The sequence below is a fragment of the Schistocerca americana genome, chromosome 2 (assembly GCF_021461395.2).
Source record: "Schistocerca americana isolate TAMUIC-IGC-003095 chromosome 2, iqSchAmer2.1, whole genome shotgun sequence".
NCBI classification, from domain to species: Eukaryota; Metazoa; Arthropoda; class Insecta; order Orthoptera; family Acrididae; genus Schistocerca; species Schistocerca americana.
Window position 1 is genome coordinate 473,197,905 of NC_060120.1, and position 130,092 is coordinate 473,327,996.

Here is a 130,092-nt window from a genome sequence, read left to right on the forward strand (position 1 = left end):
ATTGGAAGATTGATTTGAACTCTACAAGGCGTTCAGTGATAAAGTATACAAAAACCGAAATTTTCGACAATAATGTGGCAGAGAGATAGGAGCAATTAAGAAATTATTTCTGTTTGGTCTTCGACGATTGTAAAAGCATTTGCGCAGACTGTTGGAATCAAAGTAAGTACAGATTTCTAGTTATTAACAAAACATACAATTTAGTGAGCGCAGCATGGGAATTCACATAAATTTATCCGTGTGGCGGGGGGGGGGGGGGGGGGGGGGCGCTGTGAAGGCAAGCCTCTAAAACTGCCATAGTTCATATAAATGAGTTGATCAGTTTCGATATGTTGTAAGATGCCAACCAGGTAGTAAGCCTTGTGGCTGCTTTCATGATCTGTAGCAGTTGGGCCGAACGAGAGACTGATTGCTGCCATAGACCCAGAAACAGGAATAAGTCTGTCGCACGACAGATTTAATGATATGAATAAAGTGGCCCTCATAAATGAGTTCCGGAATTTGTTTACAAGAAGCTTTAGAGGTTTAATTCATTAGAAGGAGGTTAATCAAACTACCTAATTGAACGTCTTGGCCAAACCTAAGACCAATTTATTACTATTGTTCCTCGTAAGCACATACATAAACAGGAAAGCAATAATTACACATTAATATGAGAGATATTGTACATGTGTGAAGAACAGTGAAACGCACTTAAATCAGACGGAGGTTGGTTTACCAATCTCTGCAAAGAACTAATGGGATGGAAGTGACTATTGTGTCATCAGATAATTCGCAGGAATACCTAACTGTGTGCAGTGACTGGCCTGCTCGTACTAGAAAGATGTGTGAAATTCTCGTGCAAATATCGAAGTCTGTTCAGTCATGGCTGAGCCCTTGAATCCCTAAGATGGTTTAAAATCATGGAACCTTGAAAAGTAGCGTGCCATTTGACCTGTCTCTTTTCATAATTATTTATCTCTTTACTATCACTATTTGGTTGGAAAACGAAAGTGGCTAGTAGGGAATTACACAGGATGGATTTTAGATCAAGTTATTATATGATTCCCTTTCATACAGCGGTCGGCCAAGCAATATTCATTTCTCAATTTAACTTGGTGCTGGGAACTTTATTTTCTAAATCTGGAGGAGAGCCATGAACTAGGTGAGCACTGAAGGTGGGGCACCTAACTGCACGGCGGAGGGCGGTTTGATGAAAGCACCTCACCAGAGTCCGTATGGAAATTTGTAGACCAGTGTCCAGGACAGTGACCGTGGACACGCCAGACTCCCTGCTTCGTGTGAAACAGTCCTCGCTCCGGGGCACGAAATGGCGTGCGTCTGAAGTTACGGCGGTGTGACGCATTTGCTCCTGTGATAACACCTGCCGACTGTGGATAATTTCCGTGAATGGCTAAAACAGAGTAAGAGTGTCGGCAGTGCTGGGACGGTGAGGGACTAGCCTCTCACCCAGCCTCCTACTTTCCTAGAAAATTAACGGATGGCACCGATTGATCAACTGCCCTGTGACATCAAATGGATGTAGGAAATTATGAATGGCTCTCGCAATTTTTGGAGGTAAAGCAACAGAAGGTAGTTATAGAACAAGAGAAAAATTCTATCCGCCCCCCCTCCCCCCCCCGGAATTTTGCAAAATATTAGCTTCAACAGAACTTGCTCTTATTTATTAGTGACTTTACCAAATATGCAGAGTAAAATTTTGTGTTTCATTATATCGCACATGTTGCACATGAAAAACCTGACATTGTCACTACCATTAAAATAAGAAGACTGTAGTGTGCAGGACACGTGGTCAGAATGAAGGAATACAGAACACGTAAGAAGATTTTTGATGGCAAGGCTGGAGGCAGACGATGGAAGAGACGTCACAGAAAGAGATGTGTGGACGGCATTGAAGAAGGCATGAAAAAGCTGGGTATCAGAGGATGGAGACGGAAAGCCATGGATATAATGACAAGGTATTGTGATGCAGGCCAAGGCCCTTCAAGAGCTGTAGAGCCGAGGAGTAAGTAAGTAAGTAACCACATGTCTTGCTTTCGTCATAATAAATCACCTAATTACATTTGTATCTGCCTCTTATTCCATTAATGAGCAATACCCTCATCATTTGTATGAAATTGAAGAGTAAAATTTGTGACTACCCATCTTATGATTCAGTGTTAGGGTCGTAATCTTATTTGCGTTATTAAATACATTGTGCACTTTTGACTAGTACTGGAGCTTACTGTTATGTATGGACTAGAACCAAGTCTGACTGAGTTAGCATTCCACTCATAATTTGGCGATCCTATCAGGACTGACCTGTTATGATCTTCAGATGCACAGTCAGGCCACCATAATTATTCTCAGAGTATGCAGCAATTAAGGAAATTGAGCCAGGATCATTAACGAATTAAGGCATAGTCAGATAAAAGATTACTTCTCATTTGTTGTGAATTTGTGTAAGTTTTTGTTGTTTTCACTAATTTCAAATCTCAGAACAACTCTGAAAGAAAGGATAAATACGGAGTACTTAGATTGTCCACTGGCACCATAGTTAATACCTGTATTATTTCATTGCTCTTCTTGTGATTTCGTGGATTCTGATCCATATCAGTTGATCAGCAACACTATCAGCATTGATAAAATTTTTGGAGGTTTTTTTATGTGATTAACATGAACAGGAAACAGTAGTGGTATGTGACATTTTGTTCACAAAAGCTATAAAGTTCAGTAATTTTGTCTTGTATTTAGAGTGAATGTTAATACGCAGCAAGGCATGATTAAAACGAGAACAAGAGTAAAATAAAGCGTTATAAACCATTGACCAGGCTCAAGATAGCATTGTTCAGGGGTTGGCAGAACACTTAGAATTTCTAAAGGGCAGGAACGACAAAATTTCAGCTAATGATTTCGGAATTTTGAGTGACGAGTAAGGCCAAAAGGCTCATAGCATCTGCAGTTATGAAGTTGATGATGCCACTTCGCAACACGTCAAGACAATGGTAACTATCTCAAACTTTGAGGACCAGTACAGGAGTACATCAGCCAGGAAAAAAGGAACCAAGTAATGAAATTAGTTCACACTCTTCATCACCCATCAAGCAACCAGAAAAGACATGCAAAACGTCGAGTATACTCGAATTCTTAAATAAAATCAATAAAAAAGCAGAGGATGCTCGCAAGGAAGTATGTAAAGAAGCAGAAAAAGCACGAAAAGTAGCATAAAAAAGGGTAGGAGAAATAATGAAGCAGACAGATGAAACAAAGAAGGAAGTAAAAGAGGAAGTAAAGATTGTGAAGGAAGAATCTTGAAGTCTACGGCGATGGTGGAATGGGCCTTAAAAGTAGCAGAAGATGCCATTAACATGACAAAAACGTCACCTGAAGATACGAAAAAATAGAAGAATCCTGTGGAGGAGTGGAGGAGATATACAAGGAAGTTTGACAAAAATGAACAGATCCAGCTTATACAACATGAGCAAACGACATTACGAGAACGTGTAGAGCAGATGGAAGAAAACACTGAGCCGCAAATTAGGGAGGCCACAAAATAATTATCGAACCGAAACTATGAACTACTAAAAGAACAGGTACGCAAGGCAAGCGTGGCTTCGGACGTCTCCATTCTGATAACAACACGAGACACGAATAGTTCTATCACTGCTAGAGTTGGAGAATATACATGAAAGTTTAATACAATAGTTGCAGAAAAGATGCGCTGAGACCGACAGAGGTCGCAAGAGGCTACAAGTATGTGTAGAGCAAGCATTGGGAAGAGAAGCAGCCATAGGTGAGGCAAAAAATTGTACATGACTACTTAAATCTGAAGATAGGCTAGGAACAGTACAAAGTCCACTAGCAAAAGGACATGCAAGCGAAGGATTGTCGCAGTGTTCACAGTCAGGAATTAGATTGTGTACAAGCTACAGAAATGTTTGACTTAAGCACTTTCTGTTTCTGCGTAAGTTTCAAAACTACAAAGATAGTGGTAATTTGATTCACCCAAAAATGTGGATAGCTCATTGTGATTTTCCATTTCAATCATCGTGGCCACTTGCATATATATTAGGATCTGCCTGCAGGCATCTCAGAGGAAATATGGTGGAGAAGATGCGTGCCATTGCCCAATGTACATGTCATATAGGGGATTCAGCGACAAGTTTTTAGCAACTTATTGGTTCCAGGAAACACAGACAGCTATTTAAAGACTTGACCGCATTGGGATTTAAGAGCCTGGTCAAATGGTTTGAAGCCATGTTACATAAAAATCAATTCCTAGACGCGCCGTGCAGCCTGGGTGACATTATACGTTCTGTTATATGAAACTGGCTCTGGATTACCAGCAGGTTTTGGCAGGAAGATGTAGAGTACACGTGGAAGCGTTTAAGACTATCCTCTGCAAACTAGAATTTGCATTTGAGTTACAGAATGCGAGAAACCGCGAGATCAACAAGAAAGTAATTTTCACAGTGAACCACATAGGAATAATAACAATGTTATCAAATGGCATTTCAACAGAAACGGATCGCTGGAGGGGAAGGTGGCAACTACTACAACTCAGTTCTCAATATGGTGGATGGAATGATTACACACAGAACAATAACGGATCAAGGTTCCCGCAAAACGGTTTCGTTCCAGATCAGAACAGGCCACAAGACGAGGGCACAGAGTTGTGATCTCCTGATTCACCAAACTGTGGACAAATTTATGAACGATTCGGAATAAGCCAAGTTTATATATTGGAGTACGAAGATATCATGGGGTTATTATTGGAAGAAAAGGACGCAGACACCACACAGGGTCTGCACCTGGTGATTAATGTGTCTATAGAGAGCTTAAAATTCGGAGTAAAATTAGGCAGTGAAAGTGAAATCTCTGTTTTTGCAGATACTACATTCGAGAGATGCATTCAGGGGTTTAGTTGCCCTATCCTCTCAATGAAGTAGATGTGGATTAAGGCGGCATTGCTGGCAAAGTGACAGAAGTTAGCTATGCAACAAGACTGTGATTAGTGTGTCAGGGACAAACCCTGTCTGAGAACTTCTTGGTGTTTCCAAATTTGGCCGTTGACTTGATAATGGGAATGAATTTCTTACAGAGAAACCAAGCCATGTTGGATCTGAGTAGGGAGGAGGTCATCCTGCAGAAAGGCAAGAACATCAAGATACGTTTCGATGGATAAGCTATCCAAGCCCAGATACAGTACTTTGTACGTGTGTATTATCTGAAGCTATGTTTTGAAGATGAACTTTGAGCAAGAACAGTAGAAGCCCACTATGGTTATCTATTATGACAACATGAGGAGGAGGGGGAGGCGGAGATTAGGCAAAAAATCAGAAACAAGATTGACAAAGGCATGAATCAGCTAACTGACATCAGTGCACTAGATAGGGAACAACTGAGGAAAGTTCTCAATACCAGTAATGAAGTACTCTCACAGAACCAAAAAGAGCTCTAGTTACCCTTTCAAAGTAAGGGAGCACAGTAAATTTTTCTCCCTCTGTAAGTGATCCCAGTCATTTACAGAAACAAAGTGGCACAAGAGATCCGCAAAATGTTAAACAACGATGTGAATCCAACATGCTGTATTAAATTATAACACCCCCATTGTGAATCTTAGAGAAAAAGGACAGATGGATTCGATTCATACTCGATTTGTGCCTAACAAATACTATCACAGCAACTGAAACAGACCGACCTGGGAAACGGAAGGTACTGTTGCAGCGTTTTCGTGGAGCAAGGATTTTCTCATCGGTAGATCTATGGTCAAACGCCTGGTAAGTCGAATTACACCGGACTGCAGGCAGTACACAGCCTTCCTGGCATTTGGACGCTGCTACCAGTTCTGTCGTCTGCCATTTGGCCTGAATATCTCATCCTCAGCCTTTATACGTGATTTAGAGGGTATCCTCGACGAGACACTTAGGGAAAGTCTCATGAGTTATTTTGGTAGTGGAAAGAACATGAAAGAAGCATAATAAAGTTTGAGTGCACTGTTCATCTCTTTAAAGGATCATGGCGTAACATCTAACATAGATATGTCATATTCAGAACACACAAAGTTGAATTCCTTGTCCACATGATAAGAGAGATGGCATAACACCATGTGTTGACAAAATTGAAGCTGAAGTAGGATTCCCATCCCTGAGGAGCAGGCAACAGGCGAGGTGGTTTCTTAGTCTCATAAATTTCTACAAAAAGTTCATAATTGTAGACACAATGTGTACCCCTTGCCTCTTCACCCTAAACAGCAAGAAAACACCTTGGTTGTGAGACACAACAGTGGAGAGAAAGTTTCACATGCTAAATGCAGCACTTATCAGAGTGCTGATAATGTCACACCCTGACCTCACGGGGGATTGTTGTACAGCAGTGCATAGTGCCAAGTTGAGACTAGGAGTCATGCTCTTCCAGGAGATTGAAGAAAACGGGATGAAGGTACATAAAACGATAGCATTACGAAGTTGAGTATTAACAAACTGTAAGAAGAATTGCTCGGTCACAGAGCTGAAGGCACTGGAGGTGTTCTGGGCATTAAAAAGAATCTAAGTATTTTTTATGTGGCAGGAAGATGCGTATCTACACAGATCACAAATCTCTTGAGCTATTATTAACTGTGAAGCTGAACAGTGAGAGACTGACTAGATGGGTGTTTTTCCTTCAGTTACTCGATTTTTCAATTACACATGTACCAGAAGGCACAAACATCATTGCTGATACGCTATCAAGATCACCAGCGGAGCTTATAATTGATGTACACGACAACCTTAAAAAGAACCATCCCTACTTGTTCTACTTGCAGAAGATGGCCTTCGAAAATTTTGTGGCTACCTCGATGAAAGGAATACCCAAAGAATTGGATGAAGATCCTGCTCTATTGGCACTGAAAACTAAGTGCTGAGATAGAACTCATGTGCTCATCAGGCAGTTCTACCTTGAGAGGAACGGAATTCTATTCTACCAAAGGAAGGTCATGGATATGGTTTGGGTTGTCTGTATTCCAGAAGAATTAATTAGCAAGATATTCTGGTATATGTACCTTAGTTATGTTTAAATGCTTATTCAACTGAAGAAGATATGTCACTTCAATAACATAGAGAGGTGGATCAGAAAAGTATTGCCTATTTGTAAGAATTACCAAAAGCCCAAACCATCGAAGCAGGTAACATAAACACCAATGCATTGTGTCTAGGAAAATATATCAGCTAAGGACGACGGATTAAATGGGACCTCCTCCTTGGACTTGACGTAGATACAGTTACGTTATGGTAATGGTGGAACTAACATTTAAATACACTCCTGGAAATTGAAATAAGAACACCGTGAATTCATTGTCCCAGGAAGGGGAAATTTATTGACACATTCCTGGGGTTAGATACATCACATGATCACACTGACAGAACCACAGGCACATAGACACAGGCAACAGAGCATGCACAATGTCGGCACTAGTACAGTGTATATCCACCTTTCGCAGCAATGCAGGCTGCTATTCTCCCATGGAGACGATCGTAGAGATGCTGGATGTAGTCCTGTGGAACGGCTTGCCATGCCATTTCCACCTGGCGCCTCAGTTGGACCAGCGTTCGTGCTGGACGTGCAGACCGCGTGAGACGACGCTTCATCCAGTCCCAAACATGCTCAATGGGGGACAGATCCGGAGATCTTGCTGGCCAGGGTAGTTGACTTACACCTTCTAGAGCACGTTGGGTGGCACGGGATACATGCGGACGTGCATTGTCCTGTTGGAACAGCAAGTTCCCTTGCCGGTCTAGGAATGGTAGAACGATGGGTTCGATGACGGTTTGGATGTACCGTGCACTATTCAGTGTCCCCTCGACGATCACCAGTGGTGTACAGCCAGTGTAGGAGATCGCTCCCCACACCATGATGCTGGGTGTTGGCCCTGTGTGCCTCGGTCGTATGCAGTCCTGATTGTGGCGCTCACCTGCACGGCGCCAAACACGCATACGACCATCATTGGCACCAAGGCAGAAGCGACTCTCATCGCTGAAGACGACACGTCTCCATTCGTCCCTCCATTCACGCCTGTCGCCACACCACTGGAGGCGGGCTGCACGATGTTGGGGCGTGAGCGGAAGACGGCCTAACGGTGTGCGGCACCGTAGCCCAGCTTCATGGGGACGGTTGCGAATGGTCCTCGCCGATACCCCAGGAGCAACAGTGTCCCTAATTTGCTGGGAAGTGGCGGTGCGGTCCCCTACGGCACTGCGTACGATCCTACGGTCTTGGCGTGCATCCGTGCGTCGCTGCGGTCCGGTCCCAGGTCGACGGGCACGTGCACCTTCCGCCGACCACTGGCGACAACATCGATGTACTGTGGAGACCTCACGCCCCACGTGTTGAGCAATTCGGCGGTACGTCCACCCGGCCTCCCGCATGCCCACTATACGCCCTCGCTCAAAGTCCGTCAACTGCACATACGGTTCACGTCCACGCTGTCGCGGCATGCTACCAGTGTTAAAGACTGCGATGGAGCTCCGTATGCCACGGCAAACTGGCTGACACTGACGGCGGCGGTGCACAAATGCTGCGCAGCTAGCGCCATTCGACGGCCAACACCGCGGTTCCTGGTGTGTCCGCTGTGCCGTGCGTGTGATCATTGCTTGTACAGCCGTCTCGCAGTGTCCGGAGCAAGTATGGTGGGTCTGACACACCGGTGTCAATGTGTTCTTTTTTCCATTTCCAGGAGTGTATGTAACATTCGCGCCATTGGGAACAGCAATGGGACTGTCAGTATCAAGGGTGTTACGCAAGGATTTCCTTGTACAAGTTAGGTGTGTCGATAAACTCATGTCAGATAACGGCTCCAGATTCAACTCTGGGACGCGAAATGGCATTTAAAGAAGACATAATATCATGCCTATATTTGTCACAGCCTACCATCCTTCGCGAATCCGGCCAAACGGATTATGAAGACTTAGGGAATGTATGCAGAATTTATTGTATCAAACAGTATACAATATGGGATGTCTTCCTAAGAGACTTCCAGGACATTATGAATGACATACCCCACAGTATGATGCAGTCATCCTTGTTACCATACTGAAGACTCAGCAAACACTGGAGGTTAGTTAGGTTTAAGTAGTTCTAAGTTCTAGGGGACTGATGACCTCAGCAGTTAAGTCCCATAGTGCTCAGAGCCATTTGAACCAAAATTTTGTTACAAGGAAAGTAGAGGGCAATGTAACTTCTCAAGAGTTGGGTTTACACCGTAATCAGGTATCAATGGGACAGCAGCTTGATTTGAGAATTGATAACTTATCTTTATATTTGTGTGTTGTATAGAATTTTGCTACCTGATGCTAGGAGGAAGACTCTCACAAGACATGGACCATCGAATCAGTGGATGGACTGTCAACTTTACATCCAAAGGAGATAAACCAACCTGAGTGCTTCGGTAGTTAGATTTTTGAATATCTGTGTATTACTAGACACAGTTCCTGCGTTTTCGTCAGGGTCTGCAGTAGATTTCCGTAGCGCGAGTCGATAGTCGTTTGTTCGCTTGTTTTGAAAACTAGTGTGACCGCTTGTTGGTGCTAGTCAGTCAGTCAGGCAGCAGTAGCCGACCGCGACAGCAGCAGCAACAGATAAGTAAACCGCTTTTGTGACATTTACGAGCTCCTACCAGGAGAGAATTTTATTGTATCATCTGCGTGCTTTAATAGTTTAGTTTCTTAAGTTTCTGCGTGTAAATTTAAAATCTAATAGCTACAGTTCCCGCGTTTTTGGTTTGCGTTAGAAAGTAAATCGATTTTGTGACATATTAAAAGTTCCTTATCAGGGACAAATTATTTTGTTTCACCTGAGTGCTTCGATAGTTAGATTTTTGAATATCTGCATATTACTAGACACACAGTTCGTGCGTTTTCGTCAGTAGAGTTGCGCAGCACGTGCCGATAGTCCGTTTATCTGCATAGTTTAGTTTTCCGCGCTCTTTAGTATGGACAGGGGCTGCGAATTGTTGTGTGCGGATGTGGGCTGAGTTGGTGACACTTCGCTCTCAGCTTCAACCTGTGATGGCTTCGGTTACACAACTTGAGGCTGCAGTGGATGGGCACCACTGTTGTGGGCTGGCCGTGGGGATCCAACGGACGTCCAGCGCGTCAGAGTCCTATGATCGGTCCTCACCAGTGGCCAACCCAGTTACTGCTTGCACTGGGGTTGACCCTTCACCTGTGGTCGAGTGGGAGGTTGCCCGGGGGCGAAGTAGGCAGCGAAAGACTTCCCAGGCGCCCGCACGTAAGGCCTCCCCAGTTTGTCTGACAAACAGGTTCCAGGTGCTGTCTATGGCTGACACTGTCGCTGAGACGGATGCTGTCGTCTGTCCTGTTTCAGAGGAATCCACTCAGCCCGCAAGATCCGGGCAATCGCAGATGGTGGGATTATTGTTAGTTGGGAGCTCCAACGTTAGGCGCATTATGGGGCCCCTTAGGGACTTGGCTGACAAGGAGGGTAAGAAAACCAATGTGCACTCCGTGTGTGGAAATGGTCCTCCCGGATGCCATGAAGAGCACAGGGTGCAGCCAACTGCAGGTGGTTGCTCACGTCGGTACCACTGATGTGTGTCGCATTGGATCAGAAGAGATACTCTCTGGTTTCGAGCAGCTAACAGAAGTGGTAAAGGCTGCCAGACTTGCTTGCAAGATAAACGCAGAGCTGACCATTTGCAGCATAGTTGACAGGACCGATTGCGGACCTCTGGTACAGAGCCGAGTGGAGGGCTGAAAACACAAGAAGGGCTTCAGTCACAAAGGGTGCAGGATGAACACAGGAAGAACATAGTGTAGAGGACAAGGGGTTATTTTTAGGAAATATGGTGCGAAATTGTGATTTAGTGTGTTTCAGTGCGCGATGCGCCAGCCTCAAGGATGAAGGCTGGCCGGCGCGTTATGCAGGTGACACGGTTTTGCAACGAGCGTCGGTATGTGTGTACGTGTGCGGCAGCCATCAACAGCCAGAATGCAGCATTAGCAGAATTATGCAGGCGTGGGCCGCGTGTGGCTCCGTTGTGTTAGCTAACTCATCGAGAACATTCTATTAAACACGGCGTCATGCAACCAACGGATTCAGCAGTGGTCTGCACTATTTAAGGGCATCAGAGGTGGGCGTCAGCATCGGTTCGACCGATTGGGCGTTCGGTCGCTGTTATGTCGTCGTCATCGGTGACACTGCCCCTGAGGACTGGCCGGCGGAGGGCGTTGCCCGCTGCTGCACCGGCGACTCCCGGCGTCGTCACGAGCTGCAGCTTCTGCAGGAGGTGAGCTAGGCCGGGCCTCGTGCTGCTAACCCCCTACCGCCTGCGCAGCCACTGACCGAGCAAGGCATCGCGTTCCCCGGGCTGCGCGCATCAGCACGTCTCCACCACAACACGAGCGGTGGGGCTGAGCTACCGGAAATGTATTGGAAGAACCAACAATAAAGAGGAAGATTGCTAAAAACAGCCACCTTCTTCTACCCAGCCAGGCCTTACAACCCCAACCACGTCACCCGCTCCAGTCATCCTATTACAAGTGGTGTCAGTCGGGCAACCTATGCATCACCCACTCTTGTTACAATTGGTGACAGTAGTGGTCTTCTCCCTGGATTTGGAGGAAATTGTGGCTGGTAATCGATGAGGATATGTGGCACCTGAGAAGGGCAACAATGGATCAGCAACTCCTGAAATGTGACAAGTAAGTGCCAATTTTTCCATTGGTGGTTTGTCTGAACCTGTAGCATAGTCAGTCTTCCCATCCTGTTCTTCTTTCTGGGCTTACTGTAGTCTTGATTCGATAGCTGGTAGTGATGGAGCAGTCTGTGTCAGCCGAGGTGACTATTCAGCAGCTACTTGAGCGAGTGTTGGAATTAGAGATAGAGCTTGCTTGGTCTAAAGAAGTGAGCAAGGAACGGTTTCCTGTTAATGCAGTAATTCTTGACACTAACACTGCGTCTTTGGTCATCCCTTTCTCGGGAAAAGCTGGGGAGGATGATATGATTTTTTTTTTTTTTTTTTTTTTTTGAGAACCTTAGCACGGCCGCTAAATTGGGAAAATGGGGTGCAGAAACACTTTTGCATGTGGCTAAGTTGAAAGTAACTGGGGATGCCAGAGCGTACGTTACATGCCACGAAGAATTAAGGGATGCTTGGACATTTGAAGTATCCAAAAAAGGGTTGCTGGAAAGGTATCGGAGGAAAAATACGTCTAGATATTATCGGAAACAATTGAATAGAATGTATCAAAGGAATGGGGAATCAATAGAAGCTTTTGTAGATCGAATTCGAAAAATTAATGTTAATATCTATGAGCTAATAGCTTCCGATAGGGTTAATGAAGCCATTCTGCAGGAAGCTGAGCAGAGGGCACTAGACGCATTTTTGCGGGGTATACAACCCGAAACCTCCCGCAAGATTAGGATGGAATTCCCTAAGACTCTCAATGAGGCAGTCAGAATCGCTGTGGCGTTAGAGGAAGTTGAAGCAGTAACAAAGACACGGGACAGGAAAGCAGTATTTAATGCAGAAATAAAATGTTTCAGATATGGTGAGATGGGACACATTAGGCGCGTTTGCAAGGAAGTGCAGTGCAGGAAATGCAGACGTTGAGGTCATCAGGAGTGTAATTGCAATGGGTCCAGGCAGAAACATGATAGGAAACCGCAAGGTGGGCCTCACCCTCCTCAGTTAAACGGGGCAGGGGGTGGTGTGTCCACTGTGCAACACCCACGGTAAGGATTAATGCTAGTGCAGAATTAGTGGCAGACTTTTTTCTGCCCGGCTTGGTGAGGGGCAGACCGTGCAAATTTTTATTGGATACCGGGTCTCAGGTATCCATGGCGAGTAGAAATGTACTCAGTAAAGTAGAATTAAAACCACCACACTGGGCGTTAAGTGGCATGGGTGGGGGACAGGTGAAGTCACTCAGATCAGCAGTGTTAAACTTCTGAGTGGAAATGAGGAACTTCTAGGTGAAGGTAGAAGTTCTTCCAGTTGCTGGCAGCAGCTATGATGTCATATTCGGATTGGATTTCCTGGTTGTGCATCATGCAAAACTTAACCTGGAACGGCGTACAGTAGAACTGGATGGAATACAATTTTGCCTAGGTTCTGTGGTCGAAAAACCATTACTGTCACAAGAAACCACCCAGATGGGTGAGCCACCTAAACTGCGTACAAGGTCCCTTAGGGTTAACTCGCGGGATACAATACCAAAGGGTACAGAGAAAATAATCTGGACAGATGTTGAAGCTAGCGTGCTGGTAAATTCGTTGTGTGTTGCTGAACCTTTGTCTGAGAATGAGCCACTGGATAAAATGAAGTGTTTTACGAGCCGTAGCGTGTCCTATGTGCGGGAAATAGAAGGAAAAAAGGTTGAGCCTGTCAGTATTGATAATTTTGCCTTGAAGAGGTGCAGTTAGCACTGGGTACCGTGATAACGAATCTGGAGATAATAGGGGAAGATGAACTGGATAAGTATTTCGCAGGAGCTTACGCAATACCAGGAGAGTCTGTCAGCTGGTCTGCACTGAGGTATAAAGTAGCACATTTAGAAGGGCAAGACTGAGAAGTCATGGAGAACCTTTTGACGGAATATAAAGAGTTATTTAATTCTCATGGTCCACTGCCCGCCACACCGTTAGTTCAGCATTACATCCCCACTGGGAAGGAAGCACCGGTGTGTAAACGTCCATATCGTGTTCCAAAAAGTTTACAGCCTGTCATGAAAGAATTTATTAATCAACAGCTTAGGGATGGGATGATAGAAACCAGTAGTAGTCCCTGGTCCGCTCCTGTCGTAATAGTGGATAAAAATTCACCTGATGGGGGCAAGGCATATCGTTTTTGTTGCGATTATCATTTTCTGTAACAAAAAACTGTATCGCATCCATACCCAATGCCTAATATCACTGATAATTTGGATAATTTGGGTCAGAGCCGGTACTTCACGGCCTTGGATCTTCAAAGCAGGTACCACCAGTTGGAGGTCGCCCCAGAAGACTGACCGAAGACAGCTTTTTCAACACCTACAGATCATTTTCAGTATCGGCGAATGCCTTTCGGACTCAAAAATGCTCCAGCAACCCTCCAACGGTTACTAGATAGCGTGTGACGAGGGCTGAAACCTAATCAGTGTATGGTATATTTGGACAACATAATTGTTTTCTCAAAGGACGTGCAAGAACATGTGCGCCGTTTGCGCGAAGTTTTCCATCATCTCAAAGCAGCGCAGTTAACTCTTCACATGGAAAAATGTCATTTTTTGTTCCAAGACATCCGTTATTTAGGTCATATTATAGGACAGGAGGGTGTCTGCACGGATCCAAAACTTGTAGAAGCGGTAATGAATTTTCCGACACCTACAAAAGTAAAAGAGTTGGAGTCTTATTTAGGTCTCGCCAATTTTTAAAGGAGGTATATTCCAAAATTTGAGGAAATTGCAAGACCCCTCAGGTAGTTGTTGAAGACGGGAGCAAAATTTCACTGCTCAGCAGAATGCGAAGAGGCTTTTCAAAAGTTAAAAAATTTGTTAACATCTAGTCCAGTTTTGGCTTTTCCAGATTTTAGTAAACAGTTTATACTATGTTGTGATTCTAGCAATTTTGCCTTGGGTATTGTATTATCTCAGGAAATAGATGGGCAGGAACACCCGATAGCATATGCTTCCAGACAGCTAAACAATGCAGAAAAAAATTACACAACAACCGAGAAGGAGTTATTGTCATTAATTTTCGAAATAACCTATTTCCAGTGTTATTCGTATGGACGACGTTTCAAGGTGATTACTGACCATGCAGCACTTAAGTGGTTGTTAGGGCTTAAAGAACCAAGGAGTAGATTAACTATGTGGGCTTTGAGTCTTAGTGAGTACGATTTTGAAGTGATTCATCGACCGGGTAAATCGCATGGAAATGCGGATGGTCTGAGTCGTGAAGTATGCGCCATGGAATGCACAGGAATAAATGAGAAAGAATGGGAGGAGGCACAAACCACCGACACAGATTGTCAACGATTTACCTTGCAGTGACAGTTCATCGTGCAAGACGGGATATTGTACTGTAAAACTAGGAGCGGTCCACGCATAGTCGTACCAGAAAAATTGTGAAGCAAAATTTTAAGGCAAGCACATGATTCAATGTTTTCTGGTCATTTGGATTGAAAAGCAACGGAAAGGAGGGTAGCACAGAGTTATTGGTGGTCAACGCGTAGGCAAGGTGTCGATCAGTATGTAAAGAATTGCATTCCGTGTACTCAGTGGGCGGAATTGAGTCATCAGAAAATTGTGTTGCAATGACTACCGGAAGCGGATAGACCTTTTCAATTACTTGGCTTAGACGTCTTGGGACTGTTTGTGCAAACACAAATGGGTAATCGCTGTTTTAATAATAATAGATCATTTTTCGTGGCATGTGTCTATGACAGCTATTCGGGACCAGCGAGCCGAAACAGTGGCTCACGCCATACTGTTTGATGAAACAAAAATTTTGTCCCATGCCTCCACATACTGGGATTCTATTATCAACGTGGCTTCTAAAATAAGAATGAGCGAGAAGAACTTTAACCATGATAGCAGATACTATCTGAGTAGTGTATGGAAAAGAGCACTCAATGCAGAGAAGAGCAGAGACAATCCTTGCAGGGCTTATGATCCCACATAAGCGGTGGCGCCACCAGCGCAGACATTGACACCGACTGCGACAACAGTATGTAAACGCCGACCAATCACACGCCGACCAATCAGAAGCCGTCCACAGGCTATATAATGCCACCACAGTAGCAGTGAAGATAGTCAGTTGCTCCTGATGATGACGATGGAGGCTACTGAAATTTGGAAATTTGTGATAAGATCTTAAGGGACCAAACTGTTGATGTCATCGGTCCCTAAGCTTACACACTACTTAATCTAACTTAAACAAATTTACGCTGATGACAACACACACACCCATGTCCAAGGGAGGACGCGAACGTCCGACAGAGGGAGCCGCGCTATCCGTTACAGGACGACTGAGACAACACGGCTACTCCGCCTAGCATAGGATATCGTCGAAAGCTTGAGATTTTATCCCAAATTGACGAGCCAAGAAAACCGAGAATGTTTTACATACCAGTACCATTGCAAGACTTCGTCCTCATACCATAGCATTATTTCCCACTCCATGTAATGTATACTTTGGATTCTCTAACCTTCTCTTACCCACGAGGTCGAGACTAATCATAAATACATGTGCACAGGTATGGACTAAAAATTTACATTGCTTATCATTCACAAAGCCTATCAAACGGCATTCTGTCTCTACAATAGTGCCTACAGTACTCTGATTTACTTTGAATGTTTTCCGACGGACGAAACACCCTCATTTAAGTTTAACTTTACCTGTTGCTTATTTTCATTACCCTGTTTTCCGTTCCCACACTCGTTTGCCTTTGTGGCCAGAACTCCCACATCTGTAACAGTGCAGTTGATTGCACTGCGGCTTCTGATGCCATTTCCTCCCACAATGGTAACAATTCTTTCAGGGGCACAAATTCATTTACCATCGCCTGTTATTGTAGCAACATCTATTTCTTGCGAATGCACGGCAATGCGTAGTGCTGTAGCCAAATCATCTGTGTTTTCCATTCGTACTCTTCGCAAAAACTCTGCAGGAATTCCGTACAAAAGCTCATCAAGAGCTCTGTTTTCTGCCTCCCTGAGTATGACGCGATCCGTTTCTGGATTCTGCGACAGTTCATGTATTTGGGGATTTATCTTATGGATTCTGTCCGAAAAAGTCTCATGTGCGTTCTGGTTCTACGCATTCAACTTTTCTCTAAAAATCCAACTACCATTCCTCTTACGGTACCTCTGATGCTAACCTTCCTCTAATTGTTAAAATGTACTTGTCTTTTTCAGCGTTTCGTGATACATCATGTATAGCTTGACTTGGAGTAAACTGGTCATCCACAGAGTAGTTTCGTCTAATCAATTACTCATTCCGGCTCCAGCCATTATGTCTTCTCTTGTTTTGATGGAGAAGGGCGTGTGATTAGGTTTTACTACTGAAGGATTCAAATGGAGCGTTGCTACTGGCGATTTAAATTCATTCTAACCTGACTGTGGTTGTTGCACAGCCTGCAAAGATTCTGAGTTATCAGTTCATCATGGGGTAACTTCTGCTGAGCAAATTTATTTGACTAATGTGACTCTTGCTCTGTCAGAGCGGTTATACTATCACTAGAAGTAGCTGACCTTATGCCTAGCGTTTGGTTGTTGCACAGCCTGCAAAGATTCTGAGTTATCAGTTCATCATGGGGTAACTTCTGCTGAGCAAATTTATTTGACTAATGTGACTCTTGCTCTGTCAGAGCGGTTATACTATCACTAGAAGTAGCTGACCTTATGCCTAGCGTTTTTGTGCATTTACCACTATCTCACAAGTATATGGAAAATACGTGCTTCCAACAGGGCAACATATATCGAAAAGAAAAATATAGCTTACATTGTACGAAACTAGACTCAACTACTTCTTTTGCCTGATCATCACCCAGGGACTCTACACTCGCATGCTCCATGACCATACTGTCTACAAGTAGAACAAGTATGAACTTAGTACTGGTATGAACCTAGTGCGTGGTTCACTATGACCCGTTAAATTACAAATAGTATATCTCACTGGTACCAAATATGTCTCTTTACAATTTTCTCTGAATCCTGATAAATCAACAGGTTCTCTAGGTTTCACAAATGATACTTTGAACATAGAATACTCATCACAGTGTGCCTAAACTCTGCCATACCACAACTAAAGAAAAAGAAAAATGTCTTTTGTGCTTACTGCATTGGGGTTACTATAGTGATGTATGAACTTCGTAGATGCAAACCTCTGTCCCCGAATTCCAGATGTGGAAGTCGAACACTTCCGATGGCGAAACCTGTGATGACGTCGCTGGAGTGCACGCTTCCGGCACCAATTTACAGAGGACCGAGTGGAGACGCTTCTGCGTGGAGTCGGAATAGCTGTTGGGAACTTTTGCAGCGTCGCTGACGCTAGTAAAACGTTGTTAGATTTCATTCTTTTATTCTCAATATATGAATACACAGTTTCGCGGCGATATGTACTGATAAAGCCCTCTTCTTCTTCCAGCTACATCAAGTGGTTTCAAATCCACGCTCTTTCGGCCGAGTGCTCCTCGTTCATTGTCAAGTGGTGACTGCTGCTGCCATCCTCATATAGCGGCAGTGCCTTCAGTGACGTTACTGGTGCTCACTCCAGCACCATGTACGGTAATGTAGTCATTGCACTCTTGCAGCATCCGCTTCAACCTTCCAATGGTAAGTTGTGCTCAACTGCAGGCCGCCATCTTTATTGAGGGTGTTGTCAGAAATGTTTACCTCGATCGTTTCTTTTATGATGCTGTCCTAGAAACATTAGTCTCTGCTCGCCACATAACACCTACTGATGGAGGAAAACTCTGTTTTCTGGCAACACCACATCACTGGATGCTACTAGCATTGAGCTTCAACACGGAAGCCAGGAGAAGGGCTTCTTCAGGTCCATGTTCCTGTTCAAAACTCAGGCACCTCTGGGTGCTGAAACAAAACAGGATTAGGAAGACGATTAACCGACCACAGGACTACTGACTCGAGGTACACCACTAATAGGTCAACAAGGGCCATTGTGGAATTCGGGGTGGACCGAGGGCACTCCAGCAGCTGGCCCATGATCACCCCGCACTTGCAATGGCCACACCTGCTCGCTGGTTATCAGAATTTTTTATGTCGATCGCTACTTTTATGATGTTGTCCCAGCAATGTAATGTAATAACAGATGCCTCGACAAAAGTAGTACCGTACAACGTCTGTTTCGTAGAGCATGTTCTCCTACTGCTCATTTCTCAGGGTAGCGTAGGCGAAAACATTTACTGTGTTCTACACAGCTCTGTTCAGTAGTATGCACAGTCTCTCTTATATAAAATTGTCCGCACCCACATGGTATGATTTACACTCTCAGCGTTCTGAGGCCTACATCGTCTTTCACAGGCCTCATTAGTTGTCGAATTTTTGCTAGAGCCCTGACGAGCGAATTGATTTTATATATCTTTAGGAGCTGGCTAATCTTTACTGTTAGTGAGCCACATAACGGCAAAAACGCAAGGTTCTTCATTTCCTCCTCGGGGTCCTTCTATTTACGATTCTTTAGTAAGATGGCTTGTGAAATCTGACGGTTGTTGGAGCCATTCTCCTTGAACATTTTTGATAAGTGGCTCAGTTCCTTAGGAAGGTTTTCAAGTGACTGAAACAGCTTCAGCTATATGCACCACGGTCCTCAGAACATAACTTTTCTGCAAAGGGTGGTGACAGTTGGTGCCATGCAAATATCGGTCTGTCTGGGTGGGTTTCCAATAAACACTGTGGCTGAGATACCCATTTTCTTTACGGAAGATCGGCACTTCAACAAAAGGCAAGGCACCATCTGTCTCTATATCCATCGTGAATTTGACATTGACATAGGTGCTGTTGCTGTGATCCAAGAATTCTCCCAGCTTTTCACTACCAGGAGACCGGACAACGAATGCGTCGTCGACGTAACGATAAAAGTAACTAGGCTTTACAAGAGCTGCGTCCAGGGCGATGTCCTTCGTGATACATCACCTATGCCTTGACCTGACGTAAACTGGCCATCCTCAGAGTAGTTTCATCTAATCAATTACTCATTCCGGCTCCAGCCATTACGTCCTCTCTTGTTTTGACGGAGAAGGGCGTGTTATTAGATTAACTACTGAAGAATTCAAGTGGGGCATTGCTACTGGCGATTTTGCTCGAACATGACAAGAGCTGAAATGGTCTTCGCGAATTCCACAATGCTCTTCTCATTGTAGTTCTGCCGGCAGACAAGGGAAATGCAACTTTCATTACGGAACGAGTTGACTACGAGCAACGATCTGGCTGATGCTGGAGGAGGAGGCGTATGAAAAACTCTAAAGGGACCCAACAGCCAGAATAACTATAAAGGGACACAACATCCAGAATAATGAGGAAGACGTCGGAGTGTCTTAAGTGGTCTTCACTGGAAGAGAACGTCGTTAAAAAGCTCCTCCCTCAGACACCTCTACCACCTAAATTTTATGTCCTTTCAAAGGTTCATAAGAAGAGCACATCCCTATGTCCTAATTTGATCACCTCTGGATCACCAACTTATGGGCTCACAAAACATCTGGCCAGCCTCCTTACTCTGCGCGTATTGGTCACTGTGTGCACCACATCAAGAATACGACCACTTTATCAGTTGAATTAAATGCTTGCATCTCAGAGAAGGAGATACGATGGTTAACTTTCATGTGGTGTCATTATTCACTCGCATTCCCATCAAAGATTCCATACACTTTCTCTCCCAGTTATTTGATGACACTGTTGTTGATTTATTTAAGCAAACTCTAACGCCATCGTATTTTTTGTATGATGAAGAATATTTTAACCAGACAGACGGCGTCGCGATGGGAAGCCCATTAGCTCCAGTTATAGACAACATGTTTATGGAATGTCACCCTGAACACAGCTTCTGCAAAGCGTAGTTGCTTTTATCGTTACATCAACGACACAATCATCGTCTGGCCTCATGCACATGAAAAACTGGGAGAATTCTTGTATCACATCAACAGCATCCCTGACAACATCAAGTTCACACAGAGGTAGAGACAGATGGTGCCTTGCATTTTCCTGAAGTGCTTGTCAGCTGTAAAGAAAATGGGTGTCTCAGCCACAGTGTTTATCGGAAACCCACCCATACGCATCGATATTTGCATGGTACCAGCTGTCACCACTCCCTGCAGAAAAGCTTTGTTCTGAAAACCGTGGCGCATCGACTGAAGGCCTTTCAATCACTGAAAACCTTCCTGCCACTTATGGAAAGTTTTCAAGGAGAACGGCTACAACAACTGTCAGATTTTTCAAGACATCTTACCAAAGAAACGTAAGCAGAAGGACCCCAAGGAAGACATGAACAACCTTGCGTTTTTGCAGTCATGTGGCTCAACAGCCGTAAAGATTGGCCAGCTCCCAAAGAGACATAAAGTTAATTCCGTCTTCAGCGCTCCAACAAAAATTCGGTAACTAATGAGGCCTGTGAAGGACAATGTAGATCACAGGATACCAGGAGTATATAAAATACCGCGTGCGTGTGGACAGTTTAACGTCAGAGAAACTGCATACTATTGAACAGTGCTGTGTAGAACACAAAAGATGTTTTCGCCTACGCTACCCTGAGAATGAGAATCAGGACAATATGCTCTATGAAACGGACATTGTACGGTACTGCATGTGTCGAGACATCTGTAATTACCTGGAATAACAGTTTCTAGGAAAGCGCCATAAAAGAAGCGATCGACATAAAAAAAATTCTGACAGCCAGCGAGCAGGTGTGGCCATTACCAGCGTGAGGTGATCATGGGCTGGTTGCTGGTTGCTGAATTCCACAATGGCCCTTGTTGACCTATCAGTGGTGTACCTCATTATCAGTAGTCGTACTCTTTGTTTTGTTTCAGCGCCCAGAGGTGCCTGAGTGTTTAACAGGAACATGGACCGCAAGCAGCCCTTCTCCTGGCTTCCATGTTGAATTTCAGTGCTGATAACATCCAGTGATTTGGTGTTGTTAGTAGACAGACAATTCCTCTATCAGTAGGTGCTATGTGGCAAGCAGTGTGAAGTTCACCATGTGAAGGCCATCATCCTGAGTTCATCTCTGGCTAGTTCACAGACTGTGCTGGAGCACCTAGGACATAGATAACTACAGCATCATAATTACGGGACCGAGTGCTATTACTGTGAATGCCATCGATCCCGGTAATCGACTCATGATGAGAGATGGAGAGGTGGAGTATTTAAAGGAACCTATCATGAGGAAATGATGTGAGGCTCAGTTCATAATGACAGCATGTGTACTATTCCTGCTCTGTTTACTTAACAGGCTGTTAACTCCTGTGTCAATACCTCACTATATGCTCCTGTAAAAGAGACAGTTTCTTGCCAGCATGTCTTAACGATCTAAAGAATATGCTTGTCTTGCTTGGTTTGGTTTTCTGTCACAGTCTCCCTTCTGCTAAATGCGTATCCTCACTCCAGAGATGGCGTCATAATGTGTCGATGACCTTATCCTCACCCAGTTGCAGTATACTGGCTCACCTGCCGCTTCTGCTTCTGCCTTTGGCATGACTTGACTTCGCCTGTGACAATGTGAATAAATTTTAATAATTTTTTCTGATTCCTAAACCTTACCATTATGTGCCAAACACTGCTCTCCATGACAGTCAATCCTGTTGTTAGGTATCTTTGCCTTACAGTGACTTTTGGTATGCAATACTCAAGAGGCAGTTAGAGTGTAGAATGGAGTTGCAGTTGGAGTGCAAGTTAGATAATGGAATAATATTGATGTATAAGAGTAGAATTGGTGTTAAACGAATAAATAGACAAATATAAGAGCATTTTATTGTTTATGAGTCGAAAGATAGTTTCCACATGGTTGTGAAGACTAGCAGTCATATCAAATGAAATTATTATTAAATTAAAATGGGAATTTGCATGTTAAGCAGGATGAAAGAGTAAGTGTATATTCATTTTGTGCTAACGAACAAGTTTCAGTACAATAAATACCTTTTGATCTAATGTTGGCATGTGAAGAGTTATTTTTCATCTCTGAATGACCAACATATTGAGTGACTGTAATTTACTATTTGATAGTTATTCCCTGCACTAATACCTTACACTGTACAAATCTCTTCATCCACAAGTAATTACTGCAACCTACATCCATTTAAACCTGCTTACTTTATTTATCCCTTGGTCTCCCTCGACAGTGCCATAAATTATTTTTCATCTCAATTAGATTCAGCACCTATTTATTAGGTATGGCATACTGTTCTAACCTTCAGCATTCTTCTGTACCATCACATTTCAAAAGCCTCTATTGTCTTCTTGTCTGCACTGCTTATCATCTATGTTTCAATTCTCTACAATGCTACACTCTAGGTAAATATCATCAGGAAAATCTTACTGATACATTTATACTTTATGTTAATTCCTATTGTTCAGAAGTGCTTACTGAGCCGTGGTAAAATTTGCTGTTTTGAAGAGAGCGCCGCAGCACATAGTGTGAAGCAGTCGTCCTCCATTTCTGGCGGTGGCGCCGCTGTGGCAGTCGCAGCTTTGGTGTCTCCCTCTGGTGGAAAAGGGGAAAGGTTGCCTGTTCACATGCATTTAAGGGGCGCTATAAGCGGGCCAGTGACAGTTGGTCAGTCAGAGTGAGGCTGGGTCAGTCTTGCGTCACCAGTTGCTGGTCTGCCTCTCGTTCCCATTTGTGCAGCAGTTAGTGTCTGTCTGTCGTCGGAGTGCTAGTATGTCGGTTGGATCAAACTTTAAAGCCAGAACATGAGAGACTTGCCACTCCGCCAGTAACAGAACTCAGCTAGTGGTCGCCTGATCAGGGCTGAGTTCCTGCATCTGAGTCTGCGTGTTAGGCCGCCAGTCTGCTCGAGTTGCTCGGGCAACGGTTATTGGCAGTTGGATCGATCTGTTGGTCGGTCACCCACTGAGACACAAGATGACTTGTCCACCTTGAGCATCGGCGCATGTGAGGTCCCCACACTTCCAATGTGCGTTCACTGCGATGTCGCCAAACACGGATGCAACCATCATGATGCTGTAAACAGAACCTGGATTCATCCGAAAAAATGATGTTTTGCCATTCGTGCACCCAAGTTCGTTGTTGAGTACACCATCACAGGCGCTCCTGTCTGTGATGCAGCGTCAAGGATAACCGCAGCATGTGTGTGTGTGCGAGTGTATACCTGTCCTTTTTTCCCCCTAAGGTAAGTCTTTCCGCTCCCGGGATTGGAATGACTCCTTACCCTCTCCCTTAAAACCCACATCCTTTCGTCTTTCCCTCTCCTTCCCTCTTTCCTGATGAGGCAACAGTTTGTTGTGAAAGCTTGAATTTCGTGTGTATGTTTGTGTGTCTATCGACCTGCCAGCACTTTCGTTCGGTAAGTCACATCATCTGTGTTTTTAGATATATATAAGAATGGAACTATGTAGGTGAACTCAAAAAGCAAAAACCAGTCTAAATACAAAATTTCATCCAAATCGTTAGGGCCGTTTTCGAGATACAAGAAATATAATACATTACCCAAGTGTTATTGTTTGTGTGTAAAGAAGGTGTGTGTGTTTTGCATTGCATCTGCAACAAATAAGAGGTACGTATTTATTCATCATAGTTGGATTTCTGGAATTTAATCGTGTGTATTGGGAGCTGTGTACTCGCTGTATATCATTTCTGTCATCACTAGTTCGTGTATTACTCGCGCAAACTAAGCTGACGTCGGCGCGGTGGCTGATGGTAGCGATAGTAAATGGGAAATGCCTTTACGCTCGTTCCCGTCAGCCACTGCCAAGTGTCAGCTTGGTTTTCACGAGCAATATTACGGCCCACGAACTTCGTTTGTTCGTTCCGAGCTTCCTTTGTTCACACGCATCCTCCACTTGACTGCCATCTAGCGGTCGTAATCATTGGGCACGACTCGGCGTGATTCGGAAGTTGCCTTCGAAGCGTAGCGTACTAAGAATCGATGAATCGTTGGAACTTGGAATCGTCACGACTCGGAAACACGCAATCGTTCTTACGATTCTTTTGAACGACGATTCGTCCGTATCACGATTCGATTCTTACGACTCTTTATTTAGAGTCGTTCAAATGAACGACTCATTCACGAATCGCCACAAGTCTACTGCACACAGCTATAACAGAAAGAAAAGAAAACCGACAACAACAAAGAGCAGCAGAAACTACACCACACATCAGTGAACTCGAAGCATAATCGTCTTTACCTGTGTAAAAATGCCAACAGTAGATGTGCCTCTTTCGATTTGGCTGAAAAGTGACTGTCTAAAGTAGGCAATTTTAAATAATAAGGTCCACACAAAGTTTACAGTTCGAACACTTTATTTGCACTTTGACGTTGGATATCCTACTGTTTATGGTCAGACTGGGTCTCATCTGTTCAAAAAATTCCGGAACTTCGTCCACAAATTTTTTCTACACTTACCTTTTACTTATTTGCGTGGTCTCCTTGAAACAATCTCCTCCACAATTGGTACACCGCTTGCAGCACCATTTCCACTTCCGGAAGCAGTCTTCGTATCCGTCTTGCTGAATCGCGCGAAGAGCCGTCTGTGAATTTTCTTTTGTCTACTCTATCGTTGCAAATATTTGTCCTTTCAACGTGGTTTTCGACTTTGGAAATAAAAAAAAATCTGCAGGGGCCAGGTCTGGAGACTATGGAGGATGAGGCAGGACAGTGATTTCATTTTTTGTGCAACACAAGCACCAACAGGGATGAATCTGCGGGTGCGTTATCGTGATGCAAGAGCCTTGAATTGTCTTTCCACGTTTCAGGCCATTTCCTTCTCACATGTTCTCGCAATCGTCGCAACACGTCCTGATAGTACCATCGAATAATAGTTTGTCCCTGTGGCACGAGTTCATGATGAACTAATCCTTCAAAGTCAAAGAACATCATGGCTTTGACATTTGACCTGACTTTTTGGGCCTTGGAGAACCTTTCCCGACGCATTGAGAAGATTGAACCTTGGTCTCAACATCATAATCGTAGATCAACGTCTCATCACCAGTTATGACTCTCTTCAGGAGCATCTCGCTCTCATTTGCGCGATCCAAAAGCTCATCACAGACTGCAAGGAGAATGTGTTTCTGGTCATGACTCATGAACCGTGGGACGAACTTAGCGGCAACACGATGCATTCAAGAGTCATCTTTAACTTCGGTCCAGCCATTTTTAAACCGTGTGAATCATTCGTAACACCTAATATGGCCTAATCTCTAATCACCGTAGGCTTTTTGTATAATTTGGTGTGTTTCTGTAAAGGTTTCCCGAGTTTCGCCCAAAATTTAATACAGACGCGTCGCTCCTCTAATTCTCCTATCTCTAAATTCACAAACTGTGCTACACAATGCTCTACTCAATACACCACTGAGCAATAACTAACAGACATGCAACATTCAAGTCCGCTAGTTACACATTAAACACATTCGTGTGCAGCATAGAGTAAATATCTCTGGAGTGAGTATTGGGTTCTGCGCATGTTGTCAACATTAAACCAGGATTGTCACGTGCTTTCGGGACTTCGGTGTGCGTGTGTGCTTTCTGCAGTGTTTGAAGTTTATAATATCAAGAGTTTTTGTTGTGTTTCACCGCTTGTTGATAGTGTAATAGTGAGGTGAATTACTCTTGTTGCAACGGATGCAAAGAAAAATATGTGAAAGGAGGGATAGTAACTTTTCATGGGTACATACCATGTTGCTCTAATTATAGTTATCATATTAGTAAGAGACACTGCATATGTTTAAAAATTTCGAGACGCCTTATAATTAAGGCTTGATTCTGTAGACCTATTTTTCTACGATTTTATGACTATATAACAGATATTATGGTTCGTACAAAAGCTTACAAACAATCGCTTCCTCTCGTAAATTTGCTAGTGGAACAGGAAAGGGAATGGTTAGTTGTTTCAGTAAATACTATCCTCCATGCATTTATCAGTGACTTGTCGATAATGCATCTAGATTACTCAGTCTACTATTTATTTAATAAACTGGGAGCAAGTACTTAAAATGCGTTAAGTAAATACCTCAAAGTGCCACCAGTAAGAAAAATTGTGCTTTAGGTCGCAAAAACGAGAAAATAAATACGCAGAAATACGAGAAAAAAGGAAGAATTAGCAGGGATATAATTGTTAATGTGTGGCAAATTCGGTGGTTTTTGGACACTTGCAAAAGTACTAGCGTACTGTCAAGTCGTTTTGCAGGACTATCACTGCAAAAATGTACATCAGGCTCTGTAATACTATAAAGTGCCGTATCATACCGTAAACTACCAAAAATCGAGTGCATCTGAACTATGACACCTATCTCAAAGAAGCAGAATGTAATATCACTTGCCCTTAAAAGTTACATAGCTGGTTTATTACCGGTATCAAATGGATACTGTTAAAATGTCTGCGCAACATATATAAATAATCTACCACACGTACGAAAAGAATCCGTCTGTACTAGGGATGTAGTGACATTCTAAATATGCAGGGCTCTATACGGACAAATACACGACGTCCCGAGATCACGTGACCAGGCCGGCAATGTGTGTTGACAACACAAAATCTGTTCTGCGCATGTGAATGCTCACTCCAGAGATATTTACTCTATGGTGTGCAGGGATGTCAACAGCTTTTTGCCCCAACACACCATTGGCGCGAAATTACGAATGTTCTGGAATTTTTTGAACAGATATCGTATTATAATTTATGCACAGATAAATGGTCATCCACAAATTACACTCATCTGATATCCTATAATATGATCGCTTGAGTGCAGTAACCCACAACTGAAGTAATCAAACACAATTATTAATGTGTGGCAAAGAAATCGTTAACACAGGCACTGAAAAAATTTTTCAAATCACTCTCCTTGAAGTATAACAGTCATGTCAATAAGAAAACGATGTGCACAGTATGTATCATTTGGAAATAACTCTGTTAATAGCCAGAATCTATTGCTCCAGTTTAAATTATCTGTTATTGAAATTCAACACAGTTCATGATATTAATTAACAGTTCACAGTGAATCATTGAAAGCATTCACCGAATAAAGTCTCAGACAAAGGACTTAGATAAATTATGCACGTTGTATGACTTGTAAGTTGTTTGCATCTGTGTCTCAAAAGGTGCAGGTCGAACACAGGAAGAACGTATCCGTGGACCTAAGAACCATTGGTATAACAGTCGTAAATTGTCGTAGATGTATTGGAAAAGTACTAGAGCTCCAAGAGCTAATAGAAAGCACTGGCACTCAATACACCACTGAACAGTAATTAACAGACATAGAACAATGAAACGTCTGGTAGACAAGTTCAGCCAAAATTTTTGTGGCGGTCCTAACGGTGTCCAGAAAGGATAGGTTAAGTACAGTTGGCAGTGGCATGTTTTTTGCTGTTAGAAGTAGTTGCTCTTGTAGCGAAATTGAAGTAGATAGTTTGTGTGAAATAGTATGGGTAGAGATCATTTCTGGCAACCGGAATAAAATAATAATTGATCCTTTTATCTACCACCCAACTCAGAAGATAAAATTGCTGAAGGCTTCAAAGGAAACTTGAGTCTAATTTTGAACACGTACCCGACTCATACTATAAGAGTTGATGGTGACTTCAATTCACTCTCCGCATGTTGGCGAAAATACAAGTTTAAATCCGGAGGTATGCAGGAAACATTATCCGAAATTGTATTAAACACATTCTCTGACAATTATTTCGAGCAGTTAATTCATGAGCTCACTCGAACAGAATACAGTTGTGAGAACACATTTTACCTCCTAGCAACAAATAATCTCGAGCTAATTAATTAGCACCGAATCGGGTACACGGATTGTTACGCACAGGGTTGCCGCAGCGAGACTGAGTAACATAACTCAGATATCCACCCCAAAAATAAGCGAAAAATATATCTATTCAAAAAAGCAGATAAAATTCGCTTCAGTCTTCCTAGGAATAATCTCCACTCCTTTCAAATTAAGTGTAAACGAGCTGTGGCTTGTATTCAAAGAAGTAGTATCGACAGCAACTAAGAGATTGATATCAAATAAATTAACAAACGACGGAGTTAATCTCGCATGGTACACAAAATAGATCAAAACACTGTTCTAGAAACAACGAAAAAAGCATGCCAAATTTAAATGACTGTATAACCCCCAAGAGTGGGGACCTTCCTTAGAAGCTCGAAATTTAGCGCGGACTCCAGTGCGAGATGCTAGTAATAGTTTCCACAACGAAACTTTGTCTCGAAACCTGGCAAGAAATCCAAAGAGATTCTGGTCACATGTAAAGTATGCTAGCAGCAAGACACAATCAATCCCTTCTATGGGCGATAGTAATGGAAATACTATCGACGACAGTACAGTTCAAAAAAGAGTTATTAAATGCAGCCTTCCGAAATTCCTTCATCAAAGAAGACGAGGTAAATATTCCAGAATCCGAATTACAAATCAAGAACAGCTGGCAATATGAGTAACTTTGAAGTATTTATCCTCCGAATAGTGAAACAACATAAATCACTTAACTCTTTCAAGTCTGGTGGTACAATCTGTGTACCACCTTATGTTGCACCGAGGTTGTATGGTGGTAAATTATTTGTACCACCAATTTGGATGTGTAGAACAGTGTATTCTCGTGGTAGATTATTTGAACTACTAGCAGGGCATGTTCTTTGTAGTTCTTAGATGTATGCACCAGATGGCAGTTGTTACTGGGTTCTTGTATCAGCACTAGTACTTCATATTTCTACGTCGGGTGCGCTGAAGTACACTGTGGAGACATTGTTTGTGCAACACTGTTATTTGTAACCTGCTAACGGAGGTTTCCAACAAAATTTCTATTGGAATATGTAAGTACATTTGTTTATTGTAGTTTTTTTGTGTTGGTCAGACTATTGCTATGAGAAATTATTAAAATGTAGCTAATTATTCATCGGTTCAAAATATGTACCACTGTACCACAACAGTCAGTCTGCTTCAGACATAGGTAAATCTTACTCTTTACTTTTCAGTAATAATGAGGGGTCAGAGAAAGCTGTCTGAGTCTGAAATTTTGAAAGCCCTTGAAGAGGATATTCCATCTGACATATCATTTGATAGTGAGGACAGTGATGACACCAATGACAATTCTTATTGTCTGGAACCAACTACATCCAAAACTATTCTGTTTGATTCTGATACGTCAAGTGATTCTGAGGATGAGTGCCCAGCTACCATTTCAGTGATTAGGTCACCAGAGACTGAGCTAAGTCAAACCGTCACAGTGCATCAGACTCCATCTGAGATTGCTGATCATCAGTCGAAGACTGAACATAAGTGGAGCAAAACTGAATGCCCTGCTGATGCCCCTGCATTTATTTCCCAGTGTGGTCCCAGTGTTTTTATTGTGGAGTTAGGCACATCATCACCATATCAGTTATTTGGAGTTCTGCTTTCAGATGATATGGATTTATTTTTGTTTCAGACGAACTTATATGCGCAACAGTCGTCTCTGACTACTGGTAAACCTTATGTGCCAGCATCCATGGAAGAATTAAAAACTTTCTTATGGTTAAATATCTTGATGGGCATAAAACCACTTCCTAGTTACAGAGACTACTGGAGTTCAGGTGCTGATCTACATGATAGTTATGTGAGGCAGCTGATGTCAAGGAGGTGTTTCGAATGGTTTCTCACCAACTTACATTTGAATGACAATAGTAAAATACCGCAACAAGGGGGCACCAACTATGATAAACTTTATAACTTGCGTCCTAGAAAGAATTTCACATAACTTTCAGAAAGCACTGAATCCAAATGAATGTATGGAAGTGGACGAATCTATGATTAAATTTAAAGGAAGATCTTCTATAAAACAGTACTTGCCAAAGAAGCGTATCAAGAGAGGCTACAAGATGTGATTACCAGCAGGCAAATCTGGCTATGCATGGAAATTGGATATTTACACAGGAAAGAAAGATAATGCTGTGGAAAAGAAATTGGGAGAAAGAGTTGTGAAAGACTTCACTGAAAATATTAAAGGTAAGGATCACAGAGTTTACTTTGATAATTATTTCAGTAGCCCAGATCTCCTTCGAGATTTGAAAGAAAACAAAATACATGCTTGTGGTACAGTGAATCCAAGAAGAAAATCTTTACCTATGCTGAAAAGTGACAAGGAAATGAAAAGGGGTGACTATGATTGGGCTACTAGCAATACAGGACCTAGTGTGATGAAGTGGAAAGATAAGAGATCCATCCATCTGCTTTCAAATTTCCATGATCCAACTCAAACAACAGAGGTTACAAGAAAGGAAAAAGATGGAAATGAAATAAAAGTTTCTTGCCCCATTGCTCTCTCCGATTACAATGCCAACATGAATTGTGTTGATAAAGTTGACCAGCTGAAGGGCGTATATGAAACTGACAGAAAGAGCAGAAAGTGGTGGCACAGAATATTTTGGTACTTTATTGATGCCACCGTGGTGAATGCTTTCATCATCCATAAAGAAATGAAGTTGCCTAAGATGACTCTGAAGGACTTCAGAAGAGATATCGCAATGGATTTAGTGGCACCTGCCTTGGTAGCTTCAAGAGGTAAAAAAAGAAGTCTGAGCAGCCATCTCCAGTTCAACAAGAAGAAACCCAATGTTCCGAAATCTGTGCGTCTTTAAAGTTCATCTCATCAACCAGAAAGATCTACAAGGAGGAGATGTGCAGCATGTAGTTCCAAGAAACAACAAATTCGCACCGACTGGATGTGTAGTGTGTGTAAGGTTCCTCTATGCTTAGGGAAAAGGAAGACATGCTTCCAAGACTATCATGCATCTTGACGCACGGTGGTACAAAAAATGAACCACCTCCCTTGTGACCAACAATGATTATAAAAGTTAAATTTTTGTGTACAATGGTAATAATTATGTTCATTCTATTATAAATATGTTGCTTGTATGAATTTTTGACAATAAAAGTAAGTTGTGTACTTCTAGAGCTGTTTTTTGGTCAAATTAGTTGTACGTGAAAGAGTTAAAAAAACCTAGTCTTTCTGGCCAGATTCTATACCAATTAGGTTCCATTAAGAGTATTCTGATGCAGTAGCTCCATACTTAATAATCATATACAAACGTTCACTCGACGAGGAACAGTTCCCAAAGACTGGAAATTGGCACAGGTCATTCCAATATTTAAAAAAGGCAATAGGAGTAATCCACTAAATTACAGACCCACATCATTAACGCCGATATGCAGCAGGATTTTGAAAAATATGTTGTGTTCCAACATTACGGATTACAACGAAGAGAACGGTCTACCGACACACAGTCAACACGGATGTAGAACACATAGTTCTTGTTAAACACAACTAGCTCTTAACCCACATGAACTGCTGAGTTCTATTGACGAAGGATTTCAAATTGATTTCTTATTTCTAGATTTCTAGAAGGCTTTTGACACCATGCATTACGGGTGGATTGTAATGAAATTGAGTGCTAGGAATACCGTCTCAGTTATACAACTGTATTCGTGATTTCCTTTCAGAGAGAGATCACAGTTCATAGTAACTGACAGAAAGTCATCGAGTAAAACAGAAGTGGTTTCTGGCGTTCCCCAAGGTAGTGCTACAGGCCCTCTGTTGTTCCTTATCTATATAAACGATTTAGAAGACAATCTGAACAGCTATCTTAGGTTGTCTGCAGATGATGCTGTCCTTTATCATCTAGTAAAGTCATCAGAAGATCAAAAGCAATAACAAAATGATTTAAACAAGAAATCTCTATGGTGCGAAAATTGGCAGTTGATCCTGAATAATGAATAGCGTGAAGATATCCACGTGACTACTAAATGGAATCCATTAAACTTCGGTTACACAATAAATCAATCAAATCTAAAGGCTGTAAATTCAACTATATACCTAGAGATTACAATTATGAACAACTTAAACCAGGGACTGCATTTTATTGGTAGAACAATTAGAAAATGCAACAGATCTACTTAAGAGACTGCCTATGTTACGCTTATCCATCCTCTTTTGAGGTATTGCTGTGAATTCCGTGTTGGATAGGATTAATGGAGTTCATTGAGAAAGTTCAAAGAAGGGCAGCATGTTTTGTATCATCGAGAAACAGGGAAGGGACTGTCAGTAAGGTGATACAGGTTTTGGGCTGGACATCATTAAAACAAAGGTGTTTCCCGTTGTGGAGGGATCTTCTCACGAAATTTCCAACACGAACTGACTCCTCTGAATGCGAAAATACACTCCTGGAAATGGAAAAAAGAACACATTGACACCGGTGTGTCAGACCCACCATTCTTGCTCCGGACACTGCGAGAGGGCTGTACAAGCAATGATCACACACACGGCACAGCGGACACACCAGGAACCGCGGTGTTGGCCGTCGAATGGCGCTAGCTGCGCAGCATTTGTGCACCGCCGCCGTCAGTGTCAGCCAGTTTGCCGTGGCATACGGAGCTCCATCGCAGTCTTTAACACTGGTAGCATGCCGCGACAGCGTGGACGTGAACCGTATGTGCAGTTGACGGACTTTGAGCGAGGGCGTATAGTGGGCATGCGGGAGGCCGGGTGGACGTACCGCCGAATTGCTCAACACGTGGGGCGTGAGGTCTCCACAGTACATCGATGTTGTCGCCAGTGGTCGGCGGAAGGTGCACGTGCCCGTCGACCTGGGACCGGACCGCAGCGACGCATGGATGCACGCCAAGACCGTAGGATCCTACACAGTGCCGTAGGGGACCGCACCGCCACTTCCCAGCAAATTAGGGACACTGTTGCTCCTGGGGTATCGGCGAGGACCATTCGCAACCGTCTCCATGAAGCTGGGCTACGGTCCCGCACACCGTTAGGCCGTCTTCCGCTCACGCCCCAACATCGTGCAGCCCGCCTCCAGTGGGGTCGCGACAGGCGTGAATGGAGGGACGAATGGAGACGTGTCGTCTTCAGCGATGAGAGTCGCTTCTGCCTTTGTGCCAATGATGGTCGTATGCGTGTTTGGCGCTGTGCAGGTGAGCGCCACAATCAGGACTGCATACGACCGAGGCACACAGGGCCAACACCCGGCATCATGGTGTGGGAGCGACCTCCTACACTGGCCGTACACCACTGGTGATCGTCGAGGGGACACTGAATAGTGCACGGTACATCCAAACCGTCATCGAACCCATCGTTCTACCATTCCTAGACCGGCAAGGGAACTTGCTGTTCCAACAGGACAATGCACGTCCGCATGTATCCCGTGCCACCCAACGTGCTCTAGAAGGTGTAAGTCAACTACCATGGCCAGCAAGATCTCCGGATCTGTCCCCCGTTGAGCATGTTTGGGACTGGATGAAGCGTTGTCTCACGCGGTCTGCACGTCCAGCACGAACGCTGGTCCAACTGAGGCGCCAGGTGGTAATGGCATGGCAAGCCGTTCCACAGGACTACATCCAGCATCTCTACGATCGTCTCCATGGGAGAATAGCAGCCTGCATTGCTGCGAAAGGTGGGTATACACTGTACTAGTGCCGACATTGTGCATGCTCTGTTGCCTGTGTCTATGTGCCTGTGGTTCTGTCAGTGTGATCATGTGATGTATCTGACCCCAGGAATGTGTCAATAAAGTTTCCCCTTCCTGGGACAATGAATTCACGGTGTTCTTATTTCAATTTCCAGGAGTGTATTTTGTTGATTGCAGCCTACATAGGAAGAAACAGACATCATAACAAAATAGGTGAAATCAGAGCACACACGAAAAGATAAAGGATTACTTCTTTCTGTATGCTGTTCAAGAGTGGAACAGCAGAGAATTGTTGTGAAGGTGGTTTGACGAACCCTCTCCCAGACAGTTAAATGCGATTTGCAGAGTGCCATGTAGACTTACATGTAGATGTAGATATAGATTGTCCAGTAATTGTGTGCACAGATCTTGCCAGTATTACACCTTTTACAAGCTGACTAAAATAGCTCCTGAGGACCTTGTTTTATAACATTACAAAATTAGAATTGAATTTGCCTAATGTTATTTACTAATTTCTTACAAATTACAATTAAAGATTTATACTCCTAATTAACTAAATAGTGGAGAGTCATTAGTTTTAACTGAGACTTTTAATTATGCATGCTAATCGTTATTGAGTTACACTATCTTTGCCAAAATATGGGTTTTTATTTCAGTAAAATGTTTTACTTAAAAATTCAAAGTTGTCTGCAATTAAATGAGTGCAAAAGTTGCTAGCACATTTTCAAAACCACCTGTATAAATGCTTCGCTTATTTGTATGTATTTTTGATATACTTTATCAGGAATTTAGAAATCAGGTATATGTTTACATATGAACAATGAGAAATAAATCTAAATCTACTGGTTTTGTAATTATCATGGTTTTCAGGTAAATTAATGAGCTTATTAACACCTGACACCCAAAGGAATGTAATAAATTTTAAAGTTAAGCCAGAAAAACTCTGTGCCAATATTTGAGATTCTTGGATACCATTCACGTCATCAAAATAACATTACTGAAGATATATCCAATAAAATAACTTTGAGGGGAAGGAAAAACAATACAGAAGGAAGAAATACACCTGCTTTGTTACAAACCCAGCATCAGCCAACCAACATGCGGGAGGAAACCACCTGTAAAAAATCTGGATTTTTGTGGGCTAAAATCAACAACAACACAACTGAACAGGAATGGGTATCACCAATGTGGTAAGCAGTCTATGCCATCCCCACGTAATGTAGGGATATGAACTTTGGTTCAAAGAGAAGTGGCTTTCAGAAAAACAAAAAGAGAGATCAAGTATTTACTTTATTATAAATTAATATTTGCCATATTAGAAATAACTGTTAGAATTACAACACTTTTGTAATGATGAGAATGTTAATATCATATGTGTGTATGTGAGCATTGATTAGCAGAAAATCAGGTAGATGTTTTTGTTCTTCATTGATATACAACTACAGTCACAATGAGTAGAAAGCAGAGGCAAAATGATGAGTCTGGACTCTTTGTAAGAGACAATTCCCAATTTACAAAAATTGATGGACCATCACAGTGTACAGAGTTAAATGCAGAATTTAGATGTATAAAAGTAACAAATGAAAATCTAATAAATGCAAGCATACAAAGACACCTAACTGTGATACTGATACCATTTTGAAAGATTTAATTAGAAATTACAAAAATACTTAAGTGCAAAATGAAGATTGGCTCATATGGTGATTTCAACATAGAAAGAATGAGCTCGCTAGAGCTTTTCTTAATCTACTAAGGTCTCTTAATCTGTACTGTACTAACCAGTATGCTACATGCAATAATTCTTGTATAGATAATATCATTTTTAATTTTCCCAGAGGCAGTTATACAGTTAGTCTTACGAATGTATGCCTTGCAGATCCTGACACATTGGTCCACAAACCACCAATTAGACAACCAAGTTATTCTAGTGAACAGAATATGATGTGAGTAAAAAGACAAAAGGAAGCTACATTACGTCAGTTATTGGTGATTCAAAAGATACAAACTAGGACTTCAGTTAGAAGTGTCTATCTGATAAATCTGATGTTTAAACTGCCTTTGAAAACCTTTTTTAATATAAAATTTTGGTATCCCTGGTCACTGTTAATAAAAACTAATTCTTCCCGAAAACCTAAAAATAAGGAAGATTAATTAGTACACATAGTAACCAAACCAGATAAGACAACACATGCTTTTACCGCTAAAGTGTAAAAAAATACGAATTTAAGCTTGTACAGGAAAAAGGTTGCCTATGAAAGGCACATTGATGGTGCACCCAACAAATGCAGTGCAGTATGACTAATTATAGCTCAAGAGAATCTTTCTGCACCGACCATATTTGCTTAGAAACACAAAAAGTAGGAAATGGTTTGCAGTAACTTCAGCCACAGGCAAGCACGTGTATTATGAGTTACAAAATATTTCACAGCTGTCGCAACATAGCAAAGTGAGTTGGCCTGATGAGCAGTGGAAATAGTTGACACAGCAGTACCTAAGCAGAAGTGGGCAGAAGCCTTGAAGCACTGGGCGCCACCAAAATGTTTAGTATACATGCTGTAAGGCATAGCAAAGCCCAACCAAGCATAGCTTGGAAGCCTTTAAATATATAGCCATTTTACACTAAAGTTACTTCTGCTAGTGTTGCAGTTTTATCACCACAAGGCTGCGACACTTGGACTCCATCTGGAATGCTGTTTATGGACCACAGTTCGATTCTGCATCAGGGCATTCCACCCTCAGACGACAGGACCTGAGCTGCCACCACACTGGGCCAGCATTGGCCCTATGAAGTAGCTTGATGGCCATCAACGTGGGGTAGTGTGTCACTGCAGTTATGTCACCTGCCTACCACTGGCTGGACAGCACAGGGAGTGTGAGACATGCCGCTGCCCCCGCAGCCACAGCTGAGACCCCCCATTCACAGAGTCGCTCCTGACATAGATAGTTGCATCATAAGCCACTGCTCTGTCAGCATTGTGGGCGACAATACACAGGAGACTTCAGGATGTCTGAGTCACACTGCTGCTTCCTGTTTTGAGCCTTGAAGAGGAGCCAAGCAATTTGGAATTTTAGGCTGTTTAACTGGTGCTGCATGGAGTAACCCTGCACCCCAAATCCACAAGCTATTGCAATTATTTTATTAGGTCATTCAAAAAATTGAAAGTAAAATAGAAGGACAGAAACATCTGGTAGTGATTTGTTTAATGCCCATACATCCGCCAGTAGATCAAATCTTTAATTGATATAGTATCAGTCACTAAAATTAAGAACAGTCTCAAATTTTTACAGAGCTTTTTGTAGGTCATTGTTTACAGCTGTTAAATAATTACGAAAAAGCATATTTGTGCCATCAGTTGTACAATTTTGTGTTTATTTTCTACCAGTTTCGATTATTACAATCATCTTCAAGAAAAGAAAGATTGTATGGTACATACAGTCGATCAACCATACATTTCCATCCTATATGAACTACACAAATGTAGAATATAAATAACTTTCATAACAGTCAGTCTCAATAAAGTCCACCGAGCGAGGTGGCGCAGTGGTTAGCACATTTGACTCACATTCGGGAGGACAGCGGTTCAATCCCGCATCTGGAAATCCTGATTTGGATTTTCCATGATTTCCCTAAATCGTTCCAGGCAAATGCTAGGATGCTTGCTTTGAAAGGTCATGGCCGATTTCCTTCCCCATCCTTCCCTAATCTGATGAGACTGATGACCTTGCTGTTTGGTCTCTTCCCTCAAACAATCCAATCCTAATACAGTCCATGTAAACACGCTGTGCCTAAACACAATTACAGTAGTGCATATTTGGAGTTATCACCAAATGTGCACTACTGTAAATGTGCCAAGGCACAGTACGTTCATATGGACTGTATTAAGAGAGGCCATTATGGCAATTATATATATTCTACATTTGTGTGGTTCATATATGATGGAAATATTTGGTTGATCCATTGGTTTACAATATTTTTCTCCTCGAAGATGATTGTAGCTGTTGATACTGGTAGAGAATAAACATAAAATTGTACAGCTAATGGCACAAATAATATTTTTTTAAATCAAAATTATCAAACTCTAGAAAAACAGAATACATCTGATCTGTAAACCACTTGCTTTTATAACTAACAAATGTTTACAACCTGGGGTGATTCCTGACTCCTTTAAAATTTCCAAAGTTATTCCAGTATTCAAAAATAGGAATAAATATCTACCTCAGAGTTGTCGTCTAACCTCAATTGTAGCTATATTTTCTATGATATTTGCATCACTTATGTATTCTCAATCAAGTAGGTATTTTGAGACCACAATCCTCTGAGTAACTGTCACTTTGAATTTCTACAGGGAAGAAACACAACTGCCTCCATTTTGGAAATTATTGACCAGAAATGAACAACCTTCTAAAATTGGAATATGGCATCACTTGTCTTATGCGATCCAAGCAATGCATTTGACTGCATTACCTTTGACATCCTGATAGCAAAACACGAAATTCATGTTCTGTAATCTAGGATTACTAGTAATACGTTTGTATCTTCACAATAAAAGGAAGTTTGCCACAGTTAAAAGTAAACACTTCCTTATAGTAGTAATTAGTAATGGCGTTCCACAGGGCTCTGTTCTTGGACCCTTCTTTATCAACATCGTCATCAATGACCTAAATCATTGCATATGATGCCACAACCCTGCTCACCCTGCATCAAAAGCTCTCAGCTTAGGATAATAGCATACAGGAATCACTCAAATCTGCCTTCTACTGGTTGTCATCAAATAAATTACTCAGTAATCCAGACAAATGGCTACAGCTTCTTTTTGGATTGCCCAAAGTCACAGAAAACAAATTTGTAAAACTGTTAAGAATACATGTTGATTCCAGACCTAACTGGAAAGAAAACATAAATTAGGTGCAAAAAATATTTGAAGAGTCTTCTATCTTATATTTAGAGGCATAGTTAATACAAACTTTCTTTTTCCAATCACATATTGCTTATGGCCTACTTATCTGGGTTCACACCTCTTACATTATGAATGTCACACAGAATGTGTAAAATGGGTCCCATAGAGCACTTTCGTCCTCCCTTCACCAGGCCAAGACTATTGACTGTTGTGAACCTGTAGGCATATTTCTGCATACTAATTGTAAAAAAAACAATGGCATGAAAGGTGTTATCATTATCGGGGAAGAAATTTGTGACTACTACACTAGAAAGAAGGTCGATTATGACATATCAAGGTACAGGGTAATAAAAACTGGTACTACACACAAAGTGAATATTTTAGAAATTTTCAATAAACTATCACAAACTGCTCAGGTCATGCCATTAAAACTTCTTAAAGAGAGATCGTACAACTGGTTGTTGGATAACTATTTTTACTGTATGCATAGTGCTGAGCTCGATTTGTAAAATCAGCTGCACTCCCTGTATATTATTCTCACATAGGCTTACCAGTTAACAAATACATAATGGTTACTGGCATGTAATAAAATAGCTGTATTCACTACCTATAGTATGTTGTTTGCAGCATTTATACTAATTCATTAATTTTATTTAATCACTGTATCAACTGTTTCAATATACTTCGCATTTAACAGTACATAGTGTCAGAATTTTTTTTATAATATGTACCACAGATGAAGCCTTTTTCATCTTGCATGATCAATGGCCAATGAAGATTCTTGATTCCCTTCCCCTGTTTGAATCAAAAATTGCCTAATGCTCCCTTGGACACTTTTGATAGCTTATGATTCTTTCAGCTTGTAATGGTTGTACATCATTGTATCAGATATACTCAAGGCACAAAGTGTTTATGCTAAGCGACATTATTGCTCACATTCATTCATTGTTTAGGTTTTGTAATGATTTCTTGTACTGATTCTCACTATGTATTCTCAGGATGTTTTACACTTTTGCATGTTACACTATTAAATGTGAGATGAGAAATGCACCCAAAGATCACTAATGACAACGATGGGCATTTCAAATGGGTGCTCTCGACTGTTTGTCATCGAGTTCTATTAGTATGTACAGTTCTTAGTGGACTATGTGTCTGTGTATCATCTTCCCATCTGCCTCACTGCAGTAGTGATGACTGTTGTCTATTTGCTGCCAATGGTTAGCCTACCCAGACATATATGGTCGCAGGCCAAGATATATGGTTGTGTGACACTGTTACTGAACCTAGCTCCACGTAGCAAGTTTGAGTCGCAATTTATTGTGACAGGTGTGATGCACCCTATCCTCAGAGCAGACTTTCTATCATTTTATGATTTTCGTCATTGTTGTCTCCTTGACACCACCACTAATTTGGCCAGCCATAGATGTATACACTGAGTGGACGATACTGCTGTATAAATGATCACAGGTGATTCTCCATATGTAGAACTTCTTAACACGTTCGTCGCCTAGTGTGATTCAGTTGAGTTTCACATGGGGCCAAATCCGATCTGTAGGTATCTATAAGGTTCATCCCAATAGACGAACGAGATGTATTAGTCATACAGGCGCCAGTTCAATGCGCTGAAGATATATTAATTCATATCACTCCGCATTAATATAATCTGAGGGGGCAGCGGAAAATTTAGAAACGATATACCTTCAGATTTTTTAATAATGCTTATAACATGGCTCTTCTGCTCTCGACCACTGTCGTTTATGGAATTATATTCTTCTAAATGTGTCTAACAAATAAAAAGTGGTTATCTCGTCGAAGAAGAGTATTTTATAGCTACGAGCCTCCAATACACCTCTTCCCCTTTTTTGCATCACAAAACAATGCAGCAAATTTTCGGATGCACGGGAATAATCTTCAATAGGACGACGGCTGCAGCGTCATGGGCATTGTTGTACTAAGAGAGAAAAGAGGTAATTACCATTAATAAGGAGAGAACTTCCAAGACTAATTATTTCTTGTTCATGTTACAGAAGATTGAAAGCAGTAGCTGTCATCATATCCTGCATGGTGTTTGTGTAAAAGAAAAAACTTCACCAGTCGACAGGTGCTGCTGATTATGATACTATCGTCATATCTTTCTCTTAATTATATTTTTAGTCACCGACTGTCGGAGCGCCAGAACGTAAACAGAGCGATAAGCGGGAATACTAATGATGCAACTAGAGAAGACCCATGCTTTGCAGTTGAACAAACGCCACAGAACTTCCAGTTCACTGCAAACAATAAAGTTTTTAGTTCCAAAGCGGAGAAAGCGATAGTTACATCGGCTATAGGACTGCTTGTGATCTCACTGCAGTTATCCCATTTCCATCATTAAGTCGAGAAACATATTGTGTTTGAAACACTGACCTTTGTATCCTCAAAATATTCCTTGGATGGCCTAAGAGGACAACAGAGAGAGAGGAGTGTAGAGATGACCAAGTAGTACGTTTCAGGCGAAAAGTGATAAATAGAGTTTCATTGAGTTCAGACCCTTATCGGAGTAATCATGTGCAAATTAAGACTTTGATGACACGTTGGAAGAACTTGCTGCAGATGAAGAAGAGGAACTGAACTCTGTTCATTCAATGCACAATATCCAGTGGAACGAATTCGCTAATAGGCAAGTCTTTCCGTATAGCAGAAAAGGGGGTTTCTAAGGGACTTGCCATCTGATATTAGAGCAGGTGAAGCGCTTTCGCTATTTTTAGACAACAGTATGATGAGCTTTTTAGTCACAGAAACTAATCGATATGCAGAGCAAAAACTACTTCAGCATGCTACTGAACAGGTGTAAACCCACCACGTCTGACAAATTATGAACTTTATTGGACTAATGATTTGAGTGGGTATAGTACAGACACTGGTCGTTAATGTTGTAGCCTATTTTCATTCCTGCACAAGAAAGTGTCCTGAAATAATTTTGAATTACTGTTAGCAAACTTGCCTTTCTTAAATAACGAAACGACAGACGAGAGTAGCAGACTTGGAAAAGTTTTACTTCTCCCAAATATATTGACAGAAAATTATCAGAAAATATTTGCACCAGGAGAAGATATGGTAGTCGACAAGGGGACGACTAAGGTCAGGCAATACATACCAACGAAATCTCATAAGTATGGTACAGAACTTTTCAAGATGTGCTCCACCGAAGGTTATACATGGTCTGCGTAAGTATATTCTGGACGAGATACCGGCGGAAGAAAGCAAGTTGGCATAGCCAAAAACGTCTGTATTTAACTTGCAGCTATATTGTTAAACAAAGGATGAACTTCATTTGTCGACAACTTTTATGTCAGCTAAATTACCAGTTAAATGGCTAACGTTCAAAATGCATGTTCTTGAAACTGTACGGTACAACAAAAAATGTAAGCCGCGTTTTGTAATGTCATACCCATTAAAGAGAGGTGAAATTATAGCACATAAAGATGACAATGGTACTGCGATGGCAAGATGGAAGGATGTTCACGAAGTTAGGACGTTATCAACAAAATGGCTCTGAGCACTATGGGACTCAACTGCTGAGGTCATTAGTCCCCTAGAACTTAGAACTAGTTAAACCTAACTAACCGAAGGACATCACAAACATCCATGCCCGAGGCAGGATTCGAACCTGCGACCATAGCGGTCTTGCGGTTCCAGACTGCAGCGCCTTTAACCGCACGGCCACTTCAGCCAGCTTATCAACAAATCATGCACCTATTGTGACGTCAAGCTCAGATTCTATGCCTCGCGATCATCCTCCAACACAGTAATCTTTGGCAATACTGGCATATAATATGGAAAAACTGGCATCAAAAGAAGCGTCCAGATGATGTCATGTGCCACAACTACACAGATGGGCACTAAGTGGGTCGAGAATTAGCACTACATTTGCTTTTAGGAAATAGTACAATAAATTCTCACATCGTGTATCAGAGGGCCACAAACACAAAAATAGAAGTAAGAAAATTTCGGGAACATCTAGGTGTTGAATGGTTGTCCCTGGAAAGTGCTATGCCCAACAGTAATAGAAATGAAACAAGGAACGTACAGCACCGTTTGGAGAGTTGTAAGATTCAGCATGGCAAGCCCAAATGAAGGATGTGTGCCCTATGTTACCAGAAGAAGAGGCAAACTGACGAACGCCAAGAAGCGAAAAAAACGTAAAAAGAAGTGTGTCCTATTGTTCAAATTGTCCAAAATCACTTCAAATGTGTCATCGTGTTTTAACAAACACCCTGCAACACAGTGTTATGTAATATGTTGTGAGAAATTTAAATTAATAAAACGTATAGGAGTCAGCATATAAAGCTTGTATGCTTATGTTGTATATCCTGTAGTTATATTTCAGTGCTTATTCCATTAAAATCCTCTGAACATTCCAACTGTAAATCCTGTTAGCTTGAATAAGAAGAGCATCACCCATATGTGGTAATAGAGACCTCATGGAAGCTTCCCTGTCACCCAGCTATAGATAATGTGGCAATGAACGTGTTAAGCAGTTCATGGAGATAATTGGCAGCTACCTACACTACTGCTGGTACAACATTTGGCAGTACATTACATACTGACAATACCAAGACCCCCAATTTATGTCCAAGCTCGTCGCCTAACACAAGAAAACTTGAAAGTAGCAAAACAAGAGCTTTCCTTTAAGCTCGTACAAGGAACCTGCCACCCTTCAAGCAGTAACTGGGCGTTACCACTACATGTAGTTGCAAAGAGGACCATCGGATGACGTCCCACAGATTTAAGTCTTTGCAGTCAACATCCATAGAAAGTACATCTTTTCCACGTTGTATTTGGTACATGTATTTTACCAAGACCCATTGCTCCAGAAGACATAGGTAAAACCGCCATCTGCACCCCCTTCAGTCTCTTTAAAGTTACAAGAATCCCTTTTGGAATATGCAATGCTGTGCAGACTTCCCAACGTTTTATGGATGAAGTTACACAAGGTCTTGACTTCAGTTATTTTTACATTGATGATGCCTTGATGATGTACAGTTCTGAAAGTGAACACCTGCCTCAACTCACATGGACTACTCTCCACTGATGTGCATCTTTGAGGCATCAGAAACATGATTCACGATTTACACAATTGATGCCCGCAGAATACAGCCATCACAGAAAGTAGAAGCTATAACCAACTTCCCACAGTCTGTGACTGTCCGTGAGTTGTGACAAGTTCTCAGTGTCAATGATCTCTCTCGCCATTTCGTGTGGAACCGTGGACTCTTGGCCACCTCATTACACAAACCTTTTTAAGGTTCACCAAAAGCAAGTGACAGACTGTCATGGACAAGCAAAGCTGAGACAGCCTGCAGCAATGTGAAGACCGCTGTCTCTGAAGCTACACTGTTAGCACACCCTGCCCCACAATCACTGCTCACCTTAGTGGCTGACACATCTGTGATCCTAATAGCTCCTGCACCTCAGCAACAAGTAGACTAACATTAGCAGCAGTTAGTATTCTTCAGCCTGAAGCTATCACTGTCGCAGCAGAACTGATCAAAATATGATCACGAGTTATAAGTAGTATATGCTTCAGTCAAGAATTTCTGGCACATGCTTGAAGGTCAACACTTTATGCTCATCACCGACAACAAGCCACTGGCGTATGCTTTCTGTCAGAAGCTGGACAAAACGTTGCCACATCAACAATGCCACTTAAACTTCATATGGCACTTTATGGTTTCTATAGTCCACATTGTGGGAGAACTGAATATATCTGGAGGTGTCCTCTCTCATGTAGAAGCGATTATAGATGCAGTTGATTACAAAGCACTCACTGTGGTGCAGTAATCCTACAATGAGTTCCAAGATTTACTGGCACAGTCATGTAGTCTGCAGCTCTGTCATATCCATGTACCACTGCCAAGCATGTTGTTGTATTGTGATGCTCCCAACTAGCCATGTCCATTTTGACTGTTAGCTTTTTACAACATGCAGTCACATCCCTGCATGATTTATCTCATTCAAGGGTCCAAAGTACATGAATTGTGCTAAATGTACTTTTGTGTCACCAGGTATTGACAAACACTACAAGGTATTTGTGCACCAGAGTATGACCTACTAATGGAATAAGATCACATGCCACGTCAGTTCACATCTTGACTCATTTGTCTCACCTAACCAGTGATTTGACCAAACACATGGCATCGTCAGACCTTTACCACCGTCTGAAGGACATACTTACTACTTAACTGCCATCAACTGTCTCACTCGTTGGCCTGAAGTCTTTCCCATGGACGATATCATCGCCAAAACTGTCGCAATCACATTCTTTTGGGGATGTATTACTCATTTCAGTGTGTCCCTTAACGTTACTACTGACCAGGGCAGGCTGTTTGCATCCTGTCACCTCATAGAATTTGGTGTACTGCGTGTGTTACATGTGTTTCCAACTCAGAATCTTCATCAGGTGTTTCCTGATACTAGTCGACAAGCTGACAGGGTCCTATATTTATGCCTGGGTGGTGTCTGGTGTTCGCTACACTGCCCGCACCCAATGTGGCTGTGGTATCCATCTCCAGGCCTTCTGTTTTATGTCCACCCTGTCACTTCTATTGTACCTGTTGGCGACCATCCCATGGTGTCCTGCATTCAGTCTGAGCCCACAAGGCGCATTACTAGCACTCTCGTAACACTGTAGAGGTTTCTTATGCTGTTCGCGACCATTGCGACTTTCTCTCATGAACGTGTCACTCTCCTGCTGTTCTGAGTTCAGTATCGCCTGCAAAGTGCGCTTCCCGCGATACAGGGTTGCTGTAAGAGTTGCTACAGCAATCTCTCATGGCAGTAGCCTCCATCTGGACTTCTGCTCTGTATCTGCTCCCACGTTCTGTGGTGCCAGAGGTTTCAGATGGTTAATGTTGTTTCCTGCTCTGTCCGTGACCACTGTGGCTGTCTTCCGTGGAGGTAGCTACTGCCTGGTACTCCAATAAGAGATTTGATCCCATTAATTACACCCCTGGTCATCTAAGGTTCATAACAGGCAAAGGGAATTTCTTCCATTGTTTCTGTATAGTTTCAAGGCCAGATTTCATGCTGTACAGAGCTGGTATCCTGCTTCCCAGATGATGAGGTTCTCTGCCACCTTGATTTCAATAGATTCAGTAATGATAGTATCCCAGAATTGCTGACTTCTCCACCACCTGTCATGTACAAGCTGCGGCAGACATCACATGCTGACTCTGACAACTCCACAGCAGCAAAAACTGTTGTCATACAATCTGGACATCATGTGCACTTCAGTCAAAGATACGATTAGGCCATGGGGGAGGGGGGGAAGGCAGTTATTTAGTTATTGATTGTCATTATAGTGAATATGTTCAAGATGGAAAGTGTTTATGGTAAGTAACATTATTGCTGATGTTCATTTATTCTCTGCTTTTTGTAATAATTCCTTGTACTGATTTTTGGTATGCATTCTTGGACTACTTTATGCTTTTGCATGCTGTGCTATTAAATCTTACAATAAAAGAGATTTGCTCTAAACTGCAGCAAACTTACCCAGGTCTCACATCTTTAAGTGTTTATGGTAAGTGACATTATTGCTGATGTTCATTTATTCTCTGCTTTTTGTAACAATTCCTTGTACTGATTTTTGCTATGCATTCTTGGACTGCTTTATGCTTTTGCATGCTGTGCTATTAAATCTTGCAATAAAAGAGATTTGCTCTAAACTGCAGCAAACTTACCCAGGTCCCACATCCTTAATTTGGCCCCTTTCAGCAATTTCCTAAGACTTAATACACAGTTAATAATCGATTAATTGTGGTTAGAGTTCCCATTTTCCCCTGAAAATGTCTCTCAGTATAAAACCTGCCTTTGAAATCTCTTCCTAGTACTATACTTGTTGACGCGCAGCTGAATATGACAATGCACATAATATCTGGTGCAATCAGGTATACTCCGGTTTATTGGCTTCCATTGTTAACTGGTATAATGCCTCCTGATTTATGCAGATGTACTGGCCTTATGAGGGAATTCCACAAGATCTCCAGGAATTCTAACCTACCCGTGTGTAGCGACCTGCCACTTTCAAATCGTAAGAGACTGAAATCATGCCATCCAACTCTGTGTGACGCTGATGGCATGATTGCTAGGAATTTCAAACCCCTTGAAGAATGGTAAGGTCAGTTGGAAGCAGTGACAGGTGTGCGCCTGCATAACATCTTCTCAGGTGCTAAACTACCAAGTGGATTCAACCTACCACGCAAGACCTGGACTACTCTCAACAGAATCCGTATCAGCCAAGGCTGATGCAGGGATGCTCTATTTCAGTGGAAGAAGCTGCCTAATCCAGTCTGTGACTGCAGGGCTCCATATCAGACTGTTCACCACATTGTCAGTGAATGCAGGATTCGAGCCTATCACAGTGCTGAAGAGGACTACTTCCTGCTAGCAACTCCATGATGTAGTGCGGTGGATTCAAGGACTAGATATTCAGTTGTAAAGCCAAACTTAAGTTTCTTGTGTGTAAATATTTACATATGTATATGTAATTTAATTTTATGATATGTCTGTATTAGCCATACGCTAAATAAAAATAGCAATCATTTAAGCATGGTGCAAAAATTTACCATCCCAGTCCATACTCTACTACTATTCATCTGTCTCTTCCTTTTCTTACTGCAGAATTCCAATCCCCTATCACAGTTAAATTTTCCTCTTATTTAGCTATCTGGATAATCTGTTTTATCTCATTGTTCACTCTTTCAATCGCTTCATCACCTGCAGTGCCATTTGGCACATATTTTTGTACTATTGTGGTAGCTGTTAGCTTTGTATCAATTTGGCTATGATACTAATGCTCTGCTGTTCATAGTACCTTACCCATCTAAACAACTGTAATTTGCTGTTTTAATAGAGCTGCTTTTTGTCACTGTTGAAAGAGATTATTTAATGAAACTTTTAGAACACGTTTTGTTCTTATTTATGGACAATGTGTACATTTTTTGGTCTGGCTATTGTAAAACGCAAATCGTTCTCGCTTTCCAGATATCTTACCTCTTTTGTGGAACACCAGTCACAGAAAACAATACCAAAATCATTGTGGAACATTGTAATTTGTCACAATAACAAAGCAGATAAAAGAATGTTTTGAAGATAAAAAAGGAAAAAAAATCGACTAGTATAGCACAAGTGAGGGTGATGATGAGATCGGCCCGAAAAACGCCCATTTGGTAGGAGTCAGAAAAATGATGTTCACTATAAACTGTATAAGGAAAACAGTATTACTTAAATTAGCCAGTGCCATATGGCGATAGCATTAATGCAGGTCACAGGGAGATTAGAAGCATCCTCCTTGGCAGTTTACACCCCATTCTCGTTATCATGGAGGTATTATGTAGAGGTGCCCAAATTAATACACCAATTTTTATTGAATATTAAGATAGATGAATAATAGTAAACAGTGTAATTTTGTAGATGTTTATTACTTTGATTGCATTCCTCTAGTTTTTATTAAAATCTATGTTCTTTTAGGCATACTTTCTACTAGCTTTTTACAGCTGTTTTGAACATGTGGGCCATGAGTCCATGTTTGTTTTAGTAATTCAGTCAAAGCACCCTTTGTTGTAATCTTCTTTGTTCTTATTCTCTTGTTAACTAATGCCCACAGATTTTTTATTAGATTCACATCTGGGCTATTTCCAGATCACAGGAAGACAGTAATAACATTTTGATTCAAAACTTTCCCTAACTCTTTTGTCTTATTGTTTGGTGCTGCACCATGCATAACATATAACTTTCACCATAAAAGACCCATTCAACTGTCCATCATATCATATCACATCAAGTCAATTCAAGTCACATGATCTCAACTTGCATGACTGTTCTCAACTGATTTTTCTCAGGAACTGTGATCTTCTCAAGATGATTGTCAATTGTTTTTATACCCAAAGTGCACATACACATCACAGTTGATTATATTACATGGATGCTGCAGTCCGTGTTTGTAGCAAAAGGAAATTTATTGGATGCAAATTATTTGCAGCTTGCAGGAATAGCTTGTATATTAGAGGATGAGAAATGGAGTGTGAAACAATACAAGAAAGGAGTGTGTGTGTCTGAAAAATGTCATTGCATGGTACAGAAGGGAAATTTCACACATAATACAAAGAGGAACAGAAATGTGCGTTTTTAAATAAATTTAAATGTTGATGCATCAATTTTTTTCATTTGTTACATCAAATTGCACCTGAATTACTAAAGGAACAGAGTGTTATGAGCTGCCATCCAACCCTCTGAGCAACTGGTTTGTTTAAGGTTAAATTTAGATCCCAGTGAAGTACAAATTTTTAGGCAATACTTATATCTCCCCCATGTCATATACCTTCAAGATTTATGAGTTTCCTTTACATCTTGTATTATGTTGACTACCGATGCTTGCAAATCTGTTTTGTGCACAGTCCTGAGAGCTAATTGACTATAAATAAGCCCACAACAAACATATACTTAAACAAACGACATTAATAAATTACTTGATGCATATATCACAAAAAAATCATTTTGCCACTGCTGCAATGTGTGAAGGATTCAGTCCATTTCATTATAAAACGTTATAAATACCTGATAACATACAAATAAATTCCACTTGTTAATCAATCTGACTCGACCAACAGTGCTTCTTTCACTTCAAGTTGCAGCCATATTGCAATCCATTTTCATTTTAAAATATTAAATATTGGTATGCATAAAACTTCACTTTATAAATGTAGTAGAGGTAAAGTAGTTTAGAAGTGCTACCACGAATTCATTTCTACCAAATGATATTTACAGCCTAAATGTGAGAAGGTTTACGACGTTTAAGAATCAGATCTCACACATTCTTTAATTCTGTTTTTTCCCCTATGCTTCTTTACTAAAAGAATTTGAATACTTCCTGTCGCTCATGCTGTGCAGTTCAGACTGCTGCTCTCACTGCTTCAATTAATCTTTCACCATTCATTATAAAATTACAAATTTTGACGAAAGAAATGATGAAAAAATAACAAAAGTAATGAATAACAAAGACTTAGAAAAAAAAATTATATTAACCGCAAATAGCATGATGAAACGAAGAATGGAAGATAATCTCATGGCTGTGTATTGAGAGAATGAGGCTGGGGATCATGTGATCAACACCAATCCATTATGTCAGTCTCCAATAACTTTTTCCCAAGAAACCATGCCATGACATGATGGACAGTTTGGAGGCTGCCATCTGAAATGCATTGCAGAATGTTTTGATGGGACATGATGTGACAGCCAGTTTGAATTGGCCTTAAACCATTCCCTAGTCATAGGCAGAAATCTCTCTTCTAACACTTTCAGATACTATCTTTGATTCATAGAATCTTCAACATGTGCTGGTTACCTGGACCCTTCCATGAAAAAACACTTCAGACCATAACTTAAATGGGATGCTTCACAGTTCGGTGTACACAGTTTTGATGAAACTCTCCCTATTCCCTCCTCCCCACATACTGGCTGCTTTCCTCTGTGACACAGAACACTGATTCTTAACTGAAATATAGATGCAAGATAATAGTAATCCTTATTACTATCAAACTTCGCATTACTAATTTTTTTAGTGATATTAATAAGCGATTTTTGCTGTCATGTATACCGTCTCCATAAACGTTCAAAGCCATGTACTAATTTACGCGCTAGCTGGCCTGTCTTGCACAACAGTCTCCTTACACTTCTAGCTGACAGTCACTCCATAATCCTTAAACTACACGGCGATTAGCGTACTTGTAGCTTTACGATTGCAAATGATCATATTTTTCAATTTTCACTGAACTCTAGCGCTCAATTTTGGTTTTCTCCCACATCTGACTGCATGCTGCTACTGATCAACAAAGTCTTGGATTACATTTTTTAATCATTGTCTGTTGTGAGATCTTTCTGGAAGGAATATGGTGTCGCGTGCAGCATCCATCCGCCAAATGTGCTCTAACAGTAGCAACTGCTGTGGGTGAATTGTCTTTCTTCCTATCCATAACCTTAAATTGTGTGTCTCCAAATGAACTGAATCAAAGCACACGCTTGTACGCTTCTATTGCATGGAATTCATTCCAAATAGTTTACTGATGTTGTTAATCAGTGATTAAACAACTGAGGAACACTAACATATTCAACGACAAACACAACACTCAAAAATTCTCATTAGATAATATAGTGATCTGCTACAAAAGAATAAACAATACCTGATTTTCAACTGTCAGCATCATCCATTCATTACACCGAGCGAGGTGGCGCATTGGTTAGCACGCTGGACTCCCATTCGGGAGGACGACGGTTCAATCCCGTCTCCAGCCATCCTGATTTAGGTTTTCCGTGATTTCCCTAAATCGTTTCAGGCAAATGCCGGGATGGTTCCTATGAAAGGGCACGGCCGATTTCCTTCCCAATCCTTCCCTAACCCTAGCTTGCGCTCCGTCTCTAATGACCTCGTTGTCGACGGGACGTTAAACATTAACCACCACCACCACCACCTCATCCATTCATTCATTGTAGCCAATCCATAAAATTCATCATTCTCTAAAACTGCTTAAACTTACCTCCAGACACTTCACATTCGCCTCAAAAAAATTTTATCTCGCTTCATTATGTGAAATACACATTTAAACCATATTTTCAAAGTAGGTGTTGGTGTTGCTTCTTCCCCATAATACTTTCGCAGCACCTGTTTCTCCGTTGCACTGTCACCATTGCAGTAAATTTCTTTCGATAGAATCGTAGTTGAAATTGACTTCGATTATGTCAGAGGTTTTAGTATATGTTATGTTGGGAGCCGTTTTGTTTATAGACGTCTAGACGTGAATGAAAAAGTGTTTGTTTGTAGTTGGAAGACAGAAAGTGTGGCATAGGTGTTTCGTAGAAACTGTGCTCCATAAATGGCTGTGCAATGCCACTATTTTCAAATAAATTTTCACCCAGAAAACCGACACCACGAAAAGCCATTGCAACTATTGGACAGGAAAGGCCCACTGAGGATCTCGGGTTGGAAGTTGGAGAAATTAGGATAAGATTGGGAGAACAAGAAGCTGTATTCGACAAAGGAGAATGGCTACCAGGTATTTCTTATTTTTTTGCAAAGTCTGTCGTACTTTTGTCTGTTGCTGATTAATATTGACACCTACATGAAGTAGTTTAATTCGTATGACCCATGAACTACTCGGTAGAAAGTAAATTTCCATTTTATAGTGTTCTATCAGCTGTTGTTTCTGCACAGTTTACAGAACGCAAGAAGAACAAATAATTTATGATCAAGTGTGCTACTGGTTAGTCACGTAGAGATGTCTGTTTCTCTGCATATTCCCAGTATTAATCACAGGCATATGTGGCATTGTTACCGTATTCCAGACTTCATGTATGTTTTATTAATTTTTAATGTGTCATTAATTTTCTCGCCGCTTTATCTTTCAGCCAGCCATTGTATTGATGTCGTCACTATACATACACATACGCCGTATATGTAGTAGAATTACATAAGATAAGAATAATAGGAAAGTCATGATATACAGGCATACATAAAAAATGGTGATAGACACATATAGGCCTATATGCTACGTATCACTGAATTACATACGGCAGAATTAAAGGAACAGACGGAACCTTCAGACAAGAGAACTGAATAACAAGACATCGCTGATAATACAACTTGTTTTGTAGATTACACTGAATAATGTACAAACTAGACATGTATTGTGTTGCCTACAAACATACTCCATCCTAAGAGGTCAACCTGATAATATATTTATAGGTAATGATTTTTGTTACATGAACTCCTTATCAGAGTAAAGACATATTTTTAAGGAAATATGTACTATTGACTGTTCAATTCACCATGTTTTTTGTTATGGGTTAACGAAGCGTCAGATTCCACCCGTCTGCTTTGACTCATGACGTAAATATGTTGTGGTGTGTGACGTCATTACGGCGCGGAGTTTGAGTTGGTTGTGTTCTCAAGTTGCAATGTTTTGTGTAATTATTGTGTATTGAATGTGTTTTAATTTACGCAGGGATGTTTGAATTTTTAATTTTGGAGATGTGGTGGTTTCGTTTTTCGTAGCTGTAGGTGTTGGTTTTTTTCGTATAAGTAGTTATAGTTGACCTATATAGATCAAGGGATATGACCGATTCCAATTTTCGTATTTTTATATGTATAGGTATTTTGGTACCGTCAGCTGCGGTCAAGGAAAATGTCTGATTCCAATTTCCACAGGTTTTGCTGTAGTCATTGGTGTTTTGATATCGTCAGCTACCGTTGACCTAAAGGGAAAAGGTAAAGGGAAGTGTCCGATTCCCGTACATTCTGTAACTTTTTTTGGGATCATGGTGTGTTCTTTTTAGGTCAACAGCAACTCACGATATCAAAACACAGCTACGACAACAAGTTGGAATCGTTCACTTCCCATGACTTATATAGGTCAACAGCAGCTCACGATACCAAAACGCACGTAGCTGGCGACGTCACATTGGAACCGAACACTTCCCTTGACCTGTATAGGTAAACAACAGCTCCCTGTTCAAAACACACATAGCTATGGCGATAAATTGGAATCGGTCACTTCCCACAACCTATATAGCTCAAATAACAACTGACAATACCAAAAAAATTGAAATCTAGTACTTCCCCTAAGTACATAAATCAACCACAAATGCCGATACCAAAACATCAACCACTAACATGAAATAACACTGACCCAACAACACATAAAAACCCCAGCGAACATCCTAACATGCGAACAATACACACAAAAAAACCACTGCTTACCACAAAAAAGTTCCAGCGCTACACACTAGGTCAGCCACCCCAATCACACACATGCGCACACATAAAAAAAACCTCTCGCATATTCTGCTTGCGTACGCCGCATTTCACTATCGTCTCCACAAGCCCAAAAAGTTGCTGAAACTTAATAATGGACAACATGTCGTCCCTCATTTCAGCCTGCAGACGCGCCCTATTAAACTTAGAAGTCATATCCATACCTAACAAAAGAAGCCACAAATTGAATTAAATGACTTACCACACAACAAATAACAAACTAATAACATCAAACGACACTGCGATGACATACACACAATGGAAACTTAATTCTTAGATCACTGAAACTAATTTCCATTCTTCTATAACAGTCATGACCAATAAATGCACACTTCAAGTACCGACACCCAAATGAGCCCAATATGCCACATAAACACACACCAACAGAGGACACCACCAACCACAAGAAGACATCTACAAACACAACACACTCATAAGCTAAACTCCGTGCCATCATGACGTCACACAACACAATACCCTTATGTCACGGGTCAAAGCCGACAGGTGGGATCGGACTCCTCCTTTGACCTGATAAGGCATGAATAAAGAGGTACATAAATTTATGTTTGATTGCATTTGTTTATTGATGTTCTGTACCACATATCAACGTTCATCCAATCACTGCAATACAATTCCACCATGGTTGGCTTTGAGTTTTAAGATTTTCATGAAATGTTTTGCTTTAATAGTGGTTGCAGTATCATATCGTCACCCTGTAGCTGGGATCATTTCACATGCCTGTAAATCATATGAATAAAGTTGTAATGTGGAGAGTACAACAGGGTTTTGCTTCTGCATTTCATCTTAAGAAATTTTGTAGAAACATAGCAGTCATGGTGACAGTTTGTGGCTTTTTGGGCTGCCACACTATTCTTTCTTTTTAACTTTTAATATACTGGTTAAGACCTGACAGTGTTTTCCTGTCATGTAAAATTGTTATCATGCAGGAGGACATATGGTATTGGCATTCTCTCTCTGTGTAAACATTCGTGTTGTGGCAAGTTATTTTTTTTATACATAATGTTACTTCATTTTACATGAGGAAAGATAGTGTTCAGCAATGAAACCTGCTGAATATCCCATTGTAATATATTTCTTTAGAGGTTACCAGTTTTTAAACTGGAGGAACACAAAATATTCTACATCATTTGACAACTAGGCATTTTAGAATATCAAATGCAGAATTTTGATGATTGATGCTTTCAGAGTTCAAGGAAATTATTTCAAAAATATAATTTTTCTCAAAATCAATCATGGTGACAAGTTGCTTTATATATATTGTTTGATGTTTTGTAAGTATATATTTTCTCTGGCAAATAAATACCAATGCTTTGAAGAATTTGGATGACATTTTTATCTTGTTTTGTTTCTCAGCAGTTTACCAGGTAGGCCTAAACATATTGTATGTCGGATTTTGTCTCGAGATATTTGGCCAACATTTGTTCTGTGATTCTTTTCTGACATTTCATCAGAATGATTGGCTAACATGGTCAAAGATTCACCCTTCCTTGCTGGTGGCAGATTGGAGTCGAGCCCTTAACCAGAGTTTATATGAACTTACAGTGCCAATGTTTCAGGGACTTCACGTGGCCACTACTGCTGTAGAACTCCCCTTGTTACATGCAGCTAATCCACTCTCTGTTTCCCGTAGATTTTTTTTTTTTTTTTTTCCACCATACATTCCCAGAATGACATAAAGATTTGTTTGTATACTGCTCAGGCATAGTTTAAAGATTATATATGCCTATGTGCTGACCAAGAAGCACAGGGCATGTGTCAGGTCAGCAAAGAACAAATGAGGCCCACTCAGTCAAGAACATACTATGTATCATGTATGTGTATTCAAATGACCAGATAATTCAAGAGCAGAGATAAATGACATTTCAGGCTAGGGCAGATAGAGAGGTCTGTCATGTCAAGGCCTACACTATGTGAGACCGACCACATATGAAATTCTCCGACATACAGTTTCTTTTCTGGAATAAGGCCACCACACCACCTTGTTTAGGGAAGCAATCAGACTTAACAGTAACACTATACTTTCAACATAGTTGGAGGAAAGTCTTACGATAAATGGGACCTGGATTCCTCTGCTGAAGCAAATGACTGTTACAGTTAACTAGGGGAGAACTATAGTGGTAATGACCACGAAAAAAGTCATCAGACATTGGCGCAGCAAGTTCATATAACTTCCAGCTGTCAACTTGAGTCCAGTCTGTAAACGGCCACACCAGTGTAAGCAGGGCATGTTAACTGGCACGGGACTCCTTTGCCCGTCGCCAGATTCAAACGTGGGTTTTCTGCTAAGCGTGAGGAAAAGGATGGTAAGGGAGTGTCCACAGATGGCTCCTGATGACAGAATAACAACATTTATTGATCAACTGCAATCATTGGTTGTGGGCCCCCCAGGGCGAGGTTTACTTCCACTTGTATTATTCTTGACAGCGACGGATGTGATGAGCAGACGTTCGCACATGTGCCTGCTGCTGAGTCTGAAGGTGCACTGACATAACTTCAATCTGCTGCCTTGACAGTGGTGCTTCGGCCTTGCAGGGACTCACTGCAGAAGCTGGAACCATGCGTCACAGACCTATGTTGTGTTGGCGGCTGGGGGTGTGGCAGTGGGACAGGTCAATGCCCTGTTTCAGCGGACCACCTCTGGTGGCAGCCGCCTGGCTTCGGTGGGCCAGCGTTCCCAGCCCCTGTCCCTGCCACGGTATTTGTTCCAGCAGCATCCCAGGATGATGGCGACAGTGTGTTACCACAAAGTGCACCCATGACAGGCTGCTGTCTGTTGATGGCATCTGACGATAGTTACGGTGGCGGCGGCATTCTGGAGCCTCCTAGGTGGTGATTTGCATTACAGTGGTGACTACTACAATGATTGCGATGGCAGTGATGACTCCAAACTGGTGGTGGTGTTAGGTGACACAGGCTGTGCGTCATGCGTCACTCCAACACCTCACAGCACACAATGTTGAAGAGCTGGATGCTGGTCCTTAAATACAGCATCCTGCCGCAGATTTCTGCTTTTCTTCTTCCCCAATAGGTCAGTGGAATATATTTTGTTGTCACTCGGCTAGCATAACTGACCCGATTACTGCTCTGGCGTGCAGCGAACTGCTTCTTGTCACGTATTGTGCTATGTGGGAGCTGGCCATTGGTACAGCGTTCTCCTCAATGTTGCTGAACATGGCGCTCTGCCGACCCAATTATGCCACAGTATCGTAGCACTGAACTGCACAGCTGCATGTAACACGTGTACAACTTCTGGTTCCCAATATTCCTTCACATCTTAACTAATGTAATTACTGTAAAACTCCTAAGTTGAATTAATTTAATCACTCTCATCTTTTGACCCTCTGCAAGTCTGCTACCAGTTATATGGAGGTTGAGTCTTTGACAGCGATAGCCAGCCACTCATGCTAGCAAAATGTCAGAAAGATCGCTTAATGACTAACAGCTGAAGATACCAATACGAGTGCCAACAGGCAACATGTCTAAAAATGAATGCACAAACTTAAAAGCAAAATATTTATTAATATATTCCACTGATAGTTGAGCTCATGTGTTACAGAAACGGACTTGTAAATAGTTGTACTTATGCTCTTTTACAACATTTGGGATATATTCCTGTCCAGTGGATGTGCAATGTATAGCAGTTGATCAAAACGTTATTTCACAGCTAAGTTTAGGAATAGGGTTAGCGCCAGTCAGGCACTTTTCTTCTACATCCTGTGAGCTATGCAGTGAAACCTCATTGGAATAGGAGAAATTTGCTACAGATTTTCTTTCTGAATGACTGACTGAACTCAAAGTGCAACATATACATCTCGTGAATTTTTGCTCTAGTATTGTACTGAGCACTTACCACATATCTTTTATACTATTTACAATTCTAGCATGCAAATACAGGAAAGGTATTGCTTTGTGATAGGTCTACAACACAGCAGTGGACATTGCTATGGAGCCATTGCATTAGTCTCCTTACAACCAAGTATATTTCCATTAGCATTTGTATGCCTGTAGTTTTGTGCTCTACTTTATAGTTCTTGTGTGTAGTTTTTGGCTTCTTAACCGTTTTTAATGTCATTTGTATACAAGGTTGAACCTTTTCGATTTTAAATGTAGGCTTATTTGTCAGAAGGCCTATGAGTTTTACGGAAATTGGATCAACTGGTATTCTGATTTTAATCACCAGTTCTTTTACAATCTTACTGCTAGAGGTAAACATCTCTTAATTCCTGTTTAAGTTGTGCCATTGTGGCTTATTTGTAAACTGAACATGTAAAATTACAAAATCCTACTTTTTTATTTATTTACTTTATTTATTTATTGAGGTGGGTGAGGGAGGCAGCTATTACTGAAACTGCACCATGATTACTAGCTGTACCTTCAAAGTAAAAGGAGGATTCCATCACCACGGGTTGAACAGTTGCTTTACATTTTTTGACAATCAAAAGCTAATATAACAAAAAGTATAAATAAAAATAAATTAAAGATTGATTGATGATCATATGGGTAGTTGTTTTACCTTCCCTTTAAAGCTGAATATCAAAAGCTTACAAAGTGAGGTTTTAGGGATGGTTTAATGATTAATGTGCAAATGAATCACTGCTTAACATATTTAGACTTCATATTCTATTTAGGTAACCTTGTTGGAACATTTAGTTACCTGTAATTTAGATAAATTTCATTACATTGTTACTTTAAAGTTCTGGGTACCTAATTATTTTAGGTAAAAAAATCCACTATTAAAAAACTGCAAAGAGTAGTACTCACTCACTTTCAAAAAAGTCTAAGGTGATCCTAACATGTTTGATGACCTGTATTTGGTAGAATAGCAAGAACTTTTTCAAATTGTTTCAAGGATACATCCTCCTCATCAACATTCAACAACTTTGTTGAGTCCCTGACAAGTCTCATACAGACAGTCTGTATTTTTCAATTTTTGTCAAGAGCGCTCTGCACAAATGCAGCATACATACATTTGGCTGATATCTTCACAAAATAAATGTTCTAGGCAAGCTCTTTGCGACATCTGGTTCTAACGCTGTTACTGCTTAAAGATTGTATGTCTACAGGTCTTCGAAATATGATTGTTCATCACTCATCTCAGAATTACTGTCAGATTCATGTAATGCTTCTGCAAACTAACTATTTTTTCAGTTGTGGGTGTATAGAAGACTTGACATCCTTCCGCTTTTAACACCTGTGAAAAAGTTTTGTATTGTGAGCAGACTATCACTTGTGTAAGTTTCCAAGATAAAGTTTCCTTGTCTCTAAGAAAATCTGCTTATTACCTTTTTCTGCACACTTTCCCATACATACTTTTCGTATGGCTACTGACTTTTTTTTTGTACTTTCTTTTTCTTTCAGCATCCTTCATATCATACAGTGTTCAATTAAAAATTTTTCAGGTGTGGTTGCCTGTATCTTCATGTTTTCTCATCTTTTTCTATCTTATTGTCTTTATTTTCTTTGTGAGTGCTGTATGTGCTGGCACCTTTCTACAACTCATCGTTTTAATTCGCAGTTGCGAATAAGTACTACCATCAGCTGTAGAATGGAACGACGACAATGAAAATTTTTGCTGGAGTGGGACTTGAACCTGAATTTCCCACTTGCATGCATGCATGTCCAAAAGAACTTTGCATCGTAATCAGAATAATACAGGAACTGCAATATTGTATTTCTGCAACTTTTTTCAAAGTTGTCTCTTATTCTTTGCTGACATGGTTTTTCCCATTTTTCTGATTAAATAGTAATTGGTTTAGATTTCATAACAGCCTAAAAACCTGGCACAGGTGGGACACAATTACTTTCAAGATTTATACATGGTCATTTATATATTAAACTCTGCTTTGTGGATCACTAGATGTATTTAGTGGGTTTTCTAACTCCTAAGCTAAAATCAACAGAACCACTGTAGCTGCTGAGTGACTGATAAAACTTTGCATGTTTTATGTCATTGGTGAAACACTAAATGCATAACAAAAAAAACCTTTTCTGAAAGTAATGCTCTGCTCTTTAAACTTAACAATGCAAATAATAACTGTGGCTGCAGTTTAAGCTTAATTAGCTGCTAATATAAAAAGCAAGTTTTATGCCCTCCTTCCTCATATGCAGAAGTGCCGACTCCATGTCACCTTATTTCCTCGAATATTTCTGTAACTTTGATAATTTTTTCAGAACACTACAAACAGTGACATAAATTTAATTAACAATAAAATTAAAAAAAAAAAAAGTCTCAGGCACAGTTTCACATGGAATCTCTCAAAGCCCACCATAGGGATTTATTCTAATGTTTACAGTCAACATGTTGTTTATCCACAAAGAACCTTATTTTAAAAATGTTTACTACATGGGTGTAAACTTAATGCAAATGGTAGCCGCTGCATCATGGATTCTGTTATCTGACAAAGCAAAGCAAATTTTTCAGTAAAGTGAGAATGTTAAGGAAAAAGCAGAAACATTTGCCCAGGAATCTGAGTCTCATGAGATGAGGGGCAAATTGTCAAACACTAATAATTCCCATTTCTATTTAAATATCATATAACTTGGTAAGCGCTACATCTACACTCTTTATTGTTAACCACTGCATGCACAAATATCACATCGGCTGATAACTGCTCACCAAATAATGACAACAGTACAGAAACATTTAACTCAACTGTTAACTGTCCAGGTACAGAGTCCTGTCACTGACAACTGAATGCACACCAGTGCAGAGCTACGAGAACATTTGTGTGTGGCAGAGGAGATGCAACTGGACAAGGATCCTCTGGCAGTGGCCCAATGTACTCATACATGCCGGCGAGATGCTGACTGCACACAACAGTGGCACACTTGCTTTGTTTGGTCACCACTGGTGCTGGATGCAAATGCTGCGATGGTGGATTGCAAGAGTGTGCTGCCACAGTAGGTGATATCAATTGCTCCTTATAGATACGAGGCATCAATTTCATTATATTATGTGTTCAGTGCTTCATTGTTTCTGGTCCCTTCAACCCCCCCAAACCAACCAACCACTTCATTGTTGATACTCAGCATTTCTAATTTGGGCTATTACGTCACATTAATTTGTCAGTTACTTTAGGTGAACAAGACACAGTGTTGACTTTCCCGCTATTAACAGCCCTTTGCAGACTGACAACAGCATGTCACAGAAGCAACTATTCTGTTCCAACCACTGCTTTCCAGACTACATAATAATGTGGTGCCTTTTCTAATGAGTCTTCATAAAATCACAGCCCTTTGCAGACTGACAACAGCATGTCACAGAAGCAACTATTCTGTTCCAACTGCCACTTTCCAGACTACATGATAATGAAGCTTCCTTTTCCAAAGAGTCTTCATAAAATCATTTGTCATATTGGTAGCATTTGTTTCCCTGACTGTGTTATAAGGAAGTTGTTTTTTTTTTTTTTTTTTTTTTTTTAATTTTTTTTACATGTGTTTGTTGGCTCACAGTACAGACTGGTTATAATAAAACTTTAGGTACTAGAGAGGACCCTCATGAAAAAAGATTGATTGTAGGGCAATGAAATTTCATAGAAACATTTTAAGGATGTGCAAAGAGAAATAACAGATCAACCATTGAAAGAAACACATTTTAATTTCCACACAAGAAAGTAAAACTTGTTAATTGCATATCGTATTTATGTTACAAATGTTGCTCAATGCGACATTCCTCTGCATCCATGACAGATCCACTACAGATACCAATTCACAATTGTTCACAGCACTTTTCAAACAGCCAACTCTGAAACATCTAGCTGTCATGACATAGCTTGTGCACTACTAGATGATGGCTCATTGCATCTAGCCATGCCTAAAGTAACTTTGGCACTATTACCAAATTTCCAGTTATTCGAACTTTGGAATCATTTTCATCAGTTCTGATGTGCAAATACTTCTCAGTCCTGCTCTAATGTGTCAGTACTAATGAAGAGCAGCGGCACTATTGCCATTGTTTTGATAAAAGAGCATCAAGAGTAAAGCCCTGCTCACTTTGTCCAGACCCATGTTTATTGTTTGCAGATGTAATACACACCGATGATCGTGTTTCAACCGTACATCAGCATACCAGTACCTGCGCCTAATGTCAAGTCAAGACACTAACACTATTAACAACACAAATCCTGTGGCGCACAATCTGTATGTCTTTCCTACAAAGTAGGTGCTCACATGGTACACAGTTTTCCATGTACACTGGCACAAGTAGGAAAGTTTAAGTACCATATTTTATGGACTATAAGATGCACTTTTTCCCCGAAAAATTGCTTGCGTGTTACATTCGAAATTAATATAAAAATCACCGGCGTTTAATTTAAAATTCCCATCAGTCTTAAAAATGGCCTTATATCTCTATCTGGCATCACTGAATCCAACTAGCAGCAGCAGTGTGCTGATGCAACAAACATAAGTTGTAGGGATTCACCAGCTTGCTAACAGTCTCCCTTCTGCCCCACCATCACAAATCCAGAACACTGTCTAGCCTATGATGCATCATTGCAGTCTACGGTGCCAGTGTACTTGAATTGAAAGTGATTTGTGTTATTGGTAACAGTACAATATTTTTGTAGGCTAATGGAAAGAAATAAGAGGTGTTTGTATGATTCGGGGTATAAATTGAAAGTAGTGGCATTTGCAGCAGAACATGGAAACAGAGCAGCTGAGTGGCATTTTGGCCCTCCACCAACAGAAAAAAACCTTTCCAATTGGCGGGCTAATAAAGAAGAACTGAAAAAAAATGAACACTAAATGTGCAAATACAGGACTGGATGCAAAATGGCCAAACCTAGATGATGATGTATTGAAATGGGTTCAAGGACACTGTCAAAATGGCATTGGAATTAATACAAAAATGATTCAAATACATGCTCCTAAGCTAGTACTACAGTGGAGCTTAACGGATTTTAAGGGTTTACTTGGTCGGTGCTACAGGTTTATGAAGCATCATGGACTTAGCTTGCAAACCGAAACCAAAAGATCTCTGAAAATGCCACAAGAGTATGAAGAGAAAATATTATCTTTCCATCACTTTATTATTCAGCATCAAAAGAAAACCAGTATGGAACTAAGCCAAATAGCGAATATGGACGAAACTCCTCTGGCATTTGATGTGCCGAGGAACAGAACTGTTGCTGTGAAACATGCTCAAACTGTAACTATAAAAACAAGTGGACATGAAAAAATGCTCTACACTGTTGTCCTTTCATACTACTAAAATTGTCCTAAATTTAATTCAGTGATCATTTTCAAGTGCAAAACTGTGCCAAAATCTAAAATAACCACCAGTTGTTGTTGTTCATTTACATGATAAGGGTTGGATGGACGAGGCTGGTGTGAAGTTATGGATTAACAATGTGTGGGATAGGAGAGGTGCTTTATTGAAGGAGAGTTCTCTTCTTGAGCTAGAACAGTGTAGTAGTCATTCGATAAAGTCTCTGACAGAGAAATTGAGGCAGGGAAATACAGAGCTTGCTGTTGTTGTTGTTGTTGTTACTGTTGTTGTGATCTAGCTACGTGACTAACTTCAGCCTGCATCCACTTGAACCATCTTGCAGTAGTCACACTTTGATCTCTTTCTATAAGTTTTACGTCCCCCACTCTCTTCTCTCCATCACCAAATTGACAATTTCTTGATGCCTCAGGCTGTATCCCAGCAACCACACCTTTTTTTTAGTCCCCCCCTGCGGGTTCGGGGGTTAGAATAGGCCCGCGGTATTCCTGCCTGTCGTAAGAGGCGACTAAAAGGAGTCTCAAATGTTTCGGCCTTATGTGATGGTCCCCTCTCGGGTTTGACCTCCGTCTTTCTAAATTATTCTGAAGAGCGAGCCAATTGGGGAAGGGCGCCTTACATGGTGCACTGTATCCGTCGTGCATTGAGACCTTTAGCCAGCTTTTTCGTCGTTGCAATGGTGTCCCGCTCGTTTTCCATCTCTTGGGCGAGGATACGTCCCTGGGTGCGATTACCATGCTACACTCTGCAGTGTTGCTTTTAACTGCGACGATGAGCTTGGACATTTTTGCACCTAAGATCCAGCACGGTAGCCAGTCCGTTGTGGTGGGGCCGCCATGTACCCTGTTGGTTGTAGCCCCCTGACAACACAGGGATCGCTCTACTGATGCCTGCGCCGTTAACTCCCCACGTATGCCAAGGAGTAGATGCCCATCTCCCTGGGGCATCAGGACTCCCGGCAATGGCCATCCTGCCAGGTGGCTATTGCTGCGGCTGGGTGGCGCCCGTGGGGAGGGCCCTTGGTCGGAGTAGGTGGCATCAGGGCGGATGACCCGCAATGAAGCGTGGTACATCATCTCTCGCTGGCGGCCAGCCCCCAGCAGTCTCTAAGCGTTCGAGGGCTCATTTTAAAGCTAACGTTTATGACCCCAAATCGTTCCCATCCCTGGCCACACCATGGGAGGAACGAAAGGCAATGAATGACAGTGACGTGTATTCGCCCAGGTATCTCGTCTGTACCAGAGCTGATGGGGACTCGTTTCTATCCGTGAAGCCTCAGTTCTTTGTAGAGCATTTAGAGGACAAGTTTGGGGAGGTGGAGGGCTTGTCCAAAATGCGCTCTGGGTCAGTTTTGATAAAAACGGCATCCTCTGCCCAATCACGCAGGTTACTTGCTTGTGACAAGTTGGGGGATGTTCACGTTACCATCACCCCACATAAGAGTTTAAATTTGGTCTAGGGTGTTATTTTCCATAGGGACCTCCTTTTGCAGTCTGATGACGAGCTGCGCGCCAATTTAGAGCGCCGAGGTGTACATTTCGTCCGGCGTGTTCATCAGGGTCCGAGGGACAATCAGGTAGCTACCAGTGCCTTCATCTTGGGCTTCGAAGGTGATACCTTACCAGAGAAGGTCAAGGTGATGATCTACCGGTGTGACGTCAAACCCTATATCCCTCCCCCGATGCGGTGCTTTAAGTGCTGGAAGTTCGGTCACATGTCCTCTCGCTGTACTTCTAGCCTCACATGTCGAGATTGTGGACGCCCATCTCATCCCAATACTCCATGTGCTCCGCCTCCCGTCTGTGTCAACTGTGGAGAGCCTCATTCCCCTTGCTCGCCGGACTGCAGTATCTTACAGAAAGAACGCAAAATCATGAAATATAAGACCCTGGACCGACTGACTTACACCGAGGCTAAGCAGAAATTTGAACGGCTACATCCCGTGCGCATGATGTCATCTTATGCCTCCACTGTCACTCCTGCTCCAGCTCCTTCAGCTGCAAGATATACAGTCAGCTCTCAGAGTCACAGGACCTCACCTGCCCCCTTGACGATGGGGGCCCCTTCTCACGCTGTTGCTCCGACACCATCTACCTCGGGAGCAGCACCCACTAAACCACCGGGGACACCAGTCCCCACTTCTAAGCCGGAGAAGCGTAAGTCTTCTTCAGCTTCTCTCGCTCGGAAGGGATCCCTTGGGTCACTCCCTTCCCAGGTTCCTACCAGCAGCACAGCAGACACCAACCAGTGGCTGAAGAAGCCACAGGTCGCTGGTCGACGGGCTTCGCGATCCTCGTCGGTCCCAGAGACTGACTCCAATAAGCCCTCTCAACAACGGCAACCAAAGGAACAGCGAGAGAAAACGACTTTGAAGACCCGTAAGTCCAAGACACCTGCGGTGGCACCTACTTCACCGCTACGTAAAAGCTCTGCGGCTGAGGATGGGGTGGAGATCCTTGCATCCGCTGAGGACCTCGATCTCGCCGATCCCTCAGACGCAATGGATAGCACTTGCACAGGTGCTCCATCGGAGGCAGCAGGTGACCCAGCGGCGTAATCTGCCTTCCCAGTCCCGTCACGCCTTTCTCCGCAATGGACAATACCATCCTCCAGTGGAACTGCAGCAGTTTCTTCCACCATCTAGCTGAGCTCCGCCAACTTATCAGCCTTCACCCTTTCTTCTGCATTGCTCTTCAGGAAACTTGGTTTCCAGCAATACGAACCCCCGCCCTTCGTGGCTATCGGGGTTATTATAAGAACCGGGCAGCATATGAAAGGGTGTCTGGTGGCGTCTGCCTCTATGTCCTTCACACTCTGCACAGCGAGTCTGTCCTTCTCCAAACACCTTTAGAGGCTGTCGCTGTTCGGGTGTAGATGCCACAGGCTGTTACCGTCTGCAGTCTTTACCTTTCATCGGATGGTGATGTCTCGCAGCATGTCCTGGCTGCGCTGATAAGCCAATTGCCGCCACCTTTCTTGCTATTGGGCGACTTCAACGCCCATAACCCTCTGTGGGGTGGGTCAGTGGCAACAGGTCGAGGCGCCACCGTTGAGCTTTATTGTCGCAGCTCGATCTCTCGATTTTAAATGATGGTGCCTTCACACACTTCAGTGTGGCGCATGGCACATACTCCGCCATTGACCTTTCAATCTGTAGCCCTGGCCTCTTACCGTCCGTCCAATGGAGTGTGCATGATGACCTGTGTGGTAGTGACCACTTTCCGATATTTCTGTCGCTACCACAGCGTCACTCTTCTGGGCACCCTAGCAGATGGGCTATGAATAAGGCTGACTGGGACTTGTTCTCCTCCACTGCCGCTCTTGAGCCTCTCTCTACTGATGACATTGATGCGGTGGTTCAATCGCTCACCACCGGTGTCGTTACTGCCGCCGAATCTGCCATTCCCCACTCCTCTGGGTCCGCTCGGCGGCGGACTGTGCCTTGGTGGTCGCCTGCGATCGCTGCAGCAATTACAGATCGCCAGCGGGCGCTACAGCGCCACAAGCGACATCCCTGCATTGAACACCTGATCACCTTCAAACGGCTGTGTGCGCGGGCCCGCCGCCTTATCCGCCAAAGCAAGCAGGAGTGCTGGGAGCGGTATGTGTCCACCATTGGCCTCCATGTCACTCCATCGCAGGTCTGGGCCAAGATTAGACGCATCTACGGCTATCGGACACCTATCAGCGTCCCTGCGCTCTCACTGAATGGAGCAGTTTGTACTGACTCCGACGTCATTGCAAACCACTTAGCAGAGCATTTTGCTATGAGTTCCGCTTCTGCGAATTACCTCCAGGCCTTCTGCTTGTAACGCCGGAAATGCATATCCTCCTATTTTCATCTATTGTACTATTATTTTTTTTCCTTGTTTTGTTACCTCAAGATATGACATTTCTGTCTCTTTATATATTGTAGTTGTTTTACTTTTTGTATATATATATTTATGCACTTATGTCGATGTATAATTGGTTTGTTTCGTAAATATTATTTGTATTTTTACGCTGGGTCTTGCCTAGGGAAAACTGCTATCGAACGATTACATCGATGGGTCGTGTGAAGAATCAAAGTGTGTAGGATCTTTGGTAGTGTTAACTCTGCCGCGTGGAGCGCGGGCAGTAAGAGTCTGGCGGGAGTAGCGAGTGGAGCAGGTGTTGTGTGACGCTCCCGCGAGTTGCCGCGCTTTCGGGGTAATTGCGCTCGACTCGCGATGATAGTTTCTGACATGGTGTCGTGGACGAGAAGCATTAGCTGGCGCACATCAAGAGCCCATTTCGCCTGGTGACCGTGTCGAGAAGAAGGCGCGCCAACATCCAGCTTCTGCAACAGCGACGGCCGACAATGAGTGACTGTCGCCACCTCCTCGATCGACGGCTTCAAACCTTCAATCAACCAACAAGGAAGACTAAAAGCACGTAAAGTTTCAGAACTGTATGGCAGACCTCAGCTTTTCAAATTGTTCCATTTGCCTCGCAAAATTACAGCAACTTAGCATGAACCTTTGTTGCTCATTGTCCCAATTGCATTGCCAAGCAGGGTCCCTTCCTTTTCCGAAATGAACCCGAGTGTCGTTGAAATTCAAACGCCAGCATAATTCCATTTCACTGCTTTAATTTCAAAGTTCAATTCAAGCATTAGCTGGCTACAATAGTTAGATTACACAAGCACAAATTAAGAGTGCGAGTTTTGTTACCGTATTTTAGTTACCTGTGACTGCAGCTCAGCTTGGTACGTACTAAATTTTACTATTGTTAATTGTTCAGAATCATTTAATTCAAGTTCAAAGTTAATTCTCTTATTTCTAAATTGCGTAGATTCAAGTAGCTTTTGAAATGATTGTTGAGGTAGTCCAAGACTAACCTTATTTTACTTAATGTCGATGTGCTTCAGAAAGAAAGCTCACTATTAACTTCAGTCACTAAATTAACTTTCGATTTTCCAGTTTTATTAATTCTTTTGCTAAATAAAGTCAGAGTGTAGCGAAATTTATTACTTCTGACAAACTTTCAGTTTTCACACTACACGTGTCAACCTTCAGTTGCCACGCTTCTAGTGTTAATTATATGTGTAATAACCTTTCTTTTTCAGTTACTATAGTAATTGTCCTTAGGACTGGCGACCGTGATTTCCCCCAAATCTCAAATATCTAATTACCGCTAGTTAATTGCTAACGTAACGGCCGCACATTTACTTTCTTTATTAACTTTACCCCTTTTCAAAATTAATTTCCACCAGTTTCATTTGCATTTTTCCTATCATTTAGATGTAACCCTTTCCTCCCTCTTTACCGATAGATTAACTTTGGTGACGATTGCTTTTCCCAAATTTCCATTAGGTACACGCGGTTTAATTTTTCACTGTCATTAAGGTCGATAAGTGAGGGGGGAGGTTACATGCTCCATTAAAGAGCGGATGGAACGTCGGAGCCTTTCTTTTCGCACCCACACTTCTGAATCCTACAACGCTCCATTCAGTGAGTGGGAATTTCACAGTGCCCTTGCCGCTTGTCCTGGTACCGCTCCCGGGCCAGATAGCATCCACTGTCAGATGCTGAAACACCTTTCAGTGGACTGCAAGCGACGCCTCCTCGACCTGTACAACCGTCTCTGGGTCGATGGTGAGTTTCCGTCGCAATGGCGAGAGAGCATTGTCATCCCCGTTTTGAAACTGGGCAAGAGCCCTTTGGAGGTGGACAGCTACCGCCCCATTAGCCTCACCAACGTTCTTTGCAAGCTTCTCGAACGGATGGTGAGCCGGCGCTTGCATTGGGTACTGGAGTCTCGGGACCTCCTGGCTCCGTCTCAGGGTGGGTTCCGTAAAGGCCGCTCCGCCGCCGACAATCTGGTGAGCCTGGAGTCGGCCATCCGTACTGCCTTTGCCCGCTGTCAGCACCTGGTCGCTGTCTTTTTCGACATGCGGAAGGCGTACGATACGACATGGCGTCATCACATCCTTTCTACGCTTCATGGATGGGGTCTTCGGGGCCCTCTGCCGATCTTTATCCGCAATTTCCTGTCGTATCGTACCTTCTGCTTGCAAGTCGCAGCCTCATATAGTTCCTCCCACGCCCAGGAGAACGGCGTGCCACAGGGTTCTGTTTTAAGTGTCTGCCTGTTTTTAATAGCCATTAACGGGCTCGCTGCGGCCGTGGGAAATTCTGTCTCCGCTTCCCTGTATGCTGACGACTTCTGCCTATACTACAGCTCTATTGGCATTGCAGCTGCTTAACGTCAGCTACAGGGTGCAATCCGCAAGGCGCAGTCTTAGGCTGCAGCGCATGGTTTTCAGTTTACGGCTGCCAAGACCCGCGTTATGCATTTCTGCCGGCGCCGAACGGTCCATCCTGAGCCGCGGCCTTCTCTTGACAATGAACTTCTTGCTGTGGTGGAGACCCACAGGTTTTTGGGGGTGGTTTTCGATGCCCGGTTGACTTGGCTGCCTCATATCCGGCAGCTTAAACAGATGTGTTGGCGGCATCTAAACGCTCTGAGATGCTTGAGCCACACCCGCTGGGGCGCCGACCGATCTACCCTGTTGCGGCTCTACCAGGCGTTAATCCAGTCCCGTCTGGATTATGGGAACCTGGCTTATGGCTCAACGTCCCCATCTGCGTTGCAGGTGCTGGACCCAATTCTCCACAGCGGGATACGCCTTGCCACTGGTGCTTTCCGCACCAGCCCTGTGGACAGCGTACTAGTGGAGGCAGGTGTCCCTCCACTGCGGTTACGACGCCAATGTTTGCTGGCCGCTTATGCTGCCCATGTTTTAAGCTTGCCTGGGCATCCAAACTATCGTCTCCTGTTCCTGCGATCGGTCGTCCATCTGCCAGAATGTCGGCCCCGGTCTGGTTGTACAATCGCGGTCCGCGTCAAAGAGCTTCTCTTCGGGCTTCGGGTTTTCACTGTTCCACCTCCTTTCCGGGCCACTTTGCGTACACCCCCATGGTGTGTTCCTCGCCCTTGCCTTCGGCTCGACTTGGCACAGGGCCCGAAGGACTCAGTCCCTCCAGAGGCCTCCCGCCGCCGCTTTTATTCCATCCTGGCCACGTATCAGGGCTCTGGCATTGTTTACACTGACGGTTCGATGGTTGCTGCTTGTGTTGGGTATGCGCTCACTCTAGGGGACCATTCCGAACAACGTTCCTTGCAGGATGGCTGCAGCGTTTACACTGCTGAGCTGGTCGCCATCTTTCGTGCCCTAGAGTATATCCGCTCCTGCTCAGGTGAGTCCTTCGTTATCTGTAGCGATTCCCTGAGCGGTTTACGAGCTCTCGACCAGTGTTTCCCTCGTTCTCGTCTGGTGATGGCTATCCAAGAGTCCCTGCATACTCTTGCCCGTTGCGGCCGCTCTGTGGTCTTTGTGTGGACCCCCGGTCATGTCGGTATCCCAGGCACTGAACATGTTGACCGCCTGGCGAAAGAGGCCACGAGTAAACCATCTCTGGGTGTTGGCCTCCCAGAGACTGATTTGCGGGCAGTCCTCTGCCGAAAGCTTTTGCGCTTTGGGACGCTGAATGGCGCGATCGGATCACGCCCAATAAACTCCATGCCATTAAGGAGACGACGACTGTGTTGCGGTCATCCATGCAAGCCAACCGCAGGGACTCAGTCATCCTTTGTCGGCTCCGCATTGGTCACTTCCGGCTGACACACAGTTATTTACTGCGCCGGGAGGACCCTCCTCTATGTCGCTGCGGGGCGGCTTTGACAGTGGCCCACATTTTGTTGGCCTGCCCCCTTTTAGCTGTGGTCAGGCAGACATTTGCGCTGCCTGATACGCTCCCTGCCCTTTTATCTGATGACCCTGTTATGGCTGACTTAGTTTTACGTTTTATTCGGGCAGGGGGTTTTTATCGTTTACTCTGAGTGTTTGTTCTGTTCTTTTGTGTTGATTCTGGCCATTGGCCTACGATTTTACGCTGAGTTTTTAATGTGTTCTCGGTGGTTGGCTTTTCCTTTTTATCTCTATGGTCGGCCAACCATCGTCACACTCTGTGTGATTTTAATTTGTTTTGTCTGATCTCTGTAGGAGTATTTCTTGTCCTGTGTCGTCTGACGTCTTTCCTGCTGTTCGTTTTTATTCTTTTTGGGTGGTTTTAATTTTTTGGAAAAAGGGACCGATGACCGTCGCAGTCTGGTCCCTTTAATCCCCCAAACCAACCAACTTTCTTTTAGTCAGGTTGTGCAATAAATGTTGTTTCTCTCCAGTTTGATTCGGCCATTTGTACTACTTACACTGAAGAGCTGAAGAAACTGGTACACCTGCATAATATCGTGTAGGGCCCCTGCAAGCACGCAGAAGTGCCGCAACACAACGTGACATGGACGCAACTGTTATCAGAAGTAGTGCTGGAGGAAATTGACATCATGATTCCTGCAGGGCTGTCCACAAATCCGTAAGAGTACGAGGGGGTGGAGATCTCTTCTGAACAGCACATTGCAATGCATCCCAGATACGCTCAATAATTTTCATGTCTGGGGAGTTTGGTGGCAAGCAGAAGTGTTTATACTCAGGAGAGTGTTGCTGGAGCCACAGTGTAGCAATTCTGGATGTGTGGGGTGTTGCGTTGTCCTGCTGGAATTGCTCAAGTCCGTGGGAATGCACAATGGACATGAATGGATGCAGGTGATGAGACAGGATAGTTATGTACGTGTCACCTGTGAGTGTCGTATCTAGATGTATCAGGGGTCCCGTATCACTCCAGCTGAACACGCCCCACACCATTACAGAGCCCCCACCAGCTTGAACAGTCCCCTGCTGACATGCAGGGTCCACGGATTCGTGAGGCTGTCTCCATATCCATACACGTCTATTTGCTCAATACAATTTGAAATGAGACTTGTCTAACCAGGCAACATGTTTTCAGTCATCAGTAGTTGATGAGCCCAGATGAGGCATAAAGCTTTGTGTCGTGCTATCATCAAGGGTACACGAGAGGGCCTTCGGCTCCGAAAGCCCATATTGATGATGTTTCATTGAATGGTTCACATGCTGACACTTGTTGATGTCCCAGCATTGAAATCTGCAGCTCGTGTGCCAACTATAACATCACATTCAATCTCACTTAAATCTTGATAATCTGCCATTGTAGCAGCAGTAACTGATCTAACAACTGCACCAGACACTTGCTGTCTTATGTAGGCGTTGCCAACTGCACCACTGTATTCTGTCTGTTTACTTATGTCTGTATTTGAATACATGTGCCTATACCAGTTTCTTTGTCACTTCAGTGTATCTGATCTACCTATATTATCTTCTGTAGCAGACATTTCAAATGCTTCAACCCTTCTTGGCTGCACTGTTTATCGTCAACATTTCACTTCTGTACAAGACTATACTTCAGGCAAATACTTTCAAAATGCTTCATAACACTTAAAATTTGTATTAGACTTTAAAATATTTATTTTTCATGAAAGATTTTCTTGCTCTGGCCAGTCGGCATTTAATGTTCTATGGTTAACTGACATAATCATTCAGTGGAGGAGGCAATCTATAATTTTCTATTGTAGTCTTCTTTTGAAAACAAATTTATTTTCTAAGATTGCTACATTAACACAATTACTGGATCACTAGTTTCAGTAGTATGTGTTGCCATCCTCAGCTCTATAAAAATAAAATATGTTGATTTTACAGGCTTACAGTCAAAGAAATAAAAAAGTAGTAGGGAATGCACAACCACTTAATGACAAAAGTTCCGTAACCAAACAAATGGGCAGTGGAAGTTATATCATACACTGCTTGCACCATTCTCTCATACGAGGACTATTCAATATGCTGTAAAATAACATCTCTAATAAAATTCTGCTCATGTGGATGGGTACAATCCAAATTTAAGATAAGTAATAAATAGCTCTAACAAGTAAAATTTTTAAATAAAAAGTACCATAAAAATGTTGAGGCATTACAGTGACATACAAGGTGTTCCATAAGTGTGATTTGTCTGCAGCTTAATTTGTCGTCTGTAATAAGTACCAATCGATCTTTTCCTACATTGTTTGTAGTCCTACCTGGAATTTCCATTGTTTAAGATCAAAGTTGACTACCTAATCACAATGGCAAAGTTTACTCAAATTGTGTATAAAATAAAAAGTATGCTGGAAACTGTCATGGATGATTGCCTACGCCATCAGACAAGAACTGGACAATTTGCGACATAAAGTGTGAACAACTTTGCGTACATGTGGCATGAACAAGGCATACACATGCTACATCTTGCTGCTTCATGGTCTAAAGTCAGGTTGGCTGCAGCAGAGTAACTGACAAGCGGATTCGGAATATAATGGAAACTAGTGCTTAGAGGTCCAACCCCGATGGTGGTCTGCACTGCCTGATGTCAATTACAACAAATATAAAGGGGGCACATTTTTGTTTTAACATTGGAATGAACAAAAGAAATGTAACATCAACATAGTAATCGTAATATCAAAATTTATGCAAATTGTGTATAAAAGAAACAGTAGCTGTAAATTATTATTGATGGCTGCCTAGATCACCAGGTAAAGAGTTTTTTATTGGTACATATCTTTCGTAAAAAAATTTTTGTACATGAGCGTATTTATTAGGTTGGTGCATAAGTTCGTAGCATTTTTGTTTTTCATGTTAGTATTCCAGTTCCTGTGAGCTTATTTATCATTTTTCATTATTTATTTGTAATTCACTGTTGCTATTTGAGTTTACGTATTGTCATTTGGAGATAGTGAGTGGAGCAGTGGATGCTAGAAATTGGAATGCGATGTGGAGAAATAGAACATTTTTGACATCATCTTCTGTTTGAGTTCAGTAGAGGGCTGACAGCAGCAGAAGCATCCAGAAACATTTGCACTGTGTATAGGGATAATGGAATTGGACAGAGCATGGCAAGAAAATGGTTCTCTTGTTTCAAGGAGGATCGTTTCAGTATTAGTCACTCCCAATATTCACGAAGACCTTCAGGATTTGATGAAGTTTGTTTAAACACATTAATCCCCAATGGTCCAAGTCACTGTACTCGAGAACTGGCAAATGTAATTATCTTTTATCATTCCACCATTGCGACTTCTGCATGCAATGTGGAAAGTTCAAAAATCAAGTGTATGGGTACCGTATGCTCTAAGCCAAAATCACAAAAATCGGTGATTGGCCATATGTGCATCTCTGCATGTTAGTCATCAATTGGGTCATGAACACCACCACCATTCCTATCCTGTATCATTACTTGTGATGAGAAATGGCATCTTTATGCTAACATAAGGAAAAGAAAGGAATAATTGAGCCCAAACAAAGCAGCAACTCCCCATACAAAGAACTGCATGCTTCCACAAAAGATAATGTTATGCATCTAGAGGAACAGCGACGGTGTGGTGTACTATGAATTGCTTACCTGAGGTGTAACCATCACCGCTGACATTTATTGTCAACAGCTGAGACATCTTGCAGGTCCTGTCTGAGAAAAATGACCAGTAAGACTGTGTGAAGTGATGCTACTCCATGATAATCCCTTCGGGGTCGACCGAAGCGTCCGATCCGACCCATCGGCTTTGACCCGTGACATAAGGCTGTTGTGGTGTGTGACGTCACGACGGCACGGAATTTAGTTTGTGAGACTGGTGTGTTTGTAGGTGTCATTTTGATGTGATCGATGGTGCTCTCTGATGGTGTGTTAGGTGATGTTTTTGGTTTAGTTTGCGAGTGTGGCGTCGTGTGCGAATTTTGGTAAATTGCATTTTTTATGTCTGTGGTAGGTATGGATATGACTGACAGGGTCAACAGTTTTCGGTTGTCGCCTATGATGGGGGCAGTACGTTGTCTCTAATAAAATTTCTTCAACTATTTGGATTTTTGGATGAAGTCGTGAAGTGTTCAGTATGTCGTGAAGAAATGAGGCTTACTTAAAGTTCCGGCGTCTCGGACCAGGGACGGCTGTATGTGGAGATGTCGTAAGGATAACAGGTCAAGGGAAGTGTTTGATCCCAATGTGTGGCTGGTATTGGGAGATGTTTTTGAGCTATATAGGTCAAGGGAAGTGGTAGATCCTAATTTATGGGATCGTGAGTTGCTGTTGAACTATATAGGTCAAGGGAAGTGTTCGATCCCAACTTATGAGATCGGGAGCTGCTGTTGAGCTATATAGGTCAAGGGAAGTGTCCGATTCCAGATGATTATTGTGGTTAGTGGTATTTGTGATGTCGGTTTTTTCGTCATTTTGTGTGGTTTTGTATGGGGGTGGGTGTCTAAATTTGTTTATATTTAGTGTGTCCTCAGTCAAAAACCCTCTATTTCCCGCGCTTGTCCCGTTAGTGTCATTAGGCTTTTTGTGGTGTGTGTGTGTGTGTGTGTGTGTGTGTGTGTGTGTGTGTGTGTGTGTGTGTGTGTGTGTGTGTTTTTTTTCGATGTATTTTCATCCTCATAATGTGTACGTAACGACGCCATATTGGAATCGTGGTTTAGGGTCGTTTCCGCCATATTTGTGACGTCATGGGTCAAAGCAGACGGGTGGGATCGGACGCTTCCGTATTTCCGCCTTTGTCCATTTTGCTAGGCTGACAAAAGGCGCTATACAGGAGTTGGATTGGGAAGTTGTTCCACAGCCACCTTTTTGCCTGATCTTGTGCCCTCAGATTTTCATTTTTTGCACTCTCTTGCCTTCAAGGAACTTCCTTTCCAGATGAAAATGTGCTCCGATCATGATCGACAAGTTCTTCTCCTCAAAACTATGATTTCTACAGTTGTGGAATTGAAAAGTTACCCCAGCACTGACAGACTGTTTTAAATAGCAAAGGGGAATATATTACTGATGACTAAAATCTGATATGTGTGTCTGTTGTGTTTATTATTCTTGTGGGAAAATGCTACTAGCTTACACACCAACCTAATGTTTTATACTACAGTCTTACATTGTGTGGAAGCTTGTTGTACTATTTCCTTCTATGTATTGTTGATTGTCATCCTTTGCTTGCCCTGAAACTGATCAATAAGGTCAAATCCTATTTCATAATTCTGTAAATATCAATTGTGTAGCTTTCCCCTTAGAACAATTCTATTACATATATTGTACAGTATGAAAGTGTCAATGCACATAATGTATTATGTTGTCCTTATTTCGCAAATTGTCCAGTTTTTATCTGATGGCATAGGCAACCATCCATGACAGTTTGCAGCACACTGATTATTTTATATGCAATTTGAGTAAACTTTGCCATTGTTATTAGGTACTTGTTGTAGTCAGCTTTGGTCTTAAACAATGGAAATTCCAAGTAGGAATATCAACAATGTAGGAAAAGATCGATTGCTACTTACCTTAAAGGTGACTCATTAAGTTGCAGACAGACACAGTTAAAAGACATTTATACAAAACTTTCAGCAACAGTCTTCATCAGGAAAAGAAAAACACACACCATTCATAAAAACAAGCAAGCGTACCTCATGCACACATGACTACCAACTCCAGCAGCTCGGGCTGCAATTCCATTCTGTTCTTTGATTGTGCCTGTTTGAAATTTAACATGTCATCTTTAAGAAAGTGTAAGTAGAAATCTATCATTGTTGATGTTTCTACTTTGATGTTACATTTCTTTTGTTAATTCTAATGTTAAAACAAAACTGTGACCCCTTTACATTTGTTGCAATTGACATCAGGCAGTGCAGACCACCATCTGGTTGGACATCTCAGCACTAGTTTCTTTTACACTCCAAATCCACTTGTCAATTACTCTGTCACAGCCAAGCTGGCTTTATACCATGAAGTGGCAAGATGTGGCATGTGTCTGTCTTGTTCAACCCATGTGTACTCAAAGTTGTACACACTTTATGATAGAACACCTGGCATGTCACAGTAATGTCTCAACTTGTTTATGGTATGTTTTTATTTACTAGTTAAAGCTACTTATTATTATATGTTGCCTTTGGATTGTATCCATCCACATGAGAAGAATTTTGTGAGAGTTGTTATTTTACAGCATATTGTATAGTCCTCGTGTGGGAGAGTGGTGCAAGCAGTGTATGATATAACTTCCATTGCCTGTTTTTTGGGTATGTAATTTTTGTCATTGAGCTGTTGTGTATGCCCTACTACATTTTTTTATTTATTTGACTGTAAGCCTGCAACATCAACATATTTTCTTTTATAGATCTGGGGATGGCAGGCAATATATTGCTAGAACCAGTAAGCCAGTAATTGTGTTAATGTAGCAGTCTTAGCAAGTAAATTGGTTTTCAAGAGAAGACTACAATACAAATTTAATATTCTCTCTACTTTGACCATTAGTAGTTGTTTTGCTGCCAAATAGCAAAATTCGACCACTGATTTCCTAATTAGATTGTTTCAGAATTATTTAATTTAATTTGCCTGCATGCCCTTATCCTTATTCTACTTTTGTTAGTATTCATTGTATAACCATGTCTTCTTTGTCTGTTGCCTGTTCCCTTTCTGTGATATTGCCTTACCCTCCTGTGTTTCTCCCATCTTTCAGCATTCCCTTGTTTGCTAAAAACTGCCTTGCCATTTCAGCCCTTGATATTCATACAACCTCTTTTCTCTATAGCTTTAATTAATTTTCCTTTCGGTAACATAAATTTTTCCGATAGTCAAGCTTGTTTCTAAAGTTTTGCACTTCTCCTGTAGCCATTGCTACTTTGCTTTTTGCGCTTCCTGTCGATCTCATTTTTAAACATATGTATTCCATGATGATGTAAATTACATTCAATATATCGTGTATTACCCAAGTATTTCTATTGGGCTTGGTCTTTTTTCCTACTTGATCCTCAGCTTCCTTCACTATTTCATCTCTCAAAGCTACCCACTCATCTCTTATTGTATTCTTTCCCCCTGTTTCATTCAGTTGTTGCTAGGGCGACCAACATCTGACCATGATTTTAAGGGAGGTTAAGGAAGTGCAGGTGGTGACTATTTGAAGGCGTGGCAGATGGATGGTGTTTCAGGAGGCACTCTTCCAGTTCACCACTCGCAAATTCTTCAGGGAAGAGGAGCCAGTTGTAACCTGTGTACGCCGGTGGGTGCAGTAAGAGAAGAGTGTCTTTTAACCATTTATTATTTCTGCAAATACATCTCTCCTTTAGCGATTCTAAGGCAGTCCTCTGCCGCTGCTCGTCCAGGAGTGCCGCGAGCGCCTGGCAGCTACACTGGAAGTGGATTTTGCGTCTCCACCCTCCGCACTCGAAGAAGGTGGCGCATGCATATGTGGCTTACACATGCCAGCCTAGGAGGTCCTCGGTCCCCTCCCATTTCTGTGGTTCATCTCTACTCTCAGAACCGCAATGACAGTTGTCGTGTGGTCGAGAAGTGCGCCGACCCTGGCCTGCCATGCAGGTAGGACCCATGGCTCCACTGAAGTGTCAAGAACACTGGTGTCCTGGTCCAAGTTGACATGGAAGACCCCCAGGCCTTCCCATCTGCATTGGAGCTGTCAGCAGCACCGAACTCCTGACTGGTGATTACGGAGAGGAAGACATCTCTTCGGCGGCTGTTGGCGGTGTTGAGTAGAGAAGGAAATCTACAACAGACTTATACCCCATTTTAATACCGTGTCCGTGAATCGAGTACAAGCATTTTTCTATGACATCGATCCTTCTGACCAACTCCCTTCTGAACTCAAATGCTGGAATATTTATAGTGTGAAATATTGGCTGGTGTTGACCCAACATCACTTGTAATGACCGCATAGGCTTTCCTAATATGAATGTATCAGCAGTTCATACTGCACCCTATTTGCTTAACGCATTTGTTATACCAGCATACTGGTTTGTAACAATATTCAGTGTGCCTTCTTGTATTAGCGACGCGGCTTCTTACTTCACGTAACCAGGTGATGTGATACTTCTCAGTCGTATTGCTTTACTAAGCTCCTGCTGATGCTAGCTACTCAGTTTGCACAAAGCACTGATGTCCTGCTTTCTGTATGACCTGCTAATGTGATGGAACGCTATCCTTTCTTGTCGCACTTGTTGATACTCCAGCAAAGTTTTGCAATTATGAAATTCTGTGGCCAGCTCCCTCATACAGGGTTGGTATGTTAACAGAAGATTTAGTCACAATTAATTTCAACTGCACAATTACATTGCATTTTCTGGGAATAGGGGACAGTGGAGGTATAAATATAAAAAGTCTGGCATACTTTGTTTTACATCTCCTTCACTTCAAGATCACATGACGATAATTTATTCACTTTAGAACTAAATGAATACACATGTGATCACTGAACAGTATATTAGGTACAATTACGCAAAGAAAACTATACAAATCAGAAAATTTTCTGTTGACTGTCCTCAATTTTTAATTGCTGCCAACTTAAGCGCTCTATTAGGACTGTCTCTTTTGAAGCATTGTAAAATGTTGTTGTGTTGTGAGAGTCAGTTAATGTAACGACTGTGTTTAAACATGAATGCCTGTATAATCCATTTTCGCGAGGCTTTGTTACTTCCATGTGTTATTTATTACCATAGCTGCTGATCAGTAAGAGGTGAGTGCTTCCATGGGTTGCCAGTACTATCTGAGAAACAAGTAAACATTCCCCCCTCTCATGACCCATCTGACACACATGCTATGTAACCGTTTCTCCACTCCATGCATTCCCTTGAGCCAAATCATCATCTTTCCGTTTAGGCATGAACTGAAGAAAAAGCCACATGTCAACAACAGTATTGATTGTTATACAAAAGCTTTTCGAGATCTGTCAGTCGGCAATTTGAGCGATCTATAGTACTTTGCAGGATTAATATTTATAACACCGAACACAAATAAAATCCTCAGGCACATAGACACAGGCAACAGAGCATGCACAATGTCGGCACTAGTACAGTGTATATCCATCTTTCGCAGCAATGCAGGCTGCTATTCTCCCATGGAGACGATCGTAGAGGTGCTGGATGTAGTCCTGTGGAACGGCTTGCCATGCCATTTCCACCTGGCGCCTCAGTTGGACCAGCGTTCGTGCTGGACGTGCAGACCGCGTGAGACGACGCTTCATCCAGTCCCAAACATGCTCAATGGGGGACAGATCCGGAGATCTTGCTGGCCAGGGTAGTTGACTTACACCTTCTAGAGCACGTTGGGTGGCACGGGATACATGCGGACGTGCATTGTCCTGTTGGAACAGCAAGTTCCCTTGCCGGTCTAGGAATGGTAGAACGATGGGTTCGATGACGGTTTGGATGTACCGTGCACTATTCAGTGTCCCCTCGACGATCACCAGTGGTGTACGGCCAGTGTAGGAGATCGCTCCCCACACCATGATGCCGGGTGTTGGCCCTGTGTGCCTCGGTCGTATGCAGTCCTGATTGTGGCGCTCACCTGCACGGCGCCAAACACGCATACGACCATCATTGGCACCAAGGCAGAAGCGACTCTCATCGCTGAAGACGACACGTCTCCATTCGTCCCTCCATTCACGCCTGTCGCGACACCACTGGAGGCGGGCTGCACGATGTTGGGGCGTGAGCGGAAGACGGCCTAACGGTGTGCGGGACCGTAGCCCAGCTTCATGGAGACGGTTGCGAATGGTCCTCGCCGATACCCCAGGAGCAACAGTGTCCCTAATTTGCTGGGAAGTGGCGGTGCGGTCCCCTACGGCACTGCGTAGGATCCTACGGTCTTGGCGTGCATCCGTGCGTCGCTGCGGTCCGGTCCCAGGTCGACGGGCACGTGCACCTTCCGCCGACCACTGGCGACAACATCGATGTACTGTGGAGACCTCACGCCCCACGTGTTGAGCAATTCGGCGGTACGTCCACCCGGCCTCCCGCATGCCCACTATACGCCCTCGCTCAAAGTCCGTCAACTGCACATACGGTTCACGTCCACGCTGTCGCGGCATGCTACCAGTGTTAAAGACTGCGATGGAGCTCCGTATGCCACGGCAAACTGGCTGACACTGACGGCGGCGGTGCACAAATGCTGCGCAGCTAGCGCCATTCGACGGCCAACACCGCGGTTCCTGGTGTGTCCGCTGTGCCGTGCGTGTGATCATTGCTTGTACAGCCCTCTCGCAGTGTCCGGAGCAAGTATGGTGGGTCTGACACACCGGTGTCAATGTGTTCTTTTTTCCATTTCCAGGAGTGTATATCGGTATATATAACCATAAACATTCAAAGGATTGATGAGTTTTACAGTGCCAAGGAAGAGTATACTGTCACTTAACACAGAAATTGTATTTTCACCTGGGAGAAAGTGTATTTTTAACTGGTAAATCTGGGAATTTTTTTTCCTTGTCCACATATACACCCCGAACTGTCAAATTCCATTAATGTTAAGTATAAGAGAACACCCCTCATTGATCTGAATGTTGACTCCCATCAATAAATATTAGACAGTTTTGGCAGAAAGTCCTTCAAGTGAGCAAACTTAGTGATGTCAATATGCAAAGGGGAAAGTGGTGCACCCAAAGCCTCAGCATGATGGACACTGTACTGCATCAACATGTCTCTGGGTAACACTAGATATGTCAGTGGATGAAAACAAAGACGTGCTAGTTAAGCCACGAGAATGAAAATCGTTCCAACCACAGTTGTAAGTTTCCAGAAATTGGGGAAGCAGTAAGAGAAAATAGAAGCTATGTGACAAGACACCCGGTGAACACGAAGCAAATAGCCATTGGTGTTCTGTAAATAAGAGCCCATCATAAGTATGCATAGTAGCATGTTAGCTTCTGCAGCACTGGAGCAGTCTGAGTCAGAACATGTAACTGGATGTCTCATAGTTCACCAGTGAACCCTTGACATTACAATATTGAGTGCCATTTACCCAGTAAGGAATATGTGAGGTCAAACTGTATTTCATTTTGGAGAGCAACTGAGTAGGACAACTGCAGAGCAACAGAAATATTTTGTGTCTTTGTCTGTGTGTAAGATAATAGAAGAACAATTGTAGTGATGTAAATGTTTCTAGAAAGTGAAGATGAACCATGGCAAAGGATTCAGCTCTGACAAAGCTGATTAGTGAGACCTTGAGCAGGTGTAGCAGTATATTAAGAGCACTACTGACAAATAACATTGTCTTGTACCATTCCATTGTTGTTTTACTATTGCAAGCCCATATGTATTTGTTCATCATTGCTTGAGTTAACACTGTGATAAGTTGTGTTGTTATATGTCCAAGATACCAGCAATAATATAAAATAAGCAGTGTGCTAGGTGAGAAAAAATTTACTATCTGTGCAAGATGATGACCTAGATTATGAGCTAGCAGTACAATCCCACTATTAGGCAGTTGTCTACGAGATAGTTAGCAAATGAATAAGCAGTTGGTTGGGATCTGATGCAACTCAACTGCACTGTTTAATGCTTCAAGTGGGTCATTACTGTCGCAACAAAATGGTAAAATGAAAATCTATTTTATTATTGTTTAACTAAACAGTGATTTAGCTCGTATAATGTAAGTTTATTTTATCTTGTTGAATTATACTAAGTTTAAACTATGGTATTCCTCATACATACCTTGGTAACATAAAGACACTTATTCTTGTACAAAGTATGCCACACGCCCACTCATGTTACAAAAAACAGCACAACTGCAAGGTTAAGGGAACAGAGTGAACTATATGTAATCTCTATAAGCAAGCAGAATGGGCTGAGGGACAGTGCTCTCCTCTAGTAGCTAGGAATCCATATTGTTAGTGTGATCAGAAGAGTATGCTACGATGCTACGATGCAAGTTGTGTCTCTTGAATGAGTTAGGCCAGTGACCTGTAAGAGTAAAAGCACAGTAAGATGCACACCTCTTCCATTGAGGTATAGGCTTGTACAGGAAATAAATTGTTTAACTGTTTAAACTATACCCATTTGACAACCAGGATACTTCCTAGTTTGGTAGCGATTATCTCGCTTTCCCTCATCTGTCCTAAGTAACTGAAAAGAGCTTCTACTCCCTCTCATTTCGTACGATGTTAGAAAGGAGCCACCCTACGTTTCATCATCGCTCAAGTACTGTCCACAACTAATGGGGCTGTGATAACAGGACTGCTCAAAAGGCACATTAAGACTGCCCACAGGACTTTGTCATGGAATTGGAGGGACTGAAGGAAATACCTAAAGTCAACTTATTAGAAGGTGTTCCCAGATGGATACAGGGTGTGATAATGGCCAGTGGGAGACATACACTGTACTGAGACAATAAATGCTACACACAATTAATTTTCTGTCAAGTCCTGTCATCACTGGCACTGTAGTATACAGGGTGTTACAAAAAGGTACGGCCAAACTTTCAGGAAACATTCCTCACACACAAATAAAGAAAGGATGTTATGTGGACATGTGTCTGGAAACGATTAATTTCCATGTTAGAGCTCATTTTAGTTTCGTCTGTATGTACTGTACTTCCTCGATTCACCGCCAGTTGGCCCAATTGAAGGAAGGTAATGTTGACTTAGGTGCTTGTGTTGACATGCGACTCATTGCTCTACAGTACTAGCATCAAGCACATCAGTACGTAGCATCAACAGGTTACTGTTCATCACAAACGTGGTTTTGCAGTCAGTGCAATGTTTACAAATGCGGAGTTGGCAGATGCCCATTTGATGTATGGATTAGCACAGGGCAATAGCCATGGTGCGGTACGTTTGTATTGAGACAGATTTCCAGAACGAAGGTGTCCCGACAGGAAGACGTTCAAAGCAATTGATCGGCGTCTTAGGGAGCACGGAACATTCCAGCCTATGACTCGCGACTGGGGAAGACCTAGAATGACGAGGACACCTGCAATGGACGAGGCAATTCTTCGTGCAGTTGACCATAACCCTAATGTCAGCGTCAGAGAAGTTGCTGCTGTACAAGATAACGTTGACCACGTCACTGTACGAAGAGTGCTACGGGAGAACCAGTTGTTTCCGTACCATGTACAGTGTGTGCAGGCACTATTAGCAGCTGATTGGCCTCCACGGATACACTTCTGCGAATGGTTCATCCAACAATGTGTCAATCCTCATTTCAGGGCAAATGTTCTCTTTACGGATGAGGCTTCATTCCAATGTGATCAAATTGTAAATTTTCACAATCAACATGTGTTGGCTGATGAGAATCCGCACACAATTGTGCAATCACGTCGTCAACACAGATTTTCTGTGAACGTTTGGGCAGGCATTGTTGGTGATGTCTTGATTGGGCCCCATGTTCTTCCACCTACGCTCAATGGAGCATGTTATCATGATTTCATACGGGATACTCTATCTGTGCTGCTAGAACATGTGCCTTTACAAGTTCGACACAACATGTGGATCATGCACGATGGAGCTCCTGCACATTTCAGTCGAAGTGTTCGTACGCTTCTCAACAACAGATTCAGTGACCGATGGATTGGTAGGGGCGGACCAATTCCATGGCCTCTACGCTCTCCTGACCTCAACCCTCCGGATTTTCATTTATGGGGGCATTTGAAAGCTCTTGTCTACGCAACCCCGGTACCAAATGTAGAGACTCTTCGTTCTCGTATTGTGGACGGCTGTGATACAATACGCCATTCTCCAGGGCTGCATCAGGGATTCCATGCGACGGAGGGTGGATGTGTATCCTCGCTAACGGAGGACATTTTGAACATTTCCTGTAACAAAGTGTTTGAAGTCAAGCTGGTACGTTCTGTTGCTGTGTGTTTCCATTCCATGAATAATGTGATTTGAAGAGAAGTAATAAAATGAGCTCTAACATGGAAAGTAAGCATTTCCGGACGCATGTCCACATAACATATTTTCTTTCTTTATGTGTGAGGAATGTGTCCTGGAAGTTTGGCCGTACCTTTTTGTAACACCCTGTATACTTCATTGGTTGAAAAATACATTACTGCCTTTAACTCTCCTTTGATTTATTAGTTTATTTTCTGAAATAATGGTGAAAATATCAATGAAGTATTTATTTTCTAAGTTAAGCTGTAAGAACTTAATGTGAGGTCTGTATGCAACGTGAGAGAATTGTTTACTGTTTGAGAACTTTGTATTCTTAAACCCATTCTTCAGAAGTGCTAAATGACACTCCTACATGTGGGATGGGGTGGGGACGGTGGGTGGGGACTGGAGCCATGTCTCATGGGCCTGTCTGAAAGTATTTAACATCCCGGTCTTAAGAATTTGTTATAAAGTGTCACATTATATAAATGTGAGTGGTTCGAGGACGGAGCTCATGGTATGTTTAAATGTGTCATTGCTACATGTAAAGGTAGAGGAAAGTAGAAAGTATATGTTCAGGATATATTAGATATACAAACTTTTTCTTTACCTCACAGTTCTCTTGTTCTGAGTTAGCAGAAACTAGAGTGATTGAGACTAATTGCGTGGCAGTTTAAAGCATCTGACATTGATTGTAGTTAAATATCATTGTAGCACAATATCACTCATTGTTACTGGTGACTATAGTTAAGTATTTTGTATGAATATGGATAATTAATCAGTTTGTAGCCCTATCATTGGCACACCCCAAAATCTTTTTTTCAGGGTAGTAATTTTAGTTCTGTTTCATTTAACATTTCAGTTTTTATCTTAGTAGATGCTAGATGTGAAGCACAGAACACAATTCCATTTCATGTTGTTCATAATTCTTTGTGGGTGAGATGGAGTTTTCATTGCCTTCTTCCACCTTGTCACATTGTGGTGGACTGGTATCTTTATTATGTTTGAGTGCTTTACATTCACAAAGTGATTATAAATTGAATAACAATAGGAATGTGAGAATGAAATAGCATTGTGTTTCTCTTAAACTACTGTTCCTCTGAGCTGAAAGTTTCTACATTTTTTGTGGAGTTGAACATTTGCCCCTCTGGAATATGCGAGAATCACAGGGACACTCAAATTACATAGCTTCTTCTTGACTTTTCAGAGACTGGCCCAACAAGTGGAATTCACAAAGAAAACAAGAAATTGAGGAAAAGGCTACAAGATCTTGAGAATGAGAACAATTTGCTTAAACTGAAATTTGAAATTCTTCTTGACATGGTAAGCTTGTGGAAATAATGAACATTCTCATTCATACCCATAAAACGAAAAGCATTTTGAACATTGAGCACTTGCCTAAAATTTTGCTATATATTTTCAAAGCTCCTGTGACTGTGCCAAATAACCAGTTCTGAAAGTTATATCACAACTCCGTAAGTATTGTACTTGACCTCGTGAAACAATTGAGATTATATTCCACTGATGCATATTGTTTTCTATAATCGTTAGCAGTGTAGAATAGATACACTAATGAGCCAAAGGCATTGCGACCATCATCTTAAAAATGAGTTGGTGCGCTTTTGGAACACAGTACGGCAGTGAGTCTGGATGATCTGGATTCGGCAAGTTCGCAGTAAGTTTCTGGAGGTATATGACACCCAATTTTCCCGTACAGGTCATGCAATTCCCATAAATTAAGGGCTAGTAGTTTGTGAAAATTGAGCTGGCATTTGATTGGTGTCCCCGATGTGTTCCATTATGTTCCAATCAGGGAAAATTTGGTGGCCATGAACTCAATATGAGTTTACTGTCATGCTCTTTATAACACTGTAACAAGATTCTGGCTTCGTGACATGGACAGTTTCACTGGCAGAAGACACCATCATTGTTGGGGAAGACTCCGAGCACAAAGAGAGAGATCATATGGTTCATGACAGTGTTCACCTAGTCCGCGGCTATCATCATTACTACTACAGTTTCTAGGGAAGCCCGTGTAAATGTCCCCCATACCTTAATACTGCTTCCACCGGCCAGTGCGTTGCATGTTCAAGGAGCTGTTTGCTTGCATGTCAGCGTACTCAGATACGACCATTGACCTTCTGTAACAACATGATTCATTCAACCCAGTCACACAATTCCATTGATCCACAGCCCAATCTAAATTTCCATGCCAAGTGAAAATGTAATTGATGTTGTTAGGTCAGCACAGCTACATGTGCGGGTCAAATGCTGCGGAGTTTTACATTCAATGATGTGCTCCAAAACATTGTACCTGCACTAGCATTGTACTCTTTCAGCAGACCAGCCACAGGTAGTCACCTATACTGCTTCGCGAAGAGGACAACCTTCCGACCACAATGTTTTGTGATGCAGTGCTGGCATCAAACACCTTTTCGCCTACTCATTGTTTCACTGTCCTTCGATCACATTGCATGGATGCTCATGGCATCAGCTTGTGAACAGTTGACCAGCTTCACTATTTTGAAATCTGGTCATGCACACATTTTCACTTGTTGCGACAGTTCCATGTAAAGTACCAGTGCAGCTGGTATCAGTTTCTTTCCTTTCCTTTCCTTTCCCTTCCCCCTCCTCCCTCCACCTTCAGCTTACATCCTATAATACTTGTCTTACTGTGTTAAATGTTTATGTTAAATATTTAGTGCAAGATTATAACTCCTAATTAGTAATCACGGCATTTTATTCTTTTAAATTTCATCTATAACTATGTAAAATACTGAAATTCAAATTTCTGTTGCTGCTGGATGCTTTTAGATAGGCAACCTGCCTGTTGGACTGTGTACCGTGCACAGGATTAGCTATTAAGTAATTTAATTTTGTAGGCAAGTTCTGGTAGAACGTAAATACTTCAGGAGTGAAGAACAACTCTCACCGCATAGCAGAAACATTTAGTTGTTGACACACACACACACACACACACACACACACACACACACACACACACACACACACACACGCCTTTACTCTCACATGGCACTGTCTGGATGCACAATGCCAGTGCTGCATTTTTTCAGTTGGACTAGTGGACTAGGTTGCAGTGGGAGTTGTGTTCGGTGAGATAAGTAGAGGAGAGAGAGGCACAAGGCAGGGAGAGGGGTTGGGGGTGGGTAGCTAGCAGCTTGGAGGGAGGCAGTCGGTTTGGTGGCTAGGAATGTGGCAGGGAGAGTTAGCAGGTGCACAGACTAGGCATGTGATGCACAGTTCTCAGTGTCAGAGCCGTTGGGGAACAAAGTTCACTGATGTGGGGGAAGCAAATTGGGAGGGGGTGGCAGGGCAAAGCACAGAGAAACTGTTGGGTGGAGAGCGTTAGAGACATTGGGTTACCGGAGATCGAGGCCAGGGTGACTATGGGAGTGAAGGATATGTTGCAATGATAACTCTCATCTGCAGAGTTCAGAGAAGTTGGTGATAGAGTGAAGGATCCAGATGGCCTGGGTTGTGAAGCAACCATTGAAATTGTGCACATCATCCTCAGTGTTTTATGTTAAAACTTCAAACTTTGTTCTAAACATGTAAGATAAAAATACACTCTTAAAAAAACACCATGAAGGAATTATCCCAGTGGGACGGAAATTGGCGGATGTGATGTACCTGTATAAACAGGCAAATGATTACAATTTGTATGATTTATTCAAGAGAAAGACTTCACAAACTGAGCAAGTCAGTAATCTGTTGGTCCACATCTGGCCCATTATGCAAGCAGTTATTCATCTTGGCATTGATTGATAGTGTTCTTGGATGTCCTCCGAAGGATATCATGCCAAATTCTGTCCAATTGGCACAGTAGATCATCAAAATCCTAAGCTGGTTGGAGGGCCTTGCGCATAATGCTCCAATGTGTTTCCATTGGGGAGCGACCCAGCAACCATGCTGGCTAAGGTAGGGTTCTGCAAGCATGAAGACAAGCAATAGAAACTCACACTGTGTGCAGGTGGGCATTATATTGCTGAAATGAAAGCCCATGGTGAATAGTCATGGAGGTTAACAAAACATGGCGTAGAATATTGTCGATGTACCACTGTGCAGTAAGGGTGCTGTGGTGACAACCAAAGAGGTCCTGCTATGAGAAGAAATGGCATCCCATATCGCAACCCATGTTCATGGATCATATGGGTTATTATCCCACTGCTGTTGGGACATCTCCAGAGACATCTTCAGTGGTTATAGTAAGGGTTCAGATCGAAGTGGGACTCATCAATGCACACAATTTTGCTCCAGTGTATGAGAGTCCAGGCTGAAGACAAACCTGGAGATGCCCCGGACAGTGGTGGGATACCAAAATAAAATTCATCCACCATGTGGCCCGACAATCAAGAGTGATGGTCTAGGGTGCCATTTCATTTCACAGGACCTCTTTGATTGTCATCCACAGCATCCTTACATACCAGTGACACATTAACGATATACTACAGCCTGCTTCCCCCCCCCCCCCACACACCCCCCCCCCCCCCCACCCCCCCACCCCAACCCCCGCCCTTCATGGCAAGTCATCCTGGACTTACATTCTAGCAAGATAATGTCCACCCACACATGATGATCATTTCTACTGATTGTCTTTGTGTTTGCAGAACACCACCATGGCGAACAAGGTCATGTGATGTCTCCCCAATTGAAAAATTTGGAGCGTTATGGGCAGGGGCCACCCTGAACCAGGTCGAGATTTTGACGATCAACATGCCAGTTGGACAGAATTTGACATGATGTTCAGTAGAAGGACATCAAACAACTATATCAATCAATGCCAAGCCAAATAACTGTTTGCATAAGGGCCAGATGTAGACTAATCCATTATTCATTTGTTCAATTTGTGAAGCTCTTTCTCTTGAACAAATAATCCAATTTTTTCAAAATTGTAATAATTTGCTTGTCTTTATATGTACATCACATGTGCTAATTTGTGTCCCATTTTGATAATTCCTATGTGGTGCATTGTTTTTTAGAGTGTAGTTATGCATGAAATTATGAAATGTAATTGGACCAGTTTTCTATGAACTTTTTGATTTATAAAATGAAATTATCCCATACGTGTTGATATTGAAGTATTGAGAATATACTTTAAGCTTGATTACATGACAGTGCTTTGAATTGTAGAATGTTAGGGTGTTATTTAATGTGATGGGTAGTGCCATCTGGATATCTGAATGGGAGAATCTTTTTACCTCCAGAATATTTTGCTCAGGAGGATCCATCAACATTATGCCATACAGTAGTGCGACAAGCTCTTGGGGGAAAAAATCACAGTTGTAGTTTCCCATTATTTTCAACCATTTGCAGTACTAGTACAGCAAGGCGATATTGGCTAATGTTAATAAGGCCAAATTAGTCAACTATCTAGACTGTTGTCCTTACAGTTACTGAAAAAGCCACTGCCCATATTCAGGAACCACATGTTTGTCTCTTCACAAATACGCTTCTGTTGTGGTTGCACCTATGGTATGGCTCCTCTGTTGCAGTTGCCTGTCTCATTGAGACACTCAAGCAACTCCCACCTCTTATTGCAAAGCCCATGGTTCTTGTTTTACATAATGTGGCAAAATGCAGTAATAATAATAATAATAATAATAATAACCCTGTGGAGGCCCAAGAAAAGAATAGGCCTCCGGTATGTTCTGCCAGTCGTAAAAGGTGACGGAAAGAACAAACCACTAATAGGACTAACCCCCCTTTTAGTGCGATTAGTTGGTTCAGGACAGAATTAATGAAGCCTCGGACAAGCGCTGTCATGGTCGGGGACGACGCTTGAACCCTATGCCCGTCCACAATGGTAACGACACTGCTAGCCACACGGAAAATGATTTAAATCCAAATAGAGGTGTTTTGCAGGATATGCTTCCTGCAACCACTCTAGAAGGAAAACAAAGACAGAGGATGAGATGGTGAGATGATGTTAACCGACACCTCATGTTCTGTTATTACCAAGCAGCAAACTTACGAACCAACACAACTGGATACAGATCACAAGTATACACAACATTTATTACCAGATACTCAGAATTAAAATTTTTAACAGAACAATGACTAGCTGATCAGATCCGTGTAATAATAAAAAATAACAGGATACCCCAATCAGAATTAGAAAACATCAAACAAGTAGTACAACAAATGTTGTTGTTGTTGTTGTTGTGGTCTTCAGTCCTGAGACTGGTTTGATGCAGCTCTCCATGCTACTCTATCCTGTGCAAGCTTCTTCATCTCCCAGTACCTACTGCAACCTACATCCTTCTGAATCTGCTTAGTGTATTCATCTCTTGGTCTCCCCTCCACGCTGCCCTCCAATACTAAATTGGTGATCCCTTGATGCCTCAGAACATGTCCTACCAACCGATCCCTTCTTCTGGTCAAGTTGTGCCACAAACTCCTCTTCTCCCCAATCCTATTCAGTACCTCTTCATTAGTTATGTGATCAACCCATCTAATCTTCAGCATTCTTCTGTAGCACCACATTTCGAAAGCTTCTATTCTCTTCTTGTCCAAACTATTTACCGTCCATGTTTCACTTCCATACATGGCTACAGTCCATACAAATACTTTCAGAAATGACTCCCTGACACTTAAATCTATACTCGATGTTAACAAATTTCTCTTCTTCAGAAACGCTTTCCTTGCCATTGCCAGTCTACATTTTATATCCTCTCTACTTTGACCATCATCAGTTATTTTGCTCCCCAAATAGCAAAACTCCTTTACTACTTTAAGTATCTCATTTCCTAATCTAATACCCTCAACATCACCCGACTTAATTCGACTACATTCCGTTATCCTCGTTTTGCTTTTGTTGATGTTCATCTTATATCCTCCCTTCAAGACACCATCCATTCCGTTCAACTGCTCTTTCAAGTCCTTTGCTGTCTCTGACAGAATTACAATGTCATCAGCCAACCTCAAAGTTTTTATTTCTTCTCCATGGATTTTAATACCTACTCCAAATTTTTCTTTTGTTTCCTTCACTGCTTGCTCGATATACAGATTGAAAAACATTGGGGAGAGGCTACAACCCTGTCTCACTCCCTTCCCAACTGCTGCTTCCCTTTCATGTCCCTCGACTCTTATAACTGCCATCTGGTTTCTGTACAAATTGTAACTAGCCTTTCGCTCCCTGTATTTTACCCCTGCCGCCTTTAGAATTTGAAAGAGAGTATTCCAGTCAACATTGTCAAAAGCTTTCTCTAAGTCTACAAATGCTAGAAACGTAGGTTTGCCTTTCCTTAATCTTTCTTCTAAGATAAGTCGTAAGGTCAGTATTGCCTCACGTGTTCCAGTATTTCTACGGAATCCAAACTGATCTTCCCCGAGGTCGGCTTCTACTAGTTTTACCATTCGTCTGTAAAGAATTCGTGTTAGTATTTTGCAGCTGTGGCTTATTAAACTGATAGTTCGGTAATTTTCACACCTGCTTTCTTTGGGATTGGAATTATTATATTCTTCTTGAAGTCTGAGGGTATTTCGCCCGTTTCATACATCTTGCTCACCAGATGGTAGAGTTTTGTCAGGACTGGCTCTCCGAAGGCCGTCAGTAGTTCCAATGGAATGTTGTCTACTCCGAGGGCCTTGTTTCGACTCAGGTCTTTCAGTGCTCTGTCAAACTCTTCACGCAGTATCGTATCTCCCATTTCATCTTCATCTACGTCCTCTTCCATTTCCATAATATTGTCCTCAAGTACATCGCCCTTGTATAGACCCTCTATATACTCCTTCCACCTTTCTGCTTTCCCTTCTTTGCTTAGAACTGGGTTTCCATCTGAGCTCTTGATGTTCATACAAGTGGTTCTCTTATCTCCAAAGGTCTCTTTAATTTTCCTGTAGGCAGTATCTATCTTACCCCTAGTGAGATAAGCCTCTACATCCTTACATTTGTCCTCTAGCCATCCCTGCTTAGCCATTTTGCACTTCCTGTCGATCTCATTTTTGAAACGTTTGTATTCCTTTTTGCCTGCTCCATTTACTGCATTTTTATATTTTCTCCTTTCATCAATTAAATTCAATATTTCTTCTGTTACCCAAGGATTTCTACTAGCCCTCGTCTTTTTACCTACTTGATCCTCTGCTGCCTTCACTACTTCATCCCTCAAAGCTACCCATTCTTCTTCTACTGTATTTCTTTCCCCCATTCCTGTCAATTGTTCCCTCATGCTCTCCCTGAAACTCTTTACAACCTCTGGTTCTTTCAGTTTATCCAGGTCCCATCTCCTTAAATTCCCACCTTTTTGCAGTTTCTTCAGTTTTAATCTACAGCTCATAACCAATAGATTGTGGTCAGAGCCCACATCTGCCCCTGGAAATGTCTTACAATTTAAAACCTGGTTCCTAAATCTCTGTCTTACCATTATATAATCTATCTGATACCTTTTAGTATCTCCAGGGTTCTTCCATGTATACAACCTTCTATCATGATTCTTAAACCAAGTGTTAGCTATGATTAAGTTGTGCTCTGTGCAAAATTCTACCAGGCGGCTTCCTCTTTCATTTCTTAGCCCCAATCCATATTCACCTACTACATTTCCTTCTCTCCCTTTTCCTACACTCGAATTCCAGTCACCCATGACTATTAAATTTTCGTCTCCCTTCACTATCTGAATAATTTCTTTTATTTCATCATACATTTCTTCAATTTCTTCGTCATCTGCAGAGCTAGTTGGCATATAAACTTGTACTACTGTAGTAGGTGTGGGCTTCGTATCTATCTTGGCCACAATAATGCGTTCACTATGCTGTTTGTAGTAGCTTACCCGCATTCCTATTTTCCTATTCATTATTAAACCTACTCCGGCATTACCCCTATTTGACTTTGTGTTTATAACCCTGTAGTCACCTGACCAGAAGTCTTGTTCCTCCTGCCACCGAACGTCACTAATTCCCACTATATCTAACTTTAACCTATCCATTTCCCTTTTTAAATTTTATAACCTACCTGCTCGATTAAGGGATCTGACATTCCACGCTCTGATCCGTAGAACGCCAGTTTTCTTTCTCCTGATAATGACATCCTCTTGAGTAGTCCCCGCCCGGAGATCCGAATGGGGGACTCTTTTACCTCCGGAATATTTTACCCAAGAGGACGCCATCATCATTTAATCATACAGTAAAGCTTCATGCCCTCGGGAAAAATTACGGCCATAGTTTCCTCTTGCTTTCAGCCGTTCGCAGTACCAGCACAGCAAGGCCGTTTTGGTTATTGTTACAAGGCCAGATCAGTCAATCATCCAGACTGTTGCCCTTGCAACTACTGAAAAGGCTGCTGCCCCTCTTCAGGAACCACATGTTTGTCTGGCCTCTCAACAGATTCCCCTCCGTTGTGGTTGTACCTACGGTACGGCTATCTGTATCGTTGAGGCACGCAAGCCTCCCCACCAACGGCAAGGTCCATGGTTCGTGGGGGGAGGGTACAACAAATACTGGAACAAAATAATGTGCAATCAGAAGAAGAAGAAAATACAGTAATGGACTCAAACATCCCAGAGCAAACAAACAAAGAACAACACACATCAATTAAACAATCAGAGGAAAACAAAATCTTAAGACAGCCACCAGAACAAGCACAAACACGAAGTGACACACATGTTAGATATAGAAGAAAAATTTCAGCTGACATATATAGAATACAAAGACACAAATACAGACATTAGACCATTCTTGCATAGACCACCAAATAAACCACAAGTGGAAACAACAATAAGTTAGGTAAAATCTCACAACAAGAAGCGATAGAGCAATTAGATGAAAAGAAGTAGAAATTACAAGCATTGGCCAAATGACTTAGAAGATACAAAGAAAGTGAAAATAGAAGGAAACAAAACAAAACATTCAACACAAACCAAAAGAAATTTTACCAGACAATAGATAACACACACATTAAAATAGACAATCCACCAAACATAACAGACATGGAACACTTCTGGAGCAACATATGGTCGAACCCAGTACAACATAACAGGCATGCACGGTGGATGCAAGCAGAAACAGACATACGAGGTGCGGCTAGAAAAAAACCGGACTGATGCTGGAAAAAACATTTATTTACAATTTCATGTTATCTCCTTCAATGTACTCTTCTCCTCGGTCTCTACACCGCTCCATACGAATTTTCCACTGTTCATAGCAATGCTGCAGATCATTTTCGGTCCATACATTACTTCCGTCGCTTTTTCTTTTACTACTTCAACAGTCTCAAATCTAGTTCCTTTCAAAGCTGGCTTGACTTTAGGGAAAAGAAAAAAGTCACAGGGGGCCAAATCAGGTGAGTAGGGTGGATGATCTAAGATGGGAATGTTGTGTTTTGCCAAAAACGTCTTCACTGACAACGCACTGTGAGCTGGGGCATTGTCTTTGTGAAGGATCCATGACTTTTTTCTCCACAAATCATTCCGTTTTCCCCGTACTCGCTCACATAGGGTAGCCAGGACGCTAATGTAGTAATGCTGATTCACTGTTTGTCCCTCTGGTACCCAATCAATGTGCACAATCCCTTTGATGTCAAAAAAAACAATCATCATTGCCTTGAATTTCGATTTTGACGTTCGTGCTTTTTTTTGTCGTGGAGAACCAGGAGTTTTCCAATGCATCGATTGGCGTTTAGTTTCGGGATCGTAAGTAAAAAAACACGATTCATCGCAAGTAATAACATTTTGTAAGAAGGTGGGATCACTTTCAATGTTTTCCAGGATGTCAGAACAATCATTCTTCGGCGTTCCTTCTGTTCAATTGTGAGACACTTTGGAACCATTTTTGAACACACTTTGTTCATGTTGAAACTTTCATGAAGAATCTGCCTAACACTTTCCTTGTCAACTCCTGTAAACTCAGACACTGCTCTAATTGTTAAACGGCGATCTTGTCGAACAAGTTTACCGATTTTTTTCAATGTTTGCATCAGTTTTTGCTGACAATGGTCTGCCAGTGCGAGTGTCATCACTGGTGTCTTCGCGGCCATCTTTAAATCGTTTAAACCACTCAAACACTTGTGTTCGCGATAAACAATCATCGCCGTACACTTGTTGTAACATTACAAACGTTTCACTTGCAGATTTTCCTAGTTTGAAACAAAATTTGATGTTAACACGCTGTTCTTTCTGTACACTCAACATTTTCCGACGCACAGACAAAACGTCAACTACTTAAAACAGACGCCACGGGCAGACTGAGTGCAGGAGGCAGATGAAACTCGAGCAGTAGGCGGAGCGAGAGTCACGTGACAGGCCACGCGACTTTCAGCCTTATTGCATTCGTTTTATTGTTTCACCAGTACTAGTCCGGTTTTTTTCTAGCCACACCTCGTATACAAGATGATACCACAAATGCCTGAAGTGATAATTTTCCAACATGAAGTCACCCGAGCAATTAATTCTACTCACAATTGGAAAGCCCCTGGAAAAGATGAAATAGCAAATTTCTTGCTAAAGAAGTTCACTTCAACACATTCACATCTAACGTATTTAACAGTTGCATTGCAGACCCATACACATTCCCTGATACACTTACACATGGAATAACTTATCTGAAACCTAAAGATCAAGCAGACACAGCAAACCCATCTAAATATCGCCCCATAACATGCTTACCAACAATATACAAAATATTAACTTCAGTCATTACACAGAAATTAATGACACATACAACACAGAACAAAATTATAAATGAAGAACAAAAAGGCTGTTGCAAAGGAGCACAAGGATGTAAAGAGCAACTGATAACAGATGCAGAGGTGACATATCAAGCTAAAACTAAATAAAGGTCACTACACTACGCATACATTGATTACCAAAAAGCTTTTGATAGTGTACCCCACTCATGGTTACTACAAATATTGGAAATATACAAAGTAGATCCTAAATTGATACAGTTCCTAAACATAGTAATGAAAAATTGGAAAACCACACTTAATATCCAAACAAATTCAAATAATATCATATCACAGCCAATACAGATTAAGTGTGGAATATACCAAGGAGACTCATTAAGTCCTTTCTGGTTCTGCCTTGCTCTGAACCCACTATCCAACATGCTAAATAATACAAATTATGGATACAATATTACTGGAACATATCCACACAAGATCACACATTTGCTATACATGGATGATCTAAAACTACTGGCAGCAACAAATCAACAACTCAGCCAATTACTAAAGATAACAGAAGTATTCAGCAATGATATAAATATGGCTTTTGGGACAGACAAATGTAAGAAAAATAGCATAGTCAAGGGGAAACACACTAAACAAGAAGATTACATATTCGATAACCACAGCGACTGCATAGAAGCGATGGAAAAAACACATGCCTGTAAATATCTAGGATACAGACAAAAAATAGGAATAGATAATACTAATATTAAAGAAGAACTAAAAGAAAAATACTGAAAACAGAATTGACAGCAAGAAACAAGACAAAAGCTATAAATACTTATTCTATACCAATATTGACCTACTCATTTGGAGTAGTGAAATGGAGTAACACAGATCTAGAAGCACTCAATACACTTACACGATCACAATGCCACAAATATAGAATACATCACATACATTCAGCAACAGAAAGATTCACATTAAGCAGGAAGGAAGGAGGAAGGGGATTTATCGACATTAAAAACCTACATTACGGACAGGTAGACAATTTAAGAAAATTCTTTATAGAATGAGCAGAAACTAGCAAAATACACAAAGCAATCACTCATATAAATACATCGGCTACACCACTGCAGTTTCATAACCACTTCTACAACCCTTTAGATCACATAACATCAACAGATACGAAGAAAGTAAATTGGAAAAAGAAAACACTACATGGCAAGCACCCGTATCATCTAACACAGCCACACATCGATCAAGACGCATCAACTACATGGCTAAGAAAAGGCAATATATACAGTGAGACAGAAGGATTCATGATTGCAATGCAGGATCAAACAATAAACACCAGATATTACAGCAAGCATAATAAAGATCCCAATACTACAACAGATAAATCCAGACTTTGCAAACAACAAATAGAAACAGTAGATCACATCACAAGCTGATGTACAATACTACCAAATACAGAATACCCCAGAAGACATGACAATGTAGCAAAAATAATACATCAACCACTTGCCATACAACATAAACTAATAAAACAATGTGTTCCCACATACAAGTATGCACCAGAAAATGTACTGGAGAATGATGAATACAAATTATACTGGAACAGAACCATTATAACAGATAAAACAACACCACATAACAAACCTGACATCATACTCACCAATAAAAAGAAAAAATTAACACAACTAATCGAAATATCCATACCCAATACAACAAATATTCAGAAGAAAACAGGAGAAAAAATTGAAAAATACATCCAACTGGCTGAGGAATTCAAGGACATGTGGCATCAGGATAAAGTTGACATTATACCAATTATACTTTCAACTACAGGAGTCATACCACGCAATATCCACCAGTACATGAACGCAATACAGCTACATCCAAACGTATATATACAACTACAGAAATCTGTAATTATTGATACACGTTCAATTACCCGAAAGTTCCTAAATGCAATGTAACATATACCATACAGTTAAAAGGAAGTCACGCTTGATCAAGGTCCGTGTCACTTTCCGTTTTTAACCAGACATAACGTCTGAGACAGGAAAGAGAAATAACAATAATAATAGTATCATTAGTTGTGGTGTTAGTGGTGGTGATTGTAGTAGTAGTAGTAGTAGTAGTAGTAGTTGTACAGCAGCAGCAGCTGTTGTAGTAATACATATACTACATCAGCTAATTCTGTTTATATATCATCAGACAAGCTAATGGAGTTGGCCACAAGTAAGTCTTTCAGGCTTCCTCTTAGGCTGGACTTAATTTTTAGCTAAACTTTTTATTGTTGCTAAAATTATTGAAAATATTTGTTCCTGAATAGTGGGCCACTTTTTGGGCTAAAGTGCCATTAAGTCTGTGTGTTGGTAGTTATTGTTCCAAATACTGGGTTTCAAACTGAGCTGTTTGTTGGAAAAAGGGATATATTATTTACAATAAATTTCATGAAAGAGTAGATACTTGGAGAAGTGGTAGTTAGTAAACCCAAAATATGATACTAAGCTGATGGGGGAAAAAATGATAATGGAGAAAAATTGCAGTGCCGAAAATAATTAATGTAGAGTAATTCAATTTTGGGAATGTATTTGTCTAGCTAACATATTTAAGTAATTGGATAGATAAAAAATCTACTCACCAAATGGTGGCAGAACACACACATAAAGAATCATTGTAATTGGCAAGCTTTCGGAGCCAATGGCTCCTTCTTCAGGCAGAAAAGTTGAAGGAGAAGGAAGAGGGGTGAAGGAAAAGGACTGGAGAGGTCTAGGAAAAGGGGTAGATTTTGGGAAAGTCACCCAGAACCGGTTCATGGGGGGGGGGGGGGGTTATCCGTATGGGGTTAGAAGGAAAAGCTGATTGTTGGGGATTGCAATGGACGAGATTTGAAAACCTGATGAGAGCTTGAAGGTGGAAGACAGCGTAATATGCAGACAGAGATTACAGCTTAAACATCATGCATGAGTTAATAAGAGTGAGAAGCTAAGTGCCTTGTATGTAACAGAGGTGGGAGTGGGGTGATGAAAAATAGATGGGAAAGACAATGAAAGATGTAGAAAACTAAAACAGAGTGAAGCAAAGAATAGTTACAGTGAAGAAATGCTGAGATGGAAGAAATTAGCGTAAATTAAGGCCAGGTGGGTGGTGAGAACCTAGGACATGTTGTAGTGTTACTTCCCACCTGGAGTTCCGAGAAACGGGTGTCTGAGGGAAGAATCCAGATGGCATGTGTAGTGAAACAGGTGCCGAGGTCACAGATGTCATGTTGTAGAGCATGCTCTGCAACAGAATATTGCAAGTTGCCAGTATACACACTCTGCCGATGCCCATTCATCCTAATTGATAATTTGGTGGTATTACACCGATGTAGAAAGCCAAACAGTGTTACACAACAGCTGGTATACAACGTGTCATGTCTGAAGTCGCTCTCCCTTTGATAGTATATGTTTTGCCTGGTACAGGGCTATTATATGTCGTGGTAGGAGGGTGCATAGGGCAAGTCTTGCAGCAGGGATAGTCGCACAGGTAGGAGCTATAGGATAGGGAGATGGGTGCAGAAGGAGCATAGGGTCTGACAAGGATATTGCAGAGATTGGGAGTGCAACAAAAGCTATTCTAGGTGTGGTGGACAAAATCACAGACAGAATGGATCTTATTTCCGGGCATGATTGTAGAAAATAAAACCCTTGTCAAAGTTGGTGCTTGATACATTCAAGACCAGGATAATATTGGGTGACAAGTGGTGTGGTCCAAAGTTGCTTTTTGAGGGATCAGCAGTACTAGGATTGGATGTGATGGCCTGAGAAATCTGCTTTTTAACTAAGCTGGTGGGGTTATTACATACAGTGAAGGCTGAGGTGAGAATGGTGGTTTATTGCTGTAAAGATTCTGCATCCGAACAAATACATTTGCTTCAGATCCCAAGGCTATATGGGAGGGAACGTTTGACGTGGAAAGGATGGCAACTGTCAAAATGTAAGTACTGTTGTTGGTGGGTTTAATGGGGACGGAAGTGTGTAGCTGGTCTTCGGTGAGGATGAGATCAACATCAAGGAAAGTGGCTGGAATTCGGGACAGGACCGTACAAAATTTAATTGGGAGAAGGTATTCAGAAATTCAAGGAATTTTAGCAGGTCAGCCTCTCCATGAGTCCATATGGTAAAGATGTCATGAATGTATCCAAACCAAACCATGAATCCTAGGAAAGCCCCCTCCAAGCGACCCATGAGAAGGTTGGCATAGGAAGGAGCATTCCTGGTTCCCATGATCTGTTTGTATGTCTGCCCCCTCAAAGGCGAAGTAGTAGTTGTTAAGTATAAAGTTAATTAAGGTGAGTAGGAAGGATGTCATAGGATTGGAATCAGGTGGGCACTGACTGAGGAAGCTTTCAGTAGCAGACAGACTGTGAACATGGAGGATGTTGGTAGAGAGGGAGGTGGCATCAATGGTGACAAGCAAGGTGTGTGGTGGGAGTGGGACGGGCATGGATTTCAGATGATCTAGGAAGTGGTTGGTATCTTTGATGTAGGATGGGAGTCTTTGTACTATTGATTGAAGGTGTTGATCAACTATGGCAGATATATGTTCAGTGGGTGCTTTGAAGCCAGCAAGTATAGGATGGCCAGGATGATTGGGTTTGTGGATTTTAGGAAGAAGGTGTGTGGTTTGGGTGGGGTGAGAAATTCTAGGGATTGAGGTGTTAGTCCTTGTGAGGGGCACGAGGGATGGGATCTTGGTGGAAGATGCTGTATGGAGAGGTGTCAGACAGCTGGCATAGACCTTCACTAACATACTCCTTTCGGTGAAGTACCACAGTAGTAGATCCTTTGTCTGCTGGAAGGATAATGATGGAGTCATCAGCTTTTAGGGAACATAGAGCCTGGAGTTCTGCAGAGGACAGGTTAGGGTCATGTTGTAGGGACCTGAGGTAGGTCATGAAGCAATGCTGGATGTAAGGAATTCTTTGGAAGGCTTGTAAGGGATGATTTTGAGGTAGTGGTGGTGGATCAAGTTGGGATTGTGGTCTGAACTGTTCAAAGCAGGGTTCACTGCCAGGTTTGCTGTTGGAAAGGTTTTGGGATTGGGTACAAAGTGATATTTCCAATGGACATTACATGTGAAGGGAAGTACATCCTTCACAAAAGTAGCATGATCAAACGCAGGTTTAGGGCTGACAGTGAGGCCCGTAGATAATATAAATAATTCAGTAGAGGAGAGTGCTTCAGATGAGAGGCTAAGGCACTGTACTGTTGTGACTGGTTCTTGAGATTATGGGTTTTTCTTGATCTGGGAGGCAGTGGTGAAGGCTGTGGGATGTTAAGGTTGGCCAAGCTCAGTGTGTAGGAGAGGAGTGGTGGTTGATGGTGTGGCTGTTTATGGAGCTGTCCCTCTGCCGCTGACATCTGGCATCTATAAAACAAAATGCATGTACATTTGCATGCTTGCATTCAACATTCTGGCAGTGACAAAGGTTATTAATGTACCAGCATTTCAGATTTGCAATGGCTTATCCCCCCACTTACATTAACCTTTAATCTTGCAGTGTTAATTACTGAAATATAACAATGAAAACAATCAATTATTGACAATATTATGTAATAGGATGGATAAAAAATGTATTCAACAAGTGACGGTAGAACACATACATGAAGGATGGTGTTTCATTCCCTACTTCACTTGGTCTGTCAGTACAGAGACGGTTAATGCTGTTTTTGGATGACACTGGAGTTGTCTTCCAATGATATCCAACATGTGCTTGATTGGGGACTGTTCTGATAACCGAGCAGGACCACGCAACATGTCAACACACTGTAGAGCATGTTGGGTTGCAACGTCGGCTTGTGGGCGAGCATTATTCTGTTAGGAAACACCCCTTGGAATGCTGTTTATGAATGGCAGCACAACAGGTCAAATCACCAAATTGACATACATATTTGCTGTCAGGATGTGTGAGATAACCACGACATTATTCCTGCTGTCATACGAAATCGCAGCCCAGACCATAACTCTAAATGTAGGTCCAATGTTTTGGCACACAGACAAGTTGGCTGCAGGCCCTCAGCTGTCCTGCTCCTAACATGCGGTCTTCACTGACACTGAGACAACACAGCTTTTTTGCTTTTCACCACCAATGTTGCAAATGGCAGTGGTTTAGGTTCAGTGGAATGCATGCTATTGAATGTCTGGCTCCCAGCCGTCCTTGGAGTAACTGATTTGTAGCAATTCATTGGTCACTGCAGTGCCAAGTGCTGCTCAAATTCCTGCTGCAGATGCAGTACAATGTCCATAGTCATGTGCCAAATGTGATGGTCTCTCTGTAGTACCACATGGCTGTCCAGAGCCAGGTCTCCTTGTAGCCGTACATTCTTGTGACCACCACTGCCAGCAGTTGTGCACAGTGGCTACTTTTCACCAAATCTTTCTGCAATATCACAAAAGGAACATCCGGCTTCTCATAACACTATTACGTGACCTCTTTCGAACTCAGTGAAGTGTTGGTAATGGCATCTTTGTTGCCTTAAAGGTATTCTTGACTAATATCAACTCACCATATCAATCTCATGACTGTTACAGTTTGTATGTAAAGCAAACCTGATTTGCATCCCCATAGTGGTGCTACTGGCACCATTCTTATGCGACTGGTGTGAAATGTGTTTAGATATCATCTTTCAAATGTAGGTATACACCAATCAACTTTTGTTTTTGTCACACAACTTCTTCTTGATGTCGCAATTTTCTTTTTCCATCAGTGTATATGACATAATAGAATGAAAGTAAGAGAAGTGTTTCAACTTTTTAACTTTTGGGTGCCTATTTCTGAGAACCAACATAAGGTTTAAGGTTAGTGTTTGTGAATGCCTTTTATAAGGGTATCACCACTTGATTCTTTGTGATATAGGTTTTTTGCAATGTTATTTAAATATTTGTTTAGTACAAATTAAATAAATTTTATATTTTGTGTTTTGTTTTATATTGTCTTTGAAGTAGGGGATTAGTCTGTGTAGTGGGGATCTTTTTCTGCTGCTGTTTTGTGGAAAAAAAAGTGCAGGTAATAGGCTTAGGCTTACACATATTTAGACTTGATTGCGGTTTGCAGATGTCTTACTTTTCTTTGACTCTATTGGGTTGCAGACATAGCTGTGTTGATTACAGTTACCCTGTAGGGAACAAGCTATGGTGTAATTTTGCCTGGGCTATATGCTGTTACATACAGTGTAATATACAACCAATTGCTCAGTCATTCTCTCTCTCTCTCTCTCTCTCTCTCTCTCTCTCTCTCTCTCTTCGTAGATGTTTTGTGTTCCTAGCTATAATGAGAGCAATATCCTTACCTCAAGTTATACTATTGTCTGCTTCACTTCTACGTACAGCCACACTTACACTGAGCTTTGTATCAATGTTTGTGACATTGTATGCAGCCACTGCTCGGTTATCAATACTTGTAACGTGCTGTAACACACAAAAACAGCTCTCTGCGGCTATGTTGATACAGATGAAAGAAAACATTGTTTTTGATCAGCTACGACTAAATGCCGCTGTGTAGCATCAGTGTTTATTTTCTTCCCTACTTGGTGCTGGGGAATATTGTATGTGTGTTTTGTTACAGTGTGTAAAAAATAATGATGTAGACAAGAAATCATATTTTCAAACTTGTACTCTGAAGCAGAGGAGTGCCTCTGAAATTTATGTAGTGCCAACTACAAAAATACTAGAGTGAAAACAGGATTCAATACCAAAAATGACTGTGCCGCTTAGCATGAGCCACAGTGACGCGGAGAAGAAACTGAGGTTGATTGGCTACTCCATGGAGTGCTGTGTGCACAACGACCATGTATGTTAAATTAACAGGAAGGTCAGCGTTGGCCGAATATTGATGTTTTATTGAAAACAGAATCGATTTTCGATCACAATTGTGCTTCTCAGTTTTGGTTATTGATAACTTGATACCAGTGTCTGAGTTTAATTTTTATACCACAGTATTGAAGATGTGATCGAAAATCGATTCTGCTATCAATAAAACATCAGTATTACGGCCAACACTGACCTTCCTTTTAATTTTAATAGAAACTGAGGCGCCTGCTAATGAAGTAAGTTCCACAGTCTGGCTGTAGACAGGCCAGTCAGCCCCAACTGACCAACTACAGTGTTATCCTTTGCCAGTGGCATCACTGGATGCGGTATGGATGGGCATGTGGTCAGCACGCCACTCTCCTGGTCGTTGTCATGTTTTTGACCTGTTACTACTTGGTCAAGTATCTCCTCAGTTGGCCTGATGAGGCCGAGTGCACCTCGTTCCAGTCCTCCCACCGAGGAAAAATCTCTGGCAGAACTGGGAATTCAAATGGGTCCACTGCATGGCAGTCAGCTGCACTGACCACTCACTAAGGAGGCGTTCTGTGTTAACTCAGGGCAAATACAAAAAATGAAAAAAGGAAGAGAACAAGAGGTCTTGCAGTGCTACTGAATGATTATGTAAACCAAAGTAGTTTGAATTTGAATCTTTACATTTATTGTATGATATTCAGAAACTTAAGGAACCAAGAGCCGCATTTGAAAAGAAGGTAAACAAGATTATGCTTGGTAATGTTGATTTGTATTCTGTACAGTGAGATTCAGCTGAAATTATTTTACCTGGTACAGTTCCTTGTGAGCTTACAAAATTGTGTGAAGATTCATCATGAATTTATTCGAATGTTTGTGAAGTCCTTTGTGTTATGTTTAGAAATGCAGTTAGACATGAAGGAGCAGCATCTCTAAGCCCCTGAGATCATGACAACTGCCTGAAGGCAATACAAATTGCAGCCTATTTGTGTGCTGTAATAGCCGCTTGCAAATTGTGGAGATACACTGCTGTCATAGTTATAGTACGTGCCTTCTCAGGTTGTTATTCAAGAGGCAGAAAACTGTAATTCTAAAATTTGCTCCCACTAGCAACAGGGCACTGTAAGACACTTTGTTTCCCATGGATTGATCCAACACAACGGAGAAAGTGGAATGCCCAGCTGGACACACTTCCTTTTTCAAGGCACTCACCTTCAGGTGCCAACATCTGAAAATTTGACTGCAGATTCTCCAAGATATACCAGCAGATGAAACAGGAGACACTGCAGATCAAGAAAAACTGGTGATAAAGGTGGTGGGAGGGGGAACACAACACATTAAACGAGGCAACAGTAATGTTACAGAGTGTTTTGTGAAAATACCTCTCTCATGTTCCTTGGAATGGACAGTGACATTCCACTGTTTTGTTGAAAATGATGATTCGTTTTTATTGCACGCTATTTGTTTATCTATGAACAATAGAAAAATATGTTTCAGTTCTATTAATGTAACCAAATTAACTTTACGTAATCCGTCAACCAAAACTTCACAGACTGCAGGAACTACTTGAGATAGCTTTAAAATGTGGAATAACTATGCAAGGCCTTGATAAAAAAAATTGTGTTGCCATAAGTGAAGAATAACAGGAAGTCATTGTCTCACAGGAATTGCTTTTCTGAAACTTGTGTCTTTCTTTGGGGTAAGCAGCTCTGTCTTTGCTAAAATTTCAAAATCCTAGCAGCATCTTCCAAATTCAGCTAGTAGAGCATGTCATTTCTGACGAGAGCGCTGTACTGTGTTTTCCTTCACCAACAAAGCCTAAGTCTTTGCCTTCTTATATTGTCAAGTATTACTGGTGCAGCACCACTGCACTTCTTTGCTGCTCGTAGCACAGGTTTTGATGCAGATATGCTGTGTGAAATGTCTGCTACCAGTTCAGCATTGTAAACACTGCAATTATATATGCAGAAATATTTGTTGCTAGTGTGGACGGGGATGCAAACAATGAGTATAGTTTCAAACGTGTTGCAGACTTCACTGAAAACAATGTTGAGAAATGTTTTCAACACTGTTTAAATGTGGCTTCGTGCTGTGCTCGACATGTATACAGTTGGAAAGTACTATCATAGTTATATGTCAGAACACAACACTAGCAGATAAGTTTTGTTGCAAAATTATGTCTCAGCCTGTGTCAGTTTTAAAAATGTCTCTTGTGCTAGTATTTTCTCAGTACAATTTAATTACTTCTGTTATCTTTCTATACAGTTCTATTTGGAAAGTTAGCAAGGTGTTACTCTCGTATCTGTTAGCTTGCAATGGTTTTGTTTATTCTTGAGACTAATTATTGATTAAAAACCTTTATATTTTTCCTTATTTTATCACAAAGGTAAATTAGCTTTAGCATACTTTCTTATTGCCATTTTACGTAGTTGTCTTTTATGATTTTGCACCTTTGTATACACATGTTAACAGTTTGCAATAAAATTGATTGATTATAATTAATATTATATTGGACACCTTTAATTCACTCATTCTTAATATATTTTTTCATAACAGTATTTTTCATCTGTCTGGTACTGATTTCTTTCTCAGTTTAAAGAAACCATTTGTTCCTTGTTGACTATTCATCCCTTGTCCAGAATCTGTGTTGGACTGGGTAATATACCTGGTGCTGATGAGCGAACTGAATAGTTATAAGTCATTATTGATCTAAGAATGCTCTTTTTTGTGGCAAAATCCTTTCACTGATGCAGCATCCACCCTAAGATACATACTTTTGTGAAATAAGATATTCATTATTTGCTATTTTTCTCTAAATTAATGCTAAAACAGGTACCAATATTTTGCATCATTCTTAGAAAGTTTAATTTCAAGAATTGTTTCTTCATTCACAGCTAACACAAACAACTGCCGAAGCTCATCTCAAAGAAAAACAGATGGAGAAACTGCAGTCAGCTATGAAACACTTAAAACGGAGAAATTGAAAACTATTATTTCTGCCGTCAGATGATTCTTGCTCTACAGAAATAAGTTATCACCAGCAGGTCTGAAAGACATCATGGTGTGATAAATAATTCATGAACGGAGACACTACAACTAAGTGTAGTGGTTATTGTTAAGGAGAACTGATGTTTTGTTCCACAGCTCAGACAATGAAACACTTAATCAGCATGTAGAAGGTTGTCTGTATAGAAGCTAATTGCTGTAAAACTGAAGCCTTCAGAAATTTTTAAGGAATGCACTCTTTGTGGATTTTTGTCATACTGTTTAAGAAGGCTGCCTGATAGTGTTTAGTGTGAGTGAAAATAAGTGACTTAATAATAAAAAACTCACTTTTTTATTTTTTATTTCATGTTGCTCTGACCATCATAAGTAACATGGCAGACGTTTTTTTATCCACAATGGCTTGAGTACTCTGCCTCCATTCAGGGATAAATAAATGTGGAAACACTGTGATTTAATGTAAAAATGTCTGTTGCTGTCTGAAGATCGATTATCAGATTTGTTTTTCTTACTGCCTTCTCACCAACTCAAGCACAGAGCAGTTTGTCCATCGAGGAAGCTATGAATTAGTAAGTTGCCTTATTCGGTCTCCTCAATTTCTACAGCACTGAAATGATTTAAATACAGATGTAATACAAATGACAGATTTGCAGCAGAATTAATACTTTGCACTCTTCACAATTTTCATTATTTGTAAGTGGTTTCACAATTCCTTTCTCATGTATTATTTATCATGCTAAAGAAGGCATTAATAATTTAATTATATAAAGCATGTCCATGTACAGTCCCAGGTGAAACACAAGTACAGAGATTGTGACAGAACAGTTGTCCAAATGTGTGGTTTATTTAATGTGAAAAACATGTTTCGGGAAAACATTATTCTGTTAACAACTTCTTTAAACAAGAAAAACTTGACTCATTATTTCACATCACAGCTTCCCAAAACAGGTGTTTTTCAAACTGAATAAACCACACATCTGGACAAATTGTGTGTCATCGTCTTTGTGCTGACATTACAACACAGTTGCACCATGGCTGCACAACATATAACAAAAACAGAAATGTATCAATTGAATAACACTGTCTTCATCTTAGCATTACTTTTAAAAGTTAGTTTGGCAGTAGAGGTAATAAATAATGGAAAATAAACATTCGTATGTGCACAATAGAGAGTTTCCCCTGTTATATACTTCATTATTTGCACAGTGTAGATGAAATGAGTAATTGTCACCCAGTACTATGAGAGTAACTGGAGATACAACAGGACAAGACAAGTGATAAATAAACAGTGGACTACCAGAGTAATAGATAAAAGCAAGCAGACAGTTGGAACACCAAGTACATGTTGTTGTCTATGAAGATCTGAGGTAGTGGTGCATTTGGAGGAAGAATGTAGATGCTAACATTGGTATTCTTTTTATTTATTTATTTATTTAATTAATTTTTTTTGTCAACATGTAGACATAATAATCAGAACAGTAATTTTAGTTAAGATAAGTAGGTTTCTCTTTGTGGAGTCAGTCTTGCTTAGTGATGATTGTGGAGGCGGTAGTGGTAGGTGTCCATTTAGCCTGGGTAGTCAGAAGTGCAGGGAAAGGAAATAGTAGTCTGACAACAAAGTTGCAAGTGTGATGAAAAACGTGTCTGTGCAGTTAGAGAGAACAGTTGTCATTTTAGGTCATGAATTCAGAAAATCACTAACCAAGAGGAGGATTGACGTAATAAATGTTAGGATAGTACTGTGCGACAAAACAAATATTCATTTGTTGTATTTGAAATGAGTCAATATTTTTTATTTGCAGTTGTCACTGGTTATTGATTTTTCATTGTTTCATTGTGAACCTTCTTATTTAGAATAACATAGCTGAATCTTTCTACTGGCTACCAGACTCAGGTGCAGAAGTAGCTGATGACTTCAGAGAACAGCTCAGTTTGCAGGAAAATTTGTTTCCAAAAAAATGGTTCAAATGGCTCTGAGCACTATGGGACTTAACTGCTCAGGTCATCGATCCCCTAGAACTTAGAACTACTTAAACCTAACTAACCTAAGGACATCACACACATCCATGCCCAAGGTAGGATTCGAACCTGCGACTGTAGCAGTCGCGCGGTTCCAGACTGTAGCGCCTAGAACCGCTCGGCCACTCCGGCCGGCGTTTGTTTCCAAGTTAAACTATAATGGTTTTAGGAAAGTTAAAGCTGCATTAGTGGTAAATGTGGAAGCTAAAACATGGTGTGAAACTTATAAAAGTTGACTCCATATAAATATATTAGCCTTCTTGGAAAAATAAACCCAACCCTTTTGAGGATATTTACAGAGACCAGAATCAATGAGTATGATGCTTTTGTAAAAACAGTAGGCTCAAATGAGTTGAAAAATAAGCAGAAAAGTCTGCACATTCAGTAAAACAGTTGAAGAGAGGGTTCTCATTCCTTAGACAAGAGGTGGAATTGTTTGACTGAGGCTGTGGACATAGGGAGGAAGGAATATTGTGTTTAATGTCCCATTGACATTGAGATTATTAGAGACAGAGCACAGGCTCTGAATGTGTCGAGGATGGGGAAGGAAATCAGCTATGCCCTTACAAAGGAACCATCCTGGCATTTGCCTAGAGCGATGTAGGGAAATCACAAAAAAACCTAAATCTAGATGGCCAGACGCGGGTATGAACCGTCGTACTCCCAGTGTGCTAACCATTGTGTCACCTCACTCGGTGACATGTAGGGGAACTGTGGCTCAAAATAAATGTATTGTCAGACAAACCCCAAAAGTTAATAGAGAGAAATTCAAGGTGATAGAGATCTTCCTTATACAGGCAATATCAAGAACCCAGTAGATATGAAACAAAGGATAAATCTGTAGGTAGGCAGATGTTAAGTGAAATGCTCTATACTACCAGAAGGGCTATATACGAAGCTTTTAAAAACTACAGCAGCAAAATAGTATCACAAGACCTGTCTCAAACCTATCTTCAGTTTTGGTCATGTGTTAAGGCTGTCATTGTGGAGACTCTTGTTGATCAGACAAGAAACAAAATTGAAAATAGCAAAATAAAAGATGAAACGTTGAATTTTGTCTTCATACAGGAAAAATTAGGAATGTTGCCATTATTCTATTACTGTTCTGCTACAAAGATGTGTACAGTTGTGATGTATTTGTACAGTCTCCCAAAACAAGATTAAATGAGATGTTTTATTGTTGTACTCAAAAGCTCAAAGAGTTAAGACATTCATTCCTAGATAACTTAAACATATTTTTTGCACATACTATATTTGTTAACATCTGCTTTCTTTTGCCCAATGTGAAAATTTTTCCTACTTCATTTTTGTTGCATACTTCCAAAACGAATAAATATTGTTAACATCCCCATATCAGAAATATGGAAAAATAATTTCATGTAAAATTTATATAACTGCTGCATACTTTCCAATCTTTCTCTGAGGATGTCAGTTGATAAACCTGTACTACTGATTTGTTATAGCCAATTACCACAGTCAGGCTCAATTTGAGAGCAGCAATTTTCTTCTCTCTTTTCTAAGTTACAGCTATTTCAGCTTTGTGGAATGTTGACAGCATCCAAACTTTGTGCTTATCTTAGCACTTCGATGCAAATTATCTTTCCAGGTTCTGGTGATCAGAATGTTTCCTGCCTTAAATTTCTACTCTATTAGCAGCATTTCTTTAGATGTTTTCCTGAATGTACCACATGCCTTTCTTGCTTTGTTGCACAGTCAGAAAACCTGATCTATTTTTGTACATACTAATTGTTGCTGAAAAAAACAAATATAGTTGGAGTAATGTGGCAACAGTATTTCCAGATACTCCCGTATTGTGCTTATTGATGTCAGATTCTGCGCCATATGAACAGCAAAAAAAAAAGGATAGTTGCTACTCATCATATAGCGGAGATGCTGAGTCACAGGTAGGCACAACAAACAGACAGTCACAAAATAAGCTTTCAGCCAACAAGGTCTCTGTTGAAAATAGACCACCCCCCTCACACACACACACACACACACACACACACACACACACACACACCAGTCTCTGGCAGATGAAGCCAGACTACGAGCAGCAGCTTGATGGGAGAGGTAATCGGGTGGAGGTAGGAGGCGGCTGGGGCAGGTAGGGGGATAGCTGGGTGGGGTGGTGGACAGTAAACTGCTGCTGGGAGCATGCAGGGCCGAGGTACTGAGTAGGGCAGCTAGGTGCAGTCAAGAGGTTAGACAGAAAGGTGAGAGAGGAGAGTAGTGGAAAAAGAGAGGTGTAAAAATACTGGGTGTGTCAGTGGAATAGAGGGCTGTGTAGTGCTGGAGTAGGAACAGGGAAGGGGCTGTGTGCTGCTTAATCTGAGAATGATGGGAATTGAATGACTGTTGACAGGTGTGCAAGTCCTGTCAATGCGTGTTGAATGTCGAAAGAGGAGTAGGGATTGCTCATGCAGTGAGGATAGGAACACCACTGCCAATAAACCGACCTCCCATTTCAAGAGAAAGATGCATAAAATAATAATGAAAACACTGCACTCATATTGATGGTAAAGAGTTTATCCAAGTAATCAGTAGAATAGGCATAATGGTGGGCCTTTTCGATAATGTTGAGCTCTTGTTGAGTCTCTTTCACATTGTGTAGGTCCAAAATAGTATCCTTTCATCACTCCCTCAGTTCAGGAAAACAGTCAGCAGGAGACTGGTTGGGATTGTAGGGAGTTGGGAAGTGTTGCTTGTGGACTCGTAGGCAGGTACAGCTATGCACAGTTAGCAGCAATGTAATTTCAGATGTGGTTGACCCATTGCTTGTCTTTTAAGCACTTCCACATAACAAATCATAAATTCATAATTCATTGCCATTATTCGAAATTCATGGACACAATGCACATTGTTCACCCTCATTAGATGGGGGGGGGGGGGGGGGAGTCAATTAGTGAATATGGATAGAAAACTTGATGTATCATAGCTTGACAGAGCATTTTATCTTTATGTTGTACTGCATATTACAACAAATTTTTTGCCAGTCTTAACTCCGTAAGAGCTCGAGAGCAACTGACTATCAACACATTATGAAACTGACATTGTAGTGCCCCAAGAATTTCGGGGTAAATTCTAGAAACACTCGACCTTCAACTGTCTTGAACACCCGATAAGAGGGCGGGAGAGTGAGAACATTTATACCCACCCACCTGTTTCTTTGTGCAGGTTGGGTGTTTGTTAAGAGGGGCATGTCACTGACGACAGCAAGTGTTTGCTGCCAGCCTCACAGAAGACGTGAGAAGAATTCAATGAATAATTATGTCGTATTCTTTGATGTGTTAGTGTCTGTGGTGATTGTAAAAAAGACTATTGAACAGCTGAATATAGAGTGCTGTGCACATTCATGTATTGGACTCGCTTGAGACTAGAGACTTTTATCTTAATTCATGCCTTGGACTCGGAGAAATCAAGACACATGTCCCTATTTTCATATGGTTTTCAAACCAACTCTTATGTCTCAAATTCATGTTCTTGAGGGAAAAAAACTTGTTTCACAAACTGTCTAGCATCCAATGCTCGTTAGTCTATCAATTTTTCATATGACTATGAAACGCATCTCTGTCGGTTTTTGAACATTTTTTAACACATTCTAAGTTGATTTCTGAAAATGAATCGTAAGTTGATTTGTGAATGCGTGCATAGTGTACATGATGTCTCTGTCAGGGGAATCGTCGTCGCATGTAGAAACAAACTTTCCTACAGACAAAAGCCGCTAAACGAGCTGAGCGGAGTAAGGCCAAACGGATGAATGCCAACCGCTGTCTGATTGTGTGGTTGACTGGGTTTGCGTATGATGAGCATTGTTATAATTACTAACAAAACCCATAAATTCAGACCACCAGAGTGGAAATAAACGAATAACAGGTAAGAAGGATTACGTATTACCTTCTGAGTGTATCCAAGAAAATGACATTTTGACAGAAAATTTTTGGCCAGATCGCTATGCTAGTAAGGGCCAGTTGTACAGTCCACGGTTAGCAGCCGCTTTAAGTTCTATTCTGGAAGAAGTGCGGAAAACACGTTGTACGAACGTGTAACAACGCCTAACTGGAGAATAATCGCGGGATAACTAAACCGGTGATTCTGGCAGCATTAGTGAAGTTAACTGGCGAATAAGCTTTGACATTGGCAGGAATAGTTACGGATTTAATGATAACAAGCCTGTTTGTTAGAACGATGAAGGAGAAGAAACGGGGACATCACACAAATTATGGGACAATACGGCGATTCCATGTGTGTATAAAAATTTCGTACTACTATTTTTCGATCTCATGCTTGAGAAACTGGAGCGTATGAATGAAATTTGAAGCTTTTTGCTTGTAGTAGGCCTAATAGGCATTTAATATTGTTACTTTGTGAATTATATTCTGTCATTATAAAAATGACCGTTTGTGCCAAAACAGTCTCGTTTATTTGGTGTGTGTTACAATTGTTGCAGTATTAGGAAGGCGTATTTCATTTTATTTAGCAGACAGTGACAAAATAGACGTAATCAGATCGAGAAACTACACCAGTCTTGGGTCCTATTTGTATTAACAGCTTTTTCAGTATTAGACAACAACATTTCGATTTTTCGTGTAGCAAAAACTTTGACGAACTTTGGTGAGGTAATAGATTCTTTCGCAGAACGGAAAGCACGCCATGTAAAGCTGTAGCAAGATTAGAGAGAAAAAAATTATAGGAGCTAAGGGTTGAAGAAATGTGTATTGTCTTGCGTGTCTCATTGTTTAGTGGTTTTAAGTACCCTATATTTTTCCCGGTAGCATCTAGCTGCTTGCTGCGACTGCTTGTACAGCCAACAGCCACATTTCTGTAGCCAGAAGCAGGAGAAGGTACTATTCATATGCGACTGAACTGCACATGTGCATGAGCCCACTCGTAACTTCTAAAACGAATCTAATGTAATCAGTTGTGGCATCACGCTCATCTAAGGCAATTTGTTGTTACGAAGCATTGCACAGTCTTCCTAAAGCCTTTGACACATTTTGCTGTTAGCAGACGCTTGTATGAGCACTGTGTTTTGTTGCTGTATATGGACATTTCCTTTGCAATTTAAGTTTTATGTTCGTTTTATCTCTAGTTCATATTTTATTGCTACAGTATTATTCTGCAGTAGCAGGATACAGTAATATCCTTTGTTATAGTATCGGTTCTTACCTGTCAAAATTACAAAAATTTAACTGGAAACAAAAACAATGGCAAAATTCCCGGAATTCTAAAAAATTCCCGAGTTTTTCCCGGTTTTCCCCAGGATGAAAAACTTACCGGGTTTTTCCCGGGTTGTATACACCCTGATTATTCACTCGTCCCCTCAACTTTTATCAAAAAATTATTGTTTTTCGCTCATCCGGTGTGAGTTCTAGCGTTGGTGAGCGAATGTGTAATCAGCGCTGGTGGACAGCAGCTGGTGCAGTCGGCGTTGGTGACTGGTTTCTGCATTGACGTCAATGCGATGTACATGTGTGAAGATTGCTTACACACCACACCCGATCTTCTTAGTCGAAAAGTTGAGGGCATCTCTCCAGTTTTCTTCGCTATTACTTTCCCACATCTTTTACAGCGTTGCACTCACAACTTTCTTCCATTTATTTATTGGGCTCAATACGATTTCTGGAAACAGTTATTGTATCTTGTTAGGCCTGGTTGCTATGGCAATGCCCAATATCTTCTTTCTGTTTTTAAATCTCAGTTTTCTTCGGGACCTTTCACTAAGGTCGCCACATTCTAACGTTTTCCGGATGACAGAAAATAATATCTTATTATTTCTGTAATCTATTGATTACATATAGCAACTTAAGTGTCAACATACTCGTTGATTAACGAAGTACTAGAACAGATCGTTGATTAACGATGTACTAGAACTGCTATGCAGAACAAAATAAATATCTTCGTCGTCTCACTCGTGTCTTGAGCTTTAGAAATAATTAAGTACATTGAGACATAAGAGTTCATTTGAAAACCATATGAAAATAGGTACATATGTCTTGACTTCTCCGAGTCCAAGGCACGAATTAAGATAAGTCTCTAGTCTCAAGCGAGTCCAATACATGAATGTGCACAGCACTCTATATTCAGCTGTTCAATAGTCTTTTTTACAATCACCACAGACACTAACACATAAAAGAATACGACATAATTATTCATTGAATCCTCATCACGTCTTCTGTGGCGCTGGCAGCAAACACTTGTCGTCATCAGTGACTTGCCCCTCTTACAGTCTTCCAATAACAAACACTCAACCTGCACAAAGAAACAGGTGGATCGGTGTAAATGTTCTCACTCTCCCGCACTCTTATCGGGTGTTCAAGACAGTTGAAGGTCGAGTGTTTCTAGAATTTACCACGAAATTCTTGAGGCACTACAATTTCAGTTTCATAATGTGTTGATAGTCAGTTGCTCTCAAGCTCTTACTGAGTTAAGACTGGCAAAAAAAATTTTGTAATATGCAGTACAACATAAAGATAAAATGCTCTGTCAAGCTATGATACATCAAGTTTTCTATCCAGATTCACTAATTTACTCCTCCCCCCCTCCCCCCCCAATCTAATGAGGGTGAACAATGTGCATTGTGTCCATGAATTTTGAATAATGGCAATGAATTATGAATTTATGATTTGTTATGTGGAAGTGCTTAAAAGACAAGCAATGGGTCAACCACATCTGAAATTACATTGCTGCTAACTGTGCATAGCTGTACCTGCCTACGAGTCCACAAGCAGCACTTCCCAACTCTCTACAGTCCCAACCAGTCTCCTGCTGACTGTTTTCCTGAACTGAGGAAGTGATGAAAGGATGCTATTTTGGACCTACACAATGTGAAAGAGACTCAACATTATCGAAAAGGCCTACCATTATGCCTATCCTAGTGATTACTTGGATAAACTCTTTACCATCAACATGAGTGCAGTGTTTTCATTATTATTTTATGCACCTTACTCTTGAAATTGGAGGTCGGTTTATTGGCAGTGGTGTTCCTATCCCCACTGCATGAGCAATCCCTACTCCCCTTTCGACATTCAACACGCATTGACAGGACTTGCACACCTGTCAACAGTCATTCAATGCCCATCATTCTCGGATTAAGCAGCACATAGCCCCTTCCCTGTTCCTATTCGAGCACTACACAGCCCTCTGCAAGCCACCTGACGGTTCGTGGTGGAGAGTACCTTGCGTACCTCTTATCGGTTCTCCCTTCTATTCCAGTCTCGTATTGTTCGTGGAAAGAAAGACTGTCGGTATGCCTCTGTGTGGGCTCTAATCTCTCTGATTTTATCCTCATGGTCTGTTCACGAGATATACCTAGGAGGGAGCGATATAATTCTTGACTCTTCGGTGAACGTATGTTCTCGAAACTTCAACAAAAGCCCGTACCGAGCTACTGAGCGTCTCTCTTGCAGAGTCTTCCACTGGAGTTTATCTATCATCTCCGTAACGCTTTCGCAATTACTCAGTGATCCTGTAACGAAGCGCGCTGCTCTCCGTTGGATCTTCTCTATCTCTTGTATCAACCCTATCTGGTACGGATCCCACACCGGAGAGCAGTATTCAAGCAGTGGGCGAACAAGTGTACTGTAACCTACTTTCTTTGTTTTCGGACTGCATTTCCTTAGGATCCTTCCAATGAATCTGTCAAATCGCCATAAATGAAAATTATTGCAAGCAGCTTTAATGATCTTGTCATTAGACAATTGTCATTTTGAGAAAAATTGTACTTCATGTCTACACAAAGCTGTGTCAGCTGGTCTCGCCTCCCGACTTCAAGCAGAGTAAATCTGTGGGGCAGTGGGCGCAACGTCGTCAAGACGTGAGTTAATATTTCTCTCATAACAACTGATCGAAACTGGTTTTAATATTTACTGTTCCCCTCATAGAGCCGCGCGAGGTTGCCCCCGCAGCCTGAGACGCCTTGCCACGGTTCGCGCAGCTTCCCTCGTCGGAGGTTCGAGCCCTCCCTTGGGCATGGGTGTGTGTGTGTGTGTGTGTGTGTGTGTGTGTGTGTGTGTGTGTGTGTAGTCCTTAGCGTAAGTTAGTTTAAGCTAGATTAAGTAGTGTGTAAACCTAGGGACTAATGACCTCAGCAGTTTGGTCCCATAGTAACTTATAAATTTCCATATTTTTCCCTCGCAGGTTTGAACGTATAATACAATCTACCGTAGGCAAATGAGCCTGACTGTTGTCCGTAGCAACGCAGTTCGGCAACGTGGACTTTGTTTGCCTGCTCTCTGTTGCCACGCATGCGCAGTTCTCGTCCCTTCACTATTCCGCCACTGCGCGGAAGCGTCACTCACTGTACGTAACGCGAGAGCTTAGCAAGAGCAACATTACACTCGAAGCAACATTTCATTCAAATTAAAAGCTGTGAAGTTAATTAAAATTGTTAGCAAATTCAGAAACAGGGTTATTTTACATAAATGCAGATAATATATAGGGCTACCTCTCTTTAAGGGAAAACTAGATGTAACTCAATTTGTTAGAATATCCGTTTCAGTAACTAAATCACAAACCCCGATTTACTATAGACCGCTCGTGGATTGTGCAAAGGGCACTGTTAGCTTCCGAATATTCTCAAAAAAAAAAAAAAAAGAAAATGCACTTTTATTTGCGCTGAGTTGCAATGAAATTCAGGGGAGATGTATCTTCGGCAGAACTGCGAACCAGAACCGTTGATTTGCTACGATGTAAGTTACGTATCCAAACTACTCGTACCGGTAACTTACGAAATTATAGTTTCGTAAGTGTGTGAAAATTCTAAAAAATAACCCATTTCTGACAGAGCTGTACAATGAAATTAGAAAACTAATTTTTTGAACGAGAATAGTCCTTATGTTCTCAAAAATTTTGAAACATTAGAATGACGTTTAAGCTTATAATTGACGATAACAGTACAAGCTTATCGCGGCACTCCGGAATGTTCGAAATTTCACAATAGATCACAATACAAATGGATGTTGATACGATCGGTGAAAAATGACGCAGAAGCGACGTGAACAGTAAAATATGTGAATCTAGAACTTGAAACCAACACACGAATTTTGTAGACACGGTCTCATATAAAGGAAAATTCCAAAGTCGGCTTTTATACATAAATAAAAGTGTGTATTGCAAGGATTTTTCAGTTAGTGTTTTGTGCACACTTCTACACTGGCGTGCCGAAGAAGAACACCAACAAAGTACGTCTCTGCCTGTCACAGCTAACAGTGCATTCGTCATAACGCAAATAGAGTTTCCAAGAACCAGGTTCACAAATGTGTACGTACCAGTTGAGATGGGAGGGGAATGTTTGGAGCTATTTTCTTAAAGGACGGAATGCAGTTAGGAGCGTTGAGAACAGTGGCGGCCGCTGAGGCACTCCTTTGGTGGTGCATAAAAAAAACTTCGTTTGGCAGCATCGAACGTATTGCGGAATTTTGTCTGATTCATATATTTCATAAGATATTATACCAAACAAAACGTATAGTGAAACAGTAATAAACACTTATTATTACAACAGCGCCCTTCTTATGCACACCAAGAGATTGATATATTCTTGGAGAACATGATAGCAAGGGATTTTGTAACACACATACACGAGAGAGAGAGAGCCGCGCGTGATTAGCCGAGCGGTCTTATGCGCTGCAGTCGTAGACTGTGCGGCTAGTCCCGGCGGAGGTTCGAGTCCTCCCTCGGGCATGGGTGTTTGTGCTTAGGATAATTTTGGTTAAGTAGTGTGTAAGCTTAGGGACTGATCACCTTTAACTCCGAAAATATCTTTCGCACACACAAATGCACATGCGCGCGCACACATATCAACAACTATTCTTCGCTCCTCACAGGGTATCTTCGGTCACTTTAATGTGGCAGTCGTAAGCAGGAGGTGTTTTGATGTACAGTTGCATTCATAAGTAACTATACATCGGTGGAGATCGGGCCTGAACTATCACATAACGACACCATCAACCTCAGCTAACAACTGCGCTCTAGCCGTTACCAAATGATTCATGTACTCAGCTTTGAGTTGTGCTTGCTGGTTGTTTCCTTTTCTTATTTTGAAATGAGTGCAGATAGCAATCTTGCTCTGTCACAGGGTTCGAATTTGACTCTCTCAACACCAGATGGAATCAGCGACCCATATGTACATTATTACATCGGTTCTGCCTTTCCAGGAGCACAGAAAACGGTCGTAGGCTGCAAGCCCTATGACAGGGAGGCGTGGAATCCCCCCCGCCGCCGCTCATCACCACTTGACTGCCAGAACTCCTCATTTGTTTTACGTTCGCAGCCGACTGCCAGAAAAGTATCTGCTGCAACATGAGTGCCAGTACGAAAAATAATGGAGCCTGTATAAATTATTCGAACTTGTAATCTGGATTTGCGAAGCAAATTTAATCAAGTTACCAACAATTAAAACTAAAAGCATTGTACTCACCAAAAGTAGCAACTCCATGGCTTTGGGAAGACAGCTTCAAAATAATTAGTAGGGACAATATCGTAAATCGTCGCGTCTCCTTGTTGGCAAATAAATCTGTCATCTCAGATTGAAATGTTCAACTTTACATACGAATGACTTTTCACAGGATATCATACCTAAGGCACTCAGTCATTCTTCTTTCAAGGTGTTTCATAGGAACGTTTTAATTTTCTTGAGCATTGAAAAGAACCGCTCAACTTACGATGTCGAGATAGGCGTCGTGGTTAGCAGTTTCAAAACTTTAACAGTCCCATCGAAAGTGTCACGAAGTTCATCCTCTAGAATCACCGAAAGAAACGGAATTGCTCTTGAAACTGCTCTCAACTCAGGCCTAGCAAAGAAGACTTGAAGCTCACCTTCAACTTCCTTTTCTCCAGCAATGTATATGCGTCTTTAATTTCAGTGTATTTGTCTGGAAAATCTGTGATGTATTTGTCAAACTGATTTACATCAAATCAATTGGCTGCAATGAGGTGAAATAAAATTAATTTTATTTCAGAAAGGAGGCATCGCACACTTCCAAAACATCTCTTTTTTTGTGCACAACAAAGAATCCGTGGCTTCTTGGCAGGCATCGTTTCGTCATTTTCAAAACTAATCTCCGGGATGGAATCAAAGTCATCTCTAATGTTTTGCATTACCGCTTCAAAGTTCTGGTTGTCTTGCGTTGCTATGGTCGGTTCGATTTTCTTTTTTTGAAGCTGATTAAAAAGTACGTCTGCATGAGGCATTATCTTGTAGAAAAATGATAGCTAGAAAATGAATTCATTATCTTGCAGTCTTTGTTTGTATGAACCAGCTTTTTCAATAGTAGAAGATAGTTTTATGCTCACATGCTTCAGTGACTTCCGTAACAGTAATAAGATTTTTCGTTGTTTTCAAGAACATCTTTCACTATTTCACTACTCGCGACTGGTAATTCCATCTTCACACACACGCACACACACACGGCGAGCTTTTTTGACTAATGCTATGCAACACGTTTGATCTCTGTTAGAAAAGAAATAATTACCTAAAAGGAGTGAAAGAAAGAAAAAAATGCGGGCTTTGCGATTAATGGAGGCTGCCGTAGACATGGGTTGCGCTGATGTGCATAACAATGGATGTAGTTTGCATTTTGAAAATTTGTCTTTAACTAATTTCTGAAACCTGTTCGACTTGCAACTCACCATCGTAACTTTGAGCTATTAGTTTGCTCAATTATCGCCAATTAATGGTTCAGTTTCTTTCAGAATACTCTCAGCTATAGCTTGAGCATTCTGACTTTATGTATTAACAAAGTTTCCAAATCTTTCAACACGTTCTCCATCAACAACATACCGCAAAAAAATAACCAATTGAAATTCACAAGACACGTCTGCGCTTTCATCCGCGGTTATTGCAACATAGTCGGCACGTTTTATTTCTTTAGAACTTCATCATGGTACAGTTCTAACGAGCATTGCAGTAGTTCGTTCTGAACAGTCTTAGAAGTGCCTTTGAACACTGATACTTGAGTGAGAGGAAGTTGAAGATCTTTATCCAGTTCCGTGCTGAACTGAATCGGCTCGCAGAAAAACCCCTTATTTTGAGAGACATCAGAGTCATCGTAGCCCCTGAAGCTACATTTACAATTAAATTCAATATGTATCTATTCTTTTCTACACGTGTGTTGTGGATGCCTATTGTTTGTCTATATTGTGAATCTAATTTCGGCTGAATGTTGGTTTTGCCTAGAAATGGAAGACTAAGCTAGGGTGTCCATTCGTCCCGTTTTTCCCGGGACAGCCCCGTTTTTTACCAAAATGTCCCGCTGTCCCGACAGTTTTTTTGGGGACGCTCAAGTGTCCCTTTTTTTTATTCCGCATGGCTAAAGTATTTTACACTGTTGGTTGTTTGACTTGCTATTAACTGCGCAATTATTAACGCTGGGAAACGTGTGATGGCTTTCAGCATACCCCAGACATGTACCGAACTGTCAAAAATCGCAAGTAGTTTTAAACGCACTATAGGTTAGGAATAACAACGAAGATTCTTCTCTTCTAAATCGATCCACTGAGTCCGTCCTTTCGGCCCAGAGATACTCTACACCACTGATACTTGCTCTCTGGCTTTCGTCACCACCTTCGACCATACATACTAATAGACTGGGCAAGCAGTGCAGCGGCTATACATCTGCCGTGGCTGCAACATAGAATCACGTGATTGTTGCCAGAACGTCGGCGGGAGTTCAAGGCAGCATTCTCATTCCTGATTTCACTTCCAGTATTTCTCAGTGGATTTCCTGCTAACTTCACCACATTAAATGTAGCTTATGTAAACACAGCTAGAAGTGATACATTATTGCGTAACCACGGTACAAATTTAGTTTTACAGCCATTACTTCACAATGAACTTTGTGAACTGCTGAAACACTTTCGATGTTCGGCAATATATTCGCCGCGAATATTTCAGTGTTACCAATTATGAGATGCATTCTCTACTAACAATACGCGTTATGCACTGCATAAAATGTAAATATTGCGTGTGTGTGTTTTAGTGCCTTGGTTGTAGAAAGTGTTATAGACTTCATAAATCGGCATAAACAACGAAACCTGTAACGTAAACACACGTGTTCACATCGAATGTAACGAACTCAATTGTGTCGTTCACCCACAAAACGTAAAGCAGTTTCATTTGAAAGCTCTTTTTTTGTTTAAACAGTTTGTTTCGTAGATGTATCAAATACGATATCTACAAAATCAGTACCTACTTACATGAATACTTGTTCCACAGATCAAGAATACGATACTTTGCAATGATGTGTCAGTTTAATGAAAGGTAGACCTATCATTACATGACAATTCTTCCAATCACTTATTTATACCTAAAAAATCGTCTACTGACTAGGAGCTGCCATTCATAGATTATTTTAGTTTGTTTTTAAATGCTGGTTGGCTATCTGTCAGGCTTTTAATGCTTTTTGGTAAATGACCAAAGATTTTTGTAGCAGCATATTATTTATCCCATACATTACAGCTTATTATCAGGAAACTAACATAGGCCATACAACTACCTTTTTGCAAATGGTATTCAGTATCTGTTTCTGATATTCGTATGTTTTGTAACTGGGAAGTACAAAATAAAACTAAACCCTGATGAGAAATCAAACCCCTAACTTGTTTTTGCAAATTGTTCTTTAAAATAATACCAGCATAATTCACCCCTTTTTGTACCAAAGTCAGATTTAATCCAGGATAGTAAAAATCATCCTTTCTTCTTATGTAGTAGCAATGCACATTGCCATTGCTTTTGGAGTGGGAAGGGTTATTGGTAATAAATATCTCTCTCTCTCTCTCACACACACACACACACACACACACACACACACACACACACACATACACATACACATATAGGTGTGTCTATGTATGTGCAGATGGATGTGTGTGTGTGTGTGTGTGTGTGTGTGTGTGTGTGTGTGTGTGTGTGTGTACCCGTCCTTTTTTCTCCCCTAAGGTAAGTCTTTCTGCTCCCGGGATTGGAATGACTCCTTACCCTCTCCCTTAAAACCTACATCCTTTCGTCTTTTCCTCTCTTTCCCTCTTTCGTGACGAAGCAACCGTTGGTTGCGAAAGCTTGAATTTTGTGTGTATGTTTGTGTGTCTATCGACATGCCAGCGCTTTCGTTTGGTAAGTCACATCATCTTTGTATATTGCTTCGAACAGATGCGTGTGTGCGCAGTAGGCTTGAAATCTTTTCGTTTCACTGCCTGTATCCACACCTGCCTGCGCCCTTCATCCTTTGGAAACCTATACGAAAGAGAAAAAGCAGCTTTGTAGCTTACCATTTCAAGAAATATATACGATTGCAATGTGCGCCTGGAAACACACACAGCACTTCAAACCGCCAATTTACGTAACTGTGGCGTTCTGGGTAAGGATATGATACACACAATAGCTTATCAGTATTCAAGAAGTGCCGCTAAATTAAACTAATAATACTTACACGTGAAATTTAATGTTACTTCCCTTCACAAAACGCTCGGTACAACCATAAGCACAACAGGATACCACCATTGTTTTGCCAATAGTCACGTAGTATAGCAGTAGAGATGTTAGTGCCACGAAATATACATCATGACCAGTCTACCAATATCTATGGTCGAAGGTCACCACACTGTTAATGTTTTGCACTGTGCAATCACTGTTTCATTATGCCAAAACGAAAGTGTAATTTTAACAGCAATATAAAAAGCGAGTTTTCTTTTATCATTGTTAGTAGAGAAACTGTAGAATGTACGTTGTGCAGATCAAAATTTGCTATTGGTCATGGTGGAAGGTCTGACATTGTGAATCACATTAAGACGAAGAAACATCACATGAGTGATCAAACGAAAAGAGCAAATAAACGCATGAGTGACTACTATGTAAACTTAAAATCAGTAACAGAAATGAATAGGCAGTTGGCATCACAAGAAGCTACGTTTGCATACCACAGTGCAATGCCTAACCATAGCTTAAAGTCAATGGACTGTACTACGGCAGTTGTTAAAAAACTTTTCAATCCGAAATTCACACATGGACACACAAAATGTTATGCAATCATTTCAAATGTCATTGCACCGTATGAAGCTCAGCAGGTTTTAAATGAACTGAAATGTGCTCTATTCATTTCTGTAATGATTGATACATCGAATTATCTGGATTTGAAGTTGGTTCCTCTCCTTATCAGGTATTTTCACACTGAAAATGGCATCACGGTGAAAGTGGTTAATTTAGCTGGAGAAACATCAGATTTACTGCAGAATTATGTGCTGGAGGTTTTAAAGAAATATGAACTTGAGGGAAAGGTGACTGCAGTTTCTGCAGACAACACTAACACCAATTTTGGTGGTAAGCAGAGGAAAGGAAAAAACAGTTGTTCTATAAACTGCAACAGAACACAGTGAATACTATAGTACGTGTTGGCTGTCCAGCACATGTGGTGCACAATTCCTTACAAACTGGCTCAGATTGCCTACCCGTCGACTGCCAATTAATTGTAAACAAAATCTACCTCCATTTCCACATATATACAGTAAGGGTTGAATCTCTGAAGTCATTCTGTAAGTTTACTGAAATTGAATACAAAACTGTACCTGGGCACAGAAAGACAAGGTGGCCATCTCTGCTACCAGCATTGGAAAGAATAGTAGAGATATTTCCTGCTTTGAAATCATATTTCATTTCCCTTATCCTTAAACAATTGTTTGATAACCCTGTGTCTATTGTTCTTCTACATTTTCTTGTTAGCCAGCTAAAACCTTTCTCCACAACAATTAAATGTATTGAGAAACAAGAAATCACAATAGTGGAAGTTTATCAAGAAATAAATTATTGGGCAAATTACAATGTAGAAAATCTGAAAGACTTCTCACATCCTTTGTACATGAGACTCTAAGAAAGCTGGAAGAAGAGGGTGATATTACTGTAGAACAATTTCATATTTATACTGACATCTTCTATGACTCTTGCATTGAGTATATTAAAGAATGGTGTTTACCACTTCTCACACCTTTTAAAGCATTTGACTGTGTTAATACTGAAAATGAGCAGTGGAAGGATATTCAGGACTGTTGTGTTTTTGTTAAAAGCATTGTACCAAATTCACGTGTTGATGAATACGAGCTGTTTGATGAATTTTCATGTGCACAGAATTTCATAAAAAGTAAAGGAGACAAAGATGGTGTTAGTGCAACGTGGTGTAAAATATTTGCTATTTCAAAAGTAAAACATTAACATGAAAAAAATGATTCATTTGGTGGAGTTTTGTCTGGCAGTTCCTGGGTCAAATGCTGCTGTGGAACGTGTGTTTTCATTAGTGAACTCTTTGTGGTCGGATGAAAAAAACAGAATGAAAGTTGAAACAGTGAAGGTCTTGTTCATTGTCAAAACACACTTTAATGGTGTATCGTGTTCTGACTTTTATGATACAATTTAAAACGAAAATGCACTTCTTGATAAAGTACATAAAAGTGAAAAGTACAGTGACAGTGTGGCAGAATAATTGTAAAAAATGATTTGGGATCATCTGAGTGCACGTTGTAAAGGTAAACTTGTACGTGTATTAAATTTAGTCAATACAATATTTGTGTCCCATTTTTTTTCTTCATTGTCCCAGGTTTTTCTCTGATTTATTTTAAATGTCCCCTTTTTCAATGAAAATGAAATGGACACCCTAGACTAAGCACACTATTCATGCGTCGCTTTGACATTTCATGTACTCTATTTTAGGCCATATATGCCCAATATCAGTTATTCTGGTTTCACACCAATGACTCCTCCCCCAAATAACACATAAGGAAAGCAAGAAACAGTGTTGCTTTCTTCACAACCAGAAATCCATTTCTTCTTTTGGTAACTTTCTGGATTGAACTTACGGCATCGATTTTTTGTTTGCTGCTACAGATTCAGATTAAGGAGTGGCCTACCTAGTGTTTTTTATCTGAGAGTCCTGTCGGTAAATGGCGTTTTTAACAACTCATTTACTTTGTTCATGTTTGCTATTTTCACGGTCAACTGAATTTTCCCTTACAAATAACACTGTGCTATATACGGTCAATTACCTGACCTCGCAATAACTACAACGTGTTTTTACAGAACTGTATTACACGAACGTAATGAGTATAAATAGAAATACTACACCTTTGTTTGGAAAGCAGATGCTCAACATGCGGTGAATACTTTTTTTCTGTAGCAATAGCCCTGCTGTTGAGAGATATACCAATATTGAAATAATGCCACTTAGTTACAAAATCTAAGGGCATAATTATATTCAAAATACATATAACTATTTATAACTACATTTAAGTGTATTATTTCTGTATTCGATTTAATTACGCATTAATTAGCGTTTAGGAATGCATTTGCATTAACTTCAGAAAGATTGTGAAACTGGATTACAAAAAATCTCCGCCCCGATGTATTGTAACATGATCGCTAGATGACAGATTGCTTTTCTATAGATCCTGCACTTTTCTGCTCTCTGATGGAAGGAACGTAAAGCTCTGAGTCAGACTAGCTGTGGCTCTACCTCAACCATTAAGATTAAGAATAAGAAGCTTGTAGAAACCAACGGCCGAGCCATCCCCACAGCGCTTACGAGGACAGACGGTGCCAATCTGCAGTTGGCTACAGGCGTCAGAAAACTACCGTGAAAGCGCACGCGGCGATACGCACCTCTTCAAATCAGAATATACATACTCCGAAACAATGTTTTACACATGGTTCACATTTCTCTTTCTTATATACATATAGTGGTGCCACGGCACAACGGCACTACCTCAGAAGCCGCCCCTGGTTGAGAATGGAAGAAATGATAGAGGAAATGATAGTGTTAAACTCAGGAAAATTATTTCTGGCTCTAACTGCTAGACGGTGTTGGCCGTGCGCAATGCAGGTCTATTGCATTGTTCTGGAAAAGAATCCTTTTTTTGTTGCTCCCACTTTTAACATAAAGGCAGCGTAGTCTCCCATGAACAGCAAAAAATTCTACTTATATCTTCTCGTGGTCACAGGATGCGTGAGACATCCCTCAGAGTGCAATCTACGGCATTGTGATTCATCTTCTCCAATTCTTTACATATGAATAAGTGGGCTTTTTCTGGTGCTGTGCAATCAAATTTCCCACCACAATATTAACCATAAATCTTTACTGAAACGTCAAGTACAATGGTCACGAATGTTTGTTTTAATATCAGCAATAGTCTTTCCATATACGTGTTTCAAACAATTTTCGCGCAGTGTTAAATCATCTGGAATTCTGTAGCCGCTGATACTGTCCAACAAAGCCCTTAAGCTGGATTTGCACTAGCAAGTCGCTTGCAGAAGTTATTACTGCAAGTTATTGTTAGCCGCTTGCAGCTGTTTACACAGCAAGAATTAGGCAAGATTCTTCCGCAAGTTCTTTGGCAAGAAACTTGCGTCAACAACTTGCTGATACTCTTTACCACTACGAGTGTCAGCCGATGTGTAAAATGACAAGTAGGCGGGTGAGATATGCTGCAGCTCTTGTAATTGTAATCGAAAACGTGAAAAAGAAAAGGATTTGGGTTAGAGAGTAGATAATGAGAGGGTCGCAAAATGGTGCCTATAATAACCTTTTGCAAGAACTTAGTATTGAGAGCATGGATACTTTTGAAAACTTTTGCAGAATGCCCTCAAATGATCTGGAGTATTTGTTGATGTTAATAGCGCCCGTCACATCAAAACGAGACACGAACTTCCGTACTGCTATTTCAGCAAAGGAACGATTGCTAGTCACTCTATGATTTATAACTACCAGTGAGCTACGAATAAAATAGGCATTTCATTTATTTATGTGAAACATACAAGCAAAAAAAGTTTTAATTTTGAAATCTTTTCTTTGTCAGAGACTCATACAAGTCCCTAATTTACTTGTTTCACATTCCTGTCAGTACGATTTCTCTGATCGTACCCGATGTGTGTAGAGCCATTTTTAACTTCTTGAAAAGGTAAAATTATTTGAAGGTATGTGAAAACGCAACAATGAAATTAAATTTTTATTGAAATAAACTGAATTTTCCAGATTGATATGCTAATAAAAATGTTTTTTTTTCTAATGCTCATAAAATGGAAAGTGACAAGCTAATTAAATGGAACGTGTAATAATTACAAATCGTCCTTTTGTAGACTCCTAAAACAAAAAGCCAGTGGATGCAGATGGTAAAGGGGTTGTCTCTTCAAGTTATGCTACTTTCTATGTACTTCTGACAGATGTGTCGAATATCGACGAGATTTCATTTAATACGCTCATCTTCTTCACTCTATCCATAAAGTCTCGGTTATGCACGTTCCATATTTCTGGGTAGCTGTCCTCGGCTTCAATAAAATGTTCTGTAACCTGCTTCATCCATTCCCGTTTCTCCTCCATTTCTGAAATTTGTTTGCATATAATACATACATAAGCTGGTTGCATAAAATTAAGTCACCACATGGAGTAAAATGTTAAATATGAGTGTTATGCAGATGACATACTTACTATAACTTGCGCTTCCTACTTGCAGGAAATAGAAATAAATCCTAAAAGCTGCAAGTTACTTGCAGACACTTCTTGCGTGGTGTTCACACTGGAAGCGGAAAACGTGCAGCAAGTCACTTCCCCAATAAATTGCTACGGTCGCAAGTCGACTTGGCGATATGTTTACACTCGCAAATCGCACGGCAAGTGCTTCCACCCAAGTAAATTGCTGCAATAACTTGCTAGTGTAAACCGAGCATTACCCAAGTAGGGTTCTTTAGTATGACCGTGGCACCTTAGAATAATTTAATCTGTATGTTGTTGTTCTTCCGAGTAAAGTCAGTTTCCGACCCGAAGCATTGAAGTAGAGCTTACGATGAGTTTTTATCAGCCAATCATAGCTCACGTCACGAGATCTCGTCAGCCAGGCATTCGGAGCATAGGACATGTGATGTAGTCGTACAATAACAACATCACTGTTAAGTAGCGGTAGGAAACACTAGGGCCAATTGTAATATATCGGGATAAATCCAGGGCTAGCTTATCGAGGAAAAGAGCGCGTTGTACATTGCCATTTTATTCCTCATTTAGCTATTCCCGGAATAGTGTTCCTGTCCAGTTAAGTTGGCAACAACTGAATGAAGAGCAGTCTTTATTTTCGCATACGTCATTTCACATTTTCTTTGTCGTCGTCTCCAGAAAAGCGTGTCGAACATGAGTTATAAGCATTCCAGTTCGCAAAAATTTTCGTTCGAGGATACTTTAAGGCTCGTAGATAGTGTAAATGAGTTAAAGAGAATGGTAAAAAGCACGAAACCTGCTGCAGTCTGATTCAATGAAAAATTTAACTAAATTGGCAGGATACCAGTACTTACACGTATAACGATATATTTTGAAATTAGTTAAATGATCAGGTATTTGTTATTTGACCAGTAAGAGATTTTCTAGATTTCCGAGTAAAATATAGCAAAAGAAAAAAATATATATGCAGCAGTTTCTATTCACAAACAAATTCACATAGATGGACAGAGCAGCTACAACAGACGTATGATGATGATTATTATTTTAAAAGAGTGTAGGATGCGTGATGTAGTCAGACAACAGCATATTACTTTAAAGAAAGAACCTCGTAAATATTATGCACAGAAAAGGTAGGAGAAGCTAGATTGGGGGCGCCACTTATGTAGAAAGTAAGTTCCAAATTGTATGCAATGAAACACGCGATTTAATAAGATTAACAGAAGGACGCCACAGTTAGTTCCATTTGGATGCAACATTTCTATACGATAGTACTCTTCAAATGTAGCTGTATGGTAGATGGCTCACTGTAAGTAGGCACATAATATAGAAAAAACTATAAAATGTAATATGCTTTTTGAAATAGTTGGTCTCTTCAGTCTCTCCAACAAACTGTGACAACACAGACATCATGGAGGTTGATTTGACTGAAAATACCAAGTGTTACTGGCTAGCTTGCTGTTCATTTACGCCTCTTAAATATTAATTCATTAC

General features: G+C 41.3%; 1 protein-coding gene across 2 annotated transcripts; it reads left to right on the forward strand.

Annotated features, from left to right (window-relative positions):
* Positions 1 to 51,771: 51,771 nt before the first annotated feature.
* LOC124596162 (protein chibby homolog 1) lies at positions 51,772 to 107,766 on the forward strand. Of its 2 annotated transcripts, XM_047135196.1 has the most exons (4): positions 51,941 to 52,083; positions 60,529 to 60,761; positions 85,874 to 85,989; positions 107,014 to 107,766. In XM_047135196.1, exons 1-4 carry the CDS (start codon positions 52,073 to 52,075, stop codon positions 107,101 to 107,103), a joined length of 450 nt encoding a protein of 149 aa, XP_046991152.1. In that variant the 5' UTR covers positions 51,941 to 52,072; the 3' UTR covers positions 107,104 to 107,766. The 2 variants fall into 2 exon arrangements, with proteins under 2 accessions (XP_046991153.1, XP_046991152.1); XM_047135197.1 differs by lacking the exon at positions 60,529 to 60,761 and having other exon boundaries at positions 51,772 to 52,083.
* The last annotated feature ends 22,326 nt before the right edge of the window (positions 107,767 to 130,092 follow it).

Coding starts and splice junctions, on each gene's coding strand:
- LOC124596162 (XM_047135196.1), top strand. Junction 60,762..85,873: donor TGCAAGAGTGTGCTGCCACA/GTAGGTGATATC, acceptor TTGACTTTTCAG/AGACTGGCCCAACAAGTGGA. Junction 85,990..107,013: donor TTGAAATTCTTCTTGACATG/GTAAGCTTGTGG, acceptor CTTCATTCACAG/CTAACACAAACAACTGCCGA.